General features: G+C 38.4%; 3 long non-coding RNA genes across 5 annotated transcripts; all 3 read left to right on the top strand.

Moving 5' to 3' along the window:
* The first annotated feature begins 43,856 nt into the window (after nt 1-43,856).
* LOC120757479 (uncharacterized) lies at nt 43,857-47,550 on the top strand. Its single transcript, XR_005702525.1, has 3 exons — nt 43,857-44,123; nt 45,093-45,182; nt 47,413-47,550. It is a non-coding gene; the product is annotated as an uncharacterized LOC120757479 (long non-coding RNA).
* A 1,815-nt stretch (nt 47,551-49,365) lies between these two features.
* Nucleotides 49,366-66,366, top strand: LOC120757274 (uncharacterized). 3 transcript variants are annotated; one of them, XR_005702444.2, is made up of 4 exons: nt 49,372-49,571; nt 55,608-55,755; nt 60,967-61,082; nt 66,202-66,366. It is a non-coding gene; the product is annotated as an uncharacterized LOC120757274 (long non-coding RNA). The 3 variants fall into 3 exon arrangements; XR_005702445.2 differs by lacking the exon at nt 66,202-66,366 and adding an exon at nt 63,281-63,783; XR_005702443.2 differs by lacking the exons at nt 60,967-61,082; nt 66,202-66,366 and adding an exon at nt 57,706-59,213 and having other exon boundaries at nt 49,366-49,571.
* Nucleotides 66,367-83,469: 17,103 nt separating this feature from the next.
* LOC120757398 (uncharacterized) lies at nt 83,470-103,883 on the top strand. The gene is made up of 3 exons (XR_005702491.2): nt 83,470-83,576; nt 83,698-83,820; nt 103,659-103,883. It is a non-coding gene; the product is annotated as an uncharacterized LOC120757398 (long non-coding RNA).
* Nucleotides 103,884-110,105: the final 6,222 nt, after the last annotated feature.

Genomic DNA, 110,105 nt, shown 5'->3' with positions numbered 1-110,105 from the left:
ACTTGGCAAGGAACAAACATTTGCAGGAAGGTTGTACTGTGAGAACGCTCCATACTCTGCGTGAAGAAGCAAAACTTGGCCTGTATCACTGTGATTTGCTGCTCTGAAGACTTGATTATTGGAATGCTAATAAATGAGAATTAATTGTAGTCTGACAGTCAGAGATAGTACTTTTAAGTCTACAGGTTGAGGAATTTTATACCAGTGAAAGAAGAGGTCAGCTTGGAGGAGATGGGTAATAAACATTCTGTACCACTCCATTGAGTTCCACGTTTCTGAATTCTCTTTGTACAATAAACGATATCTGCACATTTAAGCAAATAATTAACTGTTAAAAGTGGATATTAACACTGGCACTGAAGAAAAGCATTTCTAGTTACTTCAATCCTACTGCAAAAACAAGCAAAACATTTTCTAAAATACAGACTGCCCATTGTGCTGCCTTGAGAGCATGCAAGCAAATTTAAGGTGGTTCCTGCCTTTGCCTGCAAGATGGGAAGCAAATTCTTATTGCTACATTTATTTGGTTTTTCATGTATTCAGCTATGCAAACAGCAATTTCAAATGCAGAGAGCGTTGAGGCTTCTTGCCCTTTAGGCAGGAGAAGGACTCACTTGGGCAGTGATTCTCTCCCCACAAAGCAGAGATTTGTCTCGCTGTGGTGACCTTTTGTGGTGCACAGCTCTGGTACCTGGACTCCTCCTACCCTAGGGCAGGAGCCCAGTGGGCATCCCTACCCCACTCAGGGTGTGACGTTTTGGAAAGCTCATTCAACTTCACATTGGACAGAGAAGGTTCAGCTTTTCTTTGCTGATGGAGGATCACATTACAGCATGTGGCTCTGCCTCACTCCGGGTCTGTTGCTTTCCCCCCTTTCTGTTGCTAGGGGCATCTAAATCATGGTTTATGCTACTTCCATCATCCAAAAGGCCTCAAAGACAGAAAAATCACTTCATAGATGTTTATAATGTGTATGCTACGTATTTTGCTTTGAGGAATGTTGGTCACTCACCTGTGGTTCTGTCTAGCTATTGCTACTCCGAGCTTCATTCCATCAGTGCCTCTGCCTGCTTTACAGAAGGATCACTCAGTTAACAGAATCCATAGTGATGCCTTCTCCCATGTGCACTTGTCTGGGGATACAAAACAGACAAAAGGGAACTCGGGCAGTTTCTGCTCTCTGGATAAGCTGGGGACAAACTCAGACACAAACAGTCCAGAGGATTTATGGGCAAGGAGGTGGCTTTGCTCATGCTCTGCAGTGGAATGAGCTGTGGTGTTGGTTAGAGGTGGCCTCAACAGTGGTTTTAAAATCTTTTAAGTATAACACTGTTGAGGAGACAAAGAGCTGCTCTTGTGGTCAATTGTAGGTCTTGATCTTCTCATTGGAGTCACGGGGAACGCTTCCACTCATTATAATAGTGCTGCAGTGGACAAATATGGCTGGTTATGGGAAAAGAGTTGAATTTCAGAGAGGGAAGTTTTAACTGCCATTGTTTCAGATTTTCTCTTTTAATCAATGCAAATTTTTTTTTTTTTTTTTTTCTTTTTTTTTTTTTTTTTTCCCCAGCCATCTCTTCATAGCTTATGTATGATGAGAAACACTCCTGTAAATGAGCTTAGGAAACAGAGCAGCGTTGAGTGGATTCAAGGCTCACATATTAAAAAGAACCTCACTTTACAGCATGAACTAATTTTAGATTTGAAACACTGGTGTGTTGTTTCTACATTTAAATGTAGGTTATGATGCTAGATTTATCTTCTCACTCATCTTCAGTTTGTCACACATAGAGTGATCTTAAGAGATGCAGAAATATTTTTACATAAAGTTCACTGCATGATAATTGTCTAAATTCTTTCTTCATCCTTACTGCTATATGCTTCAGTGCAATATATTGGTGTCTAAATATTTGACTTTCGTCATCTTTACTGCTATATGATTCACGTCACAGCAATAAATTGTCGCCTAAACACATACTTATGTACATAATTGGATCAGGTCCACTCTGTAGCTTGGCTTTTGAAGTAGTGCCAGTGTTTTCCATGGGACTGTGCGGAAGGCTAGGCATTACGTGATGGGAACAACACCCAGGGAAAACATTAATGTACATAACTTTATCAAATGGCTAAATTCACATTTTCAAATAAACCTGAACACATTTCATTTAATCTAGAAGTTTATTAAAGTTATGTTTTACAATTTTGTCTTTAGCTTTTTAAAAATCTGAAATGCTTCAGATCACTGTTAGTGCATTAACACCACACAGCTCTTGGAATCCCATCGGAGAGATGGTCAGTGTTTTCCTGCTCTACAAAGCTGCTGGTACTCAACCTGCAAACATTTAGGCACCTGCTTTTCTGCTTTTCTTGTAGATCCTTATTGGAAGTTCTCATTCACATAAGGCACGTAAATAACATCAGGGTCTTATCTACAGGCTTGGGGCCTTAGTTATTTGTATTGCTCTATTTAGAAGAGTGACATTAATATACTTGAGATATAATTTTACCAGAATGTGTTGCATAGTTATATTAACTTCTGGGTGAGATTTAGGTTGTGACCTCCCAGCAGGCCCAGGCATGTTACCTGTAATCTTTCACGTGCATACAGTCTGTATAGACAGAACTCCCCTTTTCAGATCAGTCATATTTTGAGTCTCACAATTGATATATCAGTCACAGCATAAAATGCAATCCTTCCTGTAGACCAACTGTTTACCAGAGTATAACACAAACTCTCCTCCTGTGTCTCATTTCATCACACTGTTCCACATAGCGATGTTTCAATGTGAAATGAAGTTTTTTCATGCTGTGCTTCTGAGTAGAAAAAAGACAGAAGTACATGTATGATAAATGGCAAAGGTTCCAAGAGAAACCTTGCAAAACAATACAATTTGGAAGCATTACATTTGCTTAAATAATTTAGTACATAAATGGATCTGTTAAAGTTTTATAACCAAATACTGTTTATGTGGCTTTGGGTAGAAAATCAGTTATATTTCTACTGAATCACTTAATCTTATATCTTATTTAGAAATTATGAAATATAACTAACCTGAGAGATATCATTGTAAAGTACTTTTGAAATCAGTAACATGAGAGAAATATTTTTCTTCTAATTAACCTCATACACTTAAGTTTCCCTTTAAAAAATAAATGTTTTCAATTTCTCCGAGGTTGGGTTCATTTTCTGCTGGTTTTACAGCACAAGAAACCGCACAGTGTAAGCAGACAAGCTATTTGATCCTAAGAAATAGGAGTGATATTTAGATCTGATATTTGGATACTAAAATATAAACTGAGTTCTGTGGGATATTTGTGTTTGCACTTTATCCATAAAGTAGTTTTTAAATTTATCAACAGTATTACTATTGTTGTCATTAGGACAGCTACATTCTGAAAATAGGATCAGGACTAATACTATTTGATCTCAGAAGACAGATCATTTGCTGGGATACCCAAAATTAGGCACCATTTGAAGATATGAGTATGTCCATTGTCATTTCCCCCTGAAATAATGGAGAATTCAACATTTGCTGAAAAACCAAAGCCAAATCTCTGTCAAGACTCTTTAATGAAAATTTATGTCCAGGGCCAAATATGAGCTGAGAAGCTTAACTCCACTTTCAAAGAATGTTTAAGTGCATTCTGTGTCTTCAGAAATGTCCCTGTGCCTAGACTATATTAGTCTAATTAGACGATTAAGTGCAAGTATATAAATCCTTGAAACAAGCACATACCCAAACACACACAAGCATTTCCAAGGTGAAGAACAGACTGAAAGAAGAAGGAAAAAAATGATAGTGAGGCTCTGCAGGGATTTAAATTTTTTTTCTTATCAAGCTTGCTTTTTCTGTGAGGCATTTTTTAACCAGTTGAAACTTCCATAATAATACATGCTGATTGCACCATTCCTGTCTGAGTATGAGAATTGTGGTCCCCTACCCCTATTCCTAAAAATATATCCTGCCCCACTACCCCTTCAATCAGAATTTGGGATTTATGACAATATTTACTTGCAGGTATTGTCAACAGTTGACCAACAGGCAAAATAATTTTTTTCCAGCCGTGAAGTTCTGTAGCTGAGGGTTCTTGTGTGGAATCTCTCCCTTTTTTTTTTTTTTTTTTTTTTTTTTTTTGTCTCTGAGAGTGCTATTTTCTGGTGGAAAATCATTTGATAGTAATGTATTTAAGGCTCTCATGTAACAACTGAGGAGTTCTAAATTCTTAACTGGGAATTTTTTATAGCTCTCAATTAAGCTTTTAAAATAAAAAGCAAAGAATATTGCACTAAATGCTGGAGGAACTCGATGTTGTCATGAATTTTCTTAATTAAAAATCTTTTAATGTTTTCCTTTTTTATAAAGCAGTAATTTATGGTAGCTAAGTAACAGCAGTGAAATACAATCTTCTGGTGACATCAAAGCTGTGAAATAGTCTGAAATACAAAAAAATCCTAGGTAAAAAAAGTCTATTTTCATTGGAGGTGGTTTATATCTTTTCCATGGTAATAGTCAGTTCAGCTTAGTATTATGGAAAGATCCAACAAACACATAACTGTTGTCAAAAATTACTTAACAATATATACTTCTAAAGAGAAAAAAAATTAAGAATTGACATTTCAATAAGGAAAAGAAAGGTTTTTTTTCACACTGAGTACCTCATTTCTCATATAATTTTGGTTTAACTTCATGGAAATGAAACCAGTAGAAGTCTGCAGAAGCTGTATCTACAACCCCGCAATTTGGTGATACCAAATCAAAGGAAATTGCCTAATTTGTTGTGATGAAGTGTTTATACAGAACTGCGAGTACAGCCCTAAAAATTGCACTGAGATGGCATTTACACCTCAAATTTCTATTGCAAAAGTTGATTTATTAAATAACCATTTTTTTTTTTCTGATACCAGGTGATAAACCCTGATGTATTGGCAGTGTAATTTAATATTCATAGTATTTGTCAAAGATCAGAGTTGTCAGACATTTTATTAACTACGTCTTAATGTTGAGTAAATGACGTGTGGAGCCCATGTGAGAGCATTTGGAGTAGTGCATGATCTGTCACGTATAAAAGAAAAAAACACAATGCCAAGCATGTTTATTTTGCTCACTAAAATGCCTGAGAACCATGAATAGCCATTTATACTCAGAATTCAATATTTCAAAAATTCTTCTTGTGTAGGGGCAGGACAACCATGGCAAAATATGAGGTGGAAATTAAACGGAATTAAAATATTACATTATTAATTGTACTCTTCAGAGTCCAGGCAGGAAATATCAGCATCTTAAAACTTGAAGTTGGTTTTTATAATTATGCATGCAACCTGATATAACACATACATAACTCAATAGACATACACTGGTTTGCACTCCTGTCCTTTTCTTTTTTCCAGATTTTTTCCAGAACTATTGGACCCAGAAAAAAGTTCCATAATTAGGCTTTCAAATATTGCACTCTGCCTAATTTTTTTTTATTTCCAGATGTTTTTCCATCTGGATGATATTTGAAACCCAAAGATGTGCCCACCAGTACATATGTGACTACAAATGAATAATATTTACTTGGCATGATACTTTTATTTATTCATCATCCGCAACTTCCTACATGCCCATCATAAACTGAAAATAAGACTGGATTAGCATGCAATCTGTTTTCATTTCTTTTATTCTATCAAAGAAAATCCAGACCTAGGCAGAAAACATACTGTGACAGCACCAACTAAAGCTCAAAGATTCTGTTATTTTAATTCGACGTATGCCTTGAGCCATCAGAAATTTTTTGTGTTAAAGGTCTCCAAAAATTGTCAGGGTACATTGAATGATGCAGAAACCTCAGTTGAAACACCAGGTCACCAATGTTGGTTGGCTAAGGTTAGAGACATAGATGAGGCGACTGAAAAGCAGAGGAAGCACTGAGTTGAAAGACAAGAAACTGTATGACACTCCTCAATTTCCCGGAGTATGTCCTTCTGAGAGTGTGAGATCTGCAGCCTGGTCTTCTTGGATCCTCATCTGCGTCTATTTACTCTGGTAACAGCAAACCCCAAGAACATCATATTAATCTTCTCCTGGCAAAATTTTCTCTCAACTGCCTCTCTTGCCATATATGTATTTGTGATTTTTGTCACCAAGACTGAAGGTTATTTTGGGCTGCATGCTTGGAGCTTTTATTTTGAACACTTCAGAGGAAAGTGCAGAATGCACTCACCTACTGAGACTGGTCTGTCCCGCAGAGCACAAATTTCATATATGTTTTCTGTGCCCCTCATTCAACTCAGTTCAAAAGAAGCTTTCCTTCCACTCCATTCTCTCTAGATTAAACTGATTTGGAATTAGACACTCACATAGATCAGGTCCTTTTCACATATTAATCAATTGCAATTAGCCATCATGTATAAACAGGTTCTTCCATTAACAGTGGAACTAGACTAGCAGTTTTCAGTGGAGTCTCCTTCCAAGAAATAGCTCTTTCTAGAGAAGTGTAAATTGGTGTGATAATCCCACTGTAAACCGAGGATCTGGTGAAAACCACGATTGCCACAAAATATCCTTTGGAGTCTTTAGCACACAATTGAACTGCCTGAATTTCTTGTATACTGTGAAGGAGGTAAAGTGAGTCCAGTCATGACTGTCAGTGAGAGAGAAGTTCCTTGCATGGACAGGAAAAGTGGTGTGTCTAAATATCCTACACCAAAGGCTGGTTAGGGCAAGTCCTTTCCGGTACTTGAGCATTTCAGGGAAACTTTGATTCTCTTTAGGTTCATGGAAGCTTGCTATTGCCTTCAGCAGAATCCAGAATTATCCCTAGGCATAAAATACTCCACAGAATTTTAGTCAGTTTAAAAACAATACATACATGCCTCTGGTTCAGACATGAAGTAATTTACACTGAATTAAACCACAAATTGTGAATATTCACTGAATATATGTAGACAAAAGAAACCTACATATTTCATTGCAATATTATATGTGTGTAGAAGGAAAATTATATCCCAGAATAACAGGATCACCAGAAATAAGTTCTTATCAACAAAGTAAGTAAGATTATAAGTTATTCTCTTCAGCTTGAAATTTCACTGGAAGTATGTCACTAGCAGAAGTGAAAGTGTAATGCCAAGGTTGCAGTCTCTAATAACTTCATAAAACATTGTACCAAATTAGAGAAGAGAACACAATAAAAACATTAAGCAATTGGTTCTAAAATTCTTGAAAGAGTCAACACCAGGCTTAAAATCCCCAGGTCCCTACAAGATCAAAGAAAATGGCAAGGGTCTTACTGAGAGTTGATCTCTTTCTGAGATGGTAGTGGTAGAATGAAACTGATGTTTTATAAACTTAAAGACGTAGATTAAAATATTTTAATGAAGGTAAAAATTAACTATGGAGTGGCCAACCATAAAAAAAATAGTTCAGTGTACGTTTCTGTGGTTGACTTGCTTACCAATACATGCTTATTTTAAATTGGAATTGAGTATCCAAAAATCTGAAGTGACTGAAAGCACAATTATCTTCTTTTATTTTAATTTGGTCTTGTTGATCCTCTAGGCTCTTTTAAAATCACAATGACATAGATTAAAAAAAAAATCTAAGGTCTTGACCTTTTATGCTTCTATGAAATAAATGTAGAGTTCATAGCTGGGAACATGACCATTTTGGTTGATATAAATTGAAGCTGACAAGAGGACAGACTCTGAGGGAGCAAAACCCACTCTTCTGTGAAAACCAAGACCAGTAAGTATATTTCTGTATTAAAAATGACATATTTTTATAAATATCAATATCAATTGACTGTAGACCTCAAACTATGCAAACTGAACCTGGGTAAATGGCTAAAAATTGTAAGAATAATAAGTTCACTACCTTTGCAAATTAGCAAAACTATAAGAATTCTTATGCATAAAGTTAAGAACCTCATTTTAGAACCCTAGAGCAGATGCTGACCGGTAACACTGGTTGTTCACATGGAATAGTACATGCGCATTAAAAACCATAGCCTGAATCTTCAGAAAAGAAAAAAACTTAAAATTACTCAGAGGCAACAGGAATCACTAAAGGAATACACAAGGTGAGAAGAAAATTAGTCACTTTTTATTTTCAAAGAATCAAACTTCCTTCTCTTAAATTCCTTCCTGCAGCAAAATGAATTGTTCAGGCGGAGTGATGTGGTGCCTTTCCAGAGCAGCACGTGGGACCCATGCTTGCAACTCATCCCAATGGTTCATTTTCTCTCAGAGGTGGAGGTCAAATTCATTTAATCTGGCGGTTGCCTTGCTCCAGGCCCTTACTCTGTTCTGGGTCCTCTTGGCCACCCCTGTGTAGAGCCAGACATCTCCCAAAGGGTGCCTTCTCCATGGATGAATGCATGGGTCTGTAAACTCTTTGGGGCAGGAACTCAAGGAGTGGTACTTGTAAAAGTGGTTTCCATACCCAGCAGTAACAGCCATATCCTCATAAAATGCAGCACTGGAGATGGTCAAGGAAATAGTCGCAGCATGAGAGAGAGAGATTACAACTTCATTTTCGGTCCCATCCAAAATTAACATGAAATGATATTGCCAAGCAAAACAGCCTCAGCACTTAATTTGGGGCATTAGTGATGCCATTATAAAATATGAGTTGCTGATTCTCACCCTGCCTCAGAAGCTTTTTATGCTTCCCAGATCAGCTTGCTTGGTGAATTAATCAGATGAAAAAGGCTCAGTTTGCCTGCATGAGAAACTGAAAGGATTGTCTGATGGCTTATGAAGCTATGTGATTTGTTTCATGGTGTGGAGACACCGAAAGAGAATTTTTATTAAAAAAAAGAGGTCTTGGAACACAGTTCTGCATGTGGTCAGCTCAGTGGGGTATTATTTGAAGCACAGAATGTGAACAAGTAGAATTGAAATGGAGGGATCTTTGAAGAGTAATGAAAAAGGGGATTCAGTTGCCAATAAAACAACTGTTTGAGATACTGAAGGGAGATTCCTCAATCATTTAAAATCATCCTGCTCAAGAAATTTATTATATTCTTTTCCTTAGGGAATGAGGAGAATAAAAGGTAGATGGACTCTTCAACAACCTAAAGCAAATTTCACAACTTACTGGAGAATCTGTATGTGGTCATAATTTTCTCACAGAAACTGTCTTCAGGAACAATTTCTTCCTTTGCCTGTTTATGCTTCAGCAATCCTGGTTTCTAATCTGCTGCAGACCTTTACTGTCTTCTCTGGTTTCCAGGGAAGGGATAGGGATGTCATGTACAATGCCTGAAGTAATGACTGCTGCTCAAAAATATGCCTTAAACTACACCAATTACAAAAGATAACCCTTGCCCCTCTTGACTTTAGAGTAGGAGAGAAGGCCTTCCAAGGTATTAAAACTAGAGGGGATACAGCTTAGCTTTTCTCCTTGAAATTTGTGCAGTTTTAAGATTAAGATCTCAGCACAGAGAGGCAGCTCCAGTCCCTTGTGTGGGCTCTGCTTGCTTCTTATTTTTCCTTTTTTCTCTGTCTTTTATGAGGGAGTTGAACTCCATCACATCATACCTGGGTTGAGTAGTCAAACTAAACTGTCACACTGATTAATGGCAATACTTAGTGCACAGAAAAATTGCCTTGTTACTCGTACGTGTAAAGTATTTCAATTTCTACACGTGTGTTGTATATACACATTAATTATGTATGTATGTCTAAATTGACATTTAAGTGATAAAAATTTAAATTCTGGACATTATTCAGAAATAGATATGTTCATATAAAAGTGAAATTATTTTTGGTATGTAGGAAAGACATAGCTTTCTTGAATTCTCAGAATTTTTCTTATACGTGGTTGTTAAAAACCTCTAATTCCAACCTTCATTAAACAATCAAGCAGAAAAGTAGAATACAGAAGTTTCTGTAGATGTTTTGGAAATATTTTATTTGAGTTTCATATTTGTTCAGTCTATTTCTTTCTAAAGTTTTAAAATGTAAAATTTCTTGGACTTTGTTTCTTTTCTCCTCCTATTTTGCCTAATTTCCTAATATGAAATTTCAAAAAAGAGCTTTTTGGGCATCTGTTCTGAGGCATCTCCATTTAACCCATTGGAGACCTTGACAAAATTGCCTCCCAATCACCACAACAGATCACTGAGAAGCTGTGGAATTGTACCCGAGCCTGTCCTTCGCTTAGAACATACTCAGACAAATGGCAGGGCTCCCTTGTCAGTCTACACTGACGACTGTTTTAAGCGCATGAAGAGAGAGAAGTGCAGTTCAGATGACAGGTTTCTACATCAGCCCTGACTCGTCATCTTTCTTCTAGACACCTCTGAGGGCTTTAGCTTAATTTGTTTTCTGGATTATACTATGGCAATATGATACCTCTGCAAGTCAGACTCCTCTGGAGATGTGTGGTCAGTAATTAACAATGCATAACAATGCACAGTAATTTACTGTGAGACAAAGTTTAGAAGAGCACCTCATTCAATTAAAACTTGGCAAGGCAATGCAATTATCCACTCTGGAATTTTGCCAGGATGCAGTAGTCTGTACCTTATCACCTGAAAAAAAAAAGTGATGTGGGATGTATAATCAATATAAACCTCTAAAAACTCTTGAGTTTTAATTAATTTTTAAAGCCAAATTTGGAAGGTAGTGAACCACACAGTTTACAGGGCTCTAATTAAAATCAATTTTTTTTCTAACCTCACCAATAATTTCAGAGAATGTTGCCCTTAGACAAAATTAATTCAAACCCACTGTCCAAAAGTTAATCCAAATCTACTGTCTGCTTGTCTAATTGCACTCCTACTGGCCCAGGTGTAGCACCCAATATGTGTTGACAGAGAGGCTATTTCCATGAACAGTGCAGGTTTTGCCAGGACATCCTATTGCTTTATTTTATACTCATGTGCTCCTCTGCCTGAGCAGGCAAAATCCCATTGCATGAACAGGAGTTCACCTGAGTAGACTCCAGTCTTTCTGGGATTCCTGATAAAAATTGATCACCCGAGTGCTACACTCAGTCCATATTTACCAGCGATTTCTGTCTTCCTCCCAGTTTTGGGAAATTCATTTGGGAACATTCATTGTCAGGAATTTTGACTTTTCTACCTGCTGCTGTTGCCTGTGAATTCCCCTTGAACGTTGTTTAGTGTTGAGAGAGTAACACCTTTATCTCATTCCTGGATGCAGCTTCCTTAGGGATTGAAGTTCATCTATATTCTACCTGAAGCAAAAGTTGAGTTTCACACGTCTACTTTTTTCTTTCCAAAGGCTTTTGGGTAAAATTTCAAAGAAAGCATCAATCTTTGCGTAACTCTTATGATTTCTTGCTGAAGCATGTTTTGCTGTCTGGCTCAGTATTTTGAAACGCATGATCACAAACCAGAGAAAATTTTACTTTAAATAAATGATTATTAACATGTCCTGATGAAACACAAATCTATCCAGGGAAGGGAATTATGCAGCTAATGCTTATGATTTGTTTCTGCAGGTTGAAAGCTAGAACTCATGATATCTAGCTATTGCTCAGACTAAAACTTCTTTGGCAAAAGTGTGCAAAACTAAATAACTATGAAATATAAATTTTAAGCTAATTAATGGAAGTTCCAGTGTAAGATCCAAAGTGGTGTCCTTAGGTTGGTCTGTCTGATAACTCTCGAGACTATGGAGTTTGGGGTTAGAGGGTGAAAAACCAATTAAGGGAGCAGAGATGGAAGAGGAGGCTGAAATATATTCAAGAGAGACTTCAGTGTAAGTGCAACCAGGAGAAAACTCAATTTAAAGGACAGTTGGAGAGCTGCTGAGTTTATGTAAGTCTAATATAAAATTTGCTTTATCCATCTGAATGACAGGCTTTAATCCTTCCCTCTGTAAGACCCAAACCAGGTAGTGGGCAGGTTTTTTGATGCCAGGCTGTGATCCCTGGTATTTCTTACTGGCAGCAGTGAGAGTCAGAACCTGTGTGGAACATCCCAGACAAAAATGTTATTTCAAAGAGGTTAATGCTACCACAGCCTTTAGATAGTAGCCAAAAGAGGAATGATTGCCAGTTCCAGAAATTATTAACTTCCTTTCCTATGGCTCTTCCGATGGTCAGCGGGTGCTCCCAGGGTCTAGAAGGACCAACAATGAGTTGCCCCTTTCTCGTCTATAAAGGATAAGACCTACAGTGGCAGTAGCTCCACACAGGAGACCTTTATTGCCTTCACTGGTCCAGTCTGGACAGAAAAGGAGTATCTCTGTCATAGATGACAGAATTATGTGGAAATGGAAAATACATAATAGCTATGGTAAATTATGTGCTGCAGTCTTAAACTCCTTGTGGAACATATGTTGTCATAGGAGAGGAAATGGCAGTTATTAATGATAATTCAAGGGAACGCCAGCCCTAAATTCTTGGAAAGTGTAAATGAATTGTTAATTTATATTGCTTTACACCAGCTCTGTATAACAAGCATGGGTGAAGGATCTGTATTTTTTTAAACTGACTCAAGCAAAAGAATAAAAGACTGGAATTTCCCTCTAAGAAACTACAAAGAAAAAATTGTCTATGACCTTCCAGAGGATGTTGGGTAACTCAATCAATGACAGAATAAGAAGAAATGGGTTATGACCTCAGTGAAGGAAATGAGTCCTGGTGGAAGCTTTCTCTAATGCTCACTAATACTCAGGGAGTTCAAGAAACCTGATATCAAAACAGATGAAAGTTTTGATGCTGTAGAAAGATACAGTGAATATTTTATGCCACACAATTTGCTGAAAACAAATTTTAGAGGGCGAAGCTGATGATTCTACACAGCTCTATTTTACATTTATGTCAAGATCTGCCTTTGAATCAGATCTCAGCTTATCATATCACCTTAAATCCCTAGGGAAAATGTATTTTATTTTCCTCAATATTTCTTGGAAACCTTCTTTTCTGTTAAAAAAAATGTTTATCAGTAGCCAGAGTGCTGGGAAAAAAAAAATGGAGCTAGATAATAGAGAATTGTATCAAATAAGTGTATTTCATACATGGTTTCTACCAAAATGTTCAGAAATCTTGAAAAAATACTGCACATAGTTCCTAACAGCTTTGTCTTGTAGACTGGCACTTCCTCTGCAGATGACAGTTTTTTTCATTAATCTTGGCAATATTAAGGACTAATATTCTAAAACATATTTACTTTCTTTCAGTAGGATTCCTCTTTTTACTCTGTAGTCCCAATAAACTATTTTAAAGAAGGGAGAGGAGGAGAAACCCAATCTTTATTTTGCCGTGGCTTCTCCAAGCAAAGAAATACCCTCCTCTTTCAAATAAAGAGGTGTGAGAGGCAAGTCATTAATCCACTTTTCCTTTGTTTTTCTCTGAACTAAGTAAATTAGGAGAGGAATGGTGAGAAATTGAAATAATTGTCTTAAAGATCTGATTTAAAGTGTTTCTTTTCCCAAGAACTTATACACTTCTATCCAAATAGTGTCCAGACTATGCCTTCTTTACAGTTTGCAATAACACATAAAACTGTTTGTTTGACATCTTGATCACAAACAGTGGCTACCTGTGCACAAGGTAGCAATCAGTTAGAAACGCAGTGACAAAGCAGTGCCATCACATTTTGTGGTCAGGGGCATTAAAAAGCCAGCATTTCATTTATTTTCTTCCTATGTGGCTTTTGTTAGATAAAATTACTGATTCAACTAGGGCCTGTGTAGTTAAGAGCCAAATAGTGGAGCTAACTCACAGGAGGTGTAGGTCATGCTGAGGGTGAATGGACAAATAGGAGATAATCTGAGCTTCAGGAACAGTAAATTATTCCCTTTTCACACTACCTATGGCGACCCAGGACACGTCTAGCAGCTGATGATGTAAGTTTCTCTCAGAAGGAAATTTTTCCATGCACTGTTGAAGTTGAAAGCCTCCAGCCATGATTTAAGCCCATAAAATGGAATGGAAGAGCTTGTCCATAAAGGGTAGGGGGCTGCACTATTTTGATTTTCTCACTCTTATAGCTGCAAAGTGGAACCACATTATCTCTGTTGTCCGGGCCTTCGACTCCTCTAAAGGCTTGTGTGTCAGGATTTGCTGCACAGTGTGAAAACCAAACATCAAACCAGCATACTTGTTTGTCAGTGAGCTGATATTAATTAAACTTGTTCAATTTACAGTAATAAAATTAAATACATTTTTCCAAGTGCCACAATTTTAAACACAGTCTAGCATCTGAAAAACATCTTGTTTGTTTTGGACTTGCACATCCCCACCACAGAGCTGGAATTTTGCTAACAGCTCCTGATACATGAGCCAGAAGAGACTGGAACTCACTCTGCTTTCACTGCTCTGCCTTTTTCTAGTGCTAGCAAACTATTAAGGGCATAAAGGTATATGTGTCAGCAAGACAAGCGACTTTAAACCCTCACCTGGGGCTGATGAACAAAAAGATGCTGTATTTCAGAGTCTTCTTCCTGATCAGAACCATGGTTTCAGGCGAAGTTTGTATTTTATGTAACATTTAATATCTTGGTAGTTGCCAACTGCAATGGGGTGAAACATTGTATACCAACTGTCAGCCTCATGTGAACATTTAAAAAACAGATGCTAAATCTTTGAAGTCATTGTTAAGTTTAATGGCTTCAGAAAATCATTACTCAAATCCATTCCCTAAGGTCTTTTTGTCAAGTTCCAGAGGACCTTAAGCTTAAAACAAAACTAAACAGCCCTCCAAGAATTTATCTGGCAATTAAGCAGGTTTTTGCTACAGTTTTTCTGTGGAATTAGAATCTGATGATTCCTCAAAACTGAATTGTTAAATCCTACCAGGGAATTCTGAACATTCATGGAATGGTCTCCAGGTTGTCTGCTGGTCACATACTGCATAAAAATGCCAATTGCCATGTTTTGCATTTTGTGGGCATTCCCTCCAGACTATAGCAAAAGGACAATACAGTAGCATGCAGTTAAAAACTGTGTGGTGGCCTGAGTCTGGCTAATGCTAAAGCTGCAGTGCCAGCATAACAAAAAAAGAAAAAAAAAAAAAAAAAAAGAAAAAAAGAAAAAAAAGAAAGAAAAGGTAGTCTTAAATGATTGATCAGCGGCTACTAATGGCATTTTCATCAATATCCAGCTGATTTTCCTGTTGCTCTTTCTTACATATTTATACTATTCACAGTCTGGCAAAAATTTATGAAAAAGTATCCAAGTGATAGTTTCACAGCAGGTGCTGGATCAAACAGGTCTTGTTCTGTGCCCCCTTGGGAGGCTTACATGGATCACAGGAATCCTGATACTGCCCTTCAGATGACCTGTGGTAAAACTGCGGAAGATATGCTCAGTTTCTTCCAATGAATAAACAAAGTGTACATGAAATATTTGTATAACTATGAATAGGGGGTTTATTTTTCTATATATACTGCTTGCCTGTGTAGTTGATTGAAAATGGCGTGAAGTAAATCTTGCCTAATAGATACTTATATAAGAATTTTATTTAAATGTCCGGCAGTGTAAATGTCAACATTTGTACTTTGATTGTCCTATGAATATACTGGTTTCAACTGGATAGTGAGGGAAAGAAATGCAAGAGTATACGTGAGCTTTACAAGGAAAAATATATAGCAGGCTTATAAAACACAGTTTGAGAAAGTCTGACTAAGCTTCGAAGGCCAAGACCAAAAAGTATTCTGTGGATTTTGGACCTCATCCATGGCTCTTAGCTTCAAGCTGCATCTTAGAAACTGAGAGGCTTCTTGTAACATATTCATGTCATGTTTAGGCAATGCCAAATGATTTTTCATTGGAGCCAAGATTTATTGCAGCTGGATTATGATCTTTTGATTGTGCAAACAATGAGATTGAGGTGGCTGTCCTTTCCAGAGTCATTAAAATCTTCGTCATGAATTACAAGAATCAGAAATCTGGAGGTGGACTGAGAAGAAACAGATGAATATTCAACATGCAGCAGACTGCATACAGCAAACTGGAGCACAGCTCACAGAAGAGAAGTTAACTGTCTGAGCAAATGCCTGAACCTTGGAAGAAGCAGTGCTGGAAAATCATAAAATGAATCACTAATCTATTTTCATGATAAAAAAAGAGTGAAAAATATTAGAAATACTGTTGCAGTGAGCCATTATTATTAAAATGCTAAGTATGCTGCTGCACATGCACTTCTGCAGTATTTTTTGTTTGCTCCAAGCTGAAGTGTAGCCATCCCAGTTTTGAGTAAAGGTGGTGCAGGTTATCATATGAAGCCCCGATTTTCCTCCGCCAAAGCTGGCAACATCTGTGGCACACTCTGAGGGGCCCACAGGTAGTGTAAAACAACTGCACCCTATTACCAACAACACAGAACACGTTTTCTCTCAGAAATGCAATAAAATTAATCAGACTCCCTTAATTTATCCTGATTATGCTCAGACACCTCACCTAGGTAATTAAATCAGGCTCCTTCGCTCTGCAGTTAGACTTGCCCTGTAGAGCTCTGTACCCCCTTACATCAGCTATGAAGTGAGGAACTGTGGGTGTTCTCCTAACTCAGGTGTGCTGAGCCTAAGTCAAAACCAGCAGAAACACGAGGACTGAACCGATTTACAACCAAAACGAACCAAAGTGTGGCAAACACAAAAAAATCCTGGTTCTCTTTCTCCTACCCCAAATCCCATTTGCTTTGCAGGGCTCCTGAAGTGCCTGCAAAAGGGCAGATAGATGTTTCTTAAACCCAAATTGCTTTTATTTGATATGAAGACATTTCTGTTTGCTTATATCTTTAAAGTCATGATTTAGTTAAGCTTTAAAAAAACCCCCAAACCCTCCAAGAACTTCAGTGTCACCTTTTCCAAGCAGAGGCATAGTAGATCTGAGCCTGCATGCTGACACTGGAGATAGCTGAGTTAGCTGCACAATCCCCTGTGTTACATGAGTAGTTCATACACAACATATGACGCTGATCTGAAGTACTGGCTGTTAGCTGTATTATTTCCACATGGAAAAGTATTATGATTTTTTTCTGTTATATGCAGCAAATTTCTCTTTCCTTTGAGGCATAATATATTTTCTTCTCCCCACCCCCCTCAGGTTTTATTTATCAAGCACATTTTTAATAAATGGGAAAGAAGGGAAAAACCAATCTTTCTCATGGTCCAGTTTTCTGTGAGTCTAAAACAGATACACACAGCTAAAACAATCAGAAAGAAATAACCTGTTTTTATTTAATGAATTACATGTCTTTGCCTGACAGTTGATTGTGATGGTGATGTGTGTATTAATTATTCAGATTTATTAGTTTTACTGAGATTCAGCACTGTATTTTTTTGGCCGTTTGCCACAGAACACATCTGACTTAATGTCTACATTTGCACTTTTGAGACCCCAGTGTTCCTGTTATGAGGTAAATTGAGACCTTATAAGGATGCTCAAACTTAAATCAACTCCTAGTATTAAGCAGAGAGTGGAAATACAGCCCAATTGCCTTGAGTATTTTAAACAAAATAAGGCAATTTCCAAGATGAACACCTTCGCTCTGTCAGTTTTCTTGACAGTAAACAGCTTAAGATATTATTCCCTGTCTTGTCATGGAGAAAAATAATATTTCTTTTGAACCTACTATTTTCTGATCATCTGGTCTGTAGAGAATGTCCACATCCATAGTTCTTGTTTTTTAGGACAAGAGCTCTTAAACAAGTTGCTCTTCCCCTGATGATCTGTGTTTCAGTGGCACTGCTCTCGCTGGGCTACTTGTCTTGATGAGGAGCCAGAGTTGGAGGGTGATACACCACGGGACAAAGAATTCATCTGCAGAATCTGGCTAGTAAATCTGGCCAATGGCAAGCCTGAAAGTAAAAGTAGAGGATTTGGCTTCAAAAAGAGCAGTTCTACTGAAACTCTATTCTAAATTCTCAGACTTTATATATGGAGAAAAGTTAATAAATGGTAATAAAAGAAATGAAATTACTTGCTTTAATTTCCTCACATAACTGAACAATGTTTCCTTTGGGCAGTAATTGTTGTATTGAATCCAGAAAGTTATTTTCAGAGCATTGGACGCAAATGCCAACAAATAATAAAACTGAACACTGTGAACACCTTGCTAACCATCTGTAAACCAATTTTCAAAGAGAAAATCACATCACTACAATACTTGACCCATACAAGATCTTGCAGATGTTTTCCTATAGCCTTTGGGATCTACCTCATTTCAAGGTCTATATAGTAGAAACAAATTGTGCATTTACACAGCGAAAGTCCAACTGAATTCCCATAAGAACCTTCAAAGGCTTTTATGTTTGACCAGGCGCTGTGTTCTGCTACTTTGGCAAAGAGGTATTAACAATGACTTGTTAATAGTAATGGAGCCATACCTTCTCCATATGGGTTCCAACACTTCGAGGTCTCATCTGTCCATATTTAAAAGCTCCACCTCAAAAAGATGATAAATGAGACCAACTTGACCTGGCCTTAGACCAAGTCACGGATTAAACAATTTCTTTCAGCTTGATTGTGGTTTTATTGAGGAAACCTGCTAAGTAAAAGCTGTTCAGTCACAGTGCTTGAGTATCAAAAGAGTGCATGGAATTTGAAAAACGCTGCCAATGTGCCAGCCAGACCCTGAGTTACCAAGAGGACAGTGAATAGCTGCACAGGACAGACAACGGTGAACCTTTTCTGGATTCCCTTTCCTGCAGCATGTGCATCTCTGAAACTTACAAACTCTTAAAACTGTGTTCTTTTTCTAGAGCAAAAATGTCAGAGTCCTTGTGCGTGTGTATTTATGTATACATGAAAAGAGAGGGGATTTCATCATTAATTTGTGACCCTACCCCACCTTAATGCTAAACATAAGCAGCCTTTAAGGAAGAGTAAGTAGATAAATGAAAGACACTAAATGTAGTTTTTAAGGTGAAAAATCCAACAGGCAAGGTAAACGAAGTTTCGATCTTTCATTTATTAGTTACTGTTCTATAATGCTCTCTTTTAAGATGCTCTAAGTTACTTCCATTGTAGCCTTATGGTAACCTGATTTTAGAATGCTCTACTCCACTTTTGGTCAGTGCTGCAGAGTGCTGCCTCTGACAATGGGTTGAAAGGAGAGTTTAAAAACCCTAAACACCAGTGATGAATATGAATTTGCTAATGTGACTGCAGAGATGTTTTCATTCAGTTTTTGGCTCTGTCTTGGTATGTGATGGTTTATCACACATACAGCATGTCTTCCTTTTTAATTGCCATGAGATTTTTGTCTTAACAATACCTTCTGCTATCTAATGAGTTTATTCTTTCACACATTATTATTACACAAAATAATTCAGTGCAAACAATCTGTATTGCCATTTTAATAAAAATAACAAAAGAAAGAGCAAAGTCTGGGCTTGGGGAGCACACAGCATGTCAGTCTGTACAGCTGGTCTGATCTGATGCTCAGCATTGCCATAGCAACAACACCAGAGGAAAGCGAGGGGTGGCTGGAGCCTCCTCCTCCTGTTGATCACAAGCAATGGGTGCCTAATGCAGAACCAGCACTCAGAGGATCTGATTTCCACCACTTTTTTATCAAAAAAGACCTCAGCAAAAAAAAAGATCCCAGTCTCTGCCCCATTTTAATGTTTTGAAATTCTTGTGAGTGGAACAGCACAAAGCTGTTCATCAGAAGAGAATTTGTTTAGAAAGTTTTTTCACTGTTTGGATTTGTATTTTTTAATCATTCATTAGAGAAACTGCAATTTTTATGATTTATGTGAATGATTTCTCTAGCAAAAGGTTTATTCTGTTAAACATGAAAACAATCCCAGGCAAGAAACTACTGGAAAGGAACAAAAAATATTTTGCCATGAAGAGACTACGATCATTCTCAATCTTTGATGTGGAAATTACTTCAACATTTTAAAATATTTTTCTGATAAACTATGATTAGAATCAAAACTTCCTTTAATAATTTCTCTCAGATTTTGATTTTACATTATTAGTCTGTTAATTAAGAAAATTAAAATTTATCCTGGCTTAGATTTCTGCCCTACCTTTAAACATCTCTGAAGTATTTTGCCACCTGTCTTATTATTTGTTCTTCTCATTAATGCACTATTAATAAAAGTCTTTTTTAATCCATTAAAAATGTTGAGGTCAATACTACCAAGAAAAAAACACCAACAACTTGCTGTTGAATGGAAACAATTTCCAATGACCTGAAGGCAAGAAGGTGACTCGGAAGCAATTTACATTGAATTATAAAGCGGAAATGTTTCACCAACCCGAGAACCTTCTACAGTGAGATGACTGGTTTGGTGGATGAGGAGGGAGGAGTCAGTGCTGTGTGTTTGGAATTCAGCAAGGCTTTTAGCACTGCTTCCCATGTTATTCTCACATGCCATGTGTTGTATGGACTAGGAAAAGGGACAGTGATGTGGACAGGAGTGTCAGGAGCTCAGCAGCACCACAACGCCCAGCTGAAGGCCCACAGTGTACCCCTCTGGTCAGTGCTGAGGTGGACAGTGTTCACCATCAGTGATCTGGATGATGGGACAGTGCACCTTCAGCAGGTTTGGGGATGACACAAAACAGAGTGGTTGATAAACCAGACGGCTGTGCTGCTCTTTCCCAGGGCATTGACAGACTGGAGAAATGAACAGACAGGAACCTCATGGAGTTCAGCAAAGCAAAATGCAAAGTTCTGCCCCTGTGAGGGAATAACTGCAGGCACCAGCACAGCCCAAGCAGCTGGAAAGAGAAGACCCTACAGGTCCTTGTGGACACCGGATTGGACATCAGTCAATAGTGCATTAGGAAGCGTGTTGCCAGGGGAGGGAAGGAGGTAATTCTTCCTCTCTGGTTAGTACTGATGAGGCCACATCTTGGGCGCTGTCTCCAGCCTTGGGTTCCCCTATTCAGAGTAGTGTCAGGAAGTGAAAAGCTACTCAGTCTTTAAAAGGATAGTATTGTGTCAAAATGTCTTAAATTGTTTAATTTTGGGCAATGCAAACAAGGTTAGTTGAAAAGGAAGATGATTAATGGATGTTCATTTGTGCCAGCCATTGAAAATATCTTCCCACAATAGTTTTCATTCCAAAATCCAAAGATTTAGATGTCCACTTCATGCCACTTAAATGTCACCACTTAAAGTAATCACAGCAAAGATTCCATCAAATGTCCTCAAATGGCAGACCACGATTTAGCCCTGCTGTGCTATGAATATTACCTGGCAATGAAAAGATAGAACTTGTGACCTAAAGATTGACCCATCTGCTATTTATTTAGCCTTGGAAAAAAGTAATTCTATATCAGAAAAACAAAACAAAACAAAACAAAACAAAAAAAAAAAAAAAAAAGGAGAGAAAATTGCAGTTTGAAATTGTACCACTGACAGGGTGATTTCATTTTCTAAGTATATTGTGTTTGCTTATGATCAGAGACTCGGCTGCATGTTTGTAAACTAATACTGAAATATAACTGAAGACGTAAGTAAATTTAGTTTCTTTACTGTTTAGTGGATCCCATCTGTACCTTCAAGACTTGAAAATGCAAGAGGCTGATTGTGAATAACAAAAAAACACGGATCTGTAAGGCATTAAATTTATGGTGATCACCTTCTGTCTGCAGAAGGGAATTTTCTGAAGGTGCTTGGCAAGTGAAGGATTTCAGAACTGTTAAATTCTGCATACGTCAGCTGGAGACTATGGTTGACAAGCCACGTTCCATCCTTACGTAACGGCGTCCAGAAGTGAAACATCCCATGCTGATCTGCATTCTGTTAGGGAAGGTCAATCAAGGCAAAGCCTGTTCCCAGATTCCTGGACAGGAAAAACTAAAGGAAGGTCTCTTTCCCTCCCTATAGCTAAGCTTTCAGAAATTCTATGGTGTTTGGTATCCTGGTGCAAACAACTTTTGGTTTAACACAGTTGTCTCCTGCTTGTTTCAATTATGAAAAACACCTTTGAATCTCCTAAAAAGTGAAGTACTATTTATTATTAAGTTTTTGGAATTTGTATGTATGAGGATTTTCAAGTGTTTATCCTTCTTCCTTCTCTTGTAATGGGACATGTAGTCCTTGATATGAAGAAATCCCTAGGACACCCAGCTCTTCATGATGTCTGGCAAACCTCCAAAATATTTCAGCTTCTTTACAACAAGAAATAAGCTTTCTGATGAAACCCATCTTTTTGGATGCAGAGAGTAGCTTATGTGGCAAAAATCTGCTCTTCCCTCTAAGACAGGAAATACAGAAATATACTCTTCCCTCCAAGATAGATTAGTTCCACAGTTATGACTTCCAGTTTTATTATTAATAAGGCATGATGTTGATCATCTTCTTGTCTCTTATTTAAACAAGATGGCCTTGATACAGTTCTTTCTAGTACAGCTTTGTGCTCTTTTTATTATGTAGAATCTGTTTCCTGAATACTTATTTCATTAAATACCCAAGCATTGCATTAGATTTCAAGCTGCCATCTAGTATCATTCCTTAGGAGCATTCTTGCAAGAGTTCTATGCCATTATACCTGTAAGAAATACCAGAAAGAGCCAGGACTGAAACAAAAAACCCCATCCCTCCAAATGACCACATATCTGGGAACACAAACATCTTTAAATGATATTTGGAAATTGAATTCATTTAATTATTCTCTAGAATTAGAAGGAATCAGTTTTGCCTGTAAGGCACAACCCAGTGAAACCTGAAGTTCAAAATACAATGCCACACCAGGAACAAATGACATTGTGTCTGGATTTGGAGGAGTGCAGATGAAAGCTATCATTTCTACTATTTGAGCAATGATGTGGGGTCTGTAAAGCTTTGGACTCTAATGATCCAGATGATTGTCTGGATTCTGTTTCAACACAGTCTGGAAATGCAGAGAAGAAGGTCTCAAACTGCAAACTCCCAGTGGTGGATATTAGCGCAGAACTGTTATTTCCCTGGATCTGTGATGGTGAAGAGTATAGATACATATTTTTCCTTGTCATCTCTACTTACCTGTATTAGATCAATCTCACTGTGCTCCCATTTTATCTCAGTGATTATAATTCTAAGTAGTTATAGACTCTATTAAGCAACTTTAAGTAGTTGCTTAGGTTTTGTATTCAAATGTAATCTACCAAAACTATTCTAATAATTTCTTTTCTGGTGTAATCAAAGTGCTTCTCCTCGCTTTGTAAATTCTGACATGCTGCATTTAGCATGTCAGCATCTCTGGGCCTCAGGTGACATATATGTGGCTAAAATTCATGGTTTGGTTACTCTTGTACTTGACACAGTGCAAAGATCAGTGTCCACATTTGAGTTGCCACTTACATAGGATTATCATTCAGTTTGGACTCACAGTATCCTAAGCCTCTTTCTGAAGGTCAAATCTGTTTTTCCTTTGTGATATGTCAGAAAGATTTAATAACATCTCTGTCCAAAGGAGAGTTTCTTGCAAAAACAGGCCTGAATTTACTTCTAATTGTTTCTGTCTGAAATTCAAATAATTTCTCAACTTCTCTTAGGAAGCATACGGTTCCAGTGTGGGGTAATTGTTTTCCATCTGGACACTGTCTGGTGGTGGTATTTGCTGTAGCTGTAAGTAAATAAATGAAAGAGTCAAATAAATGAAGACATCTGTAAATAATTTATTTGCTGATTGATGGCTGGTAAATAAACTCTAGCTTCTTTCTTTGGTTAGATTCACAATCAAAATTGTGGAGTGAGATATACACCAGCTTACTAGAAGTTTGAAGTTCAAAGGTAGGCTATGAGAAAACCTCTAGAGATTCCCAGAAACACCAAAGAAGTGGCAGACAAATTCCAGTTAATGCTGCCTCTGACCTCAGCAAGCCCCTCGCGGAAACACTTTAAAGCATGCTAAAGCCTTTCTTGAAATCCTGCCCTGGTTGTCTACCTGCCCTCTGTTTTGATCAGCTCTCTGTAGCCCGTCTTTCAAGGAGAAGAGTGATATGGTGACCCAGAAGAAGTTCACTTTAAAAACTGATGATTCTGTCAAGGACAGACAGGAGTAAATAAAGCAGAGAAGGAAGAAGGCACAAAAAATGAATGTTGTTCTGGCTCTGTGGAGACTTACAAGACTCGACTCCGTGTTTGCACTATTTCAGGGCAATATTTTTTCTCTCCCTACTTACTCCATGTGAATGCTCAGTAATACAAAAATTATCATATGAACATTCTTATTAATCTTATTGATATGTGTTTTCATACTAAGTGGAATATTTCTGCTCATGAACATGTCAATCCATGTATTGCTAAGGTTCCTTACAAGAGGGGGGCACTGTCAGAACTCAGTGAATGGGCAGCCTTGTATCCAAATACTTCAAACCCATCTAGGGAATGCTTGCACTGAAGTAGCAAAATGCCTGTGAAATATGACTTTTTAGCTTGAGCATTTGTACACCTACTGGACTGAATTTCAAACAAGACTCATTCAGATGTCAGACTCTTGCAATTAAAAACTGTGCTTGGCTAGCTAGTTAGTTCATTATTACACACTTTATGGTGTGAGCTGCAAATTAGCTACTCAAAGTCCACAGTTCAAAGGATTTGCAGGCCTAGAATTATTCACTGAACAAGATTGTGAATAATTTCAAATAATGAATAAATTCAATATACTTTTTGTTCTGTCCGTGCATAGCCTCTGAAGAGGGAGAGAATAAAAAGGGGAAATCAATCAGATAAATTATTCATCGAGAATTATTTGTTCAGCTCTAATGCTTATGTACTTAGACAATATTTTCATTGGAACAGACTCTGAAGAGCTCTTCAGTCTGCATATATCTCAGCTACAATTCATCTGTAAAAAGTATTGAGGTTCTTGTTAAATGTGGATGCCTAGACCTAGCTGTAGACAGTAAGATTTATCTGATTTCTTCTCCAAGTCCTTAACTAAGTTCAGGTACTTCAAGAATTATTCAACAGGAATTGTTTTTGTGAAACTAGTTCTTTGTCGTTGTCTGTGTCTGCATTTGGAAATAGTTTTAAGTGATCATCCCAGTTCTACTTGCTGCTGTTAATGTCCGATTTGGCTATTCCCAGTAGAGTGTGGCTACCTAAGTTGCTTTCTTTCAGGAATTAAACCTTTTCACTGTGTAGTTAAAGAAAAATAACAACATAAAATTGGATCCCATTGGAAGAACTGCCTGTCTGTACTCTTTTTTAATATTTTAAAGGAAGCTAGGATCAAGGAATTCAGTGAGAGGCGCAGCTCAAATAAATATGCTAAGCAGCAAATACAGTTCCTCTGAAATATGTATTGTTAAAATAGCTTGTCACAATGGTAACAGATTCAGCTATTTGTCTGCTATTTATTTGATGCTGTATCTCTTAAAAACCAAAGGGTAAGTATGGAAGGGGATATTTTTTCCCCTGCTTAGGGTAACCACACATCTACTAATGTAAATATCTTCGTTGCTCCACTGGGTCAAGAACACCAAGGAGTTTGGTTCCACCTTCTCTAAAATGAAGTGAGAGAATAGGGCAAAAACCACTCGATCTTGGATACGGAAAAGGGAAGAATATTAAATACTGTAGAACAAATACTTGCTCTCATATTAATGAATTTTTAAGTAGTATAAAGAAGTTTCAGTTTTCTCCTATGCCTAATAAACATTCTGTTACAATCACTTTATTTCTGTAAGGCAAAGATGTCAGTCCAAAGGGACAGCTCAGATAGCAGTAAAAATAAAAAAACGAAATTAATTCTTGTAAAAAAATATTCTCTCATACAATTTTTACCATCATTCTTATTACATCCTTGCTGGTTGGGAGCAATGGGGGCTGGACTGGAGAAGTTATGCTGATCTTGGCTCTGCCACTGACTTACCATCATCTATTGACAAAATTCAGTTTTTTACACTATCATAATATGTCATGCTGGCATCTTTCACTTATAATGATGTAAGAATTTGGAGAAGGATTATCTTTTATTTTATAATGCACAGAGTTTAACACAGTAGGGGCATAATCTTGATTAGGGCCTCAATGTGGTACCATAATAGAGTTAATAAATAATACTTGACAGCAGTCTAAGGATGGAGGTATGGAAGGAAATGAGGCATAACTTTTGAATAACCCTTAATTCAAATACCATAGATGCAAAGGAAACCACAAGGTAAAGTCAAACTTCGTTTCACAGGACAATTCCATAATCTGTGTGGCAAGAAGAAACACAGTAAAGCACATCTCTATGAATGTCTGAGGTAAAGATATTTTTCTGTGAAGTCAATAGTCCAATTGAAGAATAAGGATCTATTATTGCCCCTTGATGGTCCTTTTTTTGATTATTATATGCATTGCTTAGTTTACCTATTGGTTCCTTATGAATCTTCATTCAATGAAAGACATGCAGAAAGATTGTCTGGCTAATTATTATGAATGCAACTCTTCCCTTATTTCCCTAATATCTAGGGAGAAAAAAGGGAAAAAAAGTTTTAATATTTTCTTTCTTTCTTTCTTTCTTTTTTACAGTTCAGTGTATCATGTTAGTTTTTTTTTTTTACATTAAATAATTTCCCAGGATTTGCAAAAGTTGAAATTGAAAAATAGAGAAAACCCCCTTTTAAGTATATGATTTCCTGCAAAACAAAAAGTGGGTGTTTCCTGTTAAATATGCAGTAAAATGTTGGGTTTTTGCATAAGTGCACAGATGGTAGTACTCGGGTCGTGCTTACATCAGTATGAGGTTACTGTGGGAACTTGTTTGTCTTTCAGTGCAGTTGGCAAAACTGCAGTTATGACCATTTAACAAGCACTAGGTCATGTTAATCAGTAATAAACTGCACTTAGTTATACAAGAATTTTGAATGAAATCAGATCTAAAGTTCTCCACTATTCATCAGGCATTTAACAAACACTTCTTTCTTCTCTGTTCTTCCCAAAATGTTTTAATATTTTAAAATTTTTTTTCTTTACTAGCTCTTGCAAATCATCAATTGGAAGTGTAGTCAGTTCCATGTGTATACTGATACATGGAAATCATCTGGTTTAGGCTGCACACATTGTGCATGACTGTTTCACTCTGACTTCACCAAGGCAATTCTACAGTGGGAAAACTAGACAAAAGCCCCAAACAAGGAAAAGATAACACAAGATACTTTTTAAACTAGAACAGGCCAATTAAAAAGCATATTAAGAAGCAGTTAAGGCTCTGTAGTTGCTGCACACAGTATTCAGCAGGGAATTGGTGTGCTGCATCTCTCTTTTCTTTCTCGTGGTATCAGTTACTGTAAGCACTCGATGAACACCATGAGCAGCAGTGACAGCTTCAAAAATACTTGAAAAAAAAATCTGAGTAATTTTCCTGTGTATCAAAAGCCTGAATCTGTCAATTATTTCCCTGTAGCTGTGCTATCTGTGAGCGGATGGAGTGAGTAGATTGGTTGTAGTTTAGTACTGGTCTGCAGGGTGATAGAATAGGCCCTTTTTGGGGGGGCTGAGGTGAGCTCAGAGCTGGTGGAGGAGTCAGTCTCAGGCCATGAAGGGCTGCCCAGGTACATCCCACGGGACACTGCCCATGGGAAATGAATGCAAAAGACACCGTGGAGCTCCAAATGGCATTGTTCTCCGAAGAGGTTATCCTGGTCTTCCTAGAGAACATGGGAGACAAGTCACCAACTTTAACAAGGGCAGGATCAGATGCTAAAACCAGAATTCCCAGTGTCACAGTGAAGGTTACACCAGGGGCCAACAGCACAACACTTGGACACAGATGGTCGCCTCTGCATTTCCACATGATCCACCTGGGAGGAGCAAGTGCAAAACATTTGTATTTTTCCCAGCCTTGTAGCTACCCCTGATCCAGCTGCCTGGCCAACAGACTGCTACTGCTTCTGTTGTCAAGGAATGTTTGTGGCTGCAGAAGAAATTCCAAGGTTTTTCTGTGAGAGAGTGGCTGCAAAGGACCCAGTTCCACAGCATACACTCGGCCAATGTCAGACAAAAATTCAGTTCCACCTGGACCCACAAATGCAAGTTGCTTGTGTCTTTAGTTGTTGGTAGCTAGCATGGAATCAATATTTTGCCTGAATCAGACACATTGGTTCATGATGCAAAATTAAAGTCTCTAGGGCCATTCCAATTCTAGTCACACATTTGAAGTATTGTTGTTATGGAAGTTTACAAAACAGCTCAGCATTGTTCCACATAATTCTTTTGTTTTTAAATAATATTCCAGCTGCTATGATACCACTGAAACATTGAAAAATGTCTTTTGTGTGTGGCCCTGATGTGTAGGTCCTGCAATAGTGCTTTCATACTAGAACTAGATATTAGCTGTGTAAAGATTACAAAGGTGTTTGGGAGCTGAATAAAAAAGAAGACAATTTGTATTTCAATATTTGGCAGCTTGGTTAGTGTAGCCAAAGGGTGTTTGTCATCAACAGAATGAAAAGATCCAATATTACCCAGTGCAAATCACTTAGGAACAGTACTCAAGAAACACAGAAATTCTTACTTTAAATCAAAATGCAAACAAAGTCAAGATTTGTTTGTGAGAGACCCAAGAAAAAGACAACAAAAAATATATTTTTAAATCTACCATGGGAAATTAATACTGAGGTGATTTTCAGGCTAAGGCTGGGAATATAGTAATGTCATTTTAGAATAAACACCAAAAACAGATGCCACAATTTCATAAAATAAACATGCAGTGAAAGGGTAACACAGACATTAGCAGCAAACTGAGCCAGTAGCCAATACAGTATGATGAGAAGGAGTACTCAGTATGGTGTGATGTGCTGTAGAAGCCATTAGCCATATGGTACCGTGTGAAGAGGGCCTCTGTGACTAAGTAACAGTTGTATGTTATGTGGTTTATAAAATAATTATGCAATGGCAAGCAACTCTTTTATAATTATTGGCTGTTTCAAAATATTTCTGCTAATCTGGAGGCATTTACTAAGTTGATGGATGCAGGCAGTCTGCTTCCTCTGTCTGTGTGTTTGTAGATTGTGTGGAGCATCATCCTGCTAAAGGCAGTGACCATTTTAAACTTGGCCACTAGAGACTGTATTTGTTTTTCTTTTTCTGAAAACTCGGGGAATATCCACACATATACATCATAACTTGGTGGGACAGCTGCCAAGGAAGGGCCCTGTAGTTACCCTCCCATTATTCACAGGAACTTCTTTGCTACCCTTCCTTTATCCATTGACATCTCTGAAAACCGAAAGTGTATCACCAGAAAACGCTATTGCTCTGTCACTGTTGATGGCACGACAGTTTCAGCAGATCCTGTTTTTAAACTTGGTTGTGTCTTTTATGTTTATATTAGAGGCAACAAAACTATCAGCAACTGAAGAACATCAAAAAATGTCTTTGGTTTCACTAACAAGAAGATGGCACTAATTTCCTTTTCCTTTTTTCCTTTTCCTTTTCCTTTTTGCCTTTGCCTTTTCCTTTTCGCCTTTTCCTTTTCCTTTTTGCCTTTTCCTTTTTCCTTTTCCTTTTCCTTTTCCTTTTCTTTTTCCTTTTCCTTTTCTACTGCTCCTCAAGCAAGCACATGGAAGATAAGTGCCTGTTAGACATTTGTACATTGCAGCACTTTGGCTTTGAAATGGGAATAAAGTAATAAAGAAGTAATGGTTTCAGGGAAATTCTTCAGCTGCAAAATTTGCTGACAAGTGAGACTTGAGGCCCAGAGTAGCTAGAGGCACCCAGCTCCTGGCTGTCCAGCTCTGACAGTGGGAGGTGAGAGAGTCCTACAGTACCTGGATCAGTACCTGGAATAAGGTAGGGGTGTGGGTCTGAACAGCTGGGACATCAAACATAATCTCCAGAAGTCAAGCAAGATGCACAGCCTTTTTTGTCCACAAAACATTTTTTCCCTTTCTATCCCTTTGGCACGTGCTGCAGGCCACAAAACACTTTCCATCTTCCCTCAGTAAACCGTAGATCCAAAGTAAAAACCGATTGTAAAATAGGACAGGAAGAGCACAGAAGAGATCAAGGGCTGCCAGTATAAAGGTCTTTGAACATCCTCTGTCTGTCCCACCCACAGGGGTCAGCTCTAGCTTGGTCCCGGAGACATTACAGATCAAACGTGGTTTTTATTATAAGCACGTGGTGCATTGCTGTGAGTGCTCTAGAACAGCACTGGGATAATCTCCCTGTGGCAGGTACAGCTGCCATGGAGGTTTTCAGCTTTGGAGTGGTTGGTCAATTGCTGTTTTGATAGTGCAGGTAACTGATAGGAATTGTAACTATTGCACTAGTCTTATAATAGGGACACATCATAGAAATGCTGGAAACAACATCTGCCATGAGGCTTCTGATGAGACTTCAGTGCACTAGAATGGAATTCTGGTCTATTCTGCAAGCAGTGCAGCTGCAATGAATTTTTTTGCTTTGACTATCAATATTTTGCAAAGCTGCAATCCTATGGCATGGTTTAAACCACATTTCAAATGCTGAAAAGGAATGTGTTGCTAAGTATAATACAAGGACATACATTAGAAAATTTCACTTTACGGAGTAATACATGCACACATATTACATGTAATACATGCACATATATACAAGTTTATACATTTTTCTTACAAGAGAAAGGCCATTGTTCATCAAGGATAGCAGCTGGCACATCTGCTGAACCAGTTATTTTATTTTATCTGGTATTACTAGGGAAGACACCACTTTCATTTTTGCCAACATTTGTAGTGTAAATGAGGAGCAACCTATTGTAAAATGTTGCTACTGAGATCAAAGGAAGCAGTCCTTACTACCAAGCTAAAATGATTCTCGGGAAATGTTTTTGATTATGGTTAATGATGTAATCAAGCCACTAAACTGCCTAGAAGTTGGAGTTGCAGCAGGCGTACAGCCTGCCCATTACAGAGCACAATAATACCGAGGGGAAAAGGTGTGATGGAGCAAACAAGACGCCAGTTAAATGTTTACTCTAATGGCACACACAACTGGACAGATTTGATTAGAATACTTATGCTTGTCTTCTTAGGAGAAGAATACTGAATGGCTGAAGGTTTAGCACAGGAAAAAAAAAAGCCAAAAAGCCAAAGGTGGAGAGGTAAGGACCAAAAAAGGTAATTTTTTAACATCTTTGATTTCTTTCTTTAAAGACCAATTACTTTCCTGTCCCCTGTGGGAGAAAAACATTCTTCTTCTTAATAGCAGAATCATTCTAAGACTTTTCTGATTCATTTATATTTAGCAGATTACAGTTTTGGAGTCATCAGTAGGAGAGAACCCAGCAAACTGACAGACCTGAAATCATGTCCTTTGATTGTAATTGACAGGGAAAGCATTTAAGGTAAAGAAAAAAAATATTTTATTCATCTTTGATTACACTGTGATGTGATTTGGTGACATAATACAGCTGTGAACCATGGCAAGAAAGGCAATAATTCCTACTTGAGGCTTTGACATGATGTAGCCCTTTAGTCTTCTTCAAACCAATGCCTCCAGCTACAATAGTGCCCTTGATGGAGTCTAGACAAATAGATATACAGACTGTTGCAATTAAGGAGGGAAACAGCTTTAAAATAACATTTCTCAAGGCCATGTATTTTTGTATTAAATGGCTAAGCTGACACATATTTTTCTCTACCAAAATTAAATCTAGATTATCTATTAAATAATCAAGCATTGGATAAAAAATATTCATTTTAGAAGGGTTTTAAGAGTACCATGAATAGAAACTTTTTGAAATCTACAAAACTGTTGAATGACAAGCACCCACTAGAACTGAAAGGTGCATTTAGTGAATTCTCATAGAGAGGCTCTGAGGATTATATATGTCTCGGGGACCTCTTAACTTTTAAATATTTTTTCTTTGTATTTAATTCTCAAAATATCACTTTAATTCCTGACAATTTACTATGTCAGGATCTTCAGTAATACTTTGCAGCTCCTGGTTTACAAAATCCTTGGGCATCTCTGAGAGATGTCTTTAAGGAATAATATCAATAAAAGTAAAAAAAAAAAAATCAGGACAATGAAAATTGTATTACCAAACTTTAGCTATCATAGGAAAGCAATTTCATGTAACCCTGTCTGTGTGCTCTTGGAGTCTGGCTTACATCAATCACTTAACTAGGATTGACCTAGACAAGAACTTACCTTGATGGGGTTAAACTGGGTGTCCAAAGGGAACCATGAGAAGTCACATGTCCCCATTGTGCTGAAGTTTTTCCACAGTGCTGTTCCAGGAGATTTAAAATGTCTTGTTCATTACAGAAATGTTTCTTTACAACTACAAGATGTAGACAGTAATTTAGAGATCACCTATTTCATCATTACAATATGCGTTGATCACTTCCAAAAGTAAAAGTCCAATTTCATGATCCTGATCATGGTAATTCTTGCAAATGTTTGGATTCCTGATAGCACTCTAGGCTTTTAGACATAAGCAGTTAACCTAGAGCAATAAAGAAAATATTAGAAAATTGTGTCACATCCTCAGGATGTGTGTTGCATCCTCGGGATATATGTTACAAATATTTGAAAAACAAGGGATTTGGTCATCCTCACCAATATTTTTTGATGAAACTGCAAATTCAGTAGCACCCACAGAATACAAAACTCTTTATTCATGCCACTTCACATTTGTCTTAAAAAAGTTATTTCTAAAATACTTTGTGAAAGCCTTTGTGTTTTCTGATTTAATCTACTGTATGTGGTTATGAAAATAAGGTATCATAAAGCATATGTTCAACAGAATAGTGTTAGTTCTTAGGAAGAAGCCCCAAAATTCACCATCAAACAAAGTTAATCACCATATTAGCATATTTTGAACGTGTAAAGGACTGCTCTGGATCACTGTTCTTAGACAGCAATTGCAGTTGTACAGACTGAATTTCCTGTTACACAACGAGCTGCATCACACAGCAGCAGGAGCTGAGCTTCCTTAATCTCTTCCTTTTGTAATTGTCACTATGTCTAAACTCCAGTGACCAGTTCTATGAATAAAATCATTCAAACTCCCTGCTCTGTATACTCAGACATTGCCAATTTTTTTTTAGTTCAAATAGTGATGATGAAACTAAACAAACACAACTAACTTACACTAATCCATCAAAAAGCAACTGGATACTGTTAGGAATTGTCCCTAGATATTATTGGTTCTGTGCCTAATAACACAGTTATACAAAACACTAACATCTTTCCAGCTGTATTCTTCCATGACTTGGGATGATCAGAACTTCAGATATACTATGTGGTTAAGGCGAAACTGAAAAACAACAAACCCCATTAGAGGCCTTCAGGTGAGCTGAAAATGCTTATGATAATTTCAAACTTCTAATGATCAACAGAATTTAACCACAGCATTTAAGAATTATTTAAAGCAGGGTAGTATCTGCATTCTGGAATTAGCCTTTCAATGCTCCCAGGTCTAAAAAAAGGTAAAATAGTACACAGGATTGAATTTCTTCGTCTTTTCTTTTCTTTTTTTTTTTTCCTGTTTGGCCATTGATATTACAGTTTCCAAATTCAGAACCAAACCCCTGTGACAGTGGATTTCAGCCTGAAGACAAATACTAGGACAAGAGAAAAATTCAATATCTAAGAAAAAAACATTTAATGACACCTACAGGTTTTGTATTCACACAGACTTGGATGCTAGTATTTTTGCAGTGCTGTACTCTACCTATTGCTATGAATAGGCTTGGAGATTCCAGTCAGCACTCATGAAGGAAATTCCACTCACAAGGCAGTATCTCACTTTACTAATAGTGTTGCAAAATTTAGCAATTATATATTAAAGTAAGACATACTGATTAAACCACATTACCATATTTATTATCTGTTGCATTTTTCACAGTCAGTTTTCTATTTCCTTTGCAGTACCAAGAAAAGAAAAGAAAAAAAACCCCTAAAAATAAATTTCTGATGAAATTTATAAAGTTATAGTTAAAGAAACATTATCCCTAAAATTACCATTTGAATGATAAGCAATTTTGGGAGTAATTATAGTGCACACTCTACATTCAATGCATTCTGATATATGGATAATTACTCCTGGTAATATGTGTTAGTTAGATTTTATAACAACAATAACAATTTATTGCAAAATTAATTCCTTGGCACAATTTAACATTTATTGATGTGAAGTCAAAGTGAATTGATTTTATTGCAGACCACTTGTGATACGTTTTCCCTATGCTCCTGCCCTAATTGGTTATTATAGGTCATTTTGGTATTTAGATTTAAAAATAAATTAATTTGGTACCAAGGTGCATTTAGTAAAATGGCAAGATATTTACAGCTCATGTGGTTTTATTTAAATAAAAAATGGTAAGGTAATGCAATCATCTTTGGTTATAAAGTGATGGATGAATTGAAAACATTTCTGAATCAGGTCAATGGTAGTGATGATTAGTGCATTGTTAATCAAGTTGCTGAGATTGCTATCAAAAGCTTTATCTCTTTCACTCAGACTGGTGAGAGGATCATGAATATTAAACAGATTCAAATAGATCTGCACTCATGTAATATGGAGCACTACAAATGAAAAGGCTAAATGAACCCAGACTGTGACTTTATGCACTGATATATCTCTTAACCAAAGAGGAATGTCTAATCCAGTTCTGTACTTGTATGAGGCTACATACATTGCAAGAATACAAAGATGAAGTATTTCATGTACCATATTCATTTTATGGGGTAAGTGCTTATTTACAGCCCTATCTGTGTGAAGAAAAAATAGTCATGGAAAGGTCTGTCAGGACTGAAACAATACCACTAAAGGCCAGATCTTAATTTCTACAACACCAGTAAAAATCCAGATAGTGTACTTGAAATCGGCAGTCTCATCTCAATTACATCGCCCCTATTTTATTATTGCTGACTTACTTGAATTTATGATTTAGGCCTGTGTATAATTTAATTATATATCTGGAATCCTTTAAATTGCTTCAAACCTTAGAGGAGATGTAACAATTAATGTATGTAATCACAAATGTACGGTGCAAATAAGTGGACAGTGTGCCTGAAAACTGCACACATGCAGGTATGTGCTTAACTGAGTGCTCCTGAGAAACTCCATGGAAGTTCAGCTGGATTAACCAGGGACACAAGCCTAAACTGCTTCTATTTTGCAGGTACAAGGCCTTCACTAAAGCCAGGTCTTTGTAATCAAATACACAGAATGAAAATCACAGAAGAACAAAACAGAGTGAAAAATCTAACCTTGTGCTTGTGCCTATTTGATAGGTCATATGTTAGAAAGAAGCCAGAACAGATCAGAAGTCAGCGGCTGTCCTGCCAGGGAATGATACTGACTCTAGACTGAGTTCTTTTAATGCTGGTTTAAATAAATTTAATCTTACATGAGTACAGAGCCTGTACCTTTGCAGTACAGCAGTCTGTAGTGCAAACAGACTCCCAGATAGTCTCAGATGTGCTGCTTTTCCATAAGCAATGAAGTAGTAATTCAAACCTACTCATGGTGCTAACTACAAGAGGTAAATTCTTACAAAGTTACCATTTTAGAGAAAAGACTTAGTTCTAAGTCTCAGTCAGGTAATAGCAATGCAGTGTGAGATAGTCACCTATCTAAGGAGTAGTTTTCAATTCACTGCAGTCATTGGTAAAAATATTCCTTTTATTGATATGTAGGTTAAGGGATTTACATAGAATTTAGAACATTTTTACTAATGTAACTTGCAGAAACTGAAACATTGAAAGTTCTTGAAGATAATGTGCTTCTTTTGAACCTGCACCACAAAAACAAAGACATTTTGAAGAGCAGGAATGAATACAGACAAATTACATAGTAAGTGTGTGACTGTACTCAAACTCACATAGTATTAGACTAGCAGGGCTTAAAAACAGCATAATAAAACCATTACTTGTCTTTGTATTTCACACACAACCGTGGTTTCCTCTGTATAGGGCATACAAACTAAAATATATGGCAGAGAAAATACCAGATCACAGCTTCTGAATCTGAAAATTTACCTTTTAATCTGAGAGAGGCGGTAAATGAAAAACATCCCTAGTCAAAGCTGATCCTGCTGATTTATGTAGACCACCCTGAGCATAGCGCAAGATGGAGACCACCAAAGTCACTTGCTACGGTTAAACTACAGTGAGTCACAGCCCTGCATCCCTCTGTGTCTCTCTCCTGTTTAGTCTCTTCCCAGCACAGAGCCTGCCATCCCTGACCCCCCTGCCTGCTGGAGCGGTTTTGTTGCACTCCAGCATCGTACTGTGTGAGCACATTCCAGACTGGAAAAGTAAACACATTAAAAAACGCCATAGCTCTCTCATCACCTCCTCGACATCAGGATTTTTTTATCTTTTATTCTCAGGGAAGACCATGTTAAGGGGTGGATTTTATACTTTGATCTGAAGAAGCTGGGATTCCCAGAAGAGCTCATCTTTGAGGACGGAGACACATTGTGGGTGAGTGGTCAGGAAAGCTCTGTCTTCCACAGTCCTAACTTCAGTTTTATCTTCGACTCTAGAGAGCTCAGTGGACTGGAGATCTCTTGGGAGGTCATCCATGGTAGCTTAGGCTAATCTAATGGATGGCTTTGAAGTTGAGGAGTAAGACCTGCAATATAACCAGATATTCAATGAAGAGTCAGGCAGGCATAATTGCAGTTGTCTTTTTAAGTCAGATTCTAAAGTTTAAGTATCTGGAACTATTCTGGTAACCTCTTGGCTGCTGTAACACCAGAGCCTTCAATGAATTTGGCCTTTTTTTACCAGGATTGGGTGTAGCCCAAAGCATGCAATTTTTCCCCCCAGAGATTTGAATTCTAGATCTGAATCATCCAGCAGGGCCTCACTCATCTGCATTCCCTCCTTGTCACCTGGTAGACTCTGTTCTAATTGTGGCAAAATTGTGTCACCGTGCACCTGAACCTTGAAAAAAACAAAGACACCTAAAAAATAAGATGATGAAAATAAAATGCAATAATAAAACATAAGATGCATTGCTGAGAACGTTACAAATACATTACACAATAAAAAGCAGACACAAATGCAGGCTTTAGGATTTTAAACCCCTGTGCTGAAAAGCTCTCTGTCATTACTGCTGGCTCTTAACTAGCTGTCAGCTGACTGATATTAGTCAATCTCTCTGTCTTGTGTGATCATTTTATGGGGAACACCACAACCATCCCTGTAACTGCTACACTTGAGAAACTACACTTACCATTTTTTAAAATATATATATATATATATATATATATATATATATACATATGATTGTTATTTTTTGCCTCATTTATCCTGGTGTCTCACTTATTCAGAAGTTTAAATAAAGGTGAACTCTGATAAAGTTGGCAGAATTAAAGCAGTGTAAAACTGATGTACAAGAATGGGAGGAATTCTGTGCCCAGTCTAGAACACGCTACATTAACATTCGTGCGCTATTCTGCCTGAAGAACACTTCTGGTTCCTAAGTGCTGAGGTATTTGAAGCCTTACTGCAAATCCACAGAGCAAGAACTGGCTTACATTTAATCAAAGAGTGGAAATAGATGTTGAATACAGAAGCAGCAGTGTACAAGAGGAAAAGGAATGGAGGGAGCTGGTATAACAGTTCCTCAAGGCAGCCATGACCATCTTGGGTGTTTCTGGTTAAAGCTGTGTTTTAGTGTATCATTATTTTAAATCAGCATCTTTCATATATTGGACTAGAAAAAAGCTCAAAAACTCCTCTGTGTCCTGCAGAGGGATCTTAAAAGATGAGGAACAAAATACTCACAAATCTAAGCTGAGAAGAAGGATTATTAGGAGATGCAGGAAGCTGATGTTCAGTCAAATTACAGCCCTACAGACATTTCAGGATGTCTTTGAAATCACTAGTCATAGAAAAATGAAAGAGTAGCTAGAGAATGTTGATAATGCCTGATCAGCTCTGTGTGTTTGCAACTGAACTAAGAAAAAAAAAAAAAATCAATTCTGTAATTATACTTAGTCCATAGATCAGTAATTTATATATGTCTGCAGGAAAGGTGTTTCTTTTGCCAGTGACACTCTCTCCTTCTATCCAAAAGAAGGGCTTTAAAAAAAAAAGTCAAAGTCCACCATCAGGGACATAGAATTAAAGCCAATTTATTTTACCATTCTCCAAGCAATGCCAGTGTTAAGCAAAACATTTCACAAGATGCTGCATAATTATTACAGTCCATCATTAAGCTTTTTTGGAATAAATGTATAATCTGGCATAAAATAACAAAACTCCATGGAAGGAATGAAAATTGAATGACTGATATTGAGAGCTGAAGTTATATATTTACTTTCCAAACTGCATATTGCTTAAGTAAATCTGATTCATTCTCAAGGACCAAGTTCCACTCACAGAGAAGAGTCTGAGTTTTTCATTTTTTACAAAGAAACAAATAGCATAACTGAAGAAACAAACAGCATAACTAAGAAAATTACCTAAGTCTTCTAAAGATAATTCACTAAAAATATATTGCTCTTGAATTTTGGAGGGACCACTTTCAGAGGAATTGGCTTTATAAAGCTGAAAACTTAGATGTAATGAGTGGCACTATCAAACTTTGGGAGATTGTACTTTTTTATGACATATTAGTATTCAAAAGATACAGAACACATGTGAAACACCTCAAATACAGTGGCATGTGCTAGTCAATCTTTCTGAAAGGTATATGCCCAGCAGTGGAGCAAGAAAAATGACTTTTAATATTTCCTTTGGATGGAAATGTGAAAAGATTATGCCACATAAAGCCACAAAGTTCTAAAACTTTGCTTAAAAATAGGCACGTAATAAGTTCAGAGCTTTATGTAGCTTATGACACGGCTGAGTCATTGTACTCTGAGAAAATGATAGTTTTATTCAAGTTCAATATCAATACTTTTCTAGTTGCATCAAAAGGAAGGAATTCATTTAATTTGAAAGGAATTTAAGAATAATCTTAAGTATGACATAGTATCAAAGGAAATATGGTGTTTAATTGTTCAGTGTCCAAAAGTTAGTAAAACTGTGAAAGGTTTTTTTTTTTTTAATCTGGTGTTCAGGCCTGTGGTTTGTGAGCTTCACAGCTGACAGAGTTATGGGTCACAGCTGTCTTAACCATTAAAGCATCCTCACCCACTTGGGCACCAAATTCAATCTTTTAGCAACAAAGCAGCATTTCTGAAGTTCTATTGCTGTGAGCACCACCATTTTATTACTGTTTTCTCTTTTGAACATTATTTGTTATTTGTTCATCATTATCTGTGGTTATAAACACCACATTGTGCTCTCGTTCTTCTTCCCCATGTACAGCATTTTTGTTTTCTTTTTCCGTCCCTCTGCTGTGCTCTCACAGGGGCTGCATGAGCCCGTCTTTGCTGGCTGCCCTCTTGCCATGGGAGTCTCAAATCCACTGCGTGTGCCCTTGACTTTGCTCTCACTTCCACTTGTACACAGGGAAAGCAGTCACGCTATCTCCACTCTTCTCTTCTAAACTGCTATGACATGCAAGGCCCAAAAGCTGTGTGATGGCTCTCTTACAGTAGCTGCTGGGTTCTCAGCTCTGTGGTTGCAGTCACTCTGCTGTCTGGGCATTTCTGGGAGCACTGCGGCTGAGTGCTGAGGGCTGTGGTGGCCTGTAAGGGTGGTCCTGCGCAGCCTCTCTGGGGTTTTCCCCTGCCCAGCCCATGGCTTAGACTATTTCAGACTCCCCAGGGCCATCCATCCTGGCCCAGTGACACGGCAGTGCTGCCAACCTCCAGCTCCCACAGCCAGTCCCACGGGCTGCTGGACACAGGGCTGGGGCTGTCCTGATGCCCCCAGAGAGTGGGACACACCCTGGCTGTCCTGGTGCCCTGTGGGACACACCCTGGCTGTCCTGGTGTCCCCCAGCCTGTGGGACACACCCTGGCTGTCCTGGTGTCCTGTGGGACACACCCTGGATGTCCTGGGCCCCTGTGGGACACACCCTGGCTGTCCTGGTGTCCTGTGGGACACACCCTGGCTGTCCTGGTGCCCTGTGGGACACACCCTGGCTGTCCTGGTGCCCCTGTGGGACACACCCTGGCTGTCCTGGTGCCCCTGTGGGACACACCCTGGCTGTCCTGGTGCCCCTGTGGGACACACCCTGGCTGTCCTGGGCCCCTGTGGGACACACCCTGGCTGTCCTGGCTGTCCTGTGGGACACACCCTGGCTGTCCTGATGCCCCCAGAGAGTGGGACACACCCTGGCTGTCCTGGTGTCCTGTGGGACACACCCTGGCTGTCCTGGTGCCCTGTGGGACACACCCTGGATGTCCTGGTGCCCTGTGGGACACACCCTGGCTGTCCTGGTGCCCTGTGGGACACACCCTGGATGTCCTGGTGCCCTGTGGGACACACCCTGGATGTCCTGGTGCCCTGTGGGACACACCCTGGATGTCCTGGTGCCCTGTGGGACACACCCTGGCTGTCCTGGTGCCCTGTGGGACACACCCTGGATGTCCTGGTGCCCTGTGGGACACACCCTGGATGTCCTGGTGCCCTGTGGGACACACCCTGGATGTCCTGGTGCCCTGTGGGACACACCCTGCCTGTCCTGGTGCCCTGTGGGACACACCCTGGCTGTGGTCTGCCTCTCCTCCCTGGGGCATTCCCAGCTGCTCCCAGCCACAGGAGAAGGCTGAGTTGTACACCCCGAATGATTTGGATTTCAGGTCAGAGGAAAGCACAATTTAATTCCCAAACTCCCCTTCCCTCTTCCCAAGCTTTGCAGTGTACCAGGAATGCACAAAGGGCCTAGTAATGGACGTGACTGAACAGCAGAAAATGACACTGGGAAAGGTGGCTTTGCAGTAAAATGAGTGAAACTGAAGGAAATAACAGAGGCGCCTGACGTGTTCAAGTCTCGGTCTGAAGACAGAGCTGTGACAGCGGCACCCCAGCTCTGGCACTGCCTGGCTGCCTGTCACAGCTCTCTGGAGGAGGTCAGAAGATCTTAAAGGGCTTTCTCTTCCTTGACTCTAAAGCTAGTTTTTCCTGAATGTATTCCATGTATGTGTGTTTTGCATGAATGTGTCATTGCCTGCTCTATTGTCTTGGCTCCAGGAGAACAACAACATGCAAAAGTGGACAACAGTAGACAGACAAAAATTCTATCTGCTTCCTCAGGATTCTTTCTGTCCCTCAGTGGATCTCTGGGCAGGACAACTAATGCTGACAAGGTATCAGGAAAAGCAGCACACGGCAGTGTTTCTCTCTGTCTCCCAGCTGTACTGCAACCCTGCCACGGAATAGACTGGAGGGAATCTTCTTTCCCAAAGACAGACCAATAATATTCGTAGAGGATTTTGTTCCTCACCACTCCTGTTTTGCACAGAGAAGCCAAACAGCCTGTAGATGAGGAAGAACTGGAGGCAGCAGCCAGAAAGCAGCAGCCAAAAGGGAAAGCATAATCCCCCAGTATGGACAATGCAGCATTGCGGACAAATAAACCCCACCATGATACCTGTCCCCAGCACTAAAACAGCTAATAATGAATGGGCAAAGAAGAAGCAAATCTGAGCACGTATTGAAATTCCGTGGAACACCACAATGAAATTATTCTTCCAGGATCCAATTCCACTTGTGAAAGCAGTCAGACCCCATTTGCAAACAGGGACTATAATATTTCCTTGATCATGAAAATCCATTCTTATTCTTCTATTTTTTTAAAATCAAAGCTTGAATAGCCCACATATTTTACCCAAAACCAGGGCTAAGCCTTTGAGCAATTATTTTAATTAGCATATGATGTCATCTCATCAGTAGGTATTTGTGGAGCATCAACAAAGTGAATAGTTTACTAAAGCTGGACTTCTTAGTTTAAAAGAAAGTGTAGAACTGAGCCCTTTTCTTTTTTCTCCCACAGCATTGGCAGTACTTTCAAACGTCTGTTTAATCCATTCTGTCAGCAGTCTCATGAGCTGATGCCTCTGCTTTGGGTTTGTGTTGATTCTTTGGCCAAGCCTTAAAGCTTCGTGGTTTTTGATACAGAACTGAAAGAAAAGCTTTGATGCTTGTGAATGTTGGCTGCATGAAGTAAATAATGTGAGGTGGGTTTAAATGTCCTCATTTTTTATTAAGCCCTCCAATCACATGAAACTGAAGGTGAAGAAAAGTCACATGAAAAGGAAATAATATCCTGTAAAGTAAAAATATTCTTAATGATTCTAATCCTCATATCTCACATCCAGAGTTCCCATGCCATGGGAATAATTACCCTGATGCTTCTACCTCACTATTTCTAAAAAATGAAATAATTCTGTGGCAGTCAGTCTGCTGATCTGAGGATACACACTCACCTTTTATTGCAAAAAGGTAGAAGCTGCAAAGGGTGAATATTTAGTTCATCGAGAGGGAATGAAAAACACTCATACTTAATGGATAAATCAAGACATCAGAATTAAGTTTGGAAACTCGATCTTTTAGGAAACCTCAGTGTTCCTCAGCATCACAAAAGGTGTATTTTTGACACATGGTTTGCATGTGGAAATCACTGTCAAAAGAGGAGAGATTCAAAGTGGGAGGGAGTATTTGGAGAGGAAGAAGACTATTATGACATACAATGACAAATGTGTTTAAAAAAAACCCTCATGAGAAACCTTATGCTTCACAATTTGTTATATTCTATCTGCTGGGATCCAATAAACACCTGGCAGAAACTCTGAACCAAGGACATCATCAACAAAGAGCAAAACTCATCATCATGAACAAATCTTGGCTAAATTCTCTGGCAAGTACAAGGTGAACAGAGAAGTCCTAATTTTCCTGATAGGGAGTGAAAGATAGAAACAATCGAAGGTTGTCAGCCTTTGTAAAGAAGTGGCTTAGAGGGAGGAAAAGTAGGACATGTTTAAAAAAAAGTGGGCACAGATTTCACCCTAATAATAGGAAAGGAGTTGCCGTATCTCTTGGGGTTTGAAATGATGACAGCGACAACTGTTGTGCGTTCCCAAGTGAAGGGAATAGAAATTATATTTTAAATCCTTTTTTTTAAAAACTTTCTGTAGTTTGATTTTTATTTACTTTTTTTTTTTTTTTTTTTTTTTTTTAGCTGAAAGGTAAGGTGATATTAAGAAGAGTGAAGTGCAAAAAATAATTTCCTCATATATCACTCTAGCTTTGCTTTGGGGTGCACAGGAGAAAATTATGGTTTTCTTGTGATGGACCATTTCTTTTCCTCCATGTGTCTCAGAAAGCTGAAATTTTATTTAACTAACATTCTCTGCAGCTGATGGTTCTGCTCTGACACATTTTTCTATTTCCACAGGCCTTTCCCAACAGTCCAAGGGGTTAATAGAAATCTATTAAATGCCTTTAAAATACATTTCACATGTTGTTGTGGCTGTTTCCTGGTGTGAATCTCTTATTATTTTACTGAGCCTTTTAGACATCAGCTGCTCCCCTTGCACTGAGCGTTTGTAATCCCTCTGATTTGCCTGTGTCCCTGGCACAGCAGTTAGATTACTGAACCTTGGGGTTTTGTCTTGTTTTATACATGCCTTACAAATTCCAAAAGTTAAATATTGCAGCTGGACCAAAATGGGTCTGATCTTGCTTTTGCTGCTGGCCAAGACACGCTCCCCGCAGCGACAGGAGACTCGAGAAGGAAGAAGGCAGTATGGGTTTGCAGAGCTGGCATCCAGAGCTGGTTGCTCAACAGAGGAGGATCACTAAAAATGTTTTTCTTGTTTTATTTCATTTTTTTTTAAATTTTATTTATTTATTTATTTTAAATTTATTAACTCGAGGACGCGTTTCCCCGCGGCGCGGCTGCTCTTGCTCGCCCTCTGCCGGCGCCGAGCGGCGCTGCACAGCAGAGCGGGTTTAGGCCCCGAGCCGGCTCCTCCATGGCGGAGGCGGCGCGGCCTCGGTGCCGCCGGGCCTGCCCGCCCACAGCACCGCGCACAGCGCCGGGGCACCTGTGCGCTCGATACACGCCTTAAAACACGTCCTCAAAGCCTCCGAGTGGCTTGTGCCTCCTGACTCAGGTACAGCCCGGCTTTGCCTGCCCTTTTTATGCACGGGCTGGAGTCTGCGGAAAACGCAGGGATTGTTTCGCTTTGCTGGTGCTCAGGAGACAAAGCCCTAGACCTGTAGGATGAAAGGATACTTAGGATGTACAGAAGGGACAGGATGTAGCGAATTAAGAGTAAGGAAAACAATATCTATCATGTGGAATGTTCAAAGGGTTTTTCCACAGCTTCCTGGATGTCTCTACATTGCCCTGTTTCTGCACTGAAAATATTAGACGTGATTTGATCCACAGCCCACTATGATTTCCGTACCTTCACTGTGCTTGGAAAAATCAGGTTTGAAAGCTTTAAAGTTCTTTGTACTTAAGTCTCAGTTTACATATGACGTCAAGAAGAAACCATTTGGAGCGGTTTTGTTTATTTGTTAGTTTTAAATCAGGAAATTACAGTAAAGCAATGATACTGAGAAGAAAGATAAACAAAAGGGAAGACTGCTGAGTAACCACATAGACAATGCTGCAGTAAAGGGTCCCAGGTCTGTCAGAGCACATCCCATCTGCTCCAGATGCACAAAAGGTTTAACAAGCTGAGTACCTTATTATTACCTATTTCCATTGCTTTATTATTATTACTATTATTTCTAGATAATTAAGGCTGCATTTTGGGCTTCTGTGTTGTCATGAGAGAGAGAAAAGAAATACTAATTTCTACAGGTTTTTTTAATCAAGTGCTTGATCTAAATTTATTATTCTGCATCCTTGTAGCTCCGGAAAAGCTTCTACTAACTTCTTCGAGTGCAAGACACAGTGTAGAGATATATAAATACTGTACATTTAGAGAGTACATACTAAATGTAATCATAATGTTTCATTTATGCATTTCAGTTATGCTCAGGAAGTCATAAAATTTACTTCCCTCAATATAGCAAGGTTCTGTATTTCTTATGGAGTTAGTGTTGCATAAAGAAAGAGCTCACAAGCAAGGGGGAAAAGCCTGTGTATCGTAATAGATCTTTATTGGTCTTTAAATTGTACTGCTAAGCTTTGCAGATGTAAAAGGCAATCTTACAAATAGGACATCCTGAGAAATAGTTATGTTAACTTGGTGCCCCCAGAAATCTTCATTCCTAGACACCTTATTATTAGTTGATACCACTATATCCTGTGAAATGAATGTTGTGGCTCATTATCTAGTTCCTGAAGCATCTTTAATATACAGAAAAGCACCCATAGGTAGCTAATGAATGGATTATGTAAAGAAGTTCGATCATAGTGATTTTTCTGTTGTTACCACCTCTGTTTGCAGAACATCAAGATCTCGAGGACAAAATCAGAAGATGTTTTGTCCTTGACCTTTGCGAGGAAAAGATCTCACCTGGTGCCTTTCACTCTCAGGGTATCTAAAACATTCTGTGTGTGAGCCTAAGCTTCTGAGGCCCCCGTTAAGACTGTGCTTTTCTGCTCCTCATGTTTTCTCTGGCTTTTGCAGAGAAGGTTCATGCACTCTTTCCTGCTTTTCTGTACTAGGACAAGATTTTCTTTGCTTGTACTTTGCTCAAGAAAGAATGGTTAATTTTCTGCCAGGGCAAATGTCAATGTTTGTCTCTCTTCTCCAGTATTCCCAGAAGATTTGTGCTTTTGTATGCTTACTGATCCTGATTATACAAAGCATTTTTCTGGTCTCAGTGTACCAGTTTCAACAAGTTTTCCAGAGTGTATTATGTTGGGTAGGCAAGTTGAATATAATATAACTTTTCCTCTATAGACATCACACCACTATATTGGATGCTTCTTACTTTCACTGTCACATTTTCTGACTTCTAAAATACGGAGGTAAGAGTTTAAAGCAGTAATTTATTATTACACTTACAAGGAGCAGAGCAAAACAAAACATTTCACTGAAGCCATGTTACTTTTATGTTCTGCCTGTCTGAACCCTTTAAATGAACCATGTTTGGCATTAAGGATGCACAGGAATTACACAGCAATCCTCTTGTCCTGGCAGCCCTAAAATAGGGTTTTGTAGTGAGAAAGGGAAATGTATGTTCCTGGATCTTTCATGGGATAAAAATGTCAATTCAACAAGGTTTTCTGATGGTCAGGGTACGTCAGGGGGTCCAGTGACCATGACACTACTTTCCTAACTAACAGGTCATTTTGGTCCATATTGGTTCTTTGCTTGAAATGCTGTCTTCGTGTGCAACTCTGAAGAAGTGGAACAGTAAACCTGACTCTGCATTTCACACTCAACCCCAGCCTGTGTACATATCTCTGGTGCTATTGTCTTCCCAAAAACATGTGGACTGTCTTGCTCTCCAGGGCAACTTGTGATCAGGGTCAAGTCAACACGTCAAATGTGGCTTTCCAAATTTAGCTGAAGGCACTTCCACTCATTTCCACCATTTGCATTTGTCCCTCTGACCAGGGTAACGTCCCAGTAACTGTCCCTTCCTCTTCATGCCTGAGCCATTGCCTAGCTCATGTTCAATCAAAAAAAAAAAAAAAAAAAAACAACCCCAAAAACCCCCCAAAAAACAAACCCTGAAAAAAGAAGCAGTACTTGAGCAAGCCAACCTTATTTGGGGCCTCAGGGGAGTACTTTCAACTTTGCGGTAATTTAGATAGCCTAGTGTGGAATGACAGTAGCAGAGAACATTTCATATATAACCAGTTTCAAGTGTTTGTGAGAGCAGACGGCACATTTTTTCATTAACTTTGACTTTATAAATGAAGATTTGATTAAAAAAAAATATTTTGACATATATTGGGTGATTCAATTAAAGTCTGACAGGAACATTTGCTATTCTGTGTTAGAGTAATGAAAACAGAATTTTTATTTGAAATTTCTGATAACCATGTTCTGATAACCATGAAGGTATTGTTCTGAGGTGGGTTTTTTTTCCCCTAAAAGTCTTATTTTAGAAAACAATTACTAAAATCAAAGTCTATTTTCTCCTTCAAATCCACTGAGGATAAAATAGATGCACTTAGTTCTCATTGTATACTGAAGAGCTGAACACATTCTCTCTCAGAGTGGGGCAAAAGTGAAAAAGACACAATTTAATTACAGTGTTACTGTTAAACCTGAAGTAGTTAGGAATGAATAAGTATTTCTGTTGAAATTCTCTCGGTTCAGAGATTTATAACTTGCTGATAAGATTCTCCTAGGGCAGAATCCTACTGCACAAACATAGTTTGGAAACAAAAGATAGATATTTTTCAGAAACTGAGATGTAATAACTGCCAAAACAGAAAATGAGAATCATATTAATTTTATTGCAGTTTCATGATTTCAGATCCATTTTATTATCAGAGCAGGAATTTTAATTTCTCTACAGGCTTTGTGTGGCACTCAGCATTGACTCAGCTGCTGAAAATTGCATTGCTCCACAGAAGTCAGTAGACCAGTAGTGTTTAAGCTGCAAATTTAAGACAGACTTCTAGAAGTATCCAACTCCTAGATCCTCAAGTGGCTTCTGAAAATCCCAGATGTTATAATAACCTACTGATGACGTGGCCTTTGCATTTTTTCAAACAAGTACTCATTCTTGACGGATCTGCAATGTGGGGTTTCTCTAAAAGAATCTTCATAATTTTCTTTTTGTTTGTTTGTTTTTTCCCCCCAGGGAAGGAGGACAACCTTACCTAGTATATCCTTGCTGCTGAGGAGACCTGCCAGCACAGGAGGGAATGAAACATGTATTACAGTACTTCAGGAGGAGCTCTGGTCAGCCAAGCAGTTTGGGGTAGTGTCTTTCTTTAGAAGCCAGACTCTGAAATTGAACGTAGAAAGACAATCAGCTAAACTGCATAGACTCTGAAGTAAATGGGTCACTATTAATACTTATGTATGCAAATAAATTTAACATAACAGCAATACATATGCTATTTTTAAATGATGGGTCTGCCCATTTCTCAAAACTTGCAAATACTGGTGCAGCTTCAAAACTTTCTGTTTTGAATTATGCACCTGGAAAAACCAACACTTTCCAAAAGTGGCAGGATCCTTTGAGGCATTATGGTTCTCCTGTACAGGAAAGACATTTTTCAGCAGCTCCAATGCACTGTTACTCCATGCCATTTTCACATTCCCTAGCTCAATATATAAATAAATAACCTGGAATAAATGGAATATATTTTGAACGGCTCTCTGGGTTCATCTAGTTGAGCTGAAGTGCAGAGAAATATCAGACTCCTATTATTTTAAGAGCTATTAACATTTTAAATAAGTAACATCAGCATGGTTCATCGGGAGCTGAGGTGCTAATTTTGTCTCTGGAAACTGTGAAGTCATTTTCCAGGAAGAAACAAAGTCAAAGATTTTTCCCTTCAACATCACAGTACTTTCTTTATCTAGACGGGCAGAAAGAGAAAGGGTAGCCCATCACATCAATAAATTCTACAGTCTCCTTCTTCTCCAGGCCATTTTTGTGAAATCTCTGCAGACTTGAAAAGGCTCCCTCTTTTGGGGTCCTGGAGGAGACTGGAAACCCTGCAAAGTGGTATTGAGAGATTTGTGTCCTGCCTTGGAGGGTTGAGTGGGAGGGATGACACCCATTCCAGCATGAGATAGACTAGACTTGTCATTCCCTAACAAGTCTATTTAGGCTTGTCAGAAGTTGATGAGCTAATTATGGCTCATTAGATGTGGAGGAGTCTATATTTAAGCTCACTTGGGGTTGGTATGGGAAAGTTAATAACATAGATGGAAGTAGAGGGAAACTGCTAAGGCTGCAGAGAATCTCTTCCTAAACTCTGAGATTTCCAGATAATCTCTGAATTGGATTGGGAAGGCGAGGCGAACTTCTGTTAGAAAATTGGAAAACAATGGTGTCACTTCCTCAGTTCCCCTCTTTCCAGAATTTAAATTAGAAATAGTCTAGAATAAAATATAAATAGCATGGAACTAAAGCCATCCTCAGAAAATTATGCCAATTATGTTTGGATACACTTCAGGCTGCTGGAAAAAGAGCAGATTCTCTGAGAAACACTGTCATTTTTACAACACTACTGAACTACATTAAAAATCTTCCCATTCAAAATATCGATATTGTGTGTCAGAAAAGCCTGACACAATGCATTTAGCATTATTGTATAACTTCAGAAATATTTCATCTTATCAGTACATTCCTCAGAACCAGCATTTTGGTGTTTTACTTATAAAAGGGGTTTTGCTGAGTTTGGCCTTTTATGGTCTTCCATTTCCCACAGGAAAAAAACTTTTTCCTTTGTAATTTCCATACCAGGCAAATTGTCTGTTGAGGCAACCACATAACTATTTGAACTTGTGTTATTCTCTGAGTGCTCAACCTGTCTACACCCCAAGTTTCCAATACTTTCTGAGATCCACAGTTGTTGGGTTTATAACATCCATCCTCCTAAATGCCCACTAAACAGTACCATTCAATAAGTATTATCAAAGTGAACCAAAAGCAAGCATAAAAAGTGATCTTGCTAAGCAGTAGCAAACCACACTGTTTCTGAGTTGGGTGAAGTTGCTGAAACAGGTGAATGCACCAAAGTAATGAGGATGAGTTAATTTAAGAGAGGCTGTGTTGAGTTCTGTGCTTTCAGATTCCCTGTGCACCAAACCTGTGGTGGTCACTGCACCCCTCCAGGCTCCCTCTACGTGACATCCAGAAGCTGCACACAGTTCAGTTTTACCTCCTTTTACAGCATGACTTCATATGATGTTACAACAACTGCGCAAGTGACAAAATCTGGAAAAATTAAAACAAGAACCTGGTCTTCATTTGCATGATATTCTGTTCCTTTCTCAGGATGTGTGAGTATCGCTTTCTGAGTAATTTTTATTTCAAGATGAATAATTTCAACACATTTATTACTTGTCTCTTGAGTCAGGTAACACATCGTATAAGTTCAAGATATGTCTAGACATTTGTGCTTTTGCTTTCTCTTGAGCACTGCACATTTAGGGATTTTTTTCTTTTTTTGCCATCTCTGATTATTTTGATATGCTATATTACAGTATTTGACGTGGATGTCCTCAAACAGATTCATTTAAACTGGTGGAAGTTTATAAGCATGAAAGACACTGTGTCAGGGTTATCAAATAATTTCTGGTGGGTTATTTTTTCTTAATGAACAGGTTAAGAGAGTGCAATATAGATGGTTGCTCTTGCTTGCAACTTTAACCCTTTAGAACAGTGTAATAATTTAAAGCTATAAAAGCAAGATTCAGAGATTTGTAGAGAATTAGGTCTATTTAATGGGTTTTTTTTAATGTTGTTTGTTATTTGTGTTTATAATAAATACTTATCCACAGTTTCTTAAAAACAAGTGAGGAAGATTTCAGTTTGAATTTGTTCACAAAATCTAACACTGTGCTGCAATACCATAGTGAATGACTGAGTTTCCTCTGCCAGCTTGCAGGAAAGGCAAAAAGAGATCAAATCATATTGCTACAACTATGAAAATGTGCAATTTTTTGTACTAAACGTGCTTGGTATACATAACAAAGTATGCCTACATTCAGGATTATTTCCTGTTACTTTCTTATAAATCTGTACATCATCGATAACATTTCAAATGGTTTCCTTAGATTTATAGACTAAGCTAAAATAAAAATGCATACTAAAATATGGATAATTTTCCCAAATCAAAGCTCTTTAGTGCTAAAGTGTTCAGCAGTGTATCTCATTTAATAATGTGTTTCTCACTCTTCCCACTTATATTATTAAATTTATAGGCAAGTAAATTAATAGTGAAATTGGTGGTTTTTTAATCTGTTTCTGAATTTTGAGAGAAATGTTTTCTTTATTTTGTTGTGGATATTCTGTAATCTGGTATATGTATAAATTATCTAATAAGGAGCTCAGTATTTTGAAGGTGTCTTATGATATGAAAAATGACCATCTTTTGAAATTATGGGATGCATTATCACAATGCCAGACTCTAATCTGCTACCAATTTGTGTCAGCTTTCTGCATTCAAAAAGGACTCAAATCCTCTATAAAAGTAGGAATCAGCTGAAGGTTTGTCTTGGCTTCATGAGCCCACTGCAATTAGGCAGCATGTGAATGTGTGCCATATGCATTTATTGCTCTTCTAAGCATGTGTTACTTTGATGTGTTAGGTTAGAAATCTAACTCTTTTTCTTGGGCAGCCTTCCTCCTGGGTCTTTATACTGCTTAGCAGTTGAGTCCAGACTTTGAAACACAGCCTAATTTAGAGGCGGATGCTGCAGCTGCTGCTGTCATTTCAGCTGATTTTTCCCCCTTTGATGTCAGCTTAGAGTCTCTGTGGCTGCATCGGTCCCGCAGTCGCTGCGATTCGCTGAATGGGCACCGCAGCATTTTAAAGGTCTCTTCGCCTTTAAATCTAATTTGGGGAGCTCAAGTCTTTCACAATGCACTCTTGGTTTAGTGAAATGTTGAGTTCTCACAGAATATGTCCTTCTTGAGCTGGAGGAAACACAGAAATTGCTCTGAGTTATGTTTAATACCTGGTTGAATGCTGGTGATACAAGAAGGGATTGTTTTTTTTGGCAGAAGGAGGATGGGATGCCTCGTCCATTCTGCCCCATCTTCTGCTTTAGCAGCTTTACATTCTGAAATGAACTTTTTCCTCTGAAAGTTGCTCTCTCCCTTTTCAAGACATTATATTAACTGTATTTGTCCCCTTCTCCATAATTTTTTCTGCAATAATGGTATGTGCAAAGACATTCCACCTCAATTCCTCTTGTTCTTGGACCATCCTTGGCTTTCCTTTCTGCTTGCTCTTTCTGTGGCTGACATGAACTCAAGGAGTGCAGGAGCTTTGATCCTTTCTGATGCCTTTGCAGAACAATTTCTCTCAGTGAGGTTCCCTTGCTCAGGCCAAGCCCTGCCTTCAGATGCGCATGCATTTTCCCATTGATTCCAACGAGCCTCACAGCCTTCTGAGGCTCCTCTTTGGCTTTTAATCTTTACCTTAAAAGATATAGGCAGATAGTAGTTGTCTAACCCTTTTTAATAACTGAGGTCCTTGGTTCCTTTACCATTTTGGCTGCTTCTTCTGTATCAAAATGGTGTTTCATATCATGCCACAAAAGGAGAGCAAAGCCCTATCCGGATACACTCATTTAGACATTATTCTATGCTTTTATTTCCCAGTTTTACTTCTCTTGTAGCTAATTTTCTCTATACAAATTACATTTTCTCAAAGTATATTAGTCTTTCCTGTACTTTCCCTAGTATTACTATGTTTTGTCAAAACATTTTGGGTAGACTATTTTTTGCAAGTGTTTTCATTCTTGCAATAATGGGAGAGGTATTTTTTTTATCTTTGGTACCATTAGCAAATATAAAAGACACAATGGGCTAGAATGAAGCAATTTTGAAGGAGATTTAAAATTTCGTGAAATGAAAGATTGAATGTGTGGATTCTGAAATTTCAAGGATTCCTAATGAGACTACAAAGTGATACTGAGCAAAGGCAATAAAAATCACAATGATTTCCAATAAATAAAATTTTTATGGAAGTAAATTTACTCATTTGAATTTACTCAGTTTTTAGAGAAGTAAATTTACTCAGTATTTGCACTGATAATACTGGACATTATTTAAAAATATTAGAGAAAAATTTCTCCTGCTCTGACATCACATAATTACATCTATGAGAGGCTTTATGCATACAATTTGTCATGTTAAACTCCAGGAATGAAACCTTTGTTTAGGAGCTTTTCAGGCAGCATCCTTAGATTGCTGACTCTTTCTGTTTTTAATGTGGGTTTGACAGTAGAGCAGGGGATTTGGAACATTTTCTTTGTAGTGACAGAAGCTCCTTGCTGCTCAGTCTGTTAAAGACAGAACCATGTAGAAGTCAAGGTATCCTCAATCAAAACTTTAGAAAACATTTCAAAACTTGAGAAATTAAACAAAAAGTCTTCACTGCTGCTCAAAACCCAATTTGGTCTGATTTAATTAAAAAAGAAATTTTACCTTCACAATCAGAAGGCTGTTTACACTAATGTTTGAGCAAAAAAGGACTCTGTATGATTCTTCTGCATGAGCAACTGTATTATTACTTTCAATGCACTACCACAGTGATGAAAAACTGAGCAGCTGATATGTGCTGTAGTGATGACAAATGTGATATTGGAGGAACTGTGTGTGTGATGGTAGGTAAAACTTTCACTCTATTGCACAGTCTGCTGCATCAAGACAGGTGAAGAATAAAAACATATGCTGAGATTGCTCAAGTTTCTTTTGTTACACTTTGCTTCGAAACAGCTGTTTGTTTCTGAGGAATTCTGTTTTCGTAAAAGACACCGCAAGGAGGGACGAAGGCTCTCTGGCATGGGATGAGCCCTGTGGATTCAGAGGTGTTTCAAATGGTGCTCTCCTTGACAACCTGACTTGAGGAGGGGGTAAAGTTACATCACACTGCAGCAATACCCTAATCACAGCTGTGTGAGCCAGGAAATTGTGAAAGAGGATTCCTTGCTGCTGCTGAAGCCTTGGCTCTGTGCAGCCCCACTAAACTTGGTAGGCAACAGTGGCCTTTTTGGCAGGGTGTCAGGTGCTGGGGAGTATGTCCAGTGCTGGTTGTGCCACTGAGTAACCAGAAGGCAGAGAGAGTGTTCAGAGCAGAAAAGCATCCCTGCAATAGTGATGTTAGCTCCAGCAAAACTAAACAATAAACGACCACTGATGCGTGTCAAGGAAAATTTGTTAGAAAAATGATAATAGGATTGTGTTTCTTGAGGATCTACTGTTTTATTGAGAATGAAATGCCTTAAAATAAATGTGGTTTCAACATTTTTAGAGTCTAAATACTTCTGGTTTGAAATATACATGACGATTAAATATACATATAGTGAGTAGTAGTCAAGACAAAATATACTGCTGGGAAAAAATCCAAATGTTCATATTCTGAAATCCTATATGAAATGAAATTACTATGTTCTATTCTGCTGAAGTCTCAGGCAAAATTGTCTGTATTTCGTGAAATTGGAACATAAAAACCATCAGGAATTGGCTTCAGCAAGGTGTGCAGTAATTTCCATTCTTGATGACATCCCAGGAGCTACCTAGAGCCTTGAGAGATCAGCCCTAACGAGAAAGCGTATGACCTCACCATATCAGGGCTTCACAACAGTCAAAATCTAGCTTGACCTTCAACAGTAAACCGGGTCCCTCAGGCTAAATCCTAACAAGTCTTGCCTTCAAACCAAGGCAAAAGGCCAAAAATGCTTATCCAGGGAGCAGCAATAGAGTTGGAAAATGAGAGGTTCTTTTTTGTTTGGCAAACATCGTAGTTTGACCTCTGTGTTCTCACTGTGCCAAGCCATCTAATCTCCAGGAGGCAGTCCTTTTGAATCTGCCAAGTGCCAAGTTGGCTCCGTTCCTGTCAAGACCAGTATGCAGTGCCAGGCATGTGGATTAAGGTTTAGATGTGCAGGATGACAAACCTCTCTCCTTAATCAGGATTTCAGTGAGTTGCAAACCACGGTCTGACGCTCCAAGACCCTCAGGACCCATGGCGAGTTGGACTCGCTCGCTGAGCACCAGGGCAGCAGGTTTTCAGTTTTCAAAGCTCGGTGTGTGGAAGGATGCAGGGAATGTATGGTCTATACAATAAAAACAATGAAAGGAAGTATAACTAATGCTACCTTGACCAATAGTAAGTAAAAAATAAGAAAAAAAAATGTAATAACAGGAAATTACAATTTTTTTGCATTCTGTTTTTTGTTGGCTTTGATTTTTTTTTTTGACAAAGTCAGATTTTGAGAACTGTTTGATAATATAAAAATAATTTAAAATTATTTTAGAAAGGTTGCCCCAAGAAAGAAAGATTTCTTTTTTCAGTCAGATATTCTTCAATCAAAAATTCTTAAAAACTACAAATTTATTGTTATTAATTAAAAATAATCTTTTCTAGCCATTGATGGCAGAAAAATTATCTGGAGCTGGTTACAGACAGTCACTGCTTCTTTATGAACAATCTGTCTTTTCCTTTGGACCTTTTTTTTTACCATTAGATTGAGGTATTTATTTAAATTTTCTATTTCACTAGGAAAAGTGGGGTTTCCCATGTTTTAGCTTAAAAATAAGCTATTGAATAAACCTAAGTATTAACCTGTGGAGGAAGAAAATAAATGGCAGCATTTTTATTATACAGTACTCTCAGGCACATATTGTGACTCTTGGGATTGATGCTGGGCAGGACAGGGAGATGGACTCAGTGATCCTTATGGGTCCCTTCCAACTCAGAATATTCTGTGATTGCTGATGTGAAGATTTATTCTTTTGGAAAAAAATTCTAAATTAAAATGTGTATATATTTTGTAGACAATTAATATATAGTCTTTTTCTCAATATTATTCTTCCTTGAGAGCTATCATTAACCTATTGGGACAGAATAAGAGCATATCTCTTTGTGAAGAATAAAAGGTTTGCTTTGTCTTTACAGTGGTTGGAATGAGCCATCAAGTGTCTATTACTCATTTGCCTTCATTTACGTTTTACTAAGGTCGCCTTCAGTGTGGTTAATAAACAGCAAGATCATCAGTCACTTCAAAGTGCTTTCACATTCCATAGTTTGTTTTTTCTTCAGTGAGCAAATGGAAAGATAATCTGGTAGAAATCAGTTACATTATGACTCATCTTTTATGTGACCTCCTTGAGAGGCCTTTGGGTAGCACATGGGCTTTCCATACAATTCTATGTAATAGTTGGCTAACAAAATATCCTTTCCCATACCATTCCCTCAGCAATGCTGAAAAGTCATTAAAGGCTTTGTGTAAAGAAGGCTTCAAACCCAGAGAAGTAAAAGTTCCTCTGATCAATGTTTTCTTTTTCATTTGTATTACGGACAGGTTATTTTGCATCCAGACTGGCGTCTTCATGAGGAATAGCTTAAGTGACTTCAGATATGGTCTTGCTGATATGATGAAGACTTTGAAGACTTTCTACTGTCAACCAAAAGAAGTCTGGACTGCAAAAGTAAGGCCAGACATCTAAAAGGTATGGAATTTCTCCCTCCTTGCTGTTACAGATCATATCTGCTTTCACTGACCCCAAAACCACGTAACTGTTGTTTTTCACTGGAGGCAATTTGCTGTCTCTTAAGACTTTCACATTTAGGGTTACTAACAAAAGAAGCAAGCCCAGGAAGAGAAGCCAAAATGTCCTGATCCTGTTAGGCAGAACTGCTAACATATCCTGTGAAAAGTGCAATTTCTTCTTAAAGATAACATTCTTTGATTTACTTTGGTCAATGAACATAGATTTGACTTCTTCTTGAAAAGTATAAAAAGTACACCCAGGCTTTCTCACAAGGAGGACAAAATATTTTTCCTCCCAGACTCACAAGAAGCTGGATTTTCTTGAGAGTATCGACAACGTTTCCTTGTCATTCTGACAAGATGCTATGTCTAACACTGCTTGTGTATCCCCTTCTGTTCCCACCTCTTCCCCGAAGCACTAGTGGTGGTCTTGCTGCATGTTTCACAGATGTTTCTTCCACTCAGCTCCTCAGTTGTTTTTCAAATGGCTTCTTATAGCAAATGATTCCATGTGTGTATGCTCCTTCCTTTCTGCTGACACCTTTTCTTTCTATAAAAACAATCTGCTGCTGCCTTTCAGATCTAGAGAGACACCATCCCGTACCACAGATGCCTTTTTTTTAGACTCTGGCATTGGTACACATGGTCAGCAGGCAATACCTCCTTCTTGTCTGTTCCTCATGACTAACAATGTTGATGTTTTGTTCTTTCAATCTTATTTCCCTCTGTTACCCTTACACACGACTTTTTTTTTTTTTTTTTTTTTCTCTTCCTGTTACTCTGCTTTCTTTGTACTAGTGGCCCATATGGGATCTCTTCATCTCTCACTACAGCTTGGAGGAAGAAAACCTCACACACTGTTTTAGCCCCAGGAACTACAGGCAACATGTATGCCAACTTTTTCTTGTGCTCAGGAACTGAAAAAAAATCAGCTTTACATTTTCTTTATACACACACACAAGCAAAATTAAATTCACTTTCTACAGCTGCTCACAGTACTGGTTACTGACTGATTCTGGAGAGACATGCAGAGATCAGACACTACCATTGAGTTGATTGCCTTTTTACTTTGCACGTGATAAAAGTTGAGCTGAGATTGCCTAGTCATTTCCATTCTGAAAGGTGTTCTCATTTGCCTACAATAATCTTTGCAATTGAAATTTTTCGTATCAAGTCATGACTGACCAAGAGGGGACTGTGGTCCCGCTTGCTTCAGCAATTTCTTGATATAAAGACAAATGAAAACCCCCCACAAAACATCTTGCTTCCTCCTTGTAACGGCATTATTTGGGACCATATTCATTTGATGTTACTCTAGTACAACTGAAGAAATCGGTACAGTATTTTGCTGTGTAAACCCAAGGTTTTGCAAAAAAATTATTGAACTAGCACATATTACAGAATACATAACTGTCCACCTTCGTGCATGCATGTACATTGCACACACACACACACACATATATATGTCTCAAAGCTGTTTTAGGAATATGGCAGCATTCACTTGGATAGTTCATTTTCTATTTTAACTACCTTTTATCTTTTATATGCAACAATACTTTAATGTTTCCTCCCAAAACATAGTGTAGCATACAGACAGAACATTTCTAGGATTAGTACCAGAAAATACTATGCTCTTTCATTTTACAAAAGAATTAAAGCAGGTTATCCACTTAGTTTGTCTTTATTTTCCTAAAAATGCTGGGTATGTTCTGAGAGAAAATTGACATGATCTTTATACTGTCATTTGAACTGGATTTGGGTTTAGAAGTAGATCAGCGATGTACAATCGTATCGATAAATGTAGGGCAATTTTTTTCCTTTCAGATATATGTATCTCCACAGAGATGCATGTACACTGTCAACAATGTCAACATATTTGCATTTCTCCCCCTTCTTATTCCCTCTTCAGGAACATCTGGTTGACCATATTTTCACCAAAAAAGTGTTCTTTGACAATATTGAAGTTATTTTTTAATGTGAAGAATGGAAACCATATGATATGATTTTCCTAAGTCACAGAACACAACAAGTCAGTGATAGGTAACGACTGTATTCAAATGTGTATTTTGTGCTTCCAGCTATGTGGACCAAACCATGTGACCCAGTAACATTAACATAGGGTATCTTCACTTTATGCTATAGTACTATTTAGGATTCATGTCTATCTTCTCAGCTTCAAAGATGTGTGATTACTGAACAGATAAAAGCTACTGCTGGTAGCACTTTAGGAATTGCATAGAAGATGCAGGAGTCATTCTGTCTTAGCCTAAATTTAGGAAGTCTAAATAGTGCAGAATGTTTAGATTTTATATGGGCAAACCATATAAAGAAAAGTGTATTTCTGCTTTTAATGGAAGAGAGCGAGTGACACTTTGATAGCTGAATCAACACTTTCGTTGCTCCCTTTCCTCTTTCAAGTGTAGCATGAGATTTTTTCACACTAGGCTGGGAAGACGCCCAGATGCAGGAGAAATGCAGCCTCAAAGATTTTCCTTTCTTGGTTCTGTTTTTGTCAATGCCAGGCCACAGCCTTCAGTGGATGGAAGAACAGTGGATCCTGTGCACTCTTCCAGCACCTGTTGAGGCTTAGGTTTCTTTCCTTTTACTTAGGGAATTTTTTTTCCCCCATAAGTTGCTAGGAAAAACTAATGACTGGGTACTTAAGAAAACTAAAGTAGCCAAGTTCAGGGGAGGAGGGCATCTGGCTGCAATTATCTGCGTGTTTTTCTCTGGGGGGCAGATACACCTTGAGAATTGGACAGGTAAAAGACAGGGCTGGGGCAGCTGCTAGCGCTCTATTTTCTCGGCTTAGGAGGAGAATGGTCAGAGCTGCTGCTTGGGGCAGGGGATTCACTGCTGCCGCCAGAGCCCAGCCCAGAGCTGCTGCTTCTGCTGTGGGGTGAGCCTCTGCTCATGAGAGCAACCACGGGACTGGGAGCTTATTAACACCCACCTCCCTAAAAGAGGGACCTATCACCATGTGCTCGGGTGCCCAGGATCCTGAGCTCGCCTCTCCCTGCTCTGCTGGGAGCCAGGCTGCTGCTGTCCCACTGCCGCCACTTCTTTGGCACTGCTCCGAGCTTTCACTGCACTGCAGCCCTGCACGCCCCGCCTGCTGACACATTCTGCTGTTCCAGCTTGGTGCTCCTTGGAGTCCTGCTGGGACACTGAGATCCGCTGCCCCAGGGTTTGTGGCGCAGAGCCTCTCCTCCATCCCTTCCCGTCTCGCTCAAGCCACCATTACTGCGTGCTGCCCGTGTCACAGCGCCCCCTGCAGCCTTGGGGGAATCATTGCACCTGTCCTGCCTGCCAGGAGCCAGCAGCGCCCCTGCAGGCTGTGACCAGAACTGCACCGATGGGGAAACGGCCTGTGGCCGACAAGGGGTCACTGGGTTCCTGCTGCTGTTTGTTGCTAATGCTGTAATTGTTGTTGTTTTATTATGCATACTAATAAATAACTGTTATTCCTATTCTCATGTCTTTGCCTTAGAGCCCCTTAATTTCAAATTACAATAATTTGGAGGGGAGGGGTTTACATTTTTCATTGGCTCCTGCCTTTCTTAGCAGACACCTGTCTTTCAAACCAAGACAGCACCATTATGACCATTATGATACGTGCATTATGAAACATGTATCGCTTCACATTAGGCTTAGATCTTCCTTTGCTTAGAATCCCTTCAATGTATTCAAAGCAACAGCATGAACATTTGGGATTTGAAAGATGAACATTTCTAGTCTAAAACTGCTTAGACTAAAAGTGTGTGATTTTCTCACTTAGTTTTATTGTGTGCGCATAAAAAGATAGAGCGCTACATATTTATCCTCCCCTTAACCACCATTATCTTCATGATTCTGATAGCTTTTAGGAGCCTCTTCAAGAAACCACTTATAAAAAGCTCTGTAGAAATGTCATATGACAAGCATCCTCATCTGGCAAGAGACCAGTAGTAAAACACTGTCGAGCTTAAGGCTGCTTGTAAAACCTTGACCGATTTCTCCAGGCCCAGAATTTCCCTTGAGGTGATGAGCACAATGAGCCAGGTGGGAGATGCAAGGGGGATGCATGTGCTTTCAGAAGAGGGGAATAACAATAGCAGTGAAAATAGACACAGTTTAAGCAAAGTAAAAAATATAACAATGAAAAGAAGCAGGGGCTGAGTAAAATGACAGAGTACTACTTGCCTAGCCAAAGATATTTGCATCAATATATAAAATATGTAAATGAATCTATGAGTCTTAGGCAAACATTTACAGCTGTGGAGGATGTTAAAATTTGTGTTTTATTCGATGGGATGAGAGAACAATGTGCAGAGAATAAAAACAATTGAGTTTCAAGAATTGCTTTGGCAGCATTCAAACACTGGCAGTTATCATCCTAAGAAGATAGAGAAAAAACAGTTTTGTTTTTTTTTTTAAATTTAGTTGGTTCTTTTTACAGTGAGATCTGTTGTTATACAAATGCATATTTTTCTACTAGTATCTTTCAAATCAAAAATGATGTTTCACAACATATGTAGATTTGTATTTTTATGGGTAATATAGTTTCCCTAATAACCTTTCCAAGTGAAAGATTCTGCCTGATTCAGAGACAGAGACTATTTTTTGTAAATTTGATTAGACACCTAAACTCATCAGTCCGTCTCTGAGCCATGTACCTGATTATGCAAAGGTACATGCAATACATTATGCGAAAGCTGTTTAGCTGGGATTGTATCGTGGCTGTAACCAAAGTGGGTTTAGAGATAATGAGCTTGCATCCCCGAATACTTAGGATCACAGTCTACTCTCTAAACTGATGATGCAGCAGCTGCATAATGCAACAATGTAATTTATTCATGTAATATGTACGATATTGCGGTAATAAAAAGCCCATTGGCGTTTCCTCTAATTCTCTGTATGAGCACCCTGTTATTAGTAGCTGTGTAAGTCAGTATTTCAGCATTTTCAGATTCTGGCTATTTATAAGTTTCAAGCCACAATATTTTAAAAAGAGAGAAAAACCCCAAAAGACCCGAACAGTTTTATATGGTGTAAATAGTGAATGTGCTCATATTGAACTGAAACCTGCAGCATTTTTGATCAATGCAATCAGTAAATATAGCAGAAAAAAACCCCAACTCTAAGCGTGTCAAAGTGACTCTACTTACTGAACTTCTGTTTTTTCCCACAGATGCATGTCATGATGCATATGAAAAATATTAAGATAGAACAAGGAGGAAAAAGAAGTATTTTGGGTTTTCATGAGAAAACTAAGTCCCCTGATCTTGCCACCTTTTTAATTCAATGGTGAGTATTGTTTATAAGTATTTATACTGAATGTAGATTGCTCTGAAGTAAATTTTAATGGGAATGTATTAAGTTTCAACAAGAGCCTACATGTAAAGATAGTGGAGAAGAACATTGCAACAGACTGCTTGGAAATTAATCTGCCAGTTTAACCCAGTAACCGACATGCATACTAAAACACTGATGTGAATTGAAAATAAAATAACCACGCTTGACAGATATAATAGTTTAAGTGATTTCAAATTAACCACATCCCACTGACCGCAAGTGAAAAATGTGTTCATTCTCCCGCAATGAAACATGCTCTAGGGACTCATTATACAGAGTGGAGTAAGTAAAACCAGAGTGGAGTAATTGATGCTGAGGAGGAAGGAAGAGTGACAGCTATTTAATGATTCTCAAACTTATACATAAAGATATCACAAGCACTTAATATATTATTTTTCTCTTTTCAATCTAGAAATATTATAGAGTTAAATCTATATTGTGCAGGAATTGCAACACTTGATATAGCTGTTAGGAATAATGAATCATGACAAAGATGCACCAGGCAATAGATGAAAGAGTGAATAACAAACAACCTTGTGCCAACATGTGTGCATGAATTATGGCTGCTCCATTTCAGGAGAACAGGTGAGATGAAGTCAGGGCATATCTATTGTCCAAACTCTGCCTAAAATTGCTTTTCAAATGGCGAGAATGCCTTAAACAGTTTGAGCATCATGAAATCCAAATTGAGGTGATTTGCTCCCTTCTTTTCACATACGCTGAGGTCTTTATTGTTGACAATCTGCAGAACAGAAGATATACATGAACGCAGTGATCCCTATCCCTGTCTGCTTCACAGGGAACAGGAGCGGTCACATATTCTATATAATCTTTATGCTCTGTGGCAATTTTTGTTTAACTCTCTAATCTTCTGTATCTTGGAGTAACATCTAACAGGCAACACAATGCTCACAAACTCCAGGTTATGAAGAGCTGAGAAGTAGCTACCCAGTCAGCTGGCAGTTGGCGTTCATCGATAGTTCTGCTGTGCTGCTTGCACTAAAGGGTGTAGCATCTCCTGCTACAAAGCCAACAGAAACAAACACGTAAAAATCTCCATCCAGAAGACCCTCACAACCTGAATTATTCTATGATTTTAGGGATAGCAGAAAGTCATTTTCACTACATATAACGAGGATGAGGAACCCCAACACAGGTTTTAGAAAATTTTTGTCCTTTGTTACCTATGGGGTCTTAGACAAACTATAAAACTTCATTCACATGCCATTACAACTCACTAACTCTACCCTTTTTACTTACTTTGGCCACCTTGACTATGTGCTGTACAAGGCAATCTCTTCAGCAAACACCGTGCTAACAAAGATGGTGATTATATGGTATCTTATATCTGATCACAGAAAGAATAGGAGTGGTGTGGGAACCATTAAGAAAGGTTTTAGCAGTATGCACAGAAATTGTCCTAACTGATCCCTAGAAGAAGAACAAGAAAGCATTTATACTGTGGCTTTGTGATGTGCCTGCCTGTGACACTCATATGCAGTTTGTTGAGGCATCCTGGCTTTAGAAAGGTGAATTTTTGTGACTGGAGCTGGATGAGAATGTGGGGATCTGTCTGTGTAACTGCACTGTCAGTACTATATAAAGGCACTCACTTGTAAGGACTGGGCTTCTGAGCTGTCCTACAACAACTAACCACTGCTGATAACTCCAAAGTTGAGTGCAAATTGCCAGCTAAGATCCACTTTTAACAAGAGAGTTCTCTTCTTTTCCTGGCCCCTGAATTAAGCAACCCTTGAAGGTTTAATGAACTATCTAAAAAGGACAATAGCAAAAAAAATTTTACCAAGTGCAGCAGGACACAGATTCCAGCTGATTAAGGCCTTGATTTTTCAATTGTCTGAATATCATACAGTGCTTGCTTGTTATTTCTTTATCCAAAGATAGCATCACCATAATGGTATCCCCACTCTCCCTCAAGTTTAGCATTTATTCTAAGACTGGTTCAGTGTGAATAGCTCCAGTCATTTTAGACATTGTCTCTTTTGGGATATAAGCAAGGGGAATGCATTTTATAATGGGGAGTTTATACAGTCTCTAACTTAATGAGTTGCCTAGATGGATTAAACTATCACAGTAAAAGAACCAGTTCTCCTGTTGACCCTTGGTTTCCCTCCCATGTTCCTAATCAGCAAAGTTAAGACAGGAATGTTCTGTTTGGAAGAATCCCATGTTGTCGTGTGCTCCTGCAACTTGGAGATCTTCCCCAGGAGTGCTTATAAGACCTGGGCATATGTGTGCTGCTGTGAACAGACAGAGTGCCGTCTGCATGAGAGACTGATCCTTCATCGAGGACATATGGCTCTGTTGGCTACCCAAATAATAACACAAACCAAAATAAGAATAAAAAGAAAGAAAAGTGTGCATGTGGGAATAGTTCCAGTCCCCAGAACCAACTAAACTTACAGTGAATGAAGGCTTCTTTACTGTCTCCTGGCTGTGGTGTTCTGCAAGTTTCATTCCTTAAATCTCTTTTATGATTTATCAGGAGGAAAAACAAATGTGTTTTAGGCATATGCCCAATGGTGATTGACTTATACTGATGTATGGATATTAACTTTGTGCCAAAGTCACTTTTTTAAAAGTCACAAAGACGTGACAGTTTTCTTTGTCTTTCAAAGTCACAATTATTTTTTTTATTAGAGAAGATTGCAGTCATAAACCAGCAGAATAATTAAACAGAATGCAAATAAGCCTCCTAAGTATCATTTAATGTAGTTTGAAAACTGTGGTGCAAGTTGGTAGAAAGATTACACTGAGGGTAAACGCAGGCATGTCTGCTCAGCAAGGAAGGGTTTTCATAAAGATAACCTCAAAATAGTCAAATAGAAGCAAAATGGGAGGAAACTGAGTTCTAGTGATTGTCTCTACTTAAAACCTCAGTACCAAGGGTCACGTTTTGGTCTCTCTGTCTCAAGCCTTGCTCAGCAATCTTTTGCAGAAGAAATCAGAAATGATGAAATGGAGGCATAATTAATGGATTGTGTATCCCTTACCAGTATCCCTGTCTGTGAAACGCAGCCCTCTCATGCATATCTTCAGCCCTTTCATAAAGTCTATTCATTCAGCAATTATTATCCAGCCGCATGCCTAGCTGGGGAAGGGAGTTCAGAACACAGATGCTGCACCTGCCAGAGGGGCTGTGGGCAAAATTCTTCATTATACACCAAGGAGATTCTCATCTTCTCTACATTTGACCCAGTTTGAACAACACCACAGAAGACCCAATGCATTTGGACATGAATTTGGACATGAATGCAACACTGCAAACAAATCAGTCCATTATAACAACATAATATAGAAGCACCATCTGTGCCTGTGTTTGCAGGTAGAAAGAATTCAATTTTCAAATTTAAAAAAGCCCCACCACACCATAAACCACAATATAAAAAATCCCTCCTTAGTTAGGATTAAGGCTCTGCTCCTGTTCCCTCTCGTTATTTGCCCATTCCACCAGTGTCGCACACCTTTAGGCCAAACATGAGTTGTGATAGGCTGTCATGTGGTTCGGATATTATAGATGAAATCCTTCCAGAAGCAGCATCTGGCTCGATTTGTAAGCTCTGCAGTCATTTGTAGTGATGGGGTTACAAGTGCCCCAGGCTTTGTCAGATGGTTGGTTTGGCTGCTTCTCTCCAGGTTGGTGGTGGTTTTTTTTTTGGTTGGTTTTTTTTTTTTTTTTTTTTTTTTAGTTGTTATTAGTTGTTGATGGTGAGGAATTCATACTCTGCAATATATGCTCAACCAACTTGCCAGCAATTTGCATGTTTAAGTAAAATACACCTCATTTATAATTACAGCATTTTGAAACCTGACCATTAGCATGTTTTTAGCTAGTATTAAGTGTAAAACTATTTATTTTCCTCCAATGTTTTACTTCAGAGAAAGCTGTTGCCTGTTTGCCTAAAAGTTGGTGGCGGGAATAACCTTCTTGGCTCTCTTATTGGTCTGTACCTGTAATGCAGGGAAATTTCTAGAGAACTGCAGAGATGATTAACACATCCCCAAGTGTTTTTTCTGTCACATTCATTTTGTTACCTCATTCAGTCCTGAAAGTAAGTAAGGCAAATTCCCAAACAGGATTTAATGTGTCAGACCAAATGCCTAATTAGTGTAAGCATGTTCCCTTTTTACTTTGGAATCTTCATGTTGTAAAGGGCCTTGCCTACCTCGTTGAAAGGCATAATTTAGATAATTGTTATACCTCAGTGTGGTATCAGGTAGCATGCCACAATGTGTAAGTTGTTCAAATAGCTTACAGCCACTTTTACTTAATATAGAAATGGAAATGCTGGGTACAGTATGAAGTTTGTGAAGCATGATAAAAACAATGGTTCCTAGGAATTTGTTTAAAATATTATTTTTGAGGTTTAGAGGCAAACAGAGGAAAAGGATTCAAGGCCTGTGGGACTTACGTAGCTGTATGGAAAAGGACAGCAAGATTTAAATATTTACTGGTACCCAGAAAAATAAACCTATACTGCACAACTTTGCTAATATACTGTTCTTCAAATTTGTGATCTATCCTTTACTGCATCTTTTCCCCTCACTTATGCTAATTTTGGTCTCTGGAAAGATATCATTCACATAGGAATTAACTAAATATTGAACAAACAAGGATGTTGATAATTACATACTTCTACTTTCTTCTGTCACCATGTCAGGTGACAAGAAGACTAGAATGAAAATTAGTTGATGTACAGCACAAAGTAAAGAGCATGAACAAAAAGTGAAACTTTGGTGAATAAACTGTCTATGTCTATATGATGTTTGTTCACAGAAGCTATTTATTTTTGAACACTAGTGAAAGAACAAATTAAAACAGTTCAAACTTGATTGCTGAACCAAGAAAAGGGTTAAAGTTAATCTCTTTACTGCTTAGCATTCAGCCATGCCCATTGAAAAATTGTGTCAAATTTTCGTAATGAGTGTGCTACTTATGTACAGTTTTCAGGCAATGACTCCAAGAAACATTGGAGGTTGCTTTAAACAACTTACAAACTGGTTTTGACATGGGTAATAAATGCATTAAATTTTGCTTCTTATTCTGCAGTGTTTGAAACGCTACCTGCAAGTGCTCTCAGAGGCCACTTGAAGAAGGAAGAAAGGATTGGGCTAAAGCTTTTCTCATGATTAATCACCCAACTGAGGAAAGGCATGGTACAGAGGTGTGGGAAACATGGCTTGGGGCTTTAAATAGACTGAAATAAGTTTCCATATTTAGTTTGTTAAATTATTACAAATACACTCAATTGAAAAATAATTTGTTTGTAATTTATAATCAGAAATCAGAATTTAGAATCAGAATGAATCTTTTGAAAAACGTTATCTGTTGCAACCAGGATGTTCAACTGCAATCTTAATTCATGTCATTCAACTGCTGCAACTTATTTTTCCAGTTTTTCTAGCATGTGGATTTAAACCCTATGTGTAAGTTTTCACAATCAATCAAGGTCAAATTCATCTTTGAAGTAAAACAGTTTTTTCAATGAAATGTTAAAATTTGCTAGATCTTAAATGTGATTAATTATGAAATCTAAAATTTTGATAATTTTCTCATCATCAGCACTGATCTAAAAGTAGGGAGGTTTTTTTCAAGTCTCCATCTTTGAATACTTTGGCCTTACATTTTCTTTTGAAATATTTCATTTAATGCACACAATGTCATTGCAGCTTGTTGTCTTTTATTCTCTACTGGCTGAAGAATTTTCAGGTTTGCTGAACTTAAAATCAAACTTGCGCTGTACCATGACACTGATTTCTCTATTTTGTCTGGATTGGTATCTCACATCAGTTCTGTACTTTAGGAAGAGTGATACATAACAAGATTTAAAGTTTGCTTTGATCAGTTGTATGAATTTCTGCAGTGATAGCTTTGGAATGGTTACTCTGTTTTGATTTCAGTACTTTGATAAATAGTTTTGATAAAACTCTTTCTTCTCTTACTTCATCTGAATTTGTGCATCAAAAATTATTTCAAATGATAAGTTCTTTTGAACAGATCAACCCAACCCTTCCAAACTAGGAATACAAAACTTTTTGCCTTTTAAGGTTTGATTTTTCTAAAATTAAAATAGTCTGAAGTTGTGGTCTGGAGTTGCCTATATAGTTACTGGCCATGTGTATCCATGTAGCTTGTTCACATAACCAAAATAGTTATTTTTGCCTTCACAAATAGAACTCATAAAAATATCTATTTGTGAAGTCAGCCCTTTTTATAAGTGAACTAATGAGTTATTCTCCTCAAGTAATAATTTACTGCAGTATGGCAGACTGGAAGAGAGATAGCTCTGGAGCGGGTAAGGAAATGACAGCAGAAGGTTCTGTTGTGTAGTTTTAACTTTCCAGAAGACTGCCAAGATGGAGGGACGGGAAAATGGGGGAGAAAGAAAGAGAGAACTGAAGGCAGAGAAAAGCTAATGAGAACCAGTATTGAAGAAATAGTAGCACTGTGGTGTCAGTGAGGGAACATTTTGGAGCTCCACTGAGGACAGTCGCTGTAAAACTCCCAGCAGGGATAGACCCAGGGAGATGGGTTATTGCGCTGTTATCACTGAGAATAAAAGTCCCGCAGGACAACTCTGCTCTTGCTCTTATCCATGTACCCCCTGGGCTCATTTCAGCTAACTGGTGGTATATGATTAACAACAGAGAAAGAGGACAGAAAGAGTACAATATTTAAACAGAAATTTTGCCCTTTATTTTGCTATAAGTTAGTGGTTTATAAATGGATATCCTTGACTTTTTTGCAACTTGTTCCATGTGGGAAAGAATAATGGCTGAACAGAATTTTCTTTTTTATATGAAGAAAATGATCAAGAAAGTTGAACATAATGATTTCATGCCGTGACTATAATGCAAACACATACTTAACCATCATTGTCTTCTCTTCATATAATAACTGAAAACATCTGTATTGTGCACTGAAACATTATACGCTGCATTACAATTAGAAATGTGCTGAAGTGTTGGATTGGGTGTTTATTTATGGGCCATGAAAAGTAAGATTTTCTGCGCTTCTCATGTACAGCTAAATAGCCATAGGTAGAGTACTGAAAATTTTGGAACCCAGCAGTCACTGTGGGAATGACTTCATTATTCACCAAAGGAGGTTTTTCCAGCAGAGCTGAGCTGCTGACAAACAATAATAAACATTACTGAAAGTTGGAAACAAGAACTCAAGCATGTTGATTCTGACTGTAAAAAATGCTCACAGGCCGTGGAGAGCAAGGCACTCTCAAAATGACAAGGTACTACAATAGAGGGATCCCATTAAAGCTGTGCACATACATTTTCTCTATTGGCACAGAAGTGTTCCGACAGGCTCAGCAAACAAGCAGCTTCTCCTAGCTGCCCAGCCTTTACCTGTTGCCACAAGTAGTCTAGAAACAGAAATGTATTTTTACTAGGCACACAAATGTTTCAACGATGAAAATACACTGTGGTGGAGACATAGCAAGTGTCTTGGTGTAGCCTCTGAGAGCTTCTGTAGCAAGGTATCACTATGTCTTTTGCTGAAGCACTTGACACTTCATGACCATAGCACAAAATATTATTTGAGATTAATTATATAATATTTACTTTGCCTGTCTGATATTTTACTGGTATTTGAAACAATGTGATTGCTTTAAAGAGCTCGCTCCACAGTTAATTAATTAATTTTGTAAATAGCTGCTAAGTTTCTTCCAACCTGGGGATATACAAAATGCTCAGTAAGGTTTTCTCTGGAGCTTTGTTTTTCCTCTCTCCTTTGAGTCTGGCTTAAAGTTTAAAACCAAGAAAGCGTAAAGTCCTGGCCTGTTCTTGTGATGGTGGTATTCACAAAGAAGGACACAAAGAGTTTATGGAGCCAGTTTCTCACTGAGCAGCAGAACAAGGGAAAACCCATGCCAGCTGGGGATTTAGGCTGTGATTGTTAAGTGATCCTTGCAAATATGTTTACAAGAAAGAATGAATTTTATCAATTGATGCCTGAACTAAATGTAATTTAATATTTTCTTTGTCATGGTTGAAGCAATTTCAATGGCTCACATTTTCTCTGGCCATTGACGATGTCAGTTATTTACTCTCTCAGGTTTGAGTGCCTTTGGCTCTGCCAGAAATTGTTGGTTGACTTTCAAAGTGGAACCAGATTTCTCTCAGAGAGGTCAACAGATATGCAGGATTTCTGGAAGTGCCCCAATTAAACATGCATCATTTGCACTGATTTTCCACATGATTATCTCAAATAGCCATGGAAAGGCACAGTTATCAATCAGGAGACTGAAGGATTTAGGTTTGTACAATACAGAAATCTGAAGACAGGAGAAAGCTCATTTTTCTTTGCTCTTCCAGTGTTTACTGGGATCACAGTTACGGTGGAAAACCAAGTGTATCTGTGAAGTAAGGCTGATTCTGTCTTTCTTTATAGTGAGAAGCCAAAGGGTTCTCAGCCTGTAATGCTGGATTTTTTTGAACACAGAGTAGAGGAAATGAACTTTTAAACCAGAGAAATTCAGATCAGCTGTCTGTAGTTAAATTAACGGACTGAAAAGGGAGCAGCAGTTCCTCTAAACATACTTCCTTTCTCTGCAGGTGCCTACCTAGATTCCTGCTTATAATGGTATATGTATCTATCAAGCTCAGGTTCTGCTTTCCAGGACTCTGCTTTTTTTCCCCTTTCACTGCAGGGAAGAGCTCCAACTTCCTTGTTGTGCAACAAGAAAGGTGTAGGTAAAATTGCTGAGACCTGACCAGGAAATTACCGGTTTACTCTATGTTTAGTGATTTAGTATTTGAGATATTTAATAATATCAGAATAACTTGAACTAGAGCTGAAAAATGGCATTTTTGTGTAAGTAAAGGATTACACTGGTTTGAGGGAGTCTGATTTATGTGAGAAGCACAAAAGTTAAAGATGTCAGTTTTTGTCACCCCATGAGAAACATCCTTCTTTTATCCATTACTGCCAAGAATCAAGGGGTTATTTGGCTCTCCAGAATATAATACAAATATAAAAGTAGATTCTGATCATGTATATTCAACCCATGTATTCAGAGGAATCAGACTGTACAAACTCCATAGCTTAATTGGTAGTCTTAATTATCTAGTTCACATCAGTCTAATTTATGGAACAAAACCAAGCTGCTCCATAATTTCCTGCTAGTATGGGATAGAATAACTCCATCAAACTCAACAGACCTACGTCAGCATATGCCAGGAGGGAATTTAGCCTTAATATTCCAAGGAGCAATACGGCACATGATTCACTTTGGTTCACATTTTTCCCAAGGTCTTCTGTAAAATAAATTTATTTTTAGTTCAGAAGAGAAATATTTGTACAGACAGAATTACATGTTTGTACAGACATTCCTAGAGATCCAAAAAGTATCTTTTTGTCTTCAAAAAGTAAAATACAAACCAAACATCCTCAAAAGAGAAAACAAAAGGGCAGTTGCTGTGCTTGATCCAGCATCATATTGGATGCTTTTGTGTTGATGCAGCTGTTCCAGTGTCTTCAGCTTCTGGTGATGGAGCAGAATGAAACAGAAGTCAGTGAGCAGGTTTTTGTTACTCTACAATCTCATTTTAGTGTATGGAAGGAAAATAATTTTAAAGACAACAAATTCAGAGAAGCTGGTTAAGACAGATTTGATTTTTTTAATTTTTTTTTTTTTTTTTTTTTTTTTTTTTTTTTTTTTTTTTTTGAGGAGGCTTTGGAATTTCTGTCAAAGATTATGGGCTATAGATTAGTTCACACAAAATATTCCTGAAACTGCTGTGTCAGGTCCTCAGAAAATGTTCAAGACCATGATATTTTTAAAGTAATTATTATTGATGCAGCTAATGATCCTGAAATGAAAAAGTGTCAATGGTGAAAACCAAGTTTGCAAGAGAAATATCCATATTATTCCAAGATCAAACTGTACAAAAACATTTTAAAAATATATTAATGATTTCCTCCCTCTAGGGGAAAATCAATTCTAATTTTATTTTGTCTTTACTCTTAAGGTTCATTCTTTAAAAATAAGGTGGTTTTGGTAAATAAATATTAAGGGAAATGAAATTTGTAGATAGAAAAGATTTTATACAATTTTTAAATTAATTACTAGTTTTATTATTCTTGGAAATACAGGGCAGTTTCCATTTTTGTATTATCTTAAAAATATACGCAGTCACAATTTGTGAGCTGGTCTATGACAGGTTTTTCATCTGTATAAAAATTCTTTTTACCCTAACTAATTCTAGAGAAACTGTGTGTTATATTTTGCGAATAAATGAGGTACAAAAAAGAAATTTATACTGTTACCTTTGGTCAGCATTTCATTATGCTGGTCAGATAGCAATGCTAGGTATCATGAAAAATAGCAAGCAATACTTTCTTTGAAGTCTAGCAAATAGAGAAATAACTTCCAAGGCTTAGAATGCACCAGCTGTAAATGCAAGTGCCTACCCACAGGCAATTACTGCACATTCAGAGTGGCAGTATAGCTTTCTGTATTATTAAACAACTTTCTGAAAACCTAATTTGCAGGGCATTTTTATGATGTGAAAGGGAGAGGAAGAAGGTTAGGAAAAAAACTTAGCTTCATTCAAGCCACTGGTGGCTGTGGTTTTCAATGCCCATAAATAGCTAGACAAGAGCCTTTTGCCTCCGCGCACGCCCACGGTTAATGTGCACAATGTCACAGTGGTCACGGGGATGAACTCCAGCCCATTAGGGCACTAATTTGATCTCTGGCACACCCTTATTATAACCACCACAAAGAGTATGCCTCTGTCAGGAAGCTTCTATGCCTTATTTCCCATCTGATGTGAAGCTCAATAAAAATCTCTTAAAAACATTCATTAATCTATTGCATATAATCAGTTTGTAATACGGATATGAGCCCCAAATTAGTGCTAATTTCATAATGTTTGTTACTGCTAAGAAAGCCATGTTAACTCTGGTGTTAGGGAATAGCATGTATGTATCTGTTTTTTTATCTGCTGAAGATCACTTAAGTGTTCTTTTCACTTATCATTGGTAAGCTTAGCACAATTCTGGGCACAATAATAGTTTAGAAGAAAGGAAAGAACACCCGGAAATGTTGATGAAAATGAAATTAGATAACTTCAAAACAGAGAGGGAAAAAACACAGTGGAAAAACCTGCTGTCTCTCCTTCACAGTAAAACCCAAATAGTTACATTCAATAAATATTATTTCTCTAAGATGACTGTGGAGGAACCAACAGAAAACACATCCCAAGGAAAACTGGATGCAAGATGTGGGAATAAAGACCACAGGATTCTTTCCATCACAACTTCTTGCTCTGTCAAAAGTTGCTTTATTCATATTATTAAGTGGTATGATCTGCCAAGCTACAGGAGGTCTGGGAAGCTGGGGAGGGGTGGGAAATGTACCTCCTACTAGTCACTGTTTCCTTTTAAAGTGGTATCAGATCTATGGAAATAGCAGCTGTAGGAGTACTCTTGGAAAGAACCTAAAAGAAGAGTAAAGACATATTCTATTCAATGTAATTAAGAACTGAGTGGGGAAAAAAAGGTAGTTCATAAGACAAAAAAAAAAAAGTGTAAAAATGAAAAAAAAAAAGGAAAAGGATTGAAGGAAGCAAAAAAAAGAAATCATGTTATTTATTAAGCTTCTTCAAATACTGTGTGTATGTAGATGACTAGTCCTAGCAAATATATGATATTGCACCTGCTCAGAATGCACATCTGCTCAGACATTATTGCAAAAGGAAAATTTGGTGGACATGGCATCAAGTGGCTAAGGCAAAAAAATCTCATTAGGAGACAGGAGAAAGCCAGAAATTCTTGAAATGTGTTTTCTACTATTGCATTTTAGCTCTCCTTATAGCAGTGCAGGTTGACAACAACCCAAATGAACAGCTCTGGCATAATGCCACAATTCAGAGGAAAGCCTGGTAGTTGGAGGCACACTAAAAACACTGGGCTTGATTCCACACTCTGTCAGAACAGCACTTGGATGGATGCACGCGTGGGTTTCCCGAGGCTGGTTGTGGATTCAGGATTCGGTGCTTCATACATGTGGCTTTAATCCACAGCATTGGCATGAGATGCTGCAATGACCTCATGGCTGTCAAATGCCCACCATAAGAGAGCTTCTCCCATCCCAAATTGCCCTGGCAACCTCTTTTTCTCATAACACCAGGGACAAAGAACAGGGTGGCAGGTGAGTACCTCTACAGAGGAGAAACCCCCAGCTGGGGTTAACCTTTGCTATACAGTGCTCAGAGTCAATCATACCGTGAAAAATGTTCACAGCAAAGCAGAGGATCTTACCCTTTGTACTTTATAAAGGACTCTTGTCTAATCATATGTTTACTTACGTGTCATAAATCTTTTTGCGTGTATATTCATGCATGAAAAAATGGCAATGTTTGTGTTCCGCACAAATAAACATTAACTGTTTTAGCATCATGACCCTCCCCCTACCACCCCCCCCCCCCCCCCCCCCATTTCACTTCTACCTTTGAGAATAAAGTAATTTTATGCATTCTCTCCTATCCTGGGCATGAAAAAGTAAATGCTGTATTACCCCAACTTAGGTAACCCTTAGGATAATTTTTTAAGCAGCAGGAAGCTAGGCTATCTGGCTGGGTAGATAATGATATCAGCTGCTTCCTTCCAAAACAACAGGTGCTTTGGCATAAAACTGTATATCATCATACTGAGATGATGACATCAGTTCATACTTCAGCTTAATTATAAACTACCTCCATTAATCCTCAAATAATTAAACATTTTGTGTATGGTGCAAGGTGAAATATAAAAGCAAAAGGTGCCTAGCTGTTCATCACAGGGTTAAAATGGCAGTTTCTGAGTCGTTTATACTTGTGTCTGCCTATTTTAATGTAAACTTTAAGATGATTTTAAGCACTTGATTATATTTTAATGTTCCAGCCATGAGGTTGGTAAAAATAAATTCAGCTAAAATTCGATGGAAACTTGATGAAATAACAAAGATATATTGATTGGAATCACATGGAATATATATGTGCATAAATATCATGCAGAAAACAACAAAGATGTGAGGGATCAGGCTTTGCATGTACAAGAATAATTGGGGGATAAGTCATGGTTCATGGCCCAATAGCAGAATAAACATTGCAGCATTCTGTGTTTGCAGATTTTATGCAAGAACATCTTAGACTCACAATCAGAAGCAGCACATCTAAATAAAACAAGCTCTGGACAAGCAAGCAAGCATCATTTATTAAAACAGACTGATTGAGCTTTATAAAAAATAAGTATTAATGAAAGCCATATTAACATAATTGAATTTAATTTATTTTTAAAAAATTCAGTTCACACAGTACACAATCACTAGAAAATTATACATTCCTTCCTTGCATTTTCATAGTGTCTGTGTACATGTCTATCATTGTTTCAAAACTCAACAACAGATTGCTCAATTTTTGATTTGACATAAAATTAGTAGACAGAATAGAGTGAGAGCTGAATTTGTAGGCTAAAAGAGCAGAGGAGCACAGAAGATAAAAGATTATGTTCTTCTGCCTTTAAAATATAGCACTGACCTTCTTTAAAACAGATGCTATCTTCAGGAGCCAGATGTGTCTCCAAGCAAATTAGTTATAAGAAATACATCCAAGGACATAGCCATTTAAGAATCAATAAATTATGCATTTGTCATTTGTTATTGTTGAGGCTTATGCTGACATCTTTGACATGAACAAAAGTCTCTGTCCACAGTAATAGCATTAACAATTTAACAGAGGTGGTTTTATACCAAAAGAGAAGTGGTTTGAAGAAATTACTGTTTATCTCCATGTACATATACACACCTTAATTATTCATTGCATGTCCACTTACCAGCCTACTTCCTATTATGTAAGTTGTGCTAGATTAAAAAGTTAGAGGTTGGGCACAAATGCTGCACTGCTGCTATTTCTACCCGCTTCAACCTGTAACAAAGACAGTGATGGTAACAATTATTTTCTATTAAAACAGCCAAATCAAGAAAGTTTTGTTTATTGGTGGCATGTTACGAAAAATTCCTACCAAGGAGAATATTATTTTTCTGAAAGCAAAAACCATGGTGGAATTTTTTTGTGGGTTTTGTTGAAACATTTGGATGACCATATGGAACTCTTAGTGGTGCCATGGGACCATGCAGCTATGAAATCTGATCACTATCTCCCTAGTGACAGCTGGAGCCTTTACACCATCAGAAAATTTTCAGACTTCTAATTTGTCATAACTACCTCCTGTGGAAAGAAAATATGTTATGTAGTTAGATACAAGAATCTGAGTCTACAGTACTACACATATCAGCTTCTCTTCCTTTTAGGTTTCAAGCCTTAAATTAATTTCTTGTATCTTATGACTCATTGATGCAAGAAACAAAACATACACACAAAAAGAATTACAAAAAATATGGGGTCTTGTGAAATGAAGTTTACCTCTGCTGTATAGTTATAGTGGAGAATGACTTATTTTGAAAAACCTACTTATGTAACAAATGTTGATCTATGCACTTCAAATTTCTTTATATTTAAGCCTTCTCTTCCGTTTTACTCTGTTTAGCAAATTGAAGTGTACCTTTGCAATGGTTTATATTATTTTTTAATTTTTAACATGTACATTCTTTCACTGTCATGGCCGGAAAGGAAACAAAATTCGGAGTCACTTTTATTAGAGAAACTCACAGAAGAAGGGGATGAGATCTCCCTGCCCACAACAATTGCACACTGGAGAGGAAAAAAGCTCAGCTGTCCCCAGAAAACAAATATCCTTTTGACACTCAGAAATATAGGTGTCCACCAGGCACTTTTGAAAACAATGGGAAATGTATCTCTGTATATATCTGTTTATGAGGGCAAATCCAGCAGAGCTGAGAATCACATCCCCATGTTTGTTTGTTGTATAGCCCTGGCTTGGTTTCTGGTCTCCCAGGGCACTTTCAGAAGTTTGTGAGTCGTAGCCCAGTGACTGTGAGCAGGATAAAAATGTAAACATATGTTATAATTTGCTTTTCTATGGTCATTCTGTTATCCTTGCTAGCCAGGCATCAAAAACGCCTCACTTTGGGCATGGATACTGCTGATTCATACTGTGGGTACCATTGGTTCATCTTGGTGACGGGTGTAGAGGGGAAGTTGAGTGCTGTATAGAGAAGAAGCTGAGTGTCCTGTTATCTTATTGACAAGAAGATAACTGCTAGGTTAGGATTCTGATCCTTGTGCTGCTTATGACTCTTAAACTTTCAGCTCAAGTCAGTATTTCACAAAGTTAACAAGAAAAATGACAGTAAGCTTCTAATAAAGGATCCAACAGTATCTTTCTCCCAAGTCTTATAAACATCAGTTTTTTCTATCATATCTAACTATTCTGGACAGTATAAAAGAAATCTAGGGGTACCGATCTGAGACAGTTGAAGAAATCCTGAGATAATTTATGACTATTGATTACATTAGAAAGCAAAACTGAGGTAGAGCCTAATTAATTCCAGACTGATTTTCTGTAAAGGAGAACTGGAAGAAGAGAGGCTGTGCAGCCCATGTGACAGAAAAGAAAACACTGGATAAAAGACACTTACTGTTTCAGTATGAATAGTACAAGACAGTCTTAGGAAGATATTTGCTTACATTACCAGAAATGATAAAAGACTTTCCATTAAAAAACGATGAGGAAAAACTGTGCATACCCTAGGAGAAAGGAAAGAAACGGCAGGGATAGCATCATGCTATGTAGCAACCTGCCACCAGCTTAGAAATGGACAATAATGACAAATGGACACAGGGGATAAAACCCCAAACACACTGTGAAAAGTTATCTTGGGCAGATGCACAATGTGTTGTGTCTACTGCTGACAGTTACCCAAGGTTTCTGCTTTTTCTACACATTGACAGTGTTTGTACTGTGTGGCATGCCAATAAAATATTTTGATTTGAAGCTGAGCACTGTAATTTTTTTGTTTTGTTTTGTTTTGTTTTGTTTTGTTTTGTTTTGTTTTTTTCCTTAAGAAACAAACCATGATTTGTAGGTTGACTTGGAAGCTCATATTTCATGACATCTTGTCCCCTCTCCATCCTCTTGTGGCAAAGCTTCCTTTTAGTACCAGGACTGTTCCCAGATGCCCTGGACCCCGATGCACATCATTCATATCATTTTTAAGGCATCTGAAGTACCAAGAGGGGTTGGTAAAGGGAAGAAATTGTGTGGAACATGGACACATACAGCTGAACATTTTTCATTCACAGAGCTGCAGCTATAGCTACACGTTTGGCAGATTAAATCAATGCATTATTAAAGTAGTCTTAGGTCCAAAATGAGCTTAACATGGGTTTGAAATACGGCTGCTCTGGTCTCCTGAAGTCCTGCCATGTTAATCATAGAGATATTTTGCCTTAATTGGGTGGTTGTTGGCCATGTACTCTGCTTGTTCAGCCAGCCAGGATGTCATGCAGCAGCACCTCTAGGTCTCAGGCCACAGGAAGATGCTCCAAGCAGAAATCCTGTGGGGTTTGATTTCGGCTTTGGTCTCAGATGACTCCTTTACCCCACTTGCCTGCATGTGATTCATGAACTAGTCCCCTGTGGATACCCACAGGAATGAGCATTCCCATATAAAACCAGCCTTGTGTCTTGCTCTTGGCTAGCACCATTGCCTCAGGCTTCACCCTGAGTAGAGAGTTAAAATATTATTTCTTGCCAAATTATATGCTAATTTTTGGTTGCAGACAAAGATTAAATGAGGGCTCATTTTATCACGTTGAGTTGTTTCCTATTTTTAGTATGCTGGAGTTTATTCACCATCAAAATTTTTGTTACTTCTTTTTATATGCTTCCATCCCAAGAGTCAGATTTTAAGATGCTGTCCCCCATAGAAAACGTTGGTCAGTTTATTAAAGCTGAAGATTTGGTCTTTCTTTTACCAAAGCCTATTTCACAAGAGTGTGAGAAACTACTGGACCCCAGTTTTGCACTGTTTTTTCCAGCTACAGACAGGCCAAAGTTAAACTAAGACCCCATTTAAATGTTAGAGAGTGGAAAGCATCACTGAAGAACAGTACTTGTACTTCTGCTTTTAAGAAGTTTCCTTAATTCCAAACTGACTGAATAAATAGACACAGATTTATAGTATCTCTTTATATTGTCTGTTATGTCACCTTTTATTTAAGTATCTGTGTAACTGCTGAAATCCACAAAAGTGGATTCCTTTTTTTAATAACTATTTGAAGGGGGAACCATCAAAGTGACTATGAATATTCACTGTTCTTCACCTTATAGCAATAAAAGAAGGTTGAATTTTGTGGTTACTGGGGAACCGAGGGCCTCAATCACAAGGAGCAAAAGATTTCTGGAAAAGCAGATAAAATCTATGATGCCTATTCTGCCTATATCTGGTGCACTCTGTGAGCTGAATGAAAACTGCTGTAACATTGTTTAATTAATGCTGAATTGCATGATGGCTGGCCTAAGCTCTCTAATTACTCTTGGTAGTAGCTCTTCAAATTTTGATTAGTGGAGAGGTGAATCACTATCTTTGATGTGGTGAGGCAGCTTCTGCCACAAATTAAAACCAGGTAGTGAGGCTATAGATTAATTGTGAGTATGTGGAGCAATTAGGACAGTCTACCTCCCCCGTCTTCTGTCTGAAGTTTGTCGCCTGTGGTAAAGGTCATAGAAATCAAACCTGAATTGTATCAGTTTTGGATGAGATCTCTCCCTATATAAATGCACTCTTTTGGGGAAAATCTGTAGTCATTTTAATTCAAAACATGTTGGATGTCATTTTCTTCCTTGCCAGCAGAAAGAGCAAGTACCAGAAAGCAATCTCTGCCGGGGAGGGGCTGGGGAGGCTCCTCGGGCCACACAGGGAACAGCAGCATCCATCTGGAGAGCACTTGCTGGGGGCTCGCGTGGGGCACTGGTAGCTCTGACTAACTTTGGATTCTGGCAAATGTGTGAAGCCGTTTGACAGGAGCTGAGCAATGACTCCCAGAACCTGCACTCCTTGAAGCAGTCGCTGCAGGGCTCGGTGAGGGCTTTGCTGGGTGAGGGGGCCCAGCACCCTCCTGATGCTGCAGGTGCCACGGCACACACTGCCCCTGCGAGGGGCCTGCGCAGATTTGCTCTTGCTTAGCTGTGAACCTCAGCCAAAACATAAGAAGAAATACTGGGCACTAATGTGAGATTTTAGGAGCTTTTCTTCATGACAAGTGAGTTTTCCTAATCAAGTCAGTGCCTGGGTTAGAGTATTGCGACTCTGTTTTATTTTGAAGGTTCTGTCTATGCTGTATCACTGTGTACAGGATAAACAATCTGGAATAAGAGGAAAAAAAGGCAGTTAAAAAGAAAATATATAATTGCCAATAATTTCCATTCTTCTGATATGATTATGAATGAAAACAATCTGATTTCAAGAGATTGTAATGTATTCATTTTTTATGCTCTACCATCTTTTTTTCCTCCATATATGCTGCTCCGTTTTCATCTGCTGTCAGAATTTAATGTTTGGGCTGGGTTTTTTTCCCTCTATTTATCTCATCCTCCCTTATCAATTCTAATTTACTCCTTTCTCTACATCCTTTGCTCCTATCCCGTGACTTACTGTCATTTCTTGCCCTGATTTGTTAGTGGGAGCATGAGAAAATAGTTTCTTCTGAAGCTGCTAAATATGTCTCTCATTTATTCAGCTGGTGGGAGAGAAAGAAGGAATGAGGTTCAGCAAAGTAGCCTTTGTAACCACAAGATTGTTTGCACTTTACTGCCGGAACATGCTGAGACTTGAAACCTTTGTATGATTTTTATAAGTAGAGAGGCTGTAATTGAACATTCTTGCTAGACATTAAGAAGAAATAAAATATTAAAATATTTATTTTCTTCTTTTTTTATACACACAGCTTTTGAAATCATGTGAGTGGGTGCAATTATATAAATCTCTGTGCAAATAATGAGGCCCCTGTGAACAATTTTAGAGAGCAAAAGCAGCCTTTTGCGCATTCATTTCAGGGAAAAGGGATCTGGTTGGAACTTTCTACTGGAGAGTTTCACTCACCTACTGTCAAAACTGCTTTCTTGATGTCCACTTCTGATGGGTGCATAAAGCTGAAAGTCTAAATAGGTTTAAATAGCACAAGATTTAGGCAAAAAATGAGACACCCTACTTCTGTGTTTTGAGCTTGTCTCTGCTTTTATAGAATAAAAAGTATAGATAACCATTCAGAAAAACAGGTATCCTCAAGTGCTTTTTCAAATAAAGCTGTCTTCTTTAAATCAGAAGAAAGGAAATTATGTGTTTTGGCACTGAGGTTCAAGCATTTTCTTTTGTAAATAAAAGTGAGAATTTCATAAACACAGAAACACCAACATAATCAGCACAGAGAGAGCTTTGGGTGCAACAAACTACCAGCACAAAAATAACTGAAAAAGATACAAAACTGCGTGATAGGAGTTGTTGCCATCTCAGTGATCCTAGAAATAAAAAGGAATGAAAGCAGGTGAAAATAAATGAAAATGACAATATGAAGAAATGTATAGGATTGTATATGTGTATATAAACCATGTTTATATAAACATAGGTAGAAAACACTTGGCAATAGGAAATGTACTACCAAATAATTGAAAAGAAATAGCAACTAAAAGCTGTTATTTCTGGATGGTTCAGCAAGGGTACAATGACAAGGACCTCCACATTACCAAGGGAAGAGGAACTCGAGTCTGTACACACAAAGACCCTTGTTTTCTATTGAAATAATGTTTGACAGAAGAAAGGCCAGCTATAACCATTAATCTGGTTCAATTTTACTACAATTTATAGCCCACGAGAACAAAATAAGTCTGTTGAAGTACATGACAGCATCAGTACATGAGTTCGTGCTTAAAAATATTATTCTCAATATTGGGACATCTGGGCAGCCAGATCTAATCGTATTTCTTTTCCCTGCCAAAACTAGAACATCTGATATTGGAGTTATTTGTTCAGACATTTCTAAATAGATAGAGCCAGATAACTGACTATAACCAAAATCTTTCCTTTTTTGACATTATTTGGATGTGTCTCCAGTTCTAAAAATCCTGTCATTGTTAAAGGAAAAGAAAAAGATGGGCATCTTTTTTCTTTCTAGAAAAAGGCATGATAAGTGAGAACAAGAGCCCCACAGCCAGATTCTCTGCTCCACTCTCGGTCCCCTTTCTGTCGCCTGTGAGGTGCAAAGGAACTGGTGTGTGTTTACAGCTGCTTGGTGGAGGATCCTCCAGGGGTGGGGAGGTCTCAGATAGGATAAAGGGATGGAGCTAGGTCCTGTTTGCAGCCTGCTCCCAGCTTCACAAGCCCTGCCAAACAGCACAGGCCATGCAGTGAGCAAGGCAGGTTTCTGCTGACCAAAGCCCTCTCCCTTCCTGTGCAGCGTACAGGGGCTGAAACGTGGAGGATCAGCAGGGTGTAAACGCACCCTGTGCCCTGCTCCTGCGTGAGCTGGGCTGTCCCATAAACCCTGACAGGATCTGTAAGCTGCCTGTTTGCTCTGCCACTTCCTCTCAGTCACTCTCTGGGTTTAGACCATTTTTGTCAGTCTGTCTTATCACACTTCATGTTTTCCTGAAAGAATTTAATGGAGTGTGGGAGCTGTCATAATAATCTCCCAGGTTCCACATTTATTTTCCTTAGCTTGCAGGAATGTTAGGGGCAAGAGTGAGAAAACAGAATTTGATCTATTTAAATAAGATGTACATGGAAAGAGTAAAAAGACAGGTGAAAACCAAAGTGAAGCCTTGTGGAACACTGCCTGCTCCACAGCCTCACCACATCCTGGCCATTAATAGATTTTACTTTATGGTCAGTTGTCTAATTTGTGGTGTTCACCCTACTCTTAGAACTTTATCGCCTTACCAGAGTGGCATACAGATTTAGTGTGATTTTCTTCTTTGGTAACGGTGTTGGAAGTATTTTCTGATTTGTAGCATTCCAGGGCAGACTATTCTGAGAAATGTGAGTTAGGTTTTTGAATACATTTAAAGTGTCATGCAAGGTGGATCGACAAATTTTAGACTTTATCCTGTAAAAGAACTTTTAATTTTTTAAAGTTTCTTAATAAGATATGCTCATTTTTCAACCCATTCTTGTATTTATTCACATTCAAAATATCCATCTGTTTCGAAGAAAAATGTAAAGTGAAAATGAAATGTTTTTCTTTTTTGAAAAGCTCCATTACCCTAACTGTTTTTATCACTGGTGAGAATTTTTCACTCAGCTTCCTACACTTTGGGTTGGACCAATTCCAGAGCTCACTTCTCTATGTAATACACACTGTGAGTATGCAGAATAGCTTGCTAATTGATTAAGAATCAGGGAGGTGTTGTAGTAAGACTTGCTTCATGGAAAAGGAGTTGGGAGCAGAGATGCTTCCTGAAGATGGCTCAAAGGAGGCTTCTAGATGATGGAACCAGAGAGAGAAAGAGGCACCTTCATAGCTTTCATGTTGAACAGAAGGTCTCATGATGTATGGAGCTGTGTGTGATGGTGATGTTCCCTGTGGCTTGTTTTCTGGTTACAGATTAATTTGCTTTATGTTCATCTGTCTGGCATGTGACAGTTAATTCATTTTCTCCTCAAATGGAGGCTAAAATTCTGCCATACGACCTAGGGTGAAATCCTGAACCAACTGAAGTAAGAAGAGCCTTACCCTTAACTTCAGTGAGATCAAGATTTAACCCTTATTCTTTATACCTTTGGGGCCAAACTTTTCATCCTAATGACTCACAAATACAACCCCCTCAATTTCATTGGGATAAGGAATGAAAGTCAACTTAGAACTGAATGTGCCAAGATTTGTAGTCTGCACTCACTTAATAGCAGATATACAAAAATTATAGTCAGTTCACAGACATTTTCTGAAAGTCTGTATTTAGTGCTTTAGTATGTAAATGTATTATTCAATGATATTTTCTCTTTTTGCAGAGGAAAAACAAGATAAAATTAATTTTAAAAGTGGTATGTTGGAGTACAAAAAAACATTGGAGGGAAGGGAGAAATACAAAAAAATCTGCTAAGTCAATTGATATTTTACAAGATATTTTAATTTGGTCCAAGGATTTTAGACTACTTTAATCAGATCACAGCTGGGGCCTTTTCTATGAATAGCCTTTTTAGGTTAATTATTATAAAATCTCTCTGGTCTATTATAACTGAGGAGATAGCACATTCTGTAAGTGAAAGTGGTAGGCTGATAAGATACCTTTTTTTGGCATTAAGTAACCATGCCTATCTTAATTACAATAAAAATGTTTCGGCTGAAGGCAGGTTGACTTAACTAACAAGCAATTAAAACAGGTGATTCTATCTTTGGGAGGAAACACTTGGCCACCTGAGAAGTATAATGAGATCTTTCCATCCTTGCAGCCTTTTTCCAGAAACCTTGAAACACAGAATGGATGTAGTGACTGGATATAGAAAAATGGTATGTGACTTTTTCTTTATATAGCACAACATTGTTAGATTTGTTTTTCTAAGAGGTGGAAGGGAGTAACATTGTACTGCAGGCATCAATATTGTGTTTTCACCTTCATTTACATCTTCAGTAGCGACCAGGAAGAATAACCATCTAACCTTTTAATGAAAATTTCAAGAAAGCCTACAAAAACATCGAGACTTCTCTTACAATGAAAAAGCGTCATAAAGAACCCACAGGCGATCTGAAACAGGTATGGAGTCCTCAGGGGGGAGAGGAATCCTAAGGAGCATTTTTTCTGAAATAAATGGGGTGTTTTGAAGGAACATGAGGTCTAAGTTTGAAGATGACGTGGCAGTGAAGATCTGGAGCCTCACAGGACAGTGGAGTTTCTTTTGTTGTGGTCCTGTGTGGGCTGCTGCAGCGGGTCTGCACTCCCAGAAAAGTACCTGACCAAGCAAATGGCTCAGGGATCGGAGCAGCTGCTTTAAAGTTGTTAGCAAAGTTCAAATAAAGTGTAAACTCGGTGCTTGCAGCGTTTGGTTAATAGTAGGCTATTCCAGTATTTCACAGATAAAGTTTGTCTTGTTTAGGATTTCTAACACAAAGCAACACAGCATGAACCAGAGCAGGGAATACATTTCACATGACTAAAAACATGAAAAATAGCATGGTAAGCAAAGATGAGGCTATGACTAATCAAATTGGCTAGTGGAGACTATTATACTGCATCAAGTACTGAAATATTATGTACCAAAAGAAAGCTGGCAGGGCTGAATTAGTAAGGATGAGTCATTTATTAAAACTCTCAGGAAGAGCAGGTAAGGCAAAGGGACATAAGGTGAATGGAGCATAAAAATTTTTATGAAAATGCAATTAATCTTAACACTGAAATAGGACAGCAGAGCCTTCTGTTTTCAACTTCTGCTTTGCAACTGTGAATCAAGATACTTTATCCTGTTTTTTTTTTTGTGTTTTTTTTTTTTTTTTTTTTTTTTTTCTAAATAAGTAGGAGGAAAATGAACCCAGTCTCCCAAAACTTTAAAAGTGTCTTTAAAATCTTGAAGTACAGATAAGTGATAGATATATGGTTCCCTTGCTATGCCTGTTTTCTGATTTTGGACTTTCCAATATATAACTTTTGAAGTGACTGCTAATCTTGCTATTGTAACCTGGTGATTAATAAGCTGAAGCTGGCAAGGCTGGAGCAGTGGTGATTCAACTAATTAAGTCTTCTGATACTCCTCTTACTTATGATTATAGTGGGCTCACAGTGAAAGACTAATAAGTGATAAAGAAAGTAATGTAAGTATGAGAAAGAAACATAAGGATGATGCCCTCTGAGAGCCCCTGGCAGCCTGTGCAGATGGGAAAACTGGTGCTGCTGGTGCTCCCCTCTCCCCTGGCATCTTCAGACATAGTCCAAAGCAGCCCCTTCTAAAGCAGTGCTGAGACTGGGCTCCTGACACCAACTGGTGGGGGCTATAGGTGGGACATTGGTGGGGTTTGATAGTTGGTAGCTCAGCCACAGCTGAAAAAATTAGCTGAAAAAATTTAGTCTTGGCAAACTTGTGGGGATCTGGGCTATTTTGTCTTCAAGACAGATTCTTGGCTATTGCTGCAAGTATTGCTGTGCATAATATTTCATATTATTCTGACTAGTATCCTTGTAGAGAAGGAATTGAGACATAGATGCCTGGTTGAGGTCTACTCTGTGTAGTAATACAACATTGCATCTTATAAAAACAGGCAGGACTGAGTGCTTTTAAAGAGGGTAACCTGCATTAGACAGTGATGGATCATTCACTGGAACCCTTCTTTTCCCAATCCCTTCAAGGGCTTTTTTTTTTTTTTTTTTTAATCGCAGATGGCAAAAGACACAAGTAGTACATATTTTTGATCTGCAGGTAGATGGATTGGAGTTTTGAAGGAGACCAGTTTAAGCACTAGGACCCCACTCATGCTGTAGGAGGTTGTTCTTTGTTTCTTAGCTCATTATTAGTGTTTAAGGAAGCAAGAAACAAAAAGATTGAACTCCAACCCTAGAGAGGAAGAGAGAGAATATACTACTTCATCCAATAGATTCTGTGCAACTCAATTAACAAGGTAACAATATATTTCATCTGTCAGAAATGTTTATCTTCTCACTAATTAGCAAGGCAACACCACATTTTGAAAGGAATCATAGCTCTTAAAAATGCTTGCATCCACAGACGCCCTGTGCAGATTGCATCACTCGGTCTGCTCGGGAGATGGGTTAAGTGTAGGACAAGGGAACACAGTAACATCGCTTTCCCCCCTCTTCCACAGTCGTTACCTCCCTCGCTGCTGTCTTTTGTTTCCAGTTGCTGGAAATTTGAAAGGGTGGAGGGAACTGCTGCAGTAGGCCTTGCCCTTGCCCCCTTTGTTTCTGCTAGCCTTAATTAACCTCTCCCTAGGTTCACCAAATTTGTGATTAGAAATTTTTTAAGTTGGGCTTATGCTCACTAAGCAGGTTTTCTCATAGCTCTACTTGAAACCCCATTATTACCATTTTGAATGCTGCACTGTTTGTTCTAGAAACCCATCTTAGTAATTTATCCCATATCTCTATTTTCCCCTCATGGAAAATACAATTATTTTAATTCTTCTAATTGTTTTTCATTTCCGACACTCCAAATTTGTCTCTTTCCCCCAGGCATCTCTTCATCTTAACTCACTGACTGGAAAGGCCTTTTTGGCTCCTTAGTTCCTTATCTCTATTCCAAATGGACTAATATTGTACAGTGTTCAATAAAAAAAAATAATTTAATTTGTTATTTCTTTCATCATGCAGTTGCAAAATTGGCAGGCTTTTAAGATGATCCTTTAGATTTGGGGGTGCTAAGTGCATCTCAAATTGAGATGTCAGTTTTAATGGAAAGTTATTTGGAACTTTGGGTAAGAATGAACATTTGAATAGTAACACAGGTATAAACCTGCCCAGCTGTTCAGCCCTGCACTGAGCAGAAAATGAAGAGCACTTCCTTGCTTTGTACAGGAATAACTATCCCGTTGTTCCACAGCTCCCATGGAGAGTAATCAGAGCATTATATTCTCACTTTCTTTATTCTTTTAGTTATTTTGCTTAATCTCATGTAATAGGCAATTAACTTGATTTGCCTTCAGAGCTGGGGAAAAGTATAAATAAACCTGGCAGAAGAACAAAGTGGGAAGCACAGAGGCTGGAGTCACAGAGATGTCCTGTGTGAGCAACAGGAAATCAATTGCCATATGGCCAGTTATAAATAGGGCCATCACACAGCCTCGTTGCCTTTGACAGGTCCAGGTTCTCTGCTCAAGGTTTCTGTTTGCAGACTTTCTTACTTTTGCTCATCTCAGGCAGTTCTTTTAGGCAGAGCAGGAAGAGGTTTGGTTGGAGGTTCTGGAACCAGCTGCTTCTGTTCTGCTGGGAGTAAGATGAGCGGCTGACAGCAGGGAGAAACATCCTGCTGCTGGGAGAGGGCCATCACCAGAGAAAAGGGATGGAGGTCCTGGGGTAGAGTCCCCAGAAAGGCCATATTTCTTTAGAGATGTCACATTTTTATTTCTAGAGATCCTTTCCTATTGGACATTTTTGCTCATGGTTGCCGAACCGGGGTCGTAGCAGTCTAGATGGGTTTTTGTGTCTTCAGCTCTGTTTTTTGTCTGAAAAAATACAACAGTTGCATTTGGGCAAGTGGTTTGGAGGGAGGTGGTGTGAATCACACCATCACACGGGCTTGGGAACCCAGAGACAGAGCTAATGCCTGTGTGCATCTGATATTCTCAGCCAGGGAGCTCTGCTCCTGGCAACTGCATCTTCTGTGTGCTTTCTCTGGCACCACTGGTTCTTTTTCCAAGATACAGTAGTCCTGATTAAGATGGAAAAGTGATGTATTATGAGTGACAGCAAAAGAAAAGATAATTATAATGATTTGGTAAACACAAAGGTCAGAAATTATGATCTTTTGTCCTCCATAGAAACCCTCTATGCTGTGAGGCAGCTGAGCTGGTGTTTTCAGGACTGCAGCACAGACTGAGTTAACTGCATTGCCTCAGTCCTTTAGGCGTGAGCTGTTGGATTTGGCACCTGTGAGCACAGCTAAGTGGGGCTAGATTAATAGGTAGGACATGCAGGTGACGTTCTAGGTCATAGAAAAATGTCAAGGTTTACTAAACTTTACAGCCTTTTTGTGCATTCCCTTTATTTTCTACATAGACCCGGTCCCTATTTTTTCTTTGGCTTGCACATGACTTTTGTTGGTCAACTGAATATCTGGATGTCAGGGAGGCTTCCAAGTGCCCTCACACAAATGGTCACAGGGTTCTGCTTTCAGAGTTTACAGGCAAGCGCTGGCTTTTCTTTTGTTAAGTGTCTTGGAATGCAATCCCTGCTTGGAAACTTGAAATGGAATTACACCCACTATATCATCCAAATTTGTCATATATAAATATAGATGTTGAGATGATTAAACACATTAGCAATTTTCAGTGGTTCTTTAATTCCATCATTCATTATTTTTATTTGATGAACCACTTTCTTATGAAACTTATTAAAATGTTGGTATAAATCTATTCTGAATTCCCCTGATGACTATGCTTATACCAAATGATATACATAATGATCTACTTTTGAGACTGCATTAGAAAAGTGCACTGGCTGTTCAGTTTGTGAGAAGCTGTGTATCGCTCCCATAAGGAATAATGACTAAGATTTCCTTTCTACATTAGGGAGCTGCAGCCACTCAGGCATGGCCTGTACCTTGCTGTCAGCCTCATCCAGTGCTTAAAGACTCCCATGGTGTCATTAAGAGTTGGGTCAGATCCTGCAGCAGCACCGGCGGGCAGCCCTCCCTTAAGCAGATCAGAAGCACTAACATGGAAGGAGACACAATGGGCAGGGTCTGTTGCTGAATTCTTGTCTGTTTCTGTGATCATTTCAGCACCCATGTCATCAGGAACCTGCAGCAGCTGGTCTCTCCTCCTTTCCATACAGGCTGCTCCCAAGGTTGCCTTGCTCCCTGCATTGACCATAGAGAGAACCTAGATAACTGGGGTTAAACACCTAAGTAATTAGACAATTATGGTAAAATTAATTGAATCCCATCCTGAGGGATTTTGCAGCTCTCTGGACCACCAACAGTAAGGTTAGTTAGAGGTAGGGACTCCACCATGTCTTTGGGTTTATACATTCACCTTTAAAAGCCAATTTATTTGGCTTCTCTCATACCTTTACAGTCTTCATGAAAGGCACTTGGCTTTCAGGTATTTGCTGAGCAATATAGTGAAGTGTGCAATTATATATCAGATTGATTTAAATATTAAAAAATAATAATTGAGATCAGTGGATAAGTGCTTCAGGTCCTACTTTATTTATAAACAAACCCTCATCCTTCTGAAGACAAAAAACCAGATGCCTAAAAGCTTCTGCTAAAATGGAAGACCATGGAAAGTATGTATTTTTTCCCCATAGCCCTCAACCTGCTGAGCCACAAGTTTTTTCTTTGTCTTTAATCGTATTTTATTATTTGTTCTTGATTTAATTTTGTCGAAATGCCTTCTTAGAGTCATAAAGGCTTCTGGCACATGCAGTGCAGCATGGAATGGGGTAATTTAATCAATTTCCCAAATAAAGTATCCCTAACTATATCTTTGGCAATCCCTCTTTGAGAAAGTCTATCAGAAAACTGCGTCTGTGGAATTAACAAGATGGAAATGCCTGTCTAAGTGGATCCATTATATGGCAAAGGTACAGTGCTGGTGATATGTCTTTCTGATTTGTTTCACTGAGCTGGATGCTCTACAGTCAATGAGGCATCATCCACAACATTTCTAAAATTTATTGTGTGAAAATATGGGTTGTTTCAAATGTATTTGGTTTTCACAACAGAAGTAACTTTTATTTTGCTCTTAACAAAATATTAATAAAAGTTTTTTTAGAAGAATCATTTAGTAATCTTGCAGACAAGATACTGATCTTGCAGATCATAAAGTCTGGAAGAGTGATGTATTTTCTTCTGCTATTACATCAGCTATTGTGCCATCCCATTAGTCATGCTGACAGCTCATATGGCCTGGCTGACCACATATTTTAAAGGAAAAAGGTGTTTCCTTGTAAATATTTTTTTCTACAAATTTGCTGTATTGCTGCTAAAATGTAAGTTATGAGTATCCAGAAAATAATTTATTTTCCTGTTAATGAATTAGTTTTTAACCCCCTATGCTAATGCTTTTTCTCACTCTTTTCTTGCTTTCCTTCTGGCCATATGAGAGGAAAAAAACCCCTTGTTGCAATGTCTGAGTCCTGTATAGAATTTTGTGAAACTTCTTTTGGTTTTATTTTCTTTCCTTTCTCATGAGGAAGAGCAGATGTGGAGGCAAATCTTTTGTAACATATACTCAAGGAAGTAAGCTATATCAGTGCTAATGCCATTATATCAATATATAACTGAAAAACCTATAAAGGCCCTGTTTTAATAATAGCTTTCTAAAGTCCATGTAATTAAAATGGAGCACAAGCTTTCTGTTTTCTTGAGGCTAGAAGTAGTGTATATTAATTAAGATAAAGAAATGCCAATCAGACTTCTATTAAACCCCGTTTTTTGGGGTGTTTTTTTTTTGTTTTGTATTTTGTTTTATGTTGTCTTTCTAAACATGCCCACATAGGCATTCAAAAACACCCCTGAGCCTTGGGTTATAATGGATTGAGTGAGGATTACTCAGTGAGTCTTATATAAATATGTTCTTAAAATATCCACCTTGGAGAGAAAAAAAGAAAAAGCACTCTCTCTCTCTCAGGAGTATCCTCTCTAATTATTCATAATTAATAAATAAACAAAGAACTGTGTAGTTCTACATCAAGTAGTTATTAAAAGACTCTTAGAACTAAAAAGACTTCCTGGTCAGCAAGCAGATATCCAGCTGTGCTAAAAGAATGTAGGACTGAATTCAGAAGAATTTCTGTGAAGTGTTTTTTTGGTGTTTGAGTTCAAGACAGATCATTTAGGACTGGAACATCACCTTTCAAGTGGTTTGAAACACACGGAGTTTCACCTTAGTAATCCAACTTGGTCCACTTTTCATGAGCAGTTCCCAATTTTAGGGCATCAAGTGGAAGATGTCCTGGTGTGGGCTTTGATTAATAGCAGTCCTTGTGGTTCAGGGCAGAAGAGATCGGGCTGGGGCTGTGGGTAGCAGTGTGGGCTGGAGGAATTCACTGGTATTTCTTCAGTCAGATTTTCAGAGAGGACTTTACAAAATGCGGACCAACTTGGCCAGGGACTGCAGGCCAAGGTGTGAAGAGTCCCTGCGCTGCTTGGCACTGTGGGACAAATGCAGCCTCCATGGGAGGCAGGAGAGCAAACCTAGCTTTCCTTCTGTTGATGGGTTGTAATGCCAAGAAAAAGCTTTCTTCTTTGCTTGCTGTGGCTGGAAGTGTGTCGCTGCAATAGGTGGAAAATGGTCTCATGCTCTCCCTACGAGAGGCTGCCCATTCCTGGGGCATCCCTGTTGCAGTACAGCTCAGAGGTTACCCCTCTCTCCGGAGCTGTGACTGGCTCAGGCTGCCTGTCCTCTTCCAACAGACCCTCCAGGGAGCCCAAATTTTCTGAGTATTCTCATGATTTTCTGTAAATGTGCTCTGTTCACAGAGCCCCTTCTCAGCTGTAATCACCTCAGTGTTGCCAAACAACTGGAATAAGGGATTGTTCAAACTCCTGTCCCTGCAGAATAATAACTGTTAGCTTATTTGCTGCTGTACTGGACCTTCCAACCCCTACACAGCACGGTGGAGAACTAAGGTTTTCTTTATTGATTCAGATGCTACTGTTTTCTTTTTAGGATTGTTATATTGGGCATTCCCTTGATATTCTTTGCTCTGTTTTTACTAATTTCCACAATAAATAAGCCCTTGGGATTTCTGTAAAAATCACCCATATAGCAAGCAAAAAAAGCTCTTGTAGACAATAAAAGACACAGGAACCATTTAGTGAAACAACATTTTTTGGCCTGAAGATCTTGCTTCCTTTAGAATATCTTTTTCCTCTTTCACCTGGATTGTGCTCAGACCAGAGCATTGAACCCTGAAGTGTGATTTTCAGTTCAGGTGCCAAGAAATGTTTGTCCCAGCACTGCAATGTTCCAAAGAACATTAACAATGCCAAAAGAAGAATATAAAAAACCAAACATGACTTTATATATTCCCCCTTCTCAAGTACCCATTTAATCAGAGTGAAGACTGATGGCTTGGAGCCACCAGCAATTAAATAAAGTCTTCTTGTAGGAAAAGAGATAGGCGTCCATTGAATGCAAGAAGGATTAGACTTTTTGTGCTAGTTAAGACAGTTTAGAGCAGGCTGGACAAGAAGCAGTAGTAAACCCAATTTTTTTTTTTCCTGAAGAAGTACTGAGCAGTGTGTAGTATTCCAGTCTGATACCACAGCAGTCATGACATGAAAAATATACATGAAAAGAGAATAATGGAGGAAGTCAGGGATGCTATTTCAAGCATTGGAAGCTTTTTCCTTTTCTTTTAAAAGAGGTCTTTAACGTAGAGCAGCTGGACCTTTGTTTGAGAACAATGTAATTACACATCCTAGACACACCTGTTGAGAGGAATTTATTTTTACTTATGGAAAGAAAAGCGAGGAGATGAAGGTGTTGACCTCTCTTATTAAAATTGACTTACTAGTGTTTGCACCACCTGTTGCTACAGTGTTTAATCAGTATTTTTAGATTGGACGAGGAATTAGATTAGTACCAGATGTTTACAAATTTTGCAGTTATTCTAGACTCTAAATCAGACCTTTAGAAATCATTAACTAACATAGCTCAGTACCTTCAACTCTGTTAAGTTCTGAGGAGAAAATTTACAAGTTACTGTCTCCTCATACAATCAAAGAAGAAAAATTGTCAAACAGATCAGAAGAATCTTCTTTTGAGCTTGGCTATTTATATACCAGAGTCCTCCTCAGGAAAGCAGTGACACAGTAGGATGATGAGTCTGAAAACTCAACAGAGGAAATACATGTAAGCACAAAAGGTCAGCTTAATAGTTTCAAAGAGAAAAACCTTGTCACAGATGGTGAAGAAAGACTGACAAGATTTAAGAGTGTGGTTTAACCAGGCTGCAGATGTGTTAACTTAACATCTCTGAGAATCTAACTTGTTCATTTAAGACAAGCCTACTTCCACAATCTGTCCTGCACAAGGGAGGTCCCTCTTCCCAGCCCTTAAATGGTCCCAGGATTACTGCTGAGAGCCCAAGTGCCTTCTCCTTGGGCAAGCTTCCCTTCTCTGTGGGAAGGAGAGCAGGGAGAGGCAGCGTGGCTCTGGCACAGACGGTGAGTGTGGATCAAATGCACTACACCAGCACAAACACAAATTGCCACCTACCACTACAGGTTCTAGATGGTGTTTGGAGGTGCTTCTGAAAGGAGGGAAAGGAAAGAGGAAAAAGGTTCCCCAAGGACACTTCCGACAGTAAAGCAAAAACGGTCTCTCTCCTAAAAGAAGGTAAAATGCTAGTGCATGGTACATTTCAGTCAGCTCAGGATCCCTCATAATCCACAGCCTTTCCAAAAAGGGCTGACTAGAAGGGGGAAGGGCAGAAAGAGGCAATGGCAAACGCTGGTGACTCGGCAGCTCTCGTGCTGCTGGCCCAAAGTTGATATCCCTCATCCCACAGTTGCTTTGAGGCATGAGAGCTGGAGTGAGCCCGGCAGCGCCTCATCTGTGAGAACAGCTTTTGGTCCAGTTTTTGATCCTAGGCTCCCAAAAGGCAGTTCTTAATAATGAATAGTTAGTGACAGCTCCTGTGAGATGCAGGTGACTGCAGGCTGCAGTTGTGTAACACAAAGGACAGGAGTGGTCACCCTCTGTTTTAGCGGGAGGCAATGCCTATTGTTTTCCGATGCCTGTCACAGCCTGGCAAGCCTCACCTGTGGTGTGCTGTAGATTATGTTTAACAAGCTCTGCAGAATGAATTTTTTCTTTAAAGACTGAGAGGCACTTGCGAGGTTATTTTCTTTCAAATTAAGGCACCTTCACATTGCAAGGGAAGCAAGTACTCATGCCAAAAGTTGTTACGTTCCAGATTTTGCTGCTTGTTCTTTATTTGGGCCACAGTAAGTTAAAATAAGAAATACATGGTCATGGAAAAAGTTTTATTTTAACCATGGAAAACACTTTTTATGACTTGCTCATGTGAAGTATCTTCCTTCTCCTGCTGCTTTTAGAGTGGACTTGAAGTTCCTTTTTTACACATAGAATAAAAACAATATAGTACTGCAGCCCTATCAAAATGTGTCAGGACTAAAATGGGAAGCAGCATACCTTCACAGTTTCCATTTCTAGGGAAACTAGAGGCAGAAATGTAGGAGGACTGAATAAACGTACAAAATGCAAAAATGATTATTTTCTCTTTCATGTTAAAAAAAAGCTACTTTGTTCATTACCATGCAAACTTAAATGGGAATAGGTAGGAGTGTACTCTGGAGGGGACCACATTTACACTGTATAGGAACCCTCCCCCCCCTTTATGTTTTACAAACAGTTCTGAAAATATCCTTTTTTTGTTGTTCAGAAACAGAACAGTAAAGAGCCGTGTTTGACAAACAAAGGATATGATTTCATATCTATCTATCTATCTCTTATGTATCCCCTTAGGTTTTTCCAGATCATGTTTTACCTTTTCCTTGATAAAGGTTGAAACATTAGAGATAATGTTATAGAGAGGTGTTCTGCAACTTTGCAAAAATATGCCCTACCGTGGCAATACTTGCTTAGAACCTAAGTCAAAGCTGACTAAAGTTACCAGGAAAATTGCATGCTGTCAGTGAGCATGGATTCATGATATTTAAAAGGAAGATTGCTGCTTGCATAAAGCAGCTACAGATTCTTTTAATGGTAACTGAGCAGACTGTTCACAACAAACAATTAATTTTCTCTTGGATTCAGCATGCAGTATTGTCTAAGCCATTTGATGACGTGTTTTTCCTGAATGCAGAATTTAGTATTTTTCTAGTGGATTACCTCCTCTTACAGCTAAATCACATGTATGTGAATGAAATTTTGTTTCACTTTGAGAGAATTATCTGCCTGAACATATTTTACTTTGGTATGGCCCTAATCAAAATTTTCTTAAACTTTTCTGATGCACTAATGGAGGTATCACATGAACTGAAGAGACTCAAACTTATCAGGAAATTGTTCAGCCCTCCCTGCCATTCCTCACCAAGCCTCTTGGTTCAGTTTGTTGATGGCACTGGTATGTAGAAGTCAGTAACAAAATTTTCCAGACACTAATCTTTGCCTTTACTATATTTATCTGAGCTATTCTATGACCCATTTAAATTGTTATGCTGATTTTGTTAAACACAGACGGAGATGTTTCCCACTACAAACTTAGCTAGAACTGAGAGACACAAACTTTTAAGATGGTATATTTTGAGAGACCTGGGTGTCCTAAATTATATATTTCCACTTAGGGAATTGTTCAAGAGAACAGTAATAGTATAAGCCCACAGGTGTTACAGTAAGTACATCCATCGTGTCAGAACAGTTGTATTTAATAAAGCTTTATTCCCAACTTCAGAGAGCTTTTAAGATGTTTTCCACTTGGGTGACTATTTTGTTTTGTGCATTTAAAAGATTCACTTATTAGTTTAGGGAATTTAGAACTAATGTTAAATCCCAAAGTGTAAAATATTGTATCAAATATTTACAGTGGTATGAGTTGAGTTACATGGAGACATGTAGTAATATTTCTTGCACAATGGAGAACAACTGTTTAGGCACTGCTGTTAAATGGAAGGTCACAATATTTTACACAAAATAACCAGATTTTAGGCATATGTTTAATTTAACTTTAGATGGTAAGACTGTACAATGCTTTTTATTAAACTGCCTAACTTTAGCAAGACAGGATTTTATGCCATGTAACTATGTCTTTTACAATACAAGAGAAAAATACAGAGTTTTAATAAATTAATTGATAAAATAATAATAAAAAACACCTCAGCCAAACCACAGTATATAGCAAACTATTCTTTGGTTGGCAGCTCTGAAGGTTTGGGGTCAGTCCCTGGCGAATACAACCTGCAGGTGCTGTGGCGACCTGAACAGGAAAGGTGCACTTGGCCACTCCTGCTCAGAGTTGCCCTTGGCTAAAAGGCAGGTGACAGTCCCTAGAAACCTGCTCTGTGCCTGCTCCAGTGGGCTGTTTGGAGAGATAAAATGTCCCCAAAAAACTAGTAGGAAATTTCTGCAAATGAGGAAATTCCCTCTGGTGGCCAACACTCTGTGGGCCCTTGTTTATTGGAGGTAATGCTCCTCTGCATCAACTCATCTTTACTCATCAGGTAGCATCTGGGAGTGGGGCATTGTGAAGGGAAAATGCATGGCAGATGTCTTTGTTTTTACCCCATTCCCTGACTTGGGTTTCCTCTTTCCTCTTGGGTATAATTGATATTGGGCTGAGGTTACCCTGTTTTCTCAAGACTTCTGGCATGAAAAAAACCAGCAAAGGGCAACTGTGCCACAACTTTTACTGCTTCAAAACTGTTTTCTTAATTTGACTGTAAGCAGAAATATTGAGAGAAGCATTTATTGTGATCTTTAGTTCTCTTTCTCTACAAGAAGGCGGCACATAAAGTTTTCATCCATCAGGCTTTTTATAAAACAATCAACTAACAAAATGTCTACATAATAATCTGTGGTTTGGAAACAAGGATTTTTTTTTCTTCTCCCCTTCTAGTTCACAGGAAGGGTGTCAGATAGGCTTATTTGTCATTTATGATTTGTTTAGTTATTTTATTTTTTACAAATGCTTTTTAAAATTATTAAATTACTAAACTGAGGACTAAGTATTTGGGTGCTTTTTAGGGAATAAAATAATCAAAGGAATAAGACAGGGAATATGTTTATGGCATTTTTCTCTAATGTGCTAAGCAATCTTTCATTATAGGAAAGGAGAGAGAATAAAATGCTTTTTGCATTGTTTTGGATAAAAGCAAATTTAAGGCATTAAAATGTGTTTATCAGGAAATGAATTTGGCTTTCTTTAGGCAATGCCATCTTAGTACTGAAAGTAGGTTTCATCTGAACTTAGTAAAGGTTGGGTCTCTTAAAAGCTTTCCTCTCATTTCCACATCAAAGTACAAAACCAGTTAATTCCGTGAGATTTTGAGAGCACAGTAAAAGTATATTTGTGAATCGATTCTGTACCTCATATCTTTATAGATACTTCCAGAGGTTTCATGACATTGTGGTAGAACTGAAATCTCAAATGAAATAAATTTGTGGATATCATAAATAATTTTGATATTTCACAAATTTTTTTGCTCTGAATGGAGATAAAGTAAGTGCTGTGAAATCATGGAAAAACCTAAGGCAGGCTTATTTCTCCAGAATTTCAGTCAGGATGGGGGATAACAACATTTAAGTCTTTTCCAACATGATTATCAGAGGCCAGAGTGTCTAACTACTAGGATAGTGTCTCATCTGGTTTATGTCCCAAACAATCTACTATTCAAGAGAGGAACCTCAATTCAATTGTTCTGCTATAGAGCCAGTCTTGGCTCCCAAGAACAGAAATTAATCTAACTGGGGAGAAAATAGAGACAAGACTTGGATAAGTGACAGGGCTATGAAGACTGCAAGTCTGGACATTGTCCTGGAATACAGAAAAGCTGGATTCAATTCCCTTCTGCCTGAAGTCTTGTTCTGCATCTCTGGTGAACCCTGTTAACAGCCTCTGATTTATGCAAGGGTCATGTAATATGTTATCTTACTTTCTTTATCACCTTTAGCAGCCTTTGTTCCCTGAATCTAATAAAAACCTGTGAAAGTTCTAATGCCGAGAGATAGAAATTTTCAACAACAGATGCATCTTTGGGATCTCTGCTCTGGATGTCTTTTCTACTGAACTGAATTATTTTCATTCCAATGAAAATTCTTCCATCTAGTTCACTAGCAGAATAATTTTGTGGAGAAGTTACCTCTAGCCCTCTGTTCTTACGGCGTATCAAAACGATAACATGAAAGAGTCACCCACAAACAGATCCACCATAAAAAGATTTTTATTGATTTTTCTAGGTTACTAAGTATTTTTTTAGTGTGCGAGAGAAAAGATTGTTCTGGATGCACTAAAATAATTCCATTCTCTTGTGTTTGGTTTGCAGGAATTTGAAAGCATTTCATAATCTGCTATTATATCTTAAAAAAAAAAAATAAATCCAAACTGTTTTGTTTAAATGCAATTTTTGAGGCCTGTTCCTTTCCAAGAAACACCTCATCTAATATTTCAGTGAGAGCTAGAAAAGATACACAGTTTGCAGTATGTATTTTGGCAACAATTTTATATTTGAGTTTTGGGAATATTGAAGTAGGAATTGTATAAAAGGTGGTGAGTATGAGATATTTCTAAATAACCTCCCTGAAATCTTAGATGATTAATATTTTACACAGGACTATCCTAACTTTGACACTGTTCTTATTTTTGACACATATCCTGCATTTTTATGCAATGTAGATTTTTAACTCCAGGTGAAAACCAACAACAAATACTGTGAAAGGTGGAAGTAAGAATAGTGGGAGAAATGGGCAAAGAAGGGAATAGAGAAGAGACTGATGTGGGAAGCCAGAGGTAAAGCATTGCTGTCCTGAACATCAGAAGGCCAAGGCTTTATAATTCAGTCAGTCCTTGGGCTTTTTGGTAGGGAGCAGCAGTCAGAATTTGTCCTTTACCTTGTGGATGATTGGCAGATTATTTAAAGGCAAAGCAGATACTTCTATCTAATTGAATGCAAAGCATTAGTTTGAAAGGTCTTTCCATTGTCCCTTCCAGTTTTGGTGGAGCAGCAAAGGGTAGTGATGTTGAAAAGAACATGCATATTCCATTTGTATACTCTCTTCATCTAATGGCAAAACATAATTATTTTAGTAGAGATAAACTTTTGTGCTCCCAGGAGTCCTTAAGTAATTTTTGGATTAAATGGCTATACTTTGTTTTCTCTTGTAAGTGGTGTCACTCCACTCTCAATTTAATTATAGCTTGTTTGAGTAAGCTTCTGTGTAATGTCAAGTTTTCCCCGATGGCTCGAGAAGGTCAGCAAAGGTCTGCTCTTAATACTTTCCACAACAACTGAAAGGCTTTCCTTGTTTAAACAACAGTCAAGAAGAACACAATTAGAGACGATTACCTAATTCTTCTTGTAGTGCTCAATGGCAACTGTCTGAGTGGTGGAACAGTAAAGATTAGACTTTAAGAAAGGTGCTGCTTTGGAGAGTAAGATTATTGAAACTCTCAACGCAGCAATTGACCTTGCTTATCTCCCTTGCATGCTGCAGAAGCGTGAAAGCATAAAAATGCAGGAAGAAAATATTTTTAAGAAAGAACAAGCTGGAAAAGCAAGAGATATGTTTAGAAATTCTAGCAAGATTATAATTAAAAAAAAAAAGGCATTGATGCAGTGGACAGGACAAATGAACTTCTGTAATCTTCTGTGGTCCTGTGCCCATAATTTTTTAGAAATGATTTGTGCAAACATATGACTTCTCTATAAGAATTTACTTATGTTCTAAATAATCAGGTAATTATTTTGAGCAAGGCAGAGATGCTTCGGACAAAGGTGAGAGAAGCTCCTTAAATTCTGACTGCTGCAGACTGATTGGGCTCTTTGCTTATTTTGAATCTTAAAGTAGTTGTTGTCATTGATTATTATAAACCAAAGGAAGGTGAAAACCCCCCACAAATATAAGAACAGTCTTGGAATAAAATGCTTCTAGTCAAAAAAGACATATCATTTTGGCATAAAGCAGATGTTATTTTTTTATGACAATTTAATGAAAGCAATTTCTATGTGAATGTTTTCTGTCCTTTCTAGACTCTGTCTCAATAACCACTTGTTGACTGCCCATTGTGAAATACTGTTGTTTTCCAGATCACTTTAAAATTCTTCTGAAGCATTAGTTTGATTTCCTTTTAAAATCTTCATTTTCTCATACACCTAAAAGTGGTATCATTATCCATATTTACTTCTCTGGATTTCTCTCACAGTCTTTTTCATAATGTCAGTACTGAGTTTGTAGAAAATGTCTTATTTTGCAGTGATTTCATGTCCCCTGGGTCTTACATTTAGGTAAATGCATTCTATGTTTCTAATAAAAATAAATGGGGATAAAGAAAACAGTTTCAAGTGAAAAAAACATTATTTATTTCTCCAAGGATGTTATAAGATCAGGTATTGTTTTCTGGGAATCTGGAGAAGTCAACAGTTTTCCTTTTTCTAACTGATCTTTTTTCAGTTGCATTTTTGTGCAGTGTTTCACCTGATCACTTTGGGATTACTTTCCTTTTCTTACAAACAGCTTCTCCTGGTGCTGCTGACCACAGCAGAGAGAGAAGCAGAGCCAGAATGCCTCCCACGTTTTTCCCTTCTGACTCCTTTGAAGGCATCCAGCTTCCCACAGGGAGCACAGAAAAAGCTGTCTCTGGGCTCCTTACAGTGAGGAGCTGTTTGCCACTCCAGTACTGAAAGAAACCAAGCACTATCAATGGTCTCCCGCAATTAATTACCAATCTAGGTTTTTATACATATTTCTATGTTAAGATTATCAGGATAATGTGTAATATTTACATAATGGCCCAATGATTTTTTTTTTTTTTAAGTTTTAAATTCAGATGCTAAACCCTTAACTGATAGCACATAGCCAGCTGCTGTCAGGGAAAGTGGAAGTGCTTGTTTAGGAGTACCACACATGGAGCGAAGTCCTCTGTGATCCTGCCCACGCGCTTTGACCGTGAAATAGATGGACCACCTGTAAGAGGGAAAGTGCAGCCTGTGCTCCGTGTCTGGGCCATTCCTGAGCTCTCTCCCGAGGGAAGCCTGGCCCTGAGCGTGCTGGTGTGTGCAGACACCTGCCCACCACCAGCAGTGCTTGACCCACCAACTCCTTTTACATAGGCTGCTGCACACCTGCCAAATGGCAGTAATTTTAATTTACTGTCAACCAGAGGCATAAGCCGGATACAGAGCAAGTGACCCAGCCGGGCAAACCTTCAGATCACCTTTCCAGTCCCATGGGACAGCTATTCCTTAGCAGTGCTTTCCCTGCCTTTCAAAGACTTCGACATGCCTTAAACAAAACCAAATGGAAAAAATGGCATGTGGATGCAAGCCTCTTTAATACTCATCTGGCAGTACTTTTCAATGTTGTGATTTAAAAGAGAAAAGGACAGATTGCTTTAGTATTACTAAAATTTTTGTGGCATACTGATGTCTTGGGATTTTAGAGATGAATGATATTTCTTCTTCCACATAGTCATTTGTGAAGTTACAAGGTAGAAACATCCAGCTGAAAGGCTTTGACAAGGTAATGAGATTTATGTTCTGTAGTAATAGATAATTTCTCCTCATAGCAATAACATTTCAAGTCATGGTAGGCACCCATGCATATATACAAACCCTTTTTAGTTTTATGTGTGACCTGAATGTTAAGGTTATTTGAAAAGCAAAAAATACTTTCACTTCGTCCTTGTTGAGATTTCAATGACTAAAATTATTCATAATTTCACCTTTATCAATCACTAAATTAATTATCAACATGGCTTTCTACAACCACTCTTCATGCCAAGCATTTTTTGAGGGTTAACACATTATTTCAGTTTTGTTGTTTCAAAACAGTTTCACACTAAAGCATACAATTTCTTTAAAATCACTTTTGTACGATCTAGACTATTTGCACACGTGCATGAATAGATCTATGAACCCATGAAATTCTGTATGTGTCTTGTTTTTGCTTAACTTGTAAGTGGACACCGCGAACACTGCAGCACTTTAAAGCAAGTGAATTGGGAAAGAAAAATTCTGGTTATCAGAGAGTTATGGCTTTAAAGATGATCCTAACAGTTGACATGAATATGAACAAGCTAGGCCACATACTCAAAGCCCCTGTCACTCCTTTTTCCATGTTATCTGGCCTACAGATAAGATTAGTGGTTATCTTAGTGCTGCAATTTAGTCTAAAGCTGCCCATGCTACAGTAGCTGTGTGGCTAACAGGCCTGATGTATGTTATGTGTATGTAAAAACTACATCTATTCAAAGAAAATGCAGTCAGAGTGTTTGAGGAGCTGTCACTGTCACAAGAAAGAAAATGTATCTGAATCTGAGTACTTGTCCACAAGGAAAAAATATTCCCCTCCACAATGAATTTTACTTTACACTTAGTAGAGAGCACATGCTGCACAAAGGAGTGAAATATCAAATGGCATTTTCCAGTTTTCAGCATCTGGTCTTTCATTGTGCTCATGCAAGAAGATAAATTATGTGTTGTGCTTGGCTGTCATCTTTTATATCTTTTTTGACTTCTGACTACACAGTTCTAAACATGACCGCAAAATTATCAGGAATATCTGCAAATGGTAAAGTTTGCTCTGGAGGCAGAGAATGTAGCTTCTGCTTCAAGAACAAATATTTGCTTTTGGTAGTACTGTTCAGGTTCTATGTCTGCAAAGCTTGTGCAAACAATTCAGAGAGCTGAAAGATGTGGGAAGCTGCAGAAAAAAATAATCTGAATGATCTTGTCAAAGAATTATTACCATAGATCCATAAGGATGGGCTTCACTCACAGTAACTGCTAGGCTTATATGGCTACACAAGTTTTTTAGCATTTTGGCCCAACATCCAGATGTCTTTATTGTTTTATTTAATAAACCAGGTTTCGATGTGAAGTGGTTTCTATTGGTATGTAAGAACAAGAAGGATGTTCCTTCCTTTCCTAACATATATACATGGAAGTGTTCTTCGTTCTGCAGAGGGGTCAGAAAGGGCATGGAAACTTCCCCGAGGCAGCCACAACACACAGGTTGGCATGGTGGTGTTCATCCTTTGGCACCTGTGAGAGCGGAGTTCATTCCTGTCTCTGTCAGTGTAGCCCTGCATTACTCACATATGCAGGGCTGGCAAGTTGGGGCCACCCTATGATCTGTACCACCCTGCACGGCAGAGCAAGGCGCCAGCCCTCACAGCTTCGCTTCCCTGGAAGAGCCTGTGGGATGTTACTGTGAGCCAGACCCATTTTTTGCTGCAGGAGGATCTGCAGCTCGTTCCACAGCAGTGTTTTTGTCTGGGTGCCCAGGCTCAAAGACATTGGTGAATTAGTTCTAGGTTGGCTTCAGTCAGTGAAGTTGCTGAGTGGTCCCTCACACACGTGATTTATAGAGAAAAGATTTCTGCAGAAACACCTCTTAGCAGAATTTTTACCTCTTTAATTTTCGAGAGAGTTGTTTTATTTATAAATATTCTGTCTCTGGAAGATATGAGTTGCATCAAGTTTGCTGTGTGCAGTTTTCTTCTGCCAACTGATTTCTGAAGGGTGTACCTTTCTGCAAGTATCTTTGGTGATATTTATATTTTGTAGCTTCTAAGTGGAGGAGATGCACTTATTTCACTACTTCTGTCTTAATTTCTCTCACTCTTAGGATTTTCAAGGTTTTTATGACTTTAGGAAATGCAATGTAATGGAGGTGGAACCCATTTTTATCGGCTTTTATTATCAGACAGCAGTACAGAGGGCTCAGTGCCTGCTTGTGTTTGTGAAGGCTCAGCCTAGAAACCATGAGTTATGGAGTAAGACATCGGGAAAAAACCCCAACCGAAACAAAACCCAACTGCCCACCACACATACATAATCTGCAGTGGTTTGTGAGAAAGGCAGTTCTCTTGGATTGGTTTTTAAATGTTGGGCCATGGACTAGGAGCTGCTGCTGGCACTGTGACGTCACGCTGAGAAGCACAGTGCCATACAAAAAAAAACCCAGTGACATCCAGAATTTGTAAAGGAAGAATTCAATTCCCTTTTACTCCTGTTAGTCATTCAGGATGATAATGGGAGACAGGCACCTCTACCACAGTGTGCAGGAGAAAAGGTAGAATTTAACGTGCTGCCAGGCACCGTGGGTAGTAAAGATTGGCTGGTTATCTCCCCCCGACACGAGCAGCTGAGTGCAGGCTCTGTTAAAGACAAAAGCAGGACAAAGGAGGAAGAGGCTAGACAAATGTGATTTGTGTCTGTCTCTGCTCACTTGTAGGTGTGGACTTTCAGATGTAAATACAATAAAGAGAAAATAGCAACGAGAAGAGAACAAAGTTGTCTGTCAACATGACTTCTATGACAGATTTTTCTTGCTGTTCAGCAACGATTCTAATTCAATTGCTGGCTGCTGTGAAGGAGATGAGATGCCAGAAGCAGAAGCGCTGCAAACCAGAACAAAAAATAATTACTAGTAGAAATGTGCTGCAAATAACTCCCTTGAAAATACAGTTGCATTGTTCTTCTAGTTTCCTATCCCCCAAATATTTTTGTTTTCTAATCACTGAATTGAAACACATTCCAAGTGTATGAAACCTTGCACCTGACAATATATGAGATGTCTGAGGAGTTATGCATGACCTGATACCATTATATTCAGGAGATCTGCAAACCTAATTTTCTTGAAAAATCTTGCTCAGACAAGCTTTTTAGAGAGAGAGGGGGAGGAGGAAAGCAGGGAGAATTCTGTCTGCTTTGGCAGGGAGAAATGTTTGTTTTGTTTTGGCTGTTTAGTTTGTGTTCTAAAATCAATTGCTGTCTAGGCATCTTCTGTAGGTGTTTGGGTTTTTGTTTATATGTTTTTGTTTGTTTGTTTGTTTTTTACATCAGTGCCCACCTATTGCAAACTGGTACCTGGCTATAGTTTAGACCAACAAAGCCTGATGAACAGAGGTGCCCTGGCTGTATCACTGTGCTCAGATTAGGACTGGCTGTGACATGGCTAAAGACTCTGACCGGAGCTTTTCCTTATGGCAGCTGTAGGGACAGAAATGTGTACATCCAGATGTACATAGGGACAAGTGTACATCTAGAAAAACCTTGTATTGAACACAAGGGACTATACATAACTCACATCCTGGAGCATGCCCACTGAGAGATAGATTAATGCTTGAACCTTTTGTAGTTGGAAAATGGAGACTTAAGGCGGGGGGAGAATTGGGTGCCTTCTTCCCATCTTCATGGCCCAGTACAGCCGACTGGGTAGACTGCCAGACAAGCACCAAAATGCACCAATATGAGGGGTAGATTTTATTCTCACCATTTTTCTGATTGGACCAGCAGATGGAAATGGAGATGTGATCATTTATCTTCAAAATTGCCCTAGTAATCTGCAGTGTTAGCGCAGATTACGTTATAATTGCTAGAACTGGAATAAAAGAGATTGCAGCATCTGTAAAGCTCGTGGTAAATTTAAAGGATATAAAAATCAGCTCCATGTCAGGGGACATTCTCAGTAGTATATTACATTTCATGTACACAAATGTAGCGATGCAAGAGCAGAAGCTTATGACAAACATCATTTGAATTTTATTGCTGATTTTTTCTCTGCAGCTGGTCTAGAGAAGTTACTATGAAATACAGCCCTTGCAGCCCACGCTACTGCAGCATGACATTGTGCAGAACCCAGCCCCAGACAACAGGCTCAGTGGCACAGTCCTACCAAAACTGCTGTGGGACAGGGTGTTTTTAAGTGTCCCTCCTTATATTAAATTTGGAAATAAAAATTTGTAACTTCAAACTCTAAGTGGTTTAATTTCGCAGTAACAGATTTGACTCTCTAACCTACAGGCAGAAAAAGGAAGACAAGCTGAGAAAAAATTGAAAATAAATTTATGTACTTAACATAAATTAAGGGCAGGATTTTAGTCTTACTCCTACTGCAGAACTGGATAAGGTTTTGTCAAAAACTAGCTTTCATTAACAAAATAAACATAAGGATCCTGATTAACTGCGTTTAAAGCCAGGGAGAGATTTTAGTGCAGTGTCAACCCCTTTGATAACTTAGTGTAAACTGCTTGGCTGGCTCTGTGTATCATGACCTTACAAAGTTGTCAGGTGTCTTCCTGTATGGGTGAACCACAGAGAAACTTCAGAGTATACATTCAGGTGATGAGGGTTTCCTTTAAACTTCTAATGATAAAATAGACCTGTCATGGTTGCTCAGCCTAAGCTACAATATTATAGGTGTACAAAGAAACCTTCAATTTTTAAGGTTCACATTGTTTTGTTTGCTAAGAAATCAATCATTCACAGTGGAAAGTAGCAGAGTACATTGTCTTTTTATCTTGCCTTTCGAATCTTTGGTGTTTTTTAGGAACTATTAACAAATTTGGAGAAAAATTTGGGCTAATTTTTGTTCTCTGTTCCACTAGAGACTTCTACAGAAATTTTCTAGTTTCACTTCGGTTTTGGTGAGGAAAAAAATTACCCTTATAATAGCAACAACTGCAGTGTTAAGAATATAAAAGGTCACAGACTACTAAAACTGAAAAAGATATAATAGACTGTAATATAGGTGAATACAAAATCAGCACTGTTGATTACATTCTCAGCTATTTCACCACACATTTATCATCATCAGAAAACAAAGGGAGCTGTTGAAAATAATACAAGCCAATGTTGTTATTTTGTGTGCTGTTCTCAGAGCCATACAGCTCTGGAAGAAATCCAGCTAGTAACTGAATTGAATAACATTCAGCAATTCAAAGAGATTGTGATGGGAAATGGAAGGAGTTAATGAAATATGGTGCAAGTTTAACAAACACCATTTCAAGATGGGATGTTATTGCACAAACAGCAGTAAAAACTCTTCATAGAGATGATGAGCAGACTCTGACTGCAGTAACACCCTATTGCATGAGGATGACATTTTAATTTAGCTGACTTGGCAATCTGGAGGGTTAGATTTTGCCTGTTGCTGAACTGCATGTCTCTGAGACAGGAGACCTTGTCTGCTGCTTCATCTGAAGAGAGTGGCTCTGAGCTCTGCCTTTGTGAGTGGCGAGTCTGAGCTGGCACATTGGGTGTAATGGCAGTCTCCCCCCTAATTTCCTGCTCTTCTTAGGCAGTTGGATTACAAACTGGCTGCAGGCCCTTTCCATTATAACATAACTAGCTGCAGGACTCTGTTGGAGCACATTCCAGCAAAACTGTTTGTTAAAATCACAAGATGATTTCTGAGCTGGCTGTTAGAAACCGTCTTTGGCAAGCTTTGCTCCTGGCGGATCCTGTCTCCTCCCTGGAAGCTGTATCTCCATGCTTAAGTAGCAGGAGGCTCTTATTTCCCCTAATCTACTTGGGCATGGGCCCAAAAGTATTCACTCTGTCATCTGCCTCCGAGTCCCGGCATTCTCCAGCATCCCAGGCTTGCTGCTGCCCAGAACAATTGGCAGGAGCTTTGCAGCTCATCTGGATCATGGATGCCTTTAGCTGGACCTTTAGCTCAACACCTTGTAGAGTGACAAATATAATTTGATGCTTCAGTCTCTGGAGGCTCATGTTGAGACACCTGAAAGGCTCCTAATTTTCAAAGAATGCTATGTGCAACCAGCTGCAGAAAATTGTTTCTTAAAAGTGTGTGAAGCTGGCAACCGAGAATAGTGATTTCACTAGTCGGCTGTGAATGCCGTCTGAAGAACTTTCATACAACAACAAAAAAATCCTCTTGTAGCTCTTAGCAATCGGATTATTATTTTGCTTTACATTATGAAAATCTCACTTGTGATAATTTGAAAACCATGTGTTTAGAAAGGACAAATTTCAATAGTTTGCTTCCTGTGCGTAAATGGGCAGATCCTGCCATCATCATTTTTGGCAAGATTAGATGATACAATTTACGGGTGGTCCATGCTTTGAAGAAAGGGATAGGAGTGGTTTTTTTGTTTTGTCTTTAGAAGTGCCACAAGGCGCTTCACTGCTTAGAGAATTAAACTGGGATTTTATTTTTTTTTTTAACCTTGGAAAATACCTAAAATATATGGAGCGAAACCATATTTTGCTGCTCGCTGCTGTCTGTATTGTGCATATGTCTGGTAGTCGGAAGCACGTTAGAACATCAAAGTAGCGTTTCTCTCTTTTTGACAGAGAACAAACAGAACCACTTTTACTCTGAATCATCAGACAGATGTTGCTTTGGTGACAACATGCTACACACACGCTAGCTTCAGCACATGTGGGTGTCTGACATCGACACAATGTCCAAGTACATGCTCCAGTAGTATAGCGAAGGAAAAGTCACCAGCAGGGTAGACCAGATGAGGCATGGAGGAAGAATAATGATTTATTCATTATCCTCCCTGTTCTCTGTGACCTAAATTGGACACCAATTAGTAGATCAGAAAACTCAGCTTGAAAGAAAAATGGATTTATCTCTGTTTTATGTGACTAGTGGATGGATGGTTACAGGTGGAGGACGATGATCAGATCAAGAATAAAGTTATTAACTGAACTGGAATATATTAGGCGCGTAAGTTGGAATTGCTAGTCCAAACATTTTCTTTTTAATTTGGTCTTTGGAGTAGCATTAAGTAGGTGACCTGATCAGTCATGAAAGCTGTGGCTGCAGAAGGGAGAGCTGAAGCACATTTGAGACCTTACTGTCTGAAATCAGTGCAAGAGAATGTCTGAGGGTGGAACTCTGCAACTTCCTTTGTAACTCTCGTGGAGAGGAGCTGACACAGAGCTGTTAACAATTATGTACGTACGAGGGCTAGAGAGAAAGCTCTGAGACTGCTCTAGACTCAGTTACCACTGCAAACTCATTTTCAGATATAAAAAGAAGAAAACAGGTGAGATCTGTAAATTCTCTGTGAGTTGTCTACACCTTTGAGCTTAATTTCATTTACATCAGAGCAAAGTTGTCTCTTACATCAGTTTCAGATGACATTGGCAGTATTTTATTTTTGCTTTGAATTCCTTTTCAGTCGTTGTGAAAGCGAGGGGAATTCAAGCTTCAAGGCTTCCTTTCTACAAATGCTAACCATAAGAAAAATGTCTAGCCAGTTTTGTTGGTCTCTATAATTACTTAAAGGAGCACAGCATAAATATGAAGTAGGTGTAAATCTCTAACATTTCACACTCACCATTCACACAGATGATATTTATTTTGCACACAATATAAATGAGACTAAATAGCTCCCAAAGCTGTGGTGTCTCAGAAAACCAGGCTCTCTGCTACAGTGGCTGACAATGACTGCCTCTAACCTCTGCCTGAGTTCCACCAAATTTCCAAACTCTCCTTTGTCCAGTAAATAATGCTTTTCAATATGTCAGCATAACACTGTAATTTGTCAGTGGGAACCTATTAGTTGCTCAGATGTGATTATTTCCCAGTAATTTTATTTTAGATAAGAAAGGAACAAATATAGGAAATGGAAAGCCTGTCTAAAATAAATGATGTCATTTCCTAGGACATAGAAACAGAGATGAATTACCAACCCTTATTTCTAATTATGCATTGGACACCCTAAAGTACTCTGGAACACCTTGGTATGTTTAGCATTAACAAAACCTCAGCCTCAGTTTTACTGTATCCTGTTTGCACATAGTTTCTTGCAAGTGTTAGCAAGTATTGGGACAACTATCAACGAGACTTTGGGCTGCTTAACCAATTTTGTCAAATCCCACATCATGAAATTATTATGGTCAAATCTAAACCAAGGAGAGAGAAAGGGTTGCGTATAACACAAGGTCTTTGCAGAACAGTGGGCAGAAGTGCAGCCTGGAAGTTTGCTTTGCATGGTGCTGAGCTGCTTTCCTGGTGCTGTTTTGATAACTTGTCAGTGCCTTGTAGATGTGAAAGCTGCTGGGATGAGCTTCTGTTGACCCAGTAATGCGGGATCATGCTAGTTCCCTAATCATTGTATTTTCATATGTGATTTTCTGATGGATGAAATATTACAGGGAAACAAATTGGGCTTTCATTTGTTTACCACTGCAGAGCTGTGTGTTGGGCTGCTCTGTCCCCTGTGGACATAACAATGGTTGAAACACAAGCATGCTGTACAGGCATTTCCCCCCAAATGCTTAGAATGTAAAAGAGCATTTTATGTATACATTTCACGTAGCATGTGCTATTTATGTAGTACATGCTATGTAAATAAAGATAGAGCTGTAAAAACATTTTGAAAATTTATAATAAAAAATCACCTTAATACAATTTTTTCCCTAAATTTTTCTTTCCCTAAACAAAAAAAACCTGTTACTCTTCAAGATTTATTTCCTTTCTAAACTTCTTCAGAAGCAGAGAATATTGGGAGGAGAGGGTGCAGTAGAGAAAAAAACACAAGAAAAGTAAGAATTTTGATTTAAAAAGCCTGGAAAAAAGTCAGCTAATCAAACTCTTTAGAAAATAAAGAGAGCAGAAGCTTTATTACTATTATTCATGGAATTTTTCTATTTTTCTAAATAAACTGAATAAACCTTACACATTACCTTAGCATAGTTTTTCATTACATATAATGTGATTGCACATTGCACATAAGGTGATTATGTTAGTTATATTTTTAATAGTTTTAAGGTTGTTCTTATGAAGAACATTTAGCTAAATATACCAAAGACCCTCTAGGCTGTCCCCAGGTCTTCTCCCCAGCCTGTCATTTAGGAAGACAACCTACCCAAAAAGCAAATAATTAAGCAAGAAAGGATTGAGATCTGGTGAATGGGG

This window comes from Hirundo rustica, chromosome 10 (assembly GCF_015227805.2).
Source record: "Hirundo rustica isolate bHirRus1 chromosome 10, bHirRus1.pri.v3, whole genome shotgun sequence".
Lineage (NCBI taxonomy): Eukaryota > Metazoa > Chordata > Aves > Passeriformes > Hirundinidae > Hirundo > Hirundo rustica.
The sequence above is the reverse complement of the archived record's forward strand: the minus strand, read 5'-3'. Positions and strand labels throughout refer to the sequence as shown.